The sequence below is a fragment of the Dryas octopetala genome, chromosome 1 (genome assembly GCF_963921425.1).
Source record: "Dryas octopetala chromosome 1, drDryOcto1.1, whole genome shotgun sequence".
Taxonomy (NCBI): domain Eukaryota; kingdom Viridiplantae; phylum Streptophyta; class Magnoliopsida; order Rosales; family Rosaceae; genus Dryas; species Dryas octopetala.
This window is the reverse complement of record NC_141366.1, coordinates 714,300-850,681: the sequence shown is the minus strand read 5'-3', so window position 1 is coordinate 850,681 and position 136,382 is coordinate 714,300. Positions and strand designations below refer to the sequence as shown.

At 37.7% G+C, this 136,382-nt stretch overlaps 24 protein-coding genes, 1 non-coding gene and 2 pseudogenes across 33 annotated transcripts; 12 read left to right on the top strand and 15 right to left on the bottom strand.

Annotated features, from left to right (window-relative positions):
- Positions 1–2,053: 2,053 nt before the first annotated feature.
- LOC147296077 (uncharacterized) lies at positions 2,054–9,640 on the top strand. Its single transcript, XM_086229687.1, is given in 8 exon segments — positions 2,054–2,255; positions 2,342–2,541; positions 2,626–3,070; positions 3,168–3,530; positions 3,604–3,782; positions 3,956–4,682; positions 4,685–6,918; positions 7,097–9,640. Coding segments are annotated over 8 exon segments (6,894 nt in total).
- A 3,180-nt stretch (positions 9,641–12,820) lies between these two features.
- Positions 12,821–16,181, top strand: EIL3 (ETHYLENE-INSENSITIVE3-like 3). Of its 4 annotated transcripts, XM_086229318.1 has the most exons (3): positions 12,821–13,188; positions 13,960–15,764; positions 15,919–16,181. In XM_086229318.1, the coding sequence occupies exons 1-2, from the start codon at positions 13,154–13,156 to the stop codon at positions 15,731–15,733; spliced, it is 1,809 nt and encodes a 602-aa protein (XP_086085444.1). In that variant the 5' UTR covers positions 12,821–13,153; the 3' UTR covers positions 15,734–15,764; positions 15,919–16,181. The 4 variants fall into 4 exon arrangements, with proteins under 4 accessions (XP_086085444.1, XP_086085443.1, XP_086085446.1 ...); XM_086229317.1 differs by lacking the exon at positions 15,919–16,181 and having other exon boundaries at positions 13,960–15,860; XM_086229320.1 differs by lacking the exon at positions 15,919–16,181 and having other exon boundaries at positions 13,884–15,860.
- Positions 16,182–20,968: 4,787 nt separating this feature from the next.
- JMJD5 (2-oxoglutarate (2OG) and Fe(II)-dependent oxygenase superfamily protein) lies at positions 20,969–23,577 on the top strand. 2 transcript variants are annotated; one of them, XM_086228228.1, is made up of 6 exons: positions 20,969–21,522; positions 21,687–21,896; positions 22,186–22,320; positions 22,421–22,564; positions 22,779–22,871; positions 23,150–23,577. In XM_086228228.1, exons 1-6 carry the CDS (start codon positions 21,052–21,054, stop codon positions 23,327–23,329), a joined length of 1,233 nt encoding a protein of 410 aa, XP_086084354.1. In that variant the 5' UTR covers positions 20,969–21,051; the 3' UTR covers positions 23,330–23,577. The 2 variants fall into 2 exon arrangements, with proteins under 2 accessions (XP_086084354.1, XP_086084349.1); XM_086228223.1 differs by having other exon boundaries at positions 21,684–21,896.
- Positions 23,578–25,699: 2,122 nt separating this feature from the next.
- On the top strand, positions 25,700–27,223 carry LOC147296074 (UDP-glycosyltransferase 92A1-like). The gene has a single exon (XM_086257209.1). It carries the CDS (start codon positions 25,700–25,702, stop codon positions 27,221–27,223), a length of 1,524 nt encoding a protein of 507 aa, XP_086113335.1.
- A 4,146-nt stretch (positions 27,224–31,369) lies between these two features.
- LOC147296073 (carbamoyl phosphate synthase small chain, chloroplastic-like) lies at positions 31,370–35,202 on the top strand. Its single transcript, XM_086242740.1, has 10 exons — positions 31,370–31,572; positions 32,423–32,555; positions 32,993–33,081; positions 33,166–33,226; positions 33,335–33,402; positions 33,529–33,657; positions 33,732–33,841; positions 33,981–34,328; positions 34,554–34,719; positions 34,929–35,202. The coding sequence occupies exons 1-10, from the start codon at positions 31,443–31,445 to the stop codon at positions 34,976–34,978; spliced, it is 1,284 nt and encodes a 427-aa protein (XP_086098866.1). The 5' UTR covers positions 31,370–31,442; the 3' UTR covers positions 34,979–35,202.
- A 561-nt stretch (positions 35,203–35,763) lies between these two features.
- LOC147296072 (DNA double-strand break repair RAD50 ATPase) lies at positions 35,764–38,340 on the bottom strand. Of its 2 annotated transcripts, XM_086249345.1 has the most exons (3): positions 37,814–38,340; positions 37,124–37,454; positions 35,764–37,042 (listed from the first exon to the last, which is right to left on the bottom strand). In XM_086249345.1, exons 1-3 carry the CDS (start codon positions 38,048–38,050, stop codon positions 35,922–35,924), a joined length of 1,689 nt encoding a protein of 562 aa, XP_086105471.1. In that variant the 5' UTR covers positions 38,051–38,340; the 3' UTR covers positions 35,764–35,921. The 2 variants fall into 2 exon arrangements, with proteins under 2 accessions (XP_086105471.1, XP_086105463.1); XM_086249337.1 differs by having other exon boundaries at positions 35,764–37,454.
- A 4,865-nt stretch (positions 38,341–43,205) lies between these two features.
- LOC147296071 (histone H3.2) lies at positions 43,206–43,839 on the top strand. Its single transcript, XM_086239495.1, has one exon. The coding sequence runs from the start codon at positions 43,270–43,272 to the stop codon at positions 43,678–43,680; it is 411 nt and encodes a 136-aa protein (XP_086095621.1). The 5' UTR covers positions 43,206–43,269; the 3' UTR covers positions 43,681–43,839.
- A 282-nt stretch (positions 43,840–44,121) lies between these two features.
- Positions 44,122–46,890, bottom strand: LOC147296070 (G-type lectin S-receptor-like serine/threonine-protein kinase RLK1). Its single transcript, XM_086246160.1, has one exon. It carries the CDS (start codon positions 46,888–46,890, stop codon positions 44,497–44,499), a length of 2,394 nt encoding a protein of 797 aa, XP_086102286.1. The 3' UTR covers positions 44,122–44,496.
- A 1,350-nt stretch (positions 46,891–48,240) lies between these two features.
- On the bottom strand, positions 48,241–50,727 carry LOC147296069 (G-type lectin S-receptor-like serine/threonine-protein kinase LECRK3). Its single transcript, XM_086256813.1, has one exon. The coding sequence runs from the start codon at positions 50,725–50,727 to the stop codon at positions 48,352–48,354; it is 2,376 nt and encodes a 791-aa protein (XP_086112939.1). The 3' UTR covers positions 48,241–48,351.
- Positions 50,728–51,847: 1,120 nt separating this feature from the next.
- Positions 51,848–54,300, bottom strand: LOC147296068 (G-type lectin S-receptor-like serine/threonine-protein kinase RLK1). The gene has a single exon (XM_086228434.1). The coding sequence runs from the start codon at positions 54,295–54,297 to the stop codon at positions 51,877–51,879; it is 2,421 nt and encodes an 806-aa protein (XP_086084560.1). The 5' UTR covers positions 54,298–54,300; the 3' UTR covers positions 51,848–51,876.
- Positions 54,301–55,485: 1,185 nt separating this feature from the next.
- Positions 55,486–58,136, bottom strand: LOC147296067 (G-type lectin S-receptor-like serine/threonine-protein kinase RLK1). The gene has a single exon (XM_086247488.1). The coding sequence runs from the start codon at positions 58,130–58,132 to the stop codon at positions 55,712–55,714; it is 2,421 nt and encodes an 806-aa protein (XP_086103614.1). The 5' UTR covers positions 58,133–58,136; the 3' UTR covers positions 55,486–55,711.
- A 2,073-nt stretch (positions 58,137–60,209) lies between these two features.
- LOC147296066 (uncharacterized) lies at positions 60,210–68,712 on the bottom strand. 2 transcript variants are annotated; one of them, XM_086228717.1, is made up of 7 exons: positions 68,290–68,712; positions 65,645–65,715; positions 62,484–65,325; positions 62,160–62,224; positions 61,764–61,831; positions 60,590–60,676; positions 60,210–60,496 (listed from the first exon to the last, which is right to left on the bottom strand). In XM_086228717.1, the coding sequence occupies exons 3-7, from the start codon at positions 62,748–62,750 to the stop codon at positions 60,396–60,398; spliced, it is 588 nt and encodes a 195-aa protein (XP_086084843.1). In that variant the 5' UTR covers positions 62,751–65,325; positions 65,645–65,715; positions 68,290–68,712; the 3' UTR covers positions 60,210–60,395. The 2 variants fall into 2 exon arrangements, with proteins under 2 accessions (XP_086084843.1, XP_086084844.1); XM_086228718.1 differs by lacking the exon at positions 68,290–68,712 and adding an exon at positions 65,909–66,116.
- Positions 68,713–70,920: 2,208 nt separating this feature from the next.
- LIP2 (lipoyltransferase 2) lies at positions 70,921–72,967 on the bottom strand. 2 transcript variants are annotated; one of them, XM_086229294.1, is made up of 3 exons: positions 72,705–72,967; positions 71,206–71,947; positions 70,921–70,987 (listed from the first exon to the last, which is right to left on the bottom strand). In XM_086229294.1, exon 2 carries the CDS (start codon positions 71,942–71,944, stop codon positions 71,237–71,239), a length of 708 nt encoding a protein of 235 aa, XP_086085420.1. In that variant the 5' UTR covers positions 71,945–71,947; positions 72,705–72,967; the 3' UTR covers positions 70,921–70,987; positions 71,206–71,236. The 2 variants fall into 2 exon arrangements, with proteins under 2 accessions (XP_086085420.1, XP_086085419.1); XM_086229293.1 differs by lacking the exon at positions 70,921–70,987 and having other exon boundaries at positions 71,061–71,947.
- A 442-nt stretch (positions 72,968–73,409) lies between these two features.
- LOC147296064 (selenoprotein O) lies at positions 73,410–77,746 on the bottom strand. Its single transcript, XM_086230045.1, has 8 exons — positions 77,308–77,746; positions 76,773–76,882; positions 76,616–76,672; positions 76,225–76,524; positions 75,498–75,745; positions 74,425–74,731; positions 74,055–74,328; positions 73,410–73,869 (listed from the first exon to the last, which is right to left on the bottom strand). Exons 1-8 carry the CDS (start codon positions 77,731–77,733, stop codon positions 73,615–73,617), a joined length of 1,977 nt encoding a protein of 658 aa, XP_086086171.1. The 5' UTR covers positions 77,734–77,746; the 3' UTR covers positions 73,410–73,614.
- A 2,261-nt stretch (positions 77,747–80,007) lies between these two features.
- On the top strand, positions 80,008–80,081 carry TRNAT-AGU (transfer RNA threonine (anticodon AGU)). Its single transcript has one exon. It is a non-coding gene; the product is annotated as a tRNA-Thr (tRNA).
- A 2,893-nt stretch (positions 80,082–82,974) lies between these two features.
- Positions 82,975–85,403, top strand: LOC147296062 (ABC transporter C family member 2-like; annotated as a pseudogene). The gene is made up of 3 exons (XR_015119962.1): positions 82,975–83,546; positions 84,393–84,507; positions 84,703–85,403. The product of XR_015119962.1 is annotated as an ABC transporter C family member 2-like (transcript).
- Positions 85,404–85,976: 573 nt separating this feature from the next.
- LOC147296061 (putative disease resistance protein At4g27220) lies at positions 85,977–90,040 on the bottom strand. Its single transcript, XM_086252248.1, has 3 exons — positions 89,900–90,040; positions 86,628–89,770; positions 85,977–86,206 (listed from the first exon to the last, which is right to left on the bottom strand). The coding sequence occupies exons 2-3, from the start codon at positions 89,768–89,770 to the stop codon at positions 86,182–86,184; spliced, it is 3,168 nt and encodes a 1,055-aa protein (XP_086108374.1). The 5' UTR covers positions 89,900–90,040; the 3' UTR covers positions 85,977–86,181.
- Positions 90,041–90,855: 815 nt separating this feature from the next.
- Positions 90,856–92,809, bottom strand: LOC147296060 (accelerated cell death 11-like). Its single transcript, XM_086252263.1, has 4 exons — positions 92,441–92,809; positions 92,146–92,318; positions 91,460–91,605; positions 90,856–91,136 (listed from the first exon to the last, which is right to left on the bottom strand). Exons 1-4 carry the CDS (start codon positions 92,609–92,611, stop codon positions 91,018–91,020), a joined length of 609 nt encoding a protein of 202 aa, XP_086108389.1. The 5' UTR covers positions 92,612–92,809; the 3' UTR covers positions 90,856–91,017.
- A 1,118-nt stretch (positions 92,810–93,927) lies between these two features.
- Positions 93,928–95,625, bottom strand: LOC147296059 (accelerated cell death 11-like). The gene is made up of 4 exons (XM_086229635.1): positions 95,413–95,625; positions 94,861–95,033; positions 94,617–94,762; positions 93,928–94,262 (listed from the first exon to the last, which is right to left on the bottom strand). Exons 1-4 carry the CDS (start codon positions 95,608–95,610, stop codon positions 94,144–94,146), a joined length of 636 nt encoding a protein of 211 aa, XP_086085761.1. The 5' UTR covers positions 95,611–95,625; the 3' UTR covers positions 93,928–94,143.
- A 938-nt stretch (positions 95,626–96,563) lies between these two features.
- EML3 (Emsy N Terminus (ENT)/ plant Tudor-like domains-containing protein) lies at positions 96,564–101,218 on the top strand. The gene is made up of 10 exons (XM_086236231.1): positions 96,564–97,042; positions 97,945–98,150; positions 98,262–98,371; positions 98,469–98,706; positions 98,821–99,015; positions 99,137–99,205; positions 99,752–99,997; positions 100,082–100,150; positions 100,232–100,295; positions 100,800–101,218. Exons 1-10 carry the CDS (start codon positions 97,015–97,017, stop codon positions 100,970–100,972), a joined length of 1,398 nt encoding a protein of 465 aa, XP_086092357.1. The 5' UTR covers positions 96,564–97,014; the 3' UTR covers positions 100,973–101,218.
- A 76-nt stretch (positions 101,219–101,294) lies between these two features.
- On the bottom strand, positions 101,295–103,733 carry LOC147296057 (alpha/beta-Hydrolases superfamily protein). The gene is made up of 2 exons (XM_086236243.1): positions 103,138–103,733; positions 101,295–101,778 (listed from the first exon to the last, which is right to left on the bottom strand). Exons 1-2 carry the CDS (start codon positions 103,484–103,486, stop codon positions 101,456–101,458), a joined length of 672 nt encoding a protein of 223 aa, XP_086092369.1. The 5' UTR covers positions 103,487–103,733; the 3' UTR covers positions 101,295–101,455.
- Positions 103,734–105,572: 1,839 nt separating this feature from the next.
- LOC147296056 (tyrosine-sulfated glycopeptide receptor 1-like) lies at positions 105,573–107,805 on the top strand (annotated as a pseudogene).
- Positions 107,806–109,562: 1,757 nt separating this feature from the next.
- On the bottom strand, positions 109,563–114,415 carry LOC147296055 (uncharacterized). Its single transcript, XM_086251464.1, has 3 exons — positions 113,998–114,415; positions 113,127–113,895; positions 109,563–110,810 (listed from the first exon to the last, which is right to left on the bottom strand). The coding sequence occupies exons 1-3, from the start codon at positions 114,300–114,302 to the stop codon at positions 109,788–109,790; spliced, it is 2,097 nt and encodes a 698-aa protein (XP_086107590.1). The 5' UTR covers positions 114,303–114,415; the 3' UTR covers positions 109,563–109,787.
- A 4,861-nt stretch (positions 114,416–119,276) lies between these two features.
- LOC147296054 (Nse4, component of Smc5/6 DNA repair complex) lies at positions 119,277–121,970 on the top strand. The gene is made up of 7 exons (XM_086229315.1): positions 119,277–119,552; positions 119,649–119,729; positions 120,094–120,337; positions 120,440–120,530; positions 120,719–120,932; positions 121,039–121,130; positions 121,463–121,970. Exons 1-7 carry the CDS (start codon positions 119,348–119,350, stop codon positions 121,718–121,720), a joined length of 1,185 nt encoding a protein of 394 aa, XP_086085441.1. The 5' UTR covers positions 119,277–119,347; the 3' UTR covers positions 121,721–121,970.
- Positions 121,971–122,282: 312 nt separating this feature from the next.
- On the bottom strand, positions 122,283–126,500 carry MOD1 (NAD(P)-binding Rossmann-fold superfamily protein). The gene is made up of 13 exons (XM_086237266.1): positions 126,291–126,500; positions 125,414–125,727; positions 124,879–124,988; positions 124,723–124,778; positions 124,557–124,641; positions 124,425–124,472; positions 123,793–123,867; positions 123,610–123,721; positions 123,425–123,476; positions 123,281–123,332; positions 123,130–123,187; positions 122,783–122,881; positions 122,283–122,693 (listed from the first exon to the last, which is right to left on the bottom strand). The coding sequence occupies exons 2-13, from the start codon at positions 125,688–125,690 to the stop codon at positions 122,539–122,541; spliced, it is 1,179 nt and encodes a 392-aa protein (XP_086093392.1). The 5' UTR covers positions 125,691–125,727; positions 126,291–126,500; the 3' UTR covers positions 122,283–122,538.
- A 2,712-nt stretch (positions 126,501–129,212) lies between these two features.
- Positions 129,213–131,552, top strand: LOC147296052 (protein NRT1/ PTR FAMILY 7.1-like). Its single transcript, XM_086255765.1, has 4 exons — positions 129,213–129,366; positions 129,502–129,719; positions 129,964–130,523; positions 130,615–131,552. The coding sequence occupies exons 1-4, from the start codon at positions 129,213–129,215 to the stop codon at positions 131,477–131,479; spliced, it is 1,797 nt and encodes a 598-aa protein (XP_086111891.1). The 3' UTR covers positions 131,480–131,552.
- Positions 131,553–134,568: 3,016 nt separating this feature from the next.
- Positions 134,569–135,633, bottom strand: LOC147296051 (AP2/ERF and B3 domain-containing transcription factor At1g50680-like). The gene has a single exon (XM_086229783.1). The coding sequence runs from the start codon at positions 135,631–135,633 to the stop codon at positions 134,569–134,571; it is 1,065 nt and encodes a 354-aa protein (XP_086085909.1).
- Positions 135,634–136,382: the final 749 nt, after the last annotated feature.

Genomic DNA, 136,382 nt, shown 5'->3' with positions numbered 1-136,382 from the left:
AGCTATTATAACGGTATTTAACGGTCGAAACCTTACACTAACCGCCACAATCGCCCTTGCGCAATGCGCAATTTAGATAACAGGAACAAAGAAAACAACATAAAAACAAATAAATAAAAAACGTTTAATGGGTTTGCTATATCCGCCATCATTTGACAGATTGTTTCTTCGAAATCCAAGTTCCATTCCATTACATATTCGAACATACCCCATAGATCCCTGTGCTAAGCATATCCTTTTTTTACTTTGTTCTTTTTTTTCTTTAATCCATATCTCCCTCACTCTGAGAATTTTTGTATGCATTACTTATTGGACACGTGGCCGACGTTTTCAATATAAAGTGGGAATATCGTAATTCTCGGAGTATCCAAGGAAGGTGGTGCTTTCGGAAGCAAAGGAAAAGTTGGGATTTTGTCTTGTTGTTGTTGGAGGGAACAGGCACCTGGGTAGTTTTAAATATCAGAATTAATTGAGCGAAATGAGATCAGCAACTACTTCTTTTGTGTGTGGAAGAACGGCTTCTCTGACGCATTTTTACCATTGTTATATGCCATTTGGCATCCATTTGGAACAACCCCTCTTGCCCATTTCAGCTCTAAGGTTAGTCCTTTACATGGTGCTCAATGACCAGCTATATATCTTTTACACGTCTGGTAATTTTGGAAGAGGGTATTGAGATTAAAGACAGAGGTTGCATGGTATATAGAACGTGTAGGTGGGTGTGGGGGAGGAGTGCAAATTCATGTCTTTGAAATATTTGATCTTTGGTCTAAAAGAGCGAAGACCAGCTAAAGAAGTAGAGTGTAATGTGTTGGCTCTGCTGAATGAGAGTGTACAAAACTTTTATGATGTTAAATGGGTGGGTAAAGTTCTGTACTTTCTTTCCATATGCCTTCCATGTTTGTTTTATGAACTTAAGGTGATGATGGCGTTGCAGGGACTATTTTAAAGAGCATACTGAGTTCATCAAGCCGCCTTTGAAAGGTGTAAAATATTCTACAATCTTTGCATTTCCCCCAAGGTATGTTTTTGTTAGTCTCTTTAGTCTTTTTCTCCCACATAGTTGGATCCTCATGACTTGCTTCAGCATATGGAGGCCTTTATGCCTACATTGTTGCTATATATGCAGAGAAAATCAGTCTTATGAAATTGTCTTTAAACCACTTTCAGTCTATTACACATCTTTCTTGGCCTTGATGTTGTAATGTGTTCTTTTCCTTAAATGATGATTCTAGTAAGCGACTGTTGTCTGTATTTGTGAACAACATATCGGCAAATAAAATTTGTGAGGAACATGCCTTCTGGAGCTGATTTATGGCTCTTAGTTGGATTTTTCCGTAGAGACAGAGGTAGCTAAATGTGCATTTTGGTTTTTTGTGAATTAGTTAATGATACAAGAATGATAATTCTTGTGAGTTGCACCTTGAATTTTGCCCTTTTTCTGGCTTCTGTACATATTTTTTGGACAGAAGGTAAAGACCAACTAGTTGAATGTAATTCTTTATTCTTTGTGAAATGATAAATGATGTAAGAAGGATGATTTTTAATCATTTGCTGCCTATCTATATCAGAGGATTATCTGCATATGAAATCTTGTAAGAATTATAAAAAGTATGAATATGTGCATTACTCTAATGTCAGCCTGCTAATCATTTGGAGCTTCATTGGTAAATGTCAGGGTTTTTCCAACATCAGTTTCTGATTTCTTGTTGTTCTCATTGTCCTGACTAGATATTTGCGTAAATGCCCTTGTTTTCTTATAATAACAGACAATAAGACACACTACGGTTTGTGATCTTTGTTGTTCTCATTGTCCTGACTGCATATTTGCATAAATGCCCTTGTTTTCTTATAATAATAGACAAGAAGGCATGCAAGAGTTTGATTCTTAGAACCGTAAATTTAGGTGTATCACTAGTGTTAACCTTATACTATTTATGTATACCCTTGTGTAGGGTTTCCAATAACTAGGAGTTTGAACTAGAATGGAGTAGAACTCAGTTTGTTATTTGATCTCATTAGGCACTGCCTGAAGGCCTGAACGAAAAAGAAGATGGACCCAGGAAAAACGATAGAGGATCAATTTTCCAAGCTGCATCCATGCCTGCCTGTGAACACAAGAATTGGGATAGTAGGTGCTGGTCCAAGTGGTTTATCAGCTGCTTATGCACTAGTGAAGCTCGGTTACAGCAATGTGACTGTGATAGAAAAGTACCATACTGTTGGTGGCATGTGTGAATCAGTCGAGATTGAAGGTAAGAAATATAAAAAGGTGTCTTCTATGCCTGCTTTTTTATTCTATTGATTATGATTTTTGACTACATATATACTACCTGTACAGGGGAAATTTACGATCTGGGTGGTCAAGTTCTTGCTGCAAACAGTGCCCCTGTCATCTTTCACTTGGCAAAGGAGACTGGGTCTGAACTAGAAGAAATGGACTCCCACAAGCTGGCTCTCATTGACAGTACAGGCAAGTATCAAGATATAAAAGTTGCAGATGATTATGTATCTGTGATCTCTCTGACCTTAGAACTCCAGGTTAGTTCCTATTCTTATAAACCTTTTATTATTTCTTGATTTCTCAACTTGGCAATATTTATATCTCCATTTTACCATTGATAGGATAAGGCAGTGACTTCAGGTCGAATTGGGGTCCATGCTCTCAGTGAATTTGCTTCAGACTTAACTCCTGCATATCTTGAACGTCATGGATTTAGTTCTGTTCCCAAATCTGTGGCTTATGGATACACTGCTTCTGGTTATGGGTATATTCAAGACATGCCTTATGCCTACATTCATGAGTTCATACGAACTTCTATGGCTGGAAAAATTCGCCGTTTCAAAGGTGGATACACAAATCTTTGGAAGAAAATCGGTAAATCACTCCCGATAGTTCACTGCAACACTGAAGTGTTGGCAGTCAAGCGCAATTCTACTTGTGTTAGGGTTGATGTGAAAAGTTGTGATGGAGAAGTCCAAATTATGGAATTTGATAAGATCATCATCTCGGGTTCCTTTCCTTTGAAAAATGGAAGAACTTACAGATCACTACCTTCAGATTCTACTGGTTTGTTTATTACTCCCTCCCCTTTTTTATTTTATTATTAAATTATTATTATTATTATTCTATTTTGTCATGGATGCTTAACTATGAATTTTTGTAGCAGAACATGAAACTGAAGTAATGGATATGGGTGTTGTTGAAAAGGAGTTGTTCAGTAAAGTACAGACAATTGACTACTACACAACTGTTTTAAAGGTTAAAGGGATAGAACATATCCCAAAAGGTTTCTATTACTTTGATGAATATATGAGCAATCCTGCAACAATTGGACATCCGGTTGCAATGCAGAGATTTTATGATGACACGGATATTTTCTTATTCTGGTCTTATGGAAATTCTTCCAATATTACCGGACCAACTGTGACAAAGCTTGCAATCGACGCTGCTAAACTTATAGGGGGAGAAGTTAAAGAGGTGGTTCTCCAACGACGATTTAAATATTTTCCTCATGTTGGTAGCCAAGGTATGTGAATGATTTGCTTTTCCACCATTTATCCCTGCCAATTAGGGATACTAATTTAAATGTTTCAATGCAGAGATGATGGGTGGATTTTATGAGAAATTGGAATCTGAACTTCAAGGCCTAAGGAACACTTACTATGTAGGTGGGCTCATGGCTTTTGAGCTTACAGAGAGAAATTCATCATATGCTATGGCTTTAGTCTGCAAGCACTTTGCAAGTGACAATTCTTTGCCAAAATTTCCTTATGCTAAGGTAACCCAGCATTTTAAAGTATTGAATTTGACATCCAGGTAATGAATTTGACAAGCCAAAAAAAAAATGTACTGAATTTGATAAACTACTTGGTTAAAATCGACTGATTTGAACATTCAAAGGTAATGAAAAAACCTTTACTCTGTACATAATATAAACATGTCTCTTTGCAGAGTTTGTTTGCCTTGCAACAAGAGTCGGAAAGAATCCCCAAAAACATGGCTGAATTACCAGGAGTGGAGTTCCCTAATCTTTCTTCCCTTGATGGCTATCTGAAGCACTGGGGAGCTCATAGAGTCACTCAAAATAAGACGCTCTATACTTGGATAAGTGAAGAAGGGGCAGTGGTGAGCCAGAGGACTTACGCAGAACTTCATGCCAATGCTTCTTGCATTGCTCAAAAGCTCTTGACATGCCGGAAACCTGTAATCAAGCCTGGCGACAGGGTTCTCCTGGTCCATGTCCCGGGTCTGGACTTCATAGATGCCTTCTTTGGATGCTTAAGAGCTAACATCTTGCCGGTCCCAGTTCTTCCTCCAGATCCTTTACAAAGAGGTGGTCAAGCACTTTTGAAGATTGAAAACATTGCTAAATCATGTGGTGCAGTGGCAATTCTATCTACCATTAGTTATCACTGGGCAGTCCAGGCAGGTTCAGTTAAAAATATGATCTCATTGACAGGTAAAAATCAGAAATCCACAGCTCGGTGGCCCAATCTCCCTTGGTTACATACAGATTCTTGGATTAAGAATTCCAAGAACATAGTTGTGGAAGGTACAGTGGATGAATTTGAACCACAGCCAGGTGATGTATGTTTTCTGCAATTCACATCTGGTTCGACTGGTGATGCTAAAGGAGTCATGATAACTCATGGTGGGCTCTCTCATAATGTGAAGTTGATGCGAAGAGATACAAGAGCACCTCAAAGACAGTTCTTGTAAGCTGGCTTCCTCAGTACCATGACATGGGGCTGATCGGAGGACTTTTCACAGCTCTTGTAAGTGGTGGAACTGCAGTTCTATTTTCTCCATTGACATTCATCAGGAACCCATTATTGTGGCTCCAAATCATGAGCAAATATCAGGCTACTCACAGTGCTGGCCCCAATTTTGCCTTTGAGCTAGTAGTTCGAAGGCTGGAGTCTGACAAGAATAGGAAATTTGACCTTTCTTCCATGACTTTCCTCATGGTTGCTGCTGAACCAGTTAGGCAGAAAACTCTGAAAAGATTTGTTGAGCTCACTCGTCCTTTCAGCTTATCTCAAGAGGTGATGGCACCTGGCTATGGCTTGGCAGAAAATTGTGTGTTTGTCAGTTGTGCATATGGTGAGGGGAAGCCTATCATGGTAGATTGGAAAGGAAGAGTTTGCTGTGGATATGTGAATCCAGATGATGAAGATGTTGACATTAGAATTGTTGATCCAGAGAGTGGTGAGGAGCTCAAAGAAGCTGGAAAGGAAGGAGAGATCTGGATTAGTAGTCCCAGTGCTGGAATTGGGTACTGGGGAAGGGAAGAACTAAGCTAGAAAACTTACAGAAACAAGCTTCCAGACCATCCTGGGCGTAACTACACTAGCACTGGGGACTTGGGACAAGTAATTGACAGAAAACTTTTCATCACTGGAAGAATCAAGGATCTTATCATTGTAGCAGGAAGGAACATTTACTCAGCAGATGTAGAGAAGACAGTGGAGAGTGCATCAGAACTTGTACGCCCTGGTTGTTGTGCTGTCATTCCTGTTCCGGTGGAAATCCTATCAACAAAAGGGATTTCAGTTCCAGACAGCTCTGACCAGGTTGGTTTGGTTGTAATTGCGGAGGTCAGGGACGGTAAACCTGTTGGCAAGGATGTAGTTGAACAAATTCAAGCTTGTGTTGCAGAAGAACACGGGGTCAGTATTGTTTCTGTCAAGATGATCAGGCCGAAAACCATTAGTAAAACAACATCCGGAAAAATCAAAAGATTTGAATGCCTCCAACAATTTACTGATGGAACATTGAATGTTGTACCCGAACCACTTTTAACAAAGAGAACACTGCTTCGGTCCTTCACTACAGGAACATGCAAGGAGGGGAAAACCCCTCGTCCTAATCTTGTGAGAAGTACTCCACCACCAAGCCCCAAGATAAGTAATAAAAAAATTGTAGACTTCTTGAAACAGCTAGTTTCCGAGCAGACTGGTATTTCAATCAACAAAATCTCTGACACTGAAAGTCTAGTGTCTTATGGCATTGACTCAATTGGTGTGGTCAGAGCAGCGCAAAAACTTTCCGACTTTCTTGGCGTGCCAGTAGGAGCTGTGGATATTTTCACTGCAACCTGCATTGCAGACTTGGCAAGCTTCTCGGAGAATCTTGTAATGAATTCTCAACCTCAACCGTTAACAACTCCATCCTGTGCTCCACAACCTGAGACTGAGACTGATTCTGCTGACTTTGTGATGGAAATTCACGATTCTCCTCACTTGGTAATCTGGTTATTCCAATTTCTGGCTCTTGTTTATGTTACTCTCATGCTGTCCATTCCTGCATATTTATCAGTGTCCGCTTTTGTGAGTTGTGTCTCAGCCACCCATCCACTGGTAGAAGGACTTCCCTACCTCAACTATTTGATTCTTCTGACTTTTGCTCCCCTTGCTTGGATCTTTTGCATACTTTCTACCTGTATTTCAATTGCTTTCTTGGGGAATTCTTTCTTAAAACCAAACTATGCCCTGAACCCTGAAGTTTCTATCTGGTCAGTGGATTTCGTTAAGTGGTGGGCTCTTTACAGGGCCCATGAAGTTGCTTCTAAAGTTTTGGCAGAGCATCTGAGGGGAACAGTGTTCCTCAAGTATTGGTTTGAGATGCTTGGAGCTAGGATTGGATCCTCAGTTTTGCTTGACACAGTTGACATAACAGACCCATCTCTGGTTTCTATTGGAGATGGAGCTGTGATTGCAGAAGGGGCTTTGATCCAAAGTCATGAAGTGAAGAATGGAGTCTTGAGCTTCCTCCCAATAAGAATTGGCCAAAATTCATCAGTTGGCCCTTATGCTGTTGTCCAAAAAGGAACTGTTTTGGGAGAAGAGATGGAGATAATGGCCTTGCAAAAAAGTGGAGGCAAATCTGCTGGCATGGCTAAAAGTCTTCAGAATGTAAGTGCCATACGGATTATAAATATTTTGCCATATGGCACTGTCATGTATTTTCTTTTTATCAATTTTTAAATGCTTTTTCATGCAATCAAAATTAGAAACTGATCTCATCTCAATTTTTTTTACACGATTTCAGGGTGCAATGCTGCCAAATGTTACATGGGAAATTCAAACAGAGGCCGTTTACCAGTTCATAGGCATCTACATAGTTGGGTTCCTCAGTACTCTCTCAGCTTCTATTGTCTACTTACTCTACATTTGGCTGTCTCAAAAGTTTCCTTCCCCTCAACAATTTGCTTTTTTCTGCATATTTGGGGCCTTTCACTGGATACCTTACACCATCATAGCATATGCCACCATGTTCTCTAATGCCCCATCAAACATAATCTATGTATCCATCTCAATAGCCTTTGCTTACTTAGCTTATGGCCTGGTACTCAGCTTCCTCACTTGTGCTTTGACCCATCTTGTTTCTAGACAAGAGACAAAGCCATCCCATTTCAGAACTTGGCTTTGTCATAGAATCACCATTGCCTGCCACCTCAGATTTGCTAAGCTCCTGTCTGGAACAGAAGCCTTCTGCATGTACTTGCGCCTTCTGGGTGCCAAGGTTGGGAAACATTGTTCTATTAGGGCCATCAATCCAATTTCAGACCCGAAATTGATTTCACTTGGTTCCGGTGTCCATCTTGGTGATTTCAGTCGGATTGTTGCTGGGTTTTATTCCTCCAGCGGATTTGTCAGTGGGAAAATTGAGGTGCAGGACAATTCAGTAGTTGGAAGTGAAAGTGTAGTCCTTCCTGGTTCAGTTATTCAGAAAGATGTTATTCTTGGTGCACTTTCAGTTGCACCAGTGAGCTCAGTGCTCCAAGCTGGTGGTGTTTACATTGGGTCTCAAACTCCAATCATGATCAAGAACACCATGCATTCGTTGGATGGTCGAATAGAAGAGATGGACATGAAATACAAGAAAATAGTTGGGAATCTTGCTGCAAATTTGGCTGCCACAACTCTGAAGGTTAAGTCAAGATATTTCCATCGAATTGGTGTTAGTGGGAAGGGATGCTTAAAGATTTATGACAACATTAAAGGCTTACCTGATCACAAGATCTTCTGCCCTGGAAAGAGCTACCCTGTCATAATCCGGCACAGCAACAGCTTGAGCGCGGATGATGATGCAAGGATTGATGCACGCGGTGCAGCCATAAGAATACTTCAAGATGAAACCAGTGACTCTGCACTCCTTGACCTGACACTGAAAACAGGAAAGGCATTCTATGCCCGCACAATTGCAGATTTTGCAACATGGCTAGTGTGTGGGCTTGCTGCAAGGGAGGAGTATGTCAAGCGAGCCCCGCATGTGCGTGATGCAGTGTGGACTTCCCTACGCAATGCAAACTCATACACTGACATGCATTACTACTCAAACATCTGCAGACTGTTCCGGTTTACAGATGGACAGGAAATGTATGTGAAGTTCAAGTTAAGGCCTGCTGATGAGAATATTAGTGAGGATTCTGGCATGGTAGAGCCAATTGGAATTCTTCCACCTGATACAGGTGCAATTCCTAGGGATGATAAGGATACTCGACCTCTACTTTTCCTTGCTAAAGATTTCCAAGACTGCGTCAATTCCCAATCCGGAGTTCGTTATGTTTTCCAGTTACAGGTTCGTCCAGTTCCACATGATGAAACCAACCGTGACATTGCACTTGACTGCACCAAACCATGGAATGAGGCTGAGTTCCCATATATTGATGTTGGAGAGATTAAAATCAACCACAATCTATCTGCAGAAGAATCAGAGCAGCTGAACTTTAATCCTTTTGTTCAATGCCATGAAGTGGATGTTATCCGAGCTTCGTCATGCTCCCAGAGTGCTTCAATTGATCACGGTCGTTCATTGATCTATGAGATTTGCCAGCACTTGCGGAACGGTGAACCCCTTCCAGAGGCTTGGAAGATCTTCATAGAGCAGTCTGATGTCAAAGTAGACCTGTCTGGTTGTCCAATTGCAGCAGCATTGCAGAAAAAAGATGCACAAGCAGTGACCCTGGAAAGAACATTGTATCAGACTCTGTGGGCCACTTTTGCTCAACCTTTACAGCAAACAGTTCTACCTCATTTCCTGCTGGGTTTAGTAATCTCTGCTCCTTTGAACTGCCTTTTTTACTTGAAGAATGTTCAAAAGCTCCCTCTGCCTTGGTTATTTCCTCTGTTTTGGGTTTCTTCAGGCTGTTTGGCTGCATTAGCTTGTGTTGTGGCTAAATGGTTATTGGTGGGAAAGAAGAAAGAAGGGGAAACTATACACATTTGGAGCACAGGGGTCTTTTTGGACACTACATGGCAGGCCTTTAGAACTCTAGTTGGGAACTATTTCATGGAAATGACAAGTGGGTCAATTTTCTTTGTGCTGTGGATGAAGCTTATGGGTTCAGAAATTGAGTTGGACCAAGGTGCTTATGTAGACAGCATGGGAGCTTTGCTGAATCCTGAAATGGTGGAGATTGAGAGAGGTGGGTGTGTGGGAAGAGAAGCTCTCTTGTTTGGACACATATATGAAGGTGATGGAGGAAAAGTCAAGTTTGGAAAGATCAGAATTGGAGAAGGTGGTTTTGTAGGGAGTAGAGCAGTAGCCATGCCAGGGGTGATAGTGGAGACTGGAGGTAGTCTTAGTGCTCTCTCCTTAGCCATGAAAGAAGAAATTATCAAGTCAAGGTAAAAAGGGTATATTTTGATAGAATGAAAAGGTGCAATCCTTTGTTACCTACATGTAATATACAAGTCTGGCTGGAAATTTGAATAAGTTACCTATATAGAAATAAAAAGATTAGTTATAAAAATACTGTCTCTATATGCAAATAAATGTATATACGCATGTATCTAGCAGTTTGGTGTGTGTATTTGTGTGTGCGCATTGAATTCCTATAATAAATCAAACAGTGGACAGAGCTAGTTATTAGGAGACTCAACTCTCAGTAAAGCATGCATGAAGTTTGATGAGTTACTACTAGTAAACACATACAATTTTAATCTAGCCAGTGACAAGAGCCCAGTTACTATTCATACAAATTGTTTTAGTCATTTACAATTTACATTAAATTTTTGTAGAAATCTACAAAAATCTTATACATGGGGATTTTCGTAATCTTGAATGAAAATGAATACCACGTATTACTAAGTAATAAGACAATTATCAGTTTTAAAATATTTGTTCATCATGGTATTGGTACCTCGTACCTTGTTCTTGGAGATCATTCATTTATCATTATTGAGATTTAAATCCTATATTATGTTAGTCTTCCAATGAAACCTAGGACTGTACTAGGAGAGAGTACTAAAGTATGAAAATTGATATTTTTGTGGCGGGTAGCGTATGGCCTTGTAGATGTAATATGATTCTAGCTATTAACAATGTCACAATTGTTATTTATTCGTTTTACAGCTTTTAATGTTGGTTGCTAACTTACATGCACCCAACTTTCTCATCCAAATGTCATTATCATCATCTACGAAAATGTTGCTAATTAATAACACTCAGCACTCAGCACATTGTTAATTTGTCTTAGTAAACTTCGCAATTTCCCCATCTCCATTATTTCTAAATTTATAAATTAATATATATTCTATGAACTATGAACCTGTATTATCAAATATTCCTACCACTAAATTAATATATATTCCATCATCAAATGGACATTATCTTTACAAAGTTACAAGGACATCTATATATGCCATACATATTTAAAATAAAATAAAATTTTGAATTATTTGATATTGTTGATACTTGATAGGATAATACTCTTGTATAATTTAACGTATTATGTTGTTGAAGTGTTGAATAGTGTAATAGAAATTTATATGATATTTTAATAAATAAACACTGCCCTCCGCCATTAAACACTGTTGTACATAGCCAATTTGATGTTGTTTACTTTTGTATGAACAACTTATCTTATTCCGTCTGCAATATGTAGATTTTTTCTTTCTTTTTTTATTGTGGAGAGGATTCACAATTTTAGAAATTGAAATCTCTTTACTTTATGTGAAAATAAATATTATTAAATCAATAGTTAAATTTTATTTCGAGAAAAATGTTAAATACAAAAATGGTACACAAACTTTATAGTGAATCTCAATTTGGTCACTAACTATAAAAAGTGTTAATTTGATTTACGAATTTTTCAAGTTGTAGCAAAGCAGTACAAATATTAACTTTCATTGAAAAATTTAACGAAAACTGGTCATGTGCACAGCAAGTGACCACATTTTCAAAGGCATTTTAGTCCGTTCATCACATTTTTATATGACCAATTCCGTTAATTTTTTTATAAAAATTAACATTTGTACTGGTTTAATACAACTTGCAAAGTTTGTGGAGTAAATTGACACTTTTTATAATTAATGGACTAAATTGAGATTCACTGTAAAGTTTGTAAACCATTTTTGTATTTAACCCTTGAGAAAAATAGAAGTACTATTTGTAAGACAATACAGTTTGAGTTCGATTTGTGAGCAGCTGGCAAATATCACTTCCTTAAGAAAATGTGGACTTTTAATTTTAAGTTTGGTTCCTTAATTAATTAATAAAGCATGATAGTCAGGTAGTGTAGCATCCTATCTCTACATTGGAGACATTATTTAGTGGGTACTATTTGATTACTTTTGTTCCTCCAATAGATCATAGCTAGGAAATTAATTAAGCAACAAAATAATAGACACTTGTGGTTGGTGGCGTTCTGGCGTGTGACCTTTTATCATATGATTCTGGTAATTGGATTAAATGGCTTAAAAAAATATACCCATTAGGTTTTCAGTACCCAAAACCAATCGGTCATCAGCAATAGTAAGCCACCTATTGGTGATCACTTCGATGACTACATTCAGCAAATCAAATAAAACAATAAATAAACATAGATGTTTTTATTAACTATAAAGTTGTATTGATTCTATTGAAGCCAATTTTTTATTAGTGGCAATGGAAAGTCGAATCTTCAGCAAATTAAAAGTTATCTTTCGTTATTGATTCTAAAGTTATCTTGGACTCTCCTCTCTATCTCCGTTCAAATCGTTTAGATAATGATAAAGATTTACCACATCACCAAGCTTAAACTTAGGTATGGCATTACCCTTTCTATAGAGATCGAATAGATCCACTAAGCATTATTCTAATATATATTCATTGGGCTTTTTTTTTTTTAGAAAGAAAAAAATGGGTAGCAATAACATGGAGTCCAAGAGATTATTGGAGCTGAAATTGGGCAAGAGTTCAACCATTGTGACTTTTTGCATAGTTGTCCAATTATTTGCAACATGGTGAAAGTGATTAAAGAGGTGTGGTGTGTCTCTTAGGAATAAATTTAATCACCACCACCAAGTACTAACAAGAATACACGTACATCGTGACTAAGTAGGAAATAAATTAGATAATTATAGAATTTATTATTAGTTGGGGATGGAATGATTTAAAAGAGCGAAGTTGGAAAAATCATAAAATATTATATATTTTTATTTTATTATACATATATAATGTAGAGAAAAAACTGTCTAGATACAATGTATATAATATGTCAAATTTAAAATGTTTATATACAATGTATCACTCAAAATTTATATAATCTAGTTGTTTCCCAATAAATACAAGTTAATTTTTATGTAATTCTTTTGGGAAGAAAGTAAGAAACACACTTTTTAACCAAACCGAATTGGGTTCTAATATAACAAGATCCAAATAAAAACAGAAGATTAAAAATATAATTGTCTGCCAAGATCATTTTCAATTTTAATTAGGGTGTTTGTGATATTTCTACAACTAAAGGGGAGTCTAGTAAAATTAACAAAAATGGTTGTAGAGTCTCTTAAATTTCAAAAGAAGCAGAAATTGGCCATTCCATTGTCATAGTCTCATAGACGCGAAGCAGGAGATCAGGCCTCGGTATTGGCAACTCAGAGGTGTTCTCATCCATTTGTGACACCTTTTGATTCTGGCCGCCTAGCAACTCGCGTAGCATCTCTTTCTCTCTCTAATTTTCATTTTGCTTTGAATTTTCAGCCCTTTTTTATTTCCAAGCAAAGCCCTTTTTGGCTTTCAATTCCCTTATTCGGATTCACCGTACTATCTCTTGTATTGTCAGCTTCTCCTCCAAAAAGGAGGTGCGAGAGAATTTGATAGCAGAAAATAAGAAAATTCCCACACTTTTAGGGTTGCAGTCTTTGCATGCAAATTAAGGATTAGATGGGTGACTTTGAAGAGGTTGGACCTGATATTAGGTAAGAATTTCAAAAATTTTGGTAATCGAGCTTCAAGTTTTTTTTTTTTTTTTTGTGTGTATACCCAGTACTTCAATTTTATCTGGTTTTATATTAATTGTATTTTTTTTCTAATAATTTAATAATTCGTTCTGGGTCTCTTCAAATTGATTGTATTTTGAGACAAATTCCGTGTAAAATAATGAAATTTAATTTTTTTTTTTCTTTTCAAATCATCCTTCTTATGAACTTGTTGATCAGAATGTGTTGTACCGTTTCAGTAATGGGTAATTGGGGATGCGGGTTTTGTTTATATGTTCAGTATATGGGACTTTGGATTGTGTCTATTAGTGTCATTTATTGTAATCTTAAGCCTTTTAGGAATTGTTATAGGTAATGGCTGGTATTGTGTGGTCATCATAGAAAGAGATGGGTTTGTTTGGCAGAAATATCTGAGAATTATTGGATTTTATTGTTACCAATTCTCAAGTTTTGTTTGGTTGCTGAGAAAGGGTAGGAAAGAAAAATAAAAATAAAAGCTTTTCATATTTTGTTGCTGGTTGTTTGAAGCTATAGAACAAAAGTGTCCACTTTACTGAGCCTAATACAACCAATTGGCTTAGTTAAGGTAGTGTTGTGTATTTTGGGTACCAAAATACCACAACTGCTAAGAATTAATCTTCGATTCAATTTATTCCCATCAATTTTCTCAGCAGCCAAACAGTAGGTGGATTATTGCAATTTTACTGAATGGAGCATCCTTTGATTTTTTGATGACCTATTGGGTGACAGTTCGGATATAGAAGAAGACATAAGGTGTGACAATATAGCAGAAAAAGATGTCAGTGACGAAGAGATTGAAGCTGAAGAGCTGGAGAGGCGAATGTGGAAGGATAAAATCAAACTCAAAAGGCTCAAAGAAAGACAGAAACTTGAAGCTCAACAAGCTGCGGAAAAGCAGAAGCCCAAGCAAACCTCTGATCAGGCTCGAAGGAAGAAAATGTCAAGAGCACAAGATGGGATTCTCAAGTATATGTTGAAGCTGATGGAAGTGTGTAAAGCTCGCGGATTTGTGTATGGTATCATTCCTGAGAAGGGCAAGCCAGTGAGCGGTGCTTCTGATAACATCAGAGCTTGGTGGAAAGAAAAGGTGAAGTTTGATAAGAATGGGCCTGCAGCCATAGCCAAGTATGAAGCAGAGTGTCTTGCCATGAGTGATGCAGAAAATAGTCGAAATGGGAATTTTCAGAGCATCCTCCAAGATCTGCAAGATGCAACTCTTGGTTCTCTATTGTCATCTTTGATGCAACACTGTGACCCCCCTCAAAGGAAGTATCCATTAGAAAAGGGAGTTCCACCACCTTGGTGGCCAACAGGGAATGAAGATTGGTGGGTGAAATTAGGGCTACCCCATGGTCAGAGTCCTCCTTATAAGAAGCCACATGACTTAAAGAAGATGTGGAAAGTTGGAGTGTTAACAGGTGTGATAAAGCATATGTCACCTGATATTGCAAAAATAAGGAGGCATGTCCGCCAGTCAAAATGCTTACAGGATAAGATGACAGCAAAGGAGAGTGCAATTTGGTTGGGGGTTCTAACCCGAGAGGAATCCCTCATTCAGCAGCCTAGTAGCGATAATGGCACATCTGGCATAACTGAGATGCCACAAGGTGGCCGTGGTGAAAAACAAGCTGCTGTTAGTAGTAACAGTGAATATGATGTTGATGGTACTGATGATGGTGTAGGGTCTGTTTCATCCAAAGATGATAGGAGGAATCAGCTTACGGATGTAGAGCCATCAACCAACCTATGCAATAATATTCCTAATCTTATCCAAGATAAAGAGCAAGGTGAAAAGCAACCAAGGAGAAAAAGGTCTCGTGTCAGACCAAGCCCTGCTGATCAACTTCCTGCATCAACTCCAACTCACTATGAGCTTCTACATGTTGGACCAAGAAATGCTTTGCCTGATATAAACCACACTGATGTACAGATGATTGGATTCCAGATTCATGAAAATCAACAGGAAAATGGTATAATCACAACTTTACGACCGCTGGAGAAGGATCTTGATGTACAAGCACAATTACCAGCATCTCAGTTTAACTACTATCCTGCTGTACCTTCAGACAGTGTTATTTCGACGCAGGGCATGCATGTGGGTGGAACCCCCATGCTTTATCATGGGGTGCAGAATGCTGAGATGCATCGTGGAGATACGTTTAACCCTTATATTCCATCAGCAGAATTTGAGCCCAGTCATGATGGGCAGTTGTCTCAGATTGTGATGAATGAACCACAGATTAGACCAGCAGATGGAGTCCATGTACCAACAGTACATAGAAATGGAAATGAGATTACCGGAGGAGAGTTGCCATATTGTGTAGAAGACACATTTCAGACTGAGCAAGACATTACCGTTGATGCTCACTTTGTGTCTCAAATCAATAGCCAGACATCAAATTTTGAATTCTATAACAGCCCATTGGACTTTGCAGTTGACGGCATGGGTTCATTCGAAGAAGAGCTTGCGCTTGATGAAATGATGGAATACTTTGCGGCATAGCATGTTAGATTGATGTCACCTAGCTTAGATTGTAAGTCATGTTTCTCTCTTATAGGCTACCTTATTTATAACTTGTCTTCAGAATTTGATTAAGATTCTTATATTTTAACGGCTCTCTTATATGCGCTACCTTGTGTTCATAATTTGATCAAAGATTCTTATTTTTTAATTTTATATTTATGTAGGGACTGAAAAAAAATGTTGCATTCATTGCCCATCTGCCATTGCTGTTTGTTGGACATATAATATGGGTTTTATCATTAGTGTATTCCGAGACTGTAAGTTGTGATTTTTATTTTTTTAGAACTCATCATTTTGCTATCAAATTGAACAGAATGATGGCATTCTGTGTGATAGTTTCCCTCCACTTGTCTTCAATAAGAATGGAAATGTGGGGTTCATGTAAATGAGTCAATTTGTTAGACTGGGTAAATGACAAAGTTATGATAATTTTATGATAATTTTCTCGTTTCTTTGGACAAGACCTATAATAGATGTCTATAGTTTTCCTTATTCTTCTTTAACAATATGTGTAAATGTGCATGAGTACTGCATCTGACTTTTTGTTTTTCCTTCACTTTCATTTTCAATTGTATTTGGAAATATATTATATTCATGAAATGGGTGTCTTTATATTATTATTTGTTCATTGTAAGGTAGAAATGGTACTTGAATGTGTTGTAGTATCATGTCAGAACAAATTGAGCCTAATTGAGGCATTTTCCCCCATAAATAATGGTATAAAAAATTAGGAATGAGTAACATCCATTGAACTAGGAGCAAAAGAAGATAACCAAATCAAACATTTGCATGCTGAATACCTCATACCTAAAAAAAGACATGGTTTTGAAGTTCCCTGGTTTTATTATAGTTGGGTAGGCTATTCTACACAAACTATGAGACTGGGATAAATGAATCTGACCTGGACGGTTGTACCTTTGGCTTGATGATTTGAGCTTGGGCAGTATGAATCCATAACTAATCCGGGCTGATCTGATCTTGTGTTATCTCTTGCATGATATATCTGCCTTTGTTAAGTGGTTTGGGCGTTGGAGTGTTGTGTGACCAAGACGCAAAACAAAGGATGAAGATTATTATTGGGAAGTCCACTCCACCCTCAGTAGTGTTTTGTCTTATAATTTTATATTCCCTTGATCAGATGAGAACAAAGTCTTCCAACAGATCTGTGTCCAAGACCCATGGTTACCTCCAAATGATTTTGACCAACAGTTCTGTTACTGTGTAATTATTTGAATTCTACTAATAGTTGGTTAAACAAATGATTTTTAGGAGACATCAAAGTTGGTGATTTTTGGGCAGTTGTGTAATTGGTGTTAAATCCCCCCTCTTGATCCTCAATGCAAAGTGATTGCAGGTTTTTGTATTTTGCTTCCAACTAATGCTGGTTGGGAACCCAATTCAGGGTTTAAATGAATGAAGATCTTGAATCTTGATTCTGTGTGTTGGAGAAGGGCAGTCACAAGTTTTGTATCTCATCTGTATGCCTTATGATTGATATAACTCTTCAAGGCTTTAACCAACTGGCATTGCCTACTATTTTGGTATAGAGAAAGAAACTTTTCAAACAGTTTGTTTAAAATTTTGATATGGATTTTGTAATACATTAATGTTAGTCATTAAACTTGTTTAAAGACATGTCCTCCTCAACTAAAATAATGCTGTTGTGTTTGTCCTTCAAATCTTCAATCAATGATGGTATTATTATTGTTATAAGGTTAAAATTGTAAAAGGATGTAGAGGAAAGACAAACAACACGAAACCAGTGTGATCCGCATGGGCCCCAGTTAAATCATTGGACAAAGGTCACTTACTGCCTTTCCTTTTACTACGTTGTTTGAGGCAGACACAGCCCTCAGACTCGGGCAGGCTCTTCCTTAAAACGTGTCGTGTCCTCCAATCGTTGCTCGCCACTTGTCGCATCCCCTCCTCTCACGTCGGACGCCGCCGCTTCCTTCCGTACGAGGATGTTGCTGCCGCCACGCGTCACACCCATGAGGCTTCATCGCCTAGGAACAGTCCAAAGTGCCAGTGCATAACCTGCCCGCAAGTGTAAAGACAGCTATGCCCTCGTTCATTTTTCCTGGTTCTTGCTTTGAAATTGTGATTTTAGCAGAGCATTGGAGGTCAGAGATTGGAAACCATTTCCATCAACCTCAAATAAGAGGAAGAATAGAAGAATATCTTTGCTTGAGGGGTGATTTTGATATTTCAGCTAAAATTTTCCGAAATTACATATCAGTCGTCATCCTCATCCCTTATAATTATTCAAAATGGGGTCTTGTACTCTTCACAACGTACATTTCATCACCTTCTCTCTCTCTCTCTCTCTCTCTCTCTCTCTCTCTCTCTCTCTCTCTCTCTCTCTCTCTCTCTCTCTCTCTCTCTCTCTCTCTCTCCCTCTGTGAGCTGGCTGGTTTCTGGGATCAACAAATTACAATGGGGTATGGGAAAGCTCTCACAGGGTTTTCAACCTTCATGGTCATTCTAATGGTGGCTTCAATACCATTTGTCCAACCTTCTCGTACCCGTAAGTCTTCTCTCTCACATCTCTCTCTCTCTCTCTCTTTCTCTCTCTCTCACCTCTCTCTTTGTGAGTGTCATCTCTCAAGGTATTTTACCAATGGCATTTGCAGGTCTCCAAGTAAGAACAACTGATCATGTAGCAGAAAGCACAGTCACACAGCAGGTAACGACTTTGACAGTTTGCTTCTTTTGATTTCTTTAAGAACCCTTTTTTTGCGTTTTCTTGTAGAGAATCACAATACCCATTTTCTGTTTTTCACTCCCATATGATTTCTAACTTTTTTTTTTCCCTTTTACAAAGTGCTTTATTGAGTTGGGTCTCTGTTATTTTCTCTAAATGTGTCGTCTTTTTCCCCTGTTTTTGTTGTGAAAAGGGGCTTCAAATGGACCAGTTTGACAGATTTGGGAATGGAGTTCACAAGGCTCTTACTCTGGAAGACTCAGAGAGGCAAGTTCCAACTGGGCCTGATCCTCTTCACCATAACAACAACCCTATTGGTCCCTAAAGATAGCTGATCTGTGTGTGGCCCCTATATATGTGCTCAATCTAAATGTTAGAGGTTTCAAGGATGGGGTTTCTCCGGCCAAAAGAAAAAAAAAATGGAAAAAGAAGAATGGTATACAGACAGTATAGGCCATAGGGCTGTTTCATAGGAAGGGTTTCTAGTAGTTATCCAAGATAGTAGTTTTCCTTAGTGGTATAACAAATTAAAAATTGCTACATGGAAATGTCTCTCTCTGTTCCCTTTTCAATTTGAACATTTATCTGCCAGTGCTCTTGTGATTTTTCTTTTCCTTTGTATTCTAATTGATGGGATTAATTTTATGAGTACTGATTGACAAGGATCAGAATCAGAAAATTTCAAAATGGTAAGAAATTCTATGCTAGCTTCTGTCATGCACGAGATGGAATGGTAGTTCTTTGAAATTTCAGGGCTGTTTTCATCTGCATAACATATGTTCTGCTTTGTCGGTTTACTGTGATTCTGAATATACACCATATTTACTCCCTTTATTCACATTCTCAATATATGACCAAACCACTTATATTTAAAAACCAGTTTTTTATAATATGTGCACACAATTTAAATATAAAGTCAAAAACTCCATCCAACAAGGGCTATTTATCTGGCCAAACAAAGAAAAACGACCATGACTATGACTATAAGGCTATCTCGGCCAACCGTGACAGGATCTGGGCCATCTGACTAAGTCGCATAATGGGCCTGATATAACAGTAGTTTGGGCTCAACATTGGGTTCTGGTTAAGCCCATAATTATAAGGAAAGGCCGGAGGCTAAGCCTGGGCTTGGGCCTGTCTGAGCATACAAGTAGAACTGCATGCACCTTGCTATTGTCCAACACCCTACCGGACTATGTTTTTAATCTACATTTCAAAATCTTTTCAACTTTGAATAAATTCTTAATAAATTTCTATACTAAGCCAAAAAAAAAATTTTCATTTTGAAGGATAACTAAATCAACTAGAAAGTTGTTTAAGATATTTTTCTCTACAATGTTGAAGAAATTTCAGTTTGATTGCTTTCTCCTTCCAAATAAATAAATATAAAAAAAACTAGGAGAGCGTTTGGTATTTTTTTCAAAAACTGTTTTTTTTTTTTTTTTCACTAATTATATTGCAGATGAGATAAGCAAGAAATTTTTTTAAAACTTTTTTTAAATAAAATACAAAACACCAACCAACTCATGAAAATACAACATATTACAATCATTTAGGGACCATAGAGTGGGTGAAGAAAGCAATTATTGATTTATTTGTAATTTTTATAGAAGTCTGCTATTTGCACACCCTTTTTTTTCTTTTTGCACACCCTTTTTAATAAAAAAAAAAAACTAATGAGAAAAAACTAACACACCCCAATCAAACTCCAAAAAAATTTCAGACACGCACAACCTAGTCGAACCGCGACCCGACCCGACCAGATATTCGCCGTCCGGCCACCTCCCGATGCGAGACCAGTCGGGATCTCTTCGTCTTGGCGGTGTCGACCTCCCTGTGGGGTCTAATCCTTCATCCCGCCGCCGTACAATCCGGATCGAAGCCAAGAAGCTTCGACTGCCACCGGCTTTCTTCGTTGATTCCGGTCGTTTTCTGCCACAAATGGAGGGGGGAGGGGCTGGGTGGATTGGGTGAAGGGGGAGAGTGGTCGGGGGTGAGGGAGAGGGAGGTGTGAGTTGGTCTGAGTTGGGTGAGGGAAAGAGGGAGGGGTGTGTTGGACTTTTTCCTTTAGTTTTTTATTTTTTTTAAAAGAAAAGTGTGCAAATAGCAGCCCTCTTCCTATAATATATATAGAATTGAATCAAGAGTCCAATTTTCATGATTAGTCTTAGGCCTCAAGAATCTCAGGCCAGCCCTGCAATCATAAGGACAAAGACAAGCAACAAAATTCACATGCTTAAAAATCTCAACAAAAAAAAAAAAAAAAAAACACCCACATAGAGTTAGAAGGAACTGGATCCCCTGCCTTGCTTCCCTGCAAGGCAGGTACCATGCTCAAATATGAGCCCTTGACACTATGTCTTTCAAAGACTCAGATTGAACCTGGTACCGGCAGAGGATCCAGGTCCCGAGTTAGAAATTTCGTATTGGCCCAAATATCAAAAGTTGAAGCAGCGCCAGCACGTCGCATACGCAAAATATCTACCAAATATCTCTTTCTTTATCAGTTCCGAGTTATCGGTTAACTCACCAAATATCTACTCGCTACACACTCTGCCAACCAATCACCGGAGCTCCTCTGCCTCCGACGGCCATGTCCACCGCCACAACCAACACTTTCGACTACCGCCTCGAGACCCCAACCCTCGACTCGGAGTCCTCGAGGCTGCTCCAGACCGTCTCCGAGCACGGCGGCTACACCTACGTCAGCATGGCCACTCGAGCCGCCACCGGAGACTTCCGCGCGGCGGAGGCGACTCGCGAGATGGCTTGGGAGCAGCTCCACTCGGGTCCCTGGCACTCCGTCCTCCCCGTGTGGCGCGACGCCTACTCAATGGCCTGCCTCCACGTGGCCAGGCTCCATTTCGCCGCTGGTGAGTTTAGCGACGCCCTTAGGGCTCTGGACATGGGCCTCATCATGGGCGGCCCACTGCTACAAACCGACCTACACTCGGCCGTCAACAAGGTCTCTGCCAAAGCCAGGGATGCTAGGGTTTCGGAGCAAGAACAACAAGGTGTCAAATCGGACCGCCGATTCGTCCCTGACGACCTCGACGCGACAGAGGTGAGGTTCGTCATTTCAATATCTGAATTTTCTCATTCAAAAGCTCAAAATTTGAGCATCGTGCTTGGAAAGTTATAGCCTTTTAGGTTTAATTTACACATTTGATTTTCTGGGTTTTGAAACTACCATTGATTTTGAGTCTACTGCTTTTGGTTTATCAGCAGTTGCTTGGAGTTTTGCCCCCAAAGTCTCTTTCTTGTAAAATGGTTGTGAAGAGGTCTGGTCTATCTTTGGAGGGGTTTTTGCGTGAATTTTTCTTACCGGGTTCTCCGGTAATAATAAGCGATTGTATGGGTCATTGGCCGGCCAGGGCAAAGTGGAATGACATGGATTATCTAACAAGGGTTGCTGGTGACCGCACAGTGCCAGTTGAGGTGATTAACCTTCTTCGTATTGTATTAATACTAATTTATTGCTTGCTTTAATACATAATACATCTTCAATAATACCCTGTATTCGATTTTATAGCACTCCACTTGTGAATCCCTGTATAAGGGCCCAGCATCATATTCCTTTTAATTTTTGGAACTTACATCTTTTTGTTGGCTTAAAGCTTTTTTCTGCTGGTTGTACATAATTGATGCTTGATTGAATTACTTTCTTCCTTCTTCTTTCGTTTTTATTAAATAACTGAAAATTGGTAAAGTTTTGAATGCTTTGTAGGTTGGGAAAAATTATTTATACCCAGACTGGAAGCAAGAGCTCATTACATTTTCCCAGTTTCTTGAGAGGATTTGGGCTAATGATTCTTCCTCTGCTACCCCAACATATCTTGCTCAGCATCCATTGTTTGATCAGGTATGTCTCTTTACATGGCTACCATGTCATAATACCAATGTGTGTACTTGTTGGCTAGAAATTGCCATGTTCCAGTTTTTTATATCCCATTGATTGGCAGATAAATGAGCTACGTGAGGACATATGTATTCCCGACTATTGTTTTGCTGGTGGTGGGGAGCTAAGGTCTCTAAATGCTTGGTTTGGCCCAGCTGGGACAGTAACCCCATTACACCACGATCCACACCATAATGTGCTTGCTCAGGTATTTAAGACTTAGTTTTCTTTATTGAATATTTAATACCGTAAATGTTATACACCCCTTTACACCATGATTCACACCATAATTTGCTCGAATGCATGTACAGGCACATGCGTGCATGTGTCATGTGTCTGTTTGTATATATGGCATGGTTTGATATGTTATTAGATTAAATGATGAAACATTTATATGACTCGAATTCATTGCTCATTATCAGGTAGTTGGCAAAAAGTATTTAAGGCTCTACCTTGCTTCATTGTCAGAGGAACTCTACCCACACAGTGAAACCATGCTCTGCAACTCAAGCCAGGTAATTGCATTCTTAACCTCATTAAAGTACCGGAACCATCTAAACAAAATTGCTTGTGATCTTGTTGAACATACAGATGCTATAGTTGCACATTGATTATTCCAGTTCTACAAAATGATGTAATCTTCTTTGTGTTGTTTTTCTCTCCTAAACAATGAGTGCCCATGCATGCTCATTCCTTTCTTTCTGATGAGGTCAATATAGACCACAGAGTTGGGATCTGATTCTCTATCTAAAGCTCAATTATATATACTGATTAAATATAATATGGTTTGAAGGTTGATCTAGACAACATAGACGAGAAAGAGTTCCCGAAGATGCATGACTTGGAATTTCTTGACTGCATTTTAGAGGAAGGTGATATGCTTTATATCCCACCAAAATGGTGGCACTATGTGCGATCTCTAACAACAAGTTTTTCGGTTAGCTTTTGGTGGAGTGCTCATGGAAGTTCATAGCTTTTGGTGGATTGAGTATGGAAGTTCATCTTTGTCTTGATATTATGTTGTTTCAGTATCTTCTTGTTTCTTCTTTTTTATATTGTTAAAGACAGGGCAGTTTTCAGTTGCAACAGTATTATATTCTTATGTATATAACATTCTGCTCAGTGTTACCATCATCATAAGACTTACAGAGGTCTGAAGAAAAGGAAACTGTCATAACATTTTTGAGAATAATATTTTGGCAACTTTCTTGTGTGTGTACATGTATGGACATCTCTCTCTCTCTCTCTCTCTCTCTCTCTCTCTCTCTCTGTTTTGCACTCCTTTTACTTGAGTCAGTTTCCTTAATTTGGTTTATAGTTTTGTGTTGGTGGAGTTGGTTTGAGTAATCTTGATCATGAATTAGATCACTTAAAAATTTGACCGTCTCAATGCACATCTTCGTGGATGAGAGTTTATTTTCTTTCTTTTTAGTATTTCAAGCATGATATTGGAATTCGTGGCAAAAAAAAGCATGATATTGGAATTATAAAAATTAAAACACAACTTTGGATATTTAGTGCATAAAAGAGTTAAAAACTTAACAATCTCATTAAAGAGATTGGTTATAGACAATATAGAATAATAGGATGTGCTTACTCAGGTATTTCAGACTAGTTTTCTGTATTGAATAATAATATCATGATGTTGCCTTCCGGAGTTTATTCTTCATTGTCAACCTTCTGGTTGTTTTTGGTTGTGTCATGATATATACTGAATACAGATGCTAAATTAAACAAATTTTTTTAATAACAAATAGGCCTACCCCAATCCTTTGGTGTTTATTGTTGAAGGAGTTGAACTTTTGGACTGGCATTATGGCTGTGTTGCAAGTACAGTCAAATGTCTTGTTTCTTAAGGATAGAATTGATATTATATGGATCATTTTCTTTCTTTCATTCTTTTTCAAGGATGATAGTGGCATTACCAAGATTAGATCACAACTTTTAATAAATCTGCAGAAAATGGTTAAAATGTCAATATACACCTCTGGGTTTTACCATAGAAATTAGAAGTGGTTAAGGAGAACTGACCAATAAGAACTTCATTACCACACACAAGGAACATCGAGTTAAGAAGACGAGCTATCATCCCGGCCAAAGAAAAAAAAAAAAAACAAAAAAAGATATAAAGGCTAACCAAACCATAAAAAACAATAAAAGACCCCTTAAGAAGAGATAAAAACCAATGCAGCCTACTTTAGTGATCTCCTTCCTGTAATTTTCTTTCATTCTGATCAGTAAGCCAATGGCCATGTCTCCTCAGAAAAATATGAATAAGGACATAGTGATGTTCCCTTTGATGCCACAAGGCCATATAATTCCTTTCATGGCCTTAGCCCACCAAATACAAAAATCGAAGAATGAATATTACACCATTACCTTCGTCAACACTCCACAAGGCATCAACTAACTCAGACCCTTTTTCCCAGCAAACACCTCCAACATTTGCTTCCTTGAAATCCCCTTCGCAAGCTCTGACCATGACCTCCCTCCTAACATTGAATGAATGACCCACCCAAGTTAAATTTTGTTGGTTGAAATGAATGACCCACCCAAGTTGCAATACAAAGCTCAAGGATTTGAGCTTGGAGAGGCCGAAGATGACGCACAATTGTCATAGACCGGGACCCTTTGATTCATTGGTAATTTTAGCCAAAGACTCAACCCCTACAAGGTTGTACATTATGCAAGATTGTAGAAAATTGGTTTAATTTATACACATAATTACATTGATCTGTGTCTAGAGTACCCTAGTAGAGTTGGGATTTTGGGACAAATATCATAAAACCTAAAGGTCTTCAACAAAAGTGATGTGAAGATTTTTTGTTCATTAAATGACAACGGATGTATGGGCATGGCTAACAAGAAAAAGAAAACTTAAAAGAAGAAAAATTGGAAGATAAGGAGAAATGCAAAGGCAGCTCCTCCATCAAAGCTTACGTTTTTTTCCTTATTTTCCAATTTTTCTGTTTAGATTTTCTATTTCTTATTAGCTATAATGCCATATCAGCCCTTCATGTAATAATTTATAAAATCTCCATATCAGTTTTATTTAAGACCCATGGATTTTATGAGATTTCAAGGCAATAAAAGTTGTAAAAATATATGTATAAGTGTCTGATCCAAGATATCCTAACTCATCATAGTAAAGGTCTTTTTCAAGATTTTAACATAAAGATTTAGAAATCTCGATCAACTTTTGGTAGTATTCAAATGCTGCAGCAAGCGGTGTAAATGGTACACTTCTGGTAAGCCAAAACAATGAATGTAGCATACTAGCATTGCACCATCTTTTTATTTGAGTTTCTCATCAGTCATCTGACTCATGAATAGGCCAATGGCCATGTCTCCACAGAAAAACATGAAGAAGAGCATAGTGATGTTCCCTTTGATGGCACAAGGCCACATAATCCCTTTCCTGGCCTTAGCCCTTCAAATACAAAAATCAAAGAATGACTATTACACCATTACCTTGGTCAACACTCCACAAAACATCAGTAAACTCAAACGTTCTCTCCCATCAAACACCTCCAACATTGGATTCCTTGAAATCCCATTCTCAAGCTCTGACCATGGCCTCCCTCCTAACATTGAGAGCACTGATGCCATTCCCTTTCACCTCATACCCACTTTCCTCCAAGCCACTTTGTCTCTCAAGCCCTCCTTTAGAAAACTCATCTTTGATCTAATTTCTGAACAAAATGGCCACCTACACCAACAACCACTCTGCATTGTTGCTGACATGTTCTTTGGGTGGACTGCTGATATTGCCCATGAGTTTGGGCTGTTCCATGCAATATTTTGTGGAGGTTGTGGCTTTGGCATTGGATGTTACTTCTCTTTGTGGCTCAACCTACCACACAGAGGCACAGACTCCCAAGAATTCGAATTGCCAGATTTTCCTGAAGCCAGGGGAATTCATATTACCCAGATGGCAGAAAATTTAAGGCTGGCAAATGGGTCTGAAAAATTTTCAATTTTTCTCAAAAAAGGTCTTCTTGAATGGCGTAATTCTGATGGGATTTTATTTAACACAGTGGAGGAGATTGACAAGACTGGGTTGATGTATTTTAGGCGCAAAATTGGTAGGCCAGTTTGGGCAATTGGGCCTGTTATTTCAATGGGAAGCCAGGCTCGAGCTGCAAAGGAAGAGGCTGGAATTACACCAGAGATGTGCAACAAGTGGCTGAATACAAAGCCCTTCAACTCTGTTCTTTATATATCATTTGGGTCACTGTACACACTATCAGCATCACAAACAATGGACTTAGCCTTGGCTCTGGAGGCTAGTGGCAGGAATTTCATCTGGGTTTGTAGGCCTCCAAATGGGTTTGAAAAACAAAATGAATTCGAAGCCAAGGATTGGTTGCCCGACGGATTCGAAGAACGAATTAAAGAATCAAGAAGAGGGTTGCTAGTGCATCATTGGGCACCACAAGTTGAGATTCTGTCTCATGAATCTGTTTCTGCATTTTTAAGCCACTGTGGATGGAATTCAGTGCTTGAAGCACTTTGCCATGGGAAGCTGATACTTGGGTGGCCTTTGGCAGCTGAGCAGTGTTATAACGCTAAGTTTTTGAAACAAGAGGTGGGATTGTGTGTGGAGGTGGCAAGAGGGCAGAGCTGTAAAGTTAGACATGAAGATCTGGTGGCAAAGATTGAGTTGGTGATGAATGATCAGACAGAGAAGGGGAGAGAAATGAGAAGGACAGCTTGTGAGGTTATGGATATGATCAGGAATGCCATCAAAGATGATCATGAGGATGATTTCAAGGGGTCTTCTGTCAAAGCCATGGAGGAGTTCTTGAATGCTGCTGAGCTACGTGTGAGGAAGACAGCAAAGGGAAAACCGAACTTTGAGACTTAGTGCAGATTAAAGTTGATTTCATTGTGCATGGAGTGCTGCCATATTGAAGGGTTGGTTTGTTTTGGTAATTCATATCCAGTCCACTTCTCCTCTGCTTGTGTTTTATGTGTCAACCCAGTTCCAGTTGCTCAAAGTATTCTTGTTGAATAAATTCTCTGTTGCAATAATTTGCTCTCGGGGATTAGGGTAATTGCTGTGTAATTGGAGTGGATATGAGCTAGTGTTGGTACTTATTTAAGTTACAACTCTATTCTATTTTAGTGAAATTGTGATTGGATTGCAACTCTATTTTATTCTACTCCTTATTTCAGAGTAGTTCAAAAAATTTAAAAAATATAAAACATGTGCACAGTTCTATGGTCTAGGATAGTTGAATGGAGGAGGTCTATGATTTGAAGGGAGGGAGGGAGCCATTCAAGACCATAGACCTCCTCCATCCAAGCCATAACCTCATGTCATGACAAGCAAATTTAGTTATAGCAATTGGAAGCATTCTCCAATTTAGCAGCTAACCCATTTGATGTCTTCCACAATGTGATCACCATTATTAGTCAACTGATATTAACTGAAGAAGTTATATTTGATATACGCATATAGCAAAAGATTCATATTGCTCAGTTGATTGATATATAAAAAGTGCCACCCATTTGATACATTATATCATATTGCTCAAGTTCCACATCGGGTCCAAAATCAATAAGGCTGGACCGGACATTTCTTTGGTCTGACTTGGACTCGGTTTGACCCAAATTTTCTGCTTAGGCTAGGGCCGGTCCGCCCGTTTAACATGCCTAAGTATAAGTAGGACCTGATCCTCTACCACGTTAATTGGTACCAGACTGTACCAGGCTTTTAATATTAATCGTTAGATCTCTATTAAAAAGATCTAATGATTAAGATTCTGTCATGTGCTATAATAAACCATTTTATTTTTTCACCATTAATTTTAAAGAGTTATCAAAAGAAAAAAATGATAATAAATAAACTTCAGCTCTGATGACCCCCCCTTCCCGCAGATCTGCCATGGCCGCCACTACTCCAACCCACTATCTCATATCCCGTCGTCCACAACTCTCAATTTCCTTCTTTTCGGGCTATTCAGAGAGTATAAAATCAACTATGTATAATTCTTTTATTGTTTATAAAATTTTACTGTAGATCGAGAAAGCAAAAGGATGAACGGATTTTGATTCCAAAACATGAAGTGGGTTTTTGTGACGACAATTATTGGTACAAGAACCTTTGCGTTTGGCTGAAATAGTTTTGTGTTGGGTCTCTAGTTTTGAAATCAATCACTGGGTAAGCCAGATAATAGGGAGGGAATGGGTTGGAGCAATGGCAGCTATGGCAAATCTTAAGTTCTTAAGGTAAGAACAAGAAAGAAATTAAGAGTTGTAGACGAGAGATGAGAGAGTGGCGGCCATGGCACACGGAAGGAAGGTGAAGACGGTGGGGGAAGGTGAAAGACGTTAGGGGAAAGGGGGGTATCAAAGCTGAAGTTTATTTATTATTAATTTTTTTTTGGATAAATCATTAAAATTGATGGTGAAAAAATAAAAGAGAAAATTTGGGTTAAATACCTAATCCCAATAATTTTTTTAGAAAACCAGTAAGACCATATAATTTTTAGGTTGGGCTATTAATTAATAGAGTTAATTTTCAGAATAGGTCACAAACTAACAGCCTGTTCTTTTGGGCCTTATTATTGACAGATCTACCCTTTGTCCATGTCTGATGAAAGCAACAATGTTTAAGAAAACTGAAAGCAATTCAATTAATTCCTAATTTCACTGACTTAACTGCAGAAGGAATTATGACACTCCAAGTATTTAACCAGGCAAGCTGGCAAGAAATCTTCCTAGCACTCTGGCTCTCAGCCCTTCGGCTTGTGCAACGAGTTGAGACAAATCCATGTTAACATATCTTTTAACTGGAAAAAAAAAATAACATAGATAGTTACTTTCCCCTTCATTCTTTGTTTGCAGGAACGTGATCCTCTTGAAGGCCCTATACGGCTATACCACATCCTGAGGCCCGTCTTTGTGTCCTTTTGTCTATTGTCCCCCTGGCAATTGCTAATGTTTTGAGGAATGAGACCAAATTGAATTCCTCTTCTCTTCAGGGAGATACAGCATCTGGGAATGTGGAAAATGGATATGCACATGAAATGGATGGCAAAGCTAATACTTCAAGGAAACAGGGACTGATTTCTTCTCTCCAGGTCCTTGGAAACTTCTCTGGCCTCTTGTGCCCTCCTTCATCAGTTGTTGATTCAGCTAATAGAGCAGCAGCAAGAGCAACTCGCTTTATACTTAATTCCAAGAATGAAAAGGATGCATCAGGTGGAGGCAGTTGTGGGGATGCTTGTATAAAAGCAGGTTTATTATAAATTTTTAGTTCACTTTTAATCTCAGTCACAACTTCAAATTTTGTTAATTGGTTGTTATATGAGTTTTGGGGGTGGTTTATGTGCACTTTCTATAGTTTTCATGTTGGAGTTTAGGACATTAGGGTCTATCTTTTGAGAACCTAAACTTATCTCTTTCAATATCAGTCACACTTTAGATTTAGTTATGATTGTAGGACAGTCACAATTTCAGATGTAGTTGTGACTACCAAACAGTCACAACTAAATTGTGACAGTCACAGTTAATTTTTTATTATTTTTAGGTGTTATGTATTAATCCGTTTGATTTTTTATTTTTTCTATTTGAATCCTTTGTGTGTGAATTGAAAGCCAATTGCATGACTCTTTATTCATATATAATTGCAGATTTCTTAAAAAAACTCTCTCTTATTATAGTAGTCCTTATAATGATTTTGTTTTTGTTTAATTTAGGGATATAGGGTTGGGTTATGAAGTTGGTTAATGGTACCAAGCACTCGGCAGTGACTTTTTTTATAACAACTGAGCACTTCTTCCGGCGCTCGGCTCTAGTTCCTCTGTCTATTTGAATGGTACATCAAAAAAAAAAAAAATTAGTCTGAAGTTGTTTTTAAGAATAGGCTGCCTTTCTACCTTAAAGTTAGTCACAACTAAATCTAAAGTTGTGACGAAATAGTCACAACTTAGATTTAAGATGGTATCTTCTAAATGGAAGCAAAAATAGAGATGAATGTCAAAATATTTCTGTTTAACAGTCACAGGTTTACTTTCCTCCTTAAGAGGGTATATGTTTAATGCAAATTTCCTTTTTATGTTAGCTTTTATGTTAATTAAACATGTAGGTGTTTTATGTTAAACTTATTTTTTTATGAATATCGTTCACAACTTCAAATTTTGTTAATTCGTTGTTATATGAATTTTGGGGGTCCTTTAGGTGCATTGTCTTTAGTTTTCATGTTAGAGTTTAGAGATTTTTTAGTTATGAATATCATTCAATCACAACTAAATCAGTCACACTTTAGATTTAGTTGTGAGATAGTCACATCTTAAATCAGTCACAATTAAATCTCAAAACAGTCACAACTTAATTGTGATAGTCACAACTTTAGATTAGTTGTGACTAATTGGATTAATTATTTTTTTAAAAAAATATACAATAGTATAGTATAAATTAGGTTAACTTCTCCAAGTACAATACTTTTGCATAGTAGTTAACTTATTGTAATGGTGGAAGATATTTCATTCCTCTTGAATAGAGGGGTTCGAATCCCCTCCATGTTAAATGTTAATTTAATTTTTTGTGTAATGAGTAGAGTTTGGCCGGAGGTTCGGCCGGAGGACGGTGGCTGGAGTTCGGTCGGAGGTCGGCCGGAGGACGGTGGCCAGAAGTCGGGCGAAGGATGGTGGCCGGAGGTCATTCATGTTGCTGATGAGGGAAGGGTAGATTTGTATTTTTCACAATGGCATAGCAAGTAAATATAGAACTGTTGAAGACTTTTTAATTTCATAAAGGTTTGACTATTCAACTAGTATCTAATCTAAAATAGTATTTAATTTTGGTACCTAAACCAAAAAGTTATTAAAGTTTAGTTGTTAAAATCAATAGACCTAAAATAAAATGGTTTATTAAATATATGACACAATTTTAATCTTTGGATCTTTTCAATAGAGATCTAAAGGTTAATATTAAAAGCCTGTACAGTCTGGTACCAATTAAGCTGGTAGAGGATCCAGGTCCGTATATTAGTGCTCTCTGAAACTCAGAAACATAAAAGGACAAGGAAGCCACTACCAAAAGCCACTGCCGCAGCAGAGAGCGAGAGAGAGAGGAGAATGGCGACCACAACAATGAACTTAGCTCTTACAAACCCGTCGACTTTCAGTCTTCCAAAGTCTGCAAACCCTTCAAAGCTTAGGGTTTTCACTCTCAGATGCTCCTCCGCCGCCTCAACCGCGGTCCCAGGTACTGCTGCTATTTCTTTTGTTACCCTTCTTGTTTTCATTGTTTTCTCTCACTATACCAACTGTCCCAATAAGTTATTACCAACTGTCCCAATACGTTTTTAGTGTGCGTAAATATTTAAAAGACTTTTTTTTTTTCTGAAAAAGATTAATTTTTTTGTTCACTGAGTTTGATTTCACAGTAATTAGATTGAAGAACAAGTTGATTGGGTGCAATGGGAATGCAGTTTTGTGTCCGAGAATTTGAAAATAACAAAATGATGGGTTTGCAGATTAAACAACCCACAAGTCATTCATTCTGTTCTTAGGCTCAGCATTCATGTTTTATATGAATAAGCAATCAAGTAAGCTAACTGAAAATTGAGGTATAATATGTATTGCAAGCTAATATCTCAAGTCTCAACCCTATGGTTTTTATGCCCTGTATCTTGCATGCGATAATTACAATTTTTTTTTTCTCATTCTATTAGAAGGTTCAAGACATTTATAATGTTAGATGTTGTTAATTCCTTGGTATTATAGATTTATTTGGCAATGTTTTCCTCTGTTTCCCCCATTTTTATTTCCTTAGCAATTCCTCGATAGTGGGTGGGGGGTAGTGGTATCTTAGTTCTTAGAATTAACTGTTTTAGAATTTACAACAGAGAATTGTAAATGGTAGTGGTATATTAAGATGAGATTGTGGGCCTTAAATCTCATTTTAAAATCTCTCAGAGAATTCACAACTCATTTAATATGAGATTTTTAATCCCTTTCTAACCCCAAATCCCACCTCACTTCCTCATCTAAATATACAATAAGAGAATCTTTGCATGTTAGTCAATTAAATTTTGATCTTTCTTGTGCTTTAGATTTGGCAGAAAGACCTTGGAAGACTTCAGATGCTAGACTTGTGCTTGAAGATGGTTCAATCTGGAGAGCAAAGTCATTTGGTGCTTCAGGAACCCAAGTTGGTGAAGTTGTATTCAATACATCCTTGACTGGGTGAGATGACTTATAAATTTTGTAGCTCCCGGAAATTTATCTTACATGCCGACTGTCATTCTGGGTTCTTTGTTTTCGTGGGGTTTAGCTACCTGCTATATAAACTTTTTCAATTTTTTTTTTTTTGTAAGACTAATCCTTTCAATTTCCAGTATAAGGGTTTCCCAACCTTTGACTGTGGACCCTCTCTTTTGAACTTGAGGCAGTATATTAACTTAAACAAGTATTAGTTACCCTTCTCGGAACATCTCTTACAATTAATTTCAAACAGCTCCTGCCTTTCTTCCAGTTGAGAGTGATGATAATCACACTTTGGTTAAAGGAGATCTAGTGCTTGCATTAGTGGAAGTAGTCAGGTTGGGTATCAATGTTCAAGAGTTGATAAGTTCAGCATGTACTTGGAGTCTGATGTATAGGCATTCTACATTTTTACGCAGGTATCAAGAAATTATTACAGACCCTAGTTATGCTGGCCAATTTGTCCTGATGACAAACCCACAAATTGGAAATACTGGTGTAAATTTTGGTAGGTGGAGTTTTCTTTCTTAATTTTTAAAAATTGTATCATCTTGGATATGTTGAATTCTGACATTGATGCCTTCCTTATCAGATGATGAAGAATCAAGGCAATGCTTCCTTGCTGGTCTAGTGATCAGAAGTTTAAGTATCAGGTATGCTTCCTTCTCCTAATACTTCTGTAGGAACATTAACATCAGCTACTTCACTAAATGGGCTGTACTCAGTTTTCCAATAAACCGTTTCTGTCTATTGTTTTGCAGTACTTCAAATTGGAGATGTGCAGAACCACTTGGTGATTATTTAGAAGCAAGGAATATCATGGGAATTTGTAAGTTAAACCATGTTGTTAATCTTTAAGGCACTAATATTTTTCAGAATCATGCTAATTGGTGTGCTATGATGTATGTGTATAGCTTCTGACTTTTACTTTTGATGCCGACTGATTATGAAACAGATGATGTTGACACACGTGCTATCACCCGCAGATTAAGGCAAGATGGAAGCCTTATTGGTGTTTTGAGCACAGAAGAGACAAAAACAGATGAAGAACTATTGGAAATGTCTCGTTCGTGGGACATTGTTGGTAAGGATTTCATGGAGTTAGTTAAAGAAGGCAAAGGATTAGAAGTCCATGGTTTCTTGTTTTTAATTTTGCAGGGGTTGATTTAATAAGTGGTGTGTCATGCAAGACCCCTTATGATTGGGTTGATAAAACAAATTCAGAGTGGGATTTTAACTCCAATAGAAGAGATGGAGAGGCTTTTCGTGTAAGTCAGCATTGAGTTCTATTTAAATTACTATCGGGCCTATTTGGTAGCAGATGCGATACCAAATGGACTGGTATTGCTCTTGTTGGTAGTTCAGTCTTAATTGACTTTTTTTTTTTTCTGTGGTTCTCAATTGAAGGTTGTTACATATGATTTTGGAATCAAGCATAACATACTTAGGCGCTTGGCTTCCTATGGTTGTAAAATCACTGTTGTGCCTTCAACATGGCCAGCATCAGAGACTCTTAAGATGAAACCAAATGGGGTCCTTTTCAGCAATGGCCCCGGAGACCCATCTGCAGTGCCTTATGCTGTTGAAACAGTCAAGGAGATACTTGGAAAGGTTCCTGTTTTTGGAATTTGCATGGGTCACCAGTTGCTTGGCCTGGCATTAGGTGGAAAAACTTTTAAAATGAAGTTTGGTCACCACGGAGGAAATCATCCAGTCCGCAATCTTCGTAGTGGACATGTTGAGATAAGCGCTCAGGTGTGTAATTCTTATAAATTTCTCTTACATAGAATGGTCTTTTTAAGATTCCATTATATATTATAAATTTGAAAGAATTGAACTGGCATCGTGAAGGGACAGGTAAAAGTGTAAATTGGGTCTTGAGATACATTATGCTGTTTTTTATTATTTATTTCTTTTTCTGTAGTTAAATTAAGGTAATGCACATCTATGAATTACTTTTGCCTTTCATATTTGTGGCAGAATCACAACTATGCGGTTGACTCTAAATCACTTCCAGAGGGTGTAGAAGTAACTCATGTCAATCTTAACGATGGGAGCTGTGCTGGTCTTGCCTATCCTGCACGAAACATCATGTCTATTCAGTACCACCCTGAAGCATCCCCAGGACCTCATGATTCAGATTATGGTAATGTGAATTATGTTTCTACAGACTGATAAATAAATATCAAATTTTATGACCATCATTTATGGTGGGTGCTTGAACCAATTGCATCAGAACAATCCTAGAGACATGCACTCTTCATAGGAAATCTAGGCCCACACACCCTGTACCATTTTTTTTTTTTAATATTTTACATACTAATGATACTGATGTAAAGAAAATTTTTACTGCAGCTTTTAGGGAATTCATAAAGCTGATGAAGAAAGTCAAAGTAAATGCATGAACAATATCTGCACTGGGCTTTATTTGATGGATGGCATGCCTAAGAGGGGGACGGTTCAAATGGTAATACAGAACGTGTCTATGGGATTAACATCCTATTTAGGAGGTGTTCTCCCCCCCCCCCCTCCTTCCCCTTTTTTCTACCGTTGTAATGTTGATTGTAAAATAATTTATCTGAGTACTTGTCATATTTAATTTGTCCTACATGACTTTTCATGCTTTTCAGTGAATTATCTGTCTAATTTACTAACAGGTTCCCACTCTTCCCCCACCCCCCCCCCCCCCCCCCCAAAAAAAAAACTTATTGCAGAAAGAAAATCAGAGATATAACAAAAGAAGACCTCTTATCCTCTATGATTGAAAGTGGAAAGCTATTGCTATTTGTTACAAATGCATGAGAAAAAACCTATTGCAGAAAGATTACAATTGTCGTGTTTGGCCTTTTAATTCAAAAAAAATGATGCTCAGATTCAACCAATTGGAATAAAAAAAATATAAAAAAATCAACCAATCAAACTTAATGCGTAACATGTCGCTCATGACATGCACAAAGGTAATAAATCTTGTGGGTGCACTACCCCATTTCCTCCTTCATCCTGGTCTCCTCTAAATTGCAATTTTTAATAAATTACTTATTCTAAGGGAATTGAACCTTACTTGTTTTTATTCTAACTCATTTTTCCATCCTCCTTCACCCCAAAAACTTGATAAAATACCTTTAGGGAAGCATAATGAAAAACAAAATAGGAAATTTCTGCAATGCATTTTTTATCTGCTACTCAAATAAGATAACAAAGTAATCAGATATGAATCCATATCCCACCCTGTACTTCTTCCAATGAAAGAAACCGTTGAACAATTAATAGAAACATCCAGTTACATACTTCTCTTGTTGAGAAGATAACCCATAGGATCCCATCGATAAAAAAAAGGTGATAATTTACTTAACCTACAGACTTGTACCTGCAAAGAACCTTACACCTTAAAACCCTGTCCTGAACATAAAACCCTGGCATTACCATAATCTTAACCCTGCTTGGACCATGTGATCTCTGCCTATCCATTAACATGTCTTCCATGTAATGTGGATCAAAGCTCCTATTCTCTTCCACCCTCAAAATTCCCAGTGGTGGATTGAATGAAAATGCAAGCAAATGAAGCAACCAAATGCATTTGGTAGCAACAAAGAATGCTTGAAGAACCTGTTCTGGCCATGGCCTTGTCCAATTTAGTGTTGTAATGATGCAACTCATCTTCTGATCACAAAACTTACTGAATTCCTCGCAGTAATATTTTGTTCCCTTCCTTAATACTTCATTCCAGCTTAAATTTCTAAGCGCGACAAAGGATGAAAACTGCGCTTGGCGAGCTTGTTGAGGGTCTAGAAGCTTTGGTGAGCCATTCTTCTGAAACACACAGTTCTCAAAGTCTTGGTACAGTGACTGGTTTATGATAGCTTCCAAATGGTATAGCACTGCCTTTGAATACTTGGAATTTAATGACAGTTTAAATGGTTGGAGAAGCATATTCAAGTTGTCCACCAGGGTGGTATCTGATATTTCAATTTGGGCTACAAGGATTTTGCAGAATTGTTTAACTGACAGTCTTGCTTCTGATACTATCTGCAAGAAACCTTCCACCATTACTTCCTCGCTGACGGGCATTAAGTTTTCTGCATTCCCATCATTGGATTTTCCTTTCTTTGGAAAATTCCCAAGCTTTTCGGGGGTTTGGTAATTCTTAGAATGTGTTGCTTGTCTTAAAGCTTTCTTCAGTTCTTCACAGTAAGTTTCCAAGTACTCCAGCTTCTGCTTCAGCTCCCCCAGCGAAGATTTCATCTCAGAAGCCTCCGTTAAGGCTGCATGTCTATTCTCATTTGCTTCTATGAGCTCTTTCTTCAATGTTTCAATTGACATTATCCCCAGGTCTTTATAAACTTGAGAAACTTCCTCGGATTCTGTTCGGTTTGGAGAAGTTTCATTCTTGTGCTTCTTCTTTAACCGCGGGAACAACCATGACATCACTCCCCGACTTTTTGGTTGTGACTGAATAGATGAATGAGAATCTGTTAATGGCACAACAATATTAGAATTCCTGCAGTTCCTGATTGCATTTTCGGATTCAGTGGTTATGATAGCAGGCTTACATCTATTACAAGATGACACTGAGTTGAAATCCCCCAAACTATTTCTCCTACTTGACCTGAAGTACTCATTACCAGGTGATGTTTGAAGCACAGTGATGTGGTTTGCACATGAGCCAGTGACAGATTTATGATCCTCAGCTGGACAAATGTGGGACTCTGAGTTGTCTAAATCAGAAGGGAATCCTTTTCTTGAAGCCGAGTTTTCCTTGTAATTTGATAGAACTGTTTCATACCCATTTCCTTCTAGCCCATACTCATCCCAACTTTCGGATAATGTTCGATTCTTCATTGGAATTTGTTGATACCCGAGCACTGGTTCATCTTCATAACTCTGTAAAATGTCTCCAAATTTAGTGAACTTTTTCCAACCATAAATTCAATCTTTATGTATTTGACAACCAAAGAAAAGATGGTTTATCCAATATCCAATAGACTAGTCAAACATACCAACTTGATAAGGGCAGAAATGCAATAGTTATTACAGAATGGAAAATATACTTGAACCACAGAAAGATTATAGTCATAAAAAACAATGAAATTTAAATTATATAATTGGGAACTGAAACCACATCATAAAGTGAAGATGCACATTGGAGTAACAATGAAGAAACTGTCTCACAACAATGAAGAACACAGAGCAAATTCCAAACTCTAAAGCGAAAATGAAAGATGGCTAAAATTTATACTCACAGGTGTGAAAACAGGGTAGTCTTGAGCAGAGAACTGAGAAGCAGGGCGTGAGGCAGGGGAAGAAGAAGGAAACCTGAGATTTGCAGGGCTGCTTCCTTGCACCAAAGCAGCATGGAGAGCTCTCAGCTCCACTGCTTTGGCAATGGCAGCTTGAATCTCTTGCCTGTTAACCTCATTGTTCTTATTGTTATTGTCTGGGTCTTGAAAAATTTTATTGTCAGTGGTAAAAGCAGCCATGAAACAAAGAACTGGACAGAGTAGTAGAGCACGTACAACCAGAGAGTAGAACAAAGGAGAAGTGGGAAATTCTTTACAGAGAGAAAGGAACAACGAGGATTAACAAGTGGGTATCCAACGCTTGGATTTGATTTGCAGGGAGGAAGATCATGTCCACTGTAGAATCTTGGAAAACCAGAAAACTCAGAGAGAGAGAGAGAGAGAGAGAGAGAGAGAGAGAGAGAGAGAGGGAGAGAGAGCTTTTGTCCTTGTTTTTAATGGATTTGATAGAATGAGAGCATGTGAAGCTGAGAGAGAGGGAGAGTAATTCTTACTCTATGCAGGCATTGTGTTCAGTATAAACCAATTTACCAAAATGCCCATAGTTTCCTATATCAACCATAAAACCAACATGAGGTGGTGGTACCACTGTAAACATGATTGCTCGTACTACTAATTAGAAGATGTTTTGCTATATTCCACTACTATGTCAATGGTCTCAACTCTCAAGTGATGGCAATGCCCACTTTATTTGTGAAATACTATATGTAATCATAGCAATTGATAATCTAAGTGAGTTGGCCCTTGAAGTTAAGCTGCAGCTGCATTCTGATTGCACATGCTTTTTTTTTTTCCCTTTCAACCTGTCATATAAAAGAGAAAATATTGTGTTGTTGAAGTTATGATGAATATAATATTGGAGTATGATATTTTCACAGAGGTTGTCTATGAATTATGATGATATGTATTCTACTCGGCTCTAAAAAATTATGGGTTCTTGTAGAGTTTTTCAATAAGTGTAGATACAAAAGCAAAAGATATTTTATATATACGAAATATGGCATAGATCAAGCTTTAACGCAAAGTAGTACTACCCTCTAACCCCGAAAGCTAAGTCCGGAAATCATTTGCTAATATATTATTTTATTTTGTCTCCCAACAATTTTTTAATTTTCTAACTAGAAAAACATTCACAACTCACTTTTATACCAAATACAAAATATTGAATACGCATAAATACTCGCAAGCCATGCATATTGACATTATTGTATATGAGTAAATATGAATTTTGACTAGTGACTACAAAGAAAATAAGTAGTTGAGGACTTATTTTATGCATGAAACATTGAAACTGAATGAGAAATCAATTAAAATGCATAAAATGGAAAAGTATGAAGTTAAGAGTATGAGAATGAGGGTAGTTTGGTCCATGTCAAAAAATTTCTGAGCTGTCCAATTGCCGAAAGGAGTGGACCGGGGGACAGAAATATCCTAAACCTTCCAAACACTCAAGTCTTGCTTTTCTGTAATTTTAGTGAATATTGTAAAGCACTGTACAGTGCCACAGTGGGGACCAAATGAGGTCCTCCCCCTTCGTACCCCGGTAGATTACCAAAATGCCCATAAATTTCAGAACAGGAATGTTTTGGACATCATGGACACGAAGCAAGGGTATTTTTGAGAAAAACAAGGATTTGTTTATTAATGGATTGATCTTGAGAGCTACTATTTGCACACCCTTTTTTTTCTTTTTGCACACCCCTATTAGAAAAAAAAAAAACTCAAAAAAAAAAAAGACAATAAATGAGGTGGTGCTGCTGCATGCGGGGAGGAGAGAGAGGGATTGAGGAGGGTGGCCGGTGCTGCATGCAGGGAGGTTGGTCAGAGAGGGAAGGGGTTGAGGGGCTGGGTGGGTTGGGTGGGTTGGGTGGAGGGACTGGCTGGGGGAGGGTTGGAGAAGAAGAAGGAAAAAAAAAAAAAAACAGGGGAAGGGGGTGTGAACGAGAGAAAAAAGAGAGGGAAAGAGGGGAGGGTGTGTAATGAAATGAGGGTATTTTGGTAATGGGTTGGGTGTGTGTTGAGAGGTTTTGAATTTGAGGTAAGTGTGTGGGGTGTGTAGGAGAAAAAAAGAGAAAAAGGGTGTGCAAAAAGAAAAAAAAGGGTGTGCAAATAGCAGCCCTCTTGATCTTTTGTTTACCAAGAAAAAAAAAAAAAAAGGCTTGATCTTTTCTTTATTGTGGAAAAGGATTTACGAAATGTTTAACATTTGAGTTCGTTGTTTCCATAACCACTTTTGTTAAAAAATAATTAATTTATTGAAATTAACTTTTTGAAGCAACCACCCTCCCAAAAAGTTAGTGTGGTTTGTCAACCTCCACATGCTAAAAGTATTCTTCTCTTTTTTAATCAATTGCATATTTCATAATTATGGTTGAATAAATCACTAAGTAATCTTTTTTTTTTTTTTTTTATAGATTCACTGAGAATTCTTTTTTTTTTTTTTTTGAGAGGGGGGATCAAATTTGGTGCACTGTGAAAAATTTTACGACCCTTTCAACTGGGCTATTTAATGTCACTAAATAATCCTTCTTAAAAATAATAAATTACAATAATTCTATATACTATATAATTATACATAAAGTTATACGTATTTTTAATTTCACATTCTACTCTCACAAGTCACAAGTCATAAGTCATAAGTCAGATCTCTAATTATTTTTTAATAAAAAAATTAAACGGCACATTAATTTAATTTTGTGCATAAAATTTTTTACATGGACATTGCTCAACAATAAACTTTATGAAATGACTTATTTTAATGAGATGTTTACTATTTTGACATATGGTTTCAAAAATATTTTCACTTTTTTGGTTATTTTTTAGACCGAATTACTCTTCATATAAATAGATCGATACTCCATTATCTTCTTAATTAATTAATTCAAACATTTTTTACTTTAATTATGACTTTTTTTTAGTTTAGCATGTAATTCAATCATTTCATAGTTTAAAAGAATAAAACTTCAAGTTTTAAAAATAGAGATCAAAATTTCAAGTGCCTCAATAAAATGAGTGATGTGTGTTATAAAATGTCCTTTGGTCCATTGGCTGGGTGAGAGAATTTATGTTTGGATTCATTGTCATTTTAGACAAGTGACACGAAAATGACAATGCCTTGAAGGGCACATGGGGGATCACAACTATGTAACATTGTTGAGTAATTGTACAATGTTAAGAGTGTATGCTTCATGTAATTGTACATGAAGATAGATACAGTCCCTTGCCTATTCCCCAACAAACAAGAGGGTTAGCTTTGGTGTCTCTTTCACTGTACCAGAAGGAATATAATAAGAACAGGCAAAGACGCAATGCAGCCAAGTCCAAGCAACAAAACAATACAGCAAATATTGCAGGCTACGAGCTTTGTTTTCTTTTTTCTAGTGAAATGTCCACCACAATCAAAACATGACCTCCAGCCCTCCAGGGCTAGCCAGCTCTATCTCTTTGTGCAATGTGCACATCTAGCTAGAATGTATGGTACAAATATACCCTGCCATTCTAAGTATATAATATATATATATATATATCTTTACAAAGTTAAAAGCAAGTACAATAAGATAAGGTACACTAGTATATATTCTTGCTGGGCTCCTCGTATGATGCTTGTATTTTGTCCTGTTTTGGTTGTTTGATCCTAGTAAAAGCGGATTCGGCTTGTTTGATTATCTCTTTGAATATCTGCCATTTTTCTCATTAGTCATTACCAATACTTAAGAACACTTTTATAATTAAGCAATATCAAGTTAGTAACAACCACTGTGTGTGTGTCATATATATTACAGTATTCTTGTTGTTAGCTGCGCCTTTGTTCTTTGTGGGGAACTGGGGATCCACGTTGTGCATGCCTAGTGTCTAGTACTATGTAATTCTTCTAAAACAAATTTGGCTTGTCTATATATCTGTCTTCGATCATGTACTTCTTGGTTAAAATTTGCTCTGAGATCATATTGCTTTGTCAGTATCTTTCATTGCTTTCATACAAGTTGAGGCACAACTGCTGAGGATTCTAATACTAATAATAATAGTGATTTCAGACAGATTATACAGAAACACTTCAAACCAGTTAGCAGCCTGCAATACTGCAATAACCTCAATTCACCCATATTAATTAATTAGAACCTTTACCCATAATAGAATTTGCAAGTTGGGTGATTTTCTACGGCCGAAAAGGGATTAATTAAGGATGTGACCCATTAGTTGCATATATGGTTTGGTATCATCTTTTACTAATTTGAGCATCATCTTTCCAAATGTTGAAATTGATAAGAAGTTAATTTCACATGGGTTAGTTAAAATAGGATACGCTAGGGTCATATCATGCATGACAGTGAAATATATTGTAACATTTATGAGTGGATGGAAAGACGCATGTGGTAGTGCTAGATTAAGCCAGTAAATCGAATTGTCAATGTCCTACCAACTCCTAATTTTGACCCGTGAATTAGACACTCCTGTCTTATTGGTGTCTCTACTCTTCGGTTGTTGGGCTTCTCACAAAACTTATGTCTTAATGCTCAGCAGAACTTTCTTCCCAATTCCACCAACTTTCAGCCCTTTCTATACATTTTGGTTTGGTAGCTTGGACAACTTTTTGCTTCTTTTCTCAGTAGAAAGCACAAGAACACATGCAATTTTGCCTCTATTATGTTGAATTTCCTTTCTCTCGCTTTTCAAAGCAACCTCACCAACTTACCAATCGGATCCTATTAATGTTGGCTGAGGTCCCTAGTTCGAAACCCCATTTTTTAATTAAAAAAAAATGGCACAATGGTTTAGTGGTATTACTCCTTCAACAATAATTTCAATTAAATTTGTACAATGTAAAGAACTAAAGATCAAATACAAAAAATAATCTTGTTAAGAATAAATGACCAATTGCGTCTTTGATCACGTGAAGCCCAATTCCTCCAAATATGTTCGTTCCCCTGGTTTGGGCCCAAACCGTAATCGCACATGTTCCATGTTATTAAGCCCTTTTAATATCCATTTGGGCATAACTAATATTGGGTCGAGTCCACGAAAGCCCAACTCCATGTAAAAAACTTGAACCGCAAACGCTTTTTTTGGTCGAAGTAATTGAAGCGCTAACATTTTTTCCTTAGTGTCGTTGCCGCCCCAAGAAAATAATCCTATTGGCGTATTAGGAGAGCACGCGGATCGCTATCCATTCCACTCTACAAAAAAGAATACTCACCCTCGATTACAAAACTAATCAACGCTCCATATACACTCATTCAAAATTTTCAAAACCCCCAAAATTTCAAACTATCCGCTTCTCCACGCTCGCAGTGTATAAATAAAACCCACCAAAGCATCCCCAATTCACAAATTCACATCTACTTTCTCTCACTTTCCCGCGAACCAAACACCCAAATCCTTGAATCTTTCATATCTGAGAAATGGCTCGTACTAAGCAAACTGCCCGAAAGTCGACCGGAGGGAAGGCACCTCGGAAGCAGCTGGCGACGAAGGCAGCTAGGAAGTCAGCTCCGGCGACCGGAGGAGTGAAGAAGCCTCATCGTTTCAGGCCCGGAACTGTGGCTCTTCGAGAGATCAGGAAGTACCAGAAGAGCACAGAGCTTCTGATCCGGAAGCTTCCGTTCCAGAGGCTGGTGAGGGAGATTGCTCAGGACTTCAAGACCGATCTCCGGTTCCAGAGCAGCGCCGTGGCGGCGCTTCAAGAGGCGGCGGAGGCGTACTTGGTGGGACTGTTTGAGGACACCAACCTCTGTGCCATTCATGCAAAGAGAGTGACCATTATGCCCAAGGACATTCAGCTTGCTCGTAGGATTAGGGGTGAGAGGGCTTAGATTAGAATCAAATGCCCAAATCTATGTATGTTTGCTGTTTAGGTTAACAAATTTGGTTCAAAACAATGTAGTTGATTATATATGGTATTTTATTTCACAAAAGAATTACTATGTTGCAATTGCACTATTCCCTAAGCTATGTCCTCTTTGAATTATTGAATTTCCCAGCCTTACTATTCAGATGTTCTGCAAACTCAATCTCAGTTATTGGGCAATACCCCGCCAGGTACTGAAGGAATTCAAATCTATTTAAAGATTGAACAAATTCTAGTAGAAGATGCAGCATAAAGAGCATTAGAGCAGGGAAGCCAATTCACACAATCTCAACTGCTGCTATTAGAAACCATGGGCTTTACCATGCCCTCTCATTTGAGCAGTGAAAAAGGAACTGCTAAAAAGCTAATTGCCATGTCTTTCCATTGAACTTGTAAAATCTCAACTACATACACGAGATTAGATTTCCTCTTAAATTCAAATTTATTTATTTATTTTTTCAATAAGTACAAGCTTAGGAGTTAGGGCAAGGTAACAACAAATAGGAAGATGATCACTGGCAGGATGAGAGCGACATCAGTTTACAATGTGTGCCATTTAATGGAAACATCAAACAGGACATACCAATGTAAAGAAGTATCCAAATAAACAAAGACAACTATGAGTAGCATACACAAGAACACTGAACACATGAAGAAATGGGGCAAATTAGTTTCAGCTAATGGAACTAAATGGAGATGGACTTGGGGGAAACTGGAACTTGAACAGTATACCTTCACACTTTTGTAGATGACCTTGGCTGTGGTACAAACAAAGTTGGTTTCAGCCTGTTCTGGAATACAGGGATGGACATGGTGGAACATGTACTTCCACTACTCCTTCAAGCATCTGCACAACCTTCCTCATAGTGGGTCGAAGAGACGGGTCTTCTTGGATACACCAAATACCAACCATCACACTCTTTTCCAGCTTCATTCTATCATCCAAGGCCTCAACTTCGTGATCTACAACAACATCCAATGCTCCTGCTAGGTAGCAATCGTAAATCCAATCCGTTAAAATTGCTCTCTCTTCGTCCTTATTTTCCATATCAACGCTTCTCCTACAGCAAATGATCTCTAGTAGCACAACACCAAAGCTATACACATCAACTTTGGTAGTGATTGGCATGTTCCTGAACCACTCAGGTGCAACATACCCTTTTGTTCCTCTAATGGCAGTATGAGTATGGCTCTGATTCATCATCAACAGCTTTGCCAATCCGAAATCAGAGATCCGAGGATTGTAATAATCATCAAGAAGTATGTTCTGAGGCTTTATATCACAATGAATGATTTGGGTGCTGCACTCTTCATGCAAGTACAAAAGTCCTTTGGCTACTCCATAAGCAATTTCAGTTCTTTGCCTCCAACTGGGTTTCACATCAGCAAAAAGGAAGCTTGCTAATGTGCCATTGCTCAACAATTCATATACCAGCAATCGTTGTTGTCCCTCATCACAATATCCAATCAGATGAACCAGATTCTTGTGATGTGTCTTTCCAATTACATTCAATTCCGTCTTGAATTCCTTCTCACCATCTTCTATCACACAGCGTAGCTTCTTCACTGCCACTTGGACACCAGAACCAATTTGTATCATCCCTTTGTAAACAACTCCAAAAGAGCCCTTTCCTAATTCTTCCGTGAATCCATATGTAGCATCCAGAAGCTCTTTGAAACTAAAAGAACGCAAATTAGTGTCCAAATCATTTTGGGTAAATCTTGCACGTTTCTTCTGGAAAATGAAGTAAAATCCCAGACAAACTGCAGAAACTAACATAAAAATAACAAAACCAGATGTAGCCAAAAGTGCTATCAGAGTGGTCTGGTTCTTCGTCTTCTTATCATCTGCAGGAACTTGTTGAGTTGAATTATTCTTCTTGAATTTGATGAAGGTCTTTGAATTAAGACTGCTGTCCACTCTGCCATTTGAGAGAGGTAACTTCTTTTTCCAACAAGTTTCATTTGTGTAAATAGCAACAGCACACAAACAGTCTTGAAAGCAAGATTCATTGCACTGGTCTGCAGTAGAAGGCTTTAACTGCATATAATCTGAGGTTAGCCAATCAGTATTTGTTAGCACCTGAACATCATATTGATCTTTTGTGGAACTATGGGAATCTTCTGCACAGCCTTGTATGAAATTCGGGTTGCAGCTCCCGTATGGGTCATTTGGATCAACTAAAGAGTAACCTCTTGGGCATTCACAGGTTGGCCTTTCATCTGCTTTGAGAGAGCAGATACTGTTGTTCCCACAAACACCGAGACCTGAATCAACACCAATATTTTGGCAAATATTATGTGGCTCTGCCCAAAGATGGATCCAGCTTACATTTCCAGTGAAGGTCTTTGGGTGATAATATTGAGCAAAAACCCCATCAAAGTTGAGGGTTGCTCTAATATAGTAGTCCCTTGCTGAGACACTCTCTCCCCCAGTGAAAGTGAATTCTCCACCATTCTCTCGCAGAACATACATGTAACCTGTGGCATTGAAAACCAATTGTAAACCTGCACTACCTGGCACAGTCCCATTGGTAGTGCGGCTTGCATAGTAAGGTTTGTTGGTGTGTTCGGTTTGCAGGTTTATGGTGTTAAGCACAAGATTACCATCTGGTTGCAAACGTAGCTGGAACCGTCCTTTGGAGTAGTCAGTCTCCGATTGTCGAGACGAAAGCGTCCCTCCTCTTTCAATTATCCCTCCAGGCAACATAGTATCAGGAGGATTGTTGAAGGTCTCCCATAACTTTTCTGAATTGTCATCTTCAAGAACAAAGTTGCCAGTATCATTCATAACCCCATAGGCAACAACACCAACAATGATTCCAGATTTCCATAGCTCTTCACCCTGTGGACTAGTAAGCACTAGTCCTCTGTTGGCTGTCAAGTTCACAGTTGATCCCTTTGGTGCAGGGCTATCCCCATTTGCATACCAAACTATGGTTCTGTCTGGTATCTTGGCATACCATATAGAAAGCAAGAAAAGATCATTGCTTTCAAGTTGCCTAAACCCAAAGGCAAATTCACCAGATGGAGAAAGCCATGAGGAGTTACCTGCAGTTGCAGATAGAGAAGCACCCACTGCTACGCTACCATTAGTTTGGGAAAACACAGAAATTGGTAGTAGAAACAATGAGTAAAACAGAAGCAGCTGTACAGTAAAAGCCATTATTGCCATATATTGCAAGCACCAATGTGGTTAAGCACTTGCCCTTTAAAGAAGGAACACAATTAATACCATCAGAGATACGTAAAAGTTGGGAAATTAAGGGCGGTTTGGTATTTACTCAAATTTTTTTTTAAAAAATTAAGATTTTTGTTTTAAATGTGAGTTTTCAAAATCAATTTTTAAAATTTGAAAACGTGTTTCGTATGAAATTTGAAAACAATTTTTAAATTTAAAATATGATGACATCTAAGAAAAAAGGGAAGTGTAAAAAAAAAAACGATGTTTTATTATTTTAAAAAAGAGGCATGTTTTCGAATTTTTTTAAAAAAATTGTTTTTAAAAATGGTCTACTAAGCACGTTTTCTTAACTAAAACTTATTTTTTTATTTTTAAAAACAAAAAATAGTTTTTAAATAGAATACCAAACAGGCCCTAAAATTTAAGAGACTAAGTCATGATCATATATATGGACTTTTGGAGGCAGAAAAAGTCCTTCCCACGGAGCTTGACCTTAAAATATTGCAGAACCGGTGACTAGTGTGGTTTTTTTTATGAGACACTGTCCCTTATTAGAAGGGAAGGCAAGCAATTAAAAAGTAAAGATTATAAGACGTGACAAGAAAAAATATTCCAAGGCTTCCTTTCAGTTAATGTGAAAGATGTTTTAGGACCATAATGAAAAAAACAAGTCTGCATGGCCCAGACTAGACTAGTCACAGTGGGTACCAGACATGAGATAGATGTTTTCTGTCTTGATACTGTGTAACCTTGAGTTGACTGCAGTTTCATGCACGGTAAGGCAGAAAATAACAACTTAGAATTTTCACCGATGAATTAGGACCTAGAAATCACGGCATGGTCACAAAGTCTTGAAAACATTTGTCCATTCTGAGTTAACAGTCTCCTATATTTTCCACGTCTAAAGAAATTGCTGACTAATTTTTCCCTTTTTCTTACTATGGAGAACATGGGTAACATGGCTTGTCCACTTCGAACATTGTAAGTTCATTAACAGTAAAAAGGACTATTGACCCATAACAATAACATGAGTGACCCTTTACTAACTTTAATTTGTTAAACTTCTACATAAATCCACCCAATTTACTCACTATACCTTTACTGATTTTTTTTAAAAAGAAATTCTCATTTTATCTTTAAAATGAATTTAAAAAAAAAAGAAAAAAAAAGAAGAAGAATTAAAAACAGCCAAGGACCCAAACTCCTCACTCGGTTTCCTCTTGGAATGAGTCGTTTTATCTTTTTATATAGCTATAACTGTAAGTTTACAACTAGGTAACAAGTAACAAGTAACAAGAAAGATTATCAATTTATCATTGGCAGGAACAAACAGGACAGGGAACTATCCAAAATGCATACATATTTTATCTCTCTTTTAATGAAAATAAACAAAAGACAACTTTGAGTACCATCCACAAGAACACCTGCAGCAATGGGGTAAATTATATAGTTTCAGCTAACGGAATTAAACGGGCATGGGCTTGGGGGAACTGAAACTTGAACTATTCCTTCAAGCATCAGCATAACCTTCTTCATTGTGGGTCTTATTGAGGGGTCTTCTTGGATGCACCAAATGGCAACCATCACAAATCTCTCAACTTTGTTCATGTCATTCATGGCCTCCATGTCATTTTCAATCAGAGCATCTAATCTGCATTCCCTATAGCAGTCATATGCCCAGTCAGTCAAAATTCCCCTTTCTCCACCAACTTCCACATCCACGTTTCTCCGGCAACAAACAATTTCTAGAAGCAAGACACCAAAACTATACACATCAACCTTCACAGACACTGGTGCAGACCTGAACCATTCTGGTGCAACATACCCTTTTGTTCCTCTGATGGCTGTTTTAGTCTGGGTTTGATTGAGCAGCTTTGCCAATCCAAAGTCGGAAATCCGAGCATTGTAATACTCATCAAGAAGTATATTCTGAGGCTTTATATCACAATGGATGATCCGGGTGCTGCATTCCTCATGCAAGTAAAAGAGTCCTCTAGCAACCCCTAAGGCAATGTGACTTCTTTGGTTCCAGCTGGGTTTCAGATCCCCAAAAAGGAAGCTTGCTATAGTACCATTGCTCAAGAACTCATATACCAGCAACCTGTGCTGTCCTTCATCACAATACCCAATAATTCGGACAAGATTCTTGTGATGTGTTTGGCCTATAACTTTAACTTCAGCTTTGAATTCTTTTTCCTTGTCTTTAAAAACTCTGTCGAACACCTTCACAGCAACAGGTTCTGCATCAGTTTTCCCCTTGTAAACAATGCCACAAGACCCCCTTCCCAGCTCTTCCTTGAATTCTTCTGTGGCTTCTATCAGCTCTTTGTAGGTAAAGCAACGCAAATTGCTTTCCACCAAAGTCTTATCCGGGCCAATTCCTGTGAGCTTCTTCTGGTAGTAGAAGAAGAAACCCAAACATATTGCACCAACCAATATGAAGTTGACAAACACAGAACTGCCTAAGAGTACTGATACAACAATGATCAGAGTGTTTTGATTCTTTGCCACTGGAGCTTGAGGAACTGGGCTTTCTGGGGTACTTCTCCTCAACTTAAGGAAAGCCTTCACTCCGCTGTCCTCTCTTCCATTTGAAAGTGGTAGTTTCTTCTTCCGACAGCTGTTGCCCCTATAAACGGCTGCAGCACATAGGCAATCTTCCAAGCAAGACTTTTTGCAGGCTTCAACATTATAAGGTCTAAACAACTCATAATCAGATGTTGGCCAATCAATATTTGGAAGCTCATCCAAGTAGTTTACATCTTCGTGGGGAGGACTCTGCCCACCATCTTCACAGCCCTGCAGGAAATCTGGCTTGCATCCGCTGTACTCATCCGTCAGATTAAAGAAAGAATACCCCGATGGGCATCTACAACTTGGCCTTTGATCTTTGATTGTGCAAATACTGTTGTAACCACATGGCCCTGTTCCGATTGGCCCATCTATATCCCTGCAGATATTTTTTGGTTCACTTTGCATGACACTCCAGCTTTCATTGGCTGTAGAATTCTTGGGGTGGTAACTTATGCTGAAAACCCCATCAAAATGGAGGGTTGCTCTGAGATAATAGCTTGTAGGTGAGAGTGCCTGTAGTGGTGTGGTGATAAAAGATCTTTGTCCACTTCTTCGTAATATATACAAGTATCCTGACTGATCAAAGATGACCCGGTAACCAGAATTTGTTTTGTTCGCTAAGCCACGAGTTTCACTCATATAGTATGGATCATAAGTATTGTTGCTGGGCAAATTTATGGGATTGAGCACAACACTACCATCTTCAAGCAAACGAAACTGGTATCTTCCCCTTGAGAAGTTGGTTTCTCTTTGCCTAGAAGAAAGCATGCCACCTATGTCCATTACCTGAGTAGGTAACATTGTATCAGTTGGATGCTTGAAGCTCTCCCAAACGATTCTAGAACTTGTGTCAACAAGCATAAAGTTACCCGTGTCGTTCAATACGCCATAGGCTGTTTCGGCAGTTGGGAATTCTGTTTTCCATAACAGTTGATCACCTTGTGGGTGTCTCAGCGCGAGACCATGGCCGGTTAGCTCTACTCTTGATTGTCTTGGCGCAGGATTATCTCCATTTGCATACCAAACTGTGGTTTTTTCAGGTATCTTGTGATACCATATGGCAAGCAAGAAGTGATCATTGTCAAGTTTTTGAAACCCAAATGCAAAATCATTGGAAGGTGAAAGCCACCAAGCAGACTCATCACCTGCGGTGAGATTACTCCCCACACTAATGTTACCATTAGTTTGAGCAATTGCAGAAAAGGGCAGCAACAAGAGAATAAGGAGGGGCAGATGGCGATGAACAAAAGCCATTGATAAATCTATTTGGATCTGTTCCACTCAAAGTGAGCAAATTTAAAGAAGAACAAAATTAAGATTTTGAAAGTTGGAAAATTAAGGGTCTAAGAAGACTTAAAAGTCTTTCCACCATGGCCTTAAAAGTGTAGAACGGGTGACCTGAGTGGTTTGTTGTTGAAATTTTGGCCATTCACCTTCATTAAAAGTAGAACAGTTAACAAGTAAAGCAAATTGACTAGAAAGATTTGCCATGCAATGAATGTAGCCGGATTGAATCATAATTGGACTGTTTTGGCCTGACTAAAGGTGCAACCTAGCTTGTTAAACACGCACTGTGTGTAGTTTCTTACTCTGTAACATTGAGTTGACTGCAGTTTCATGCACGGTAACACAGAAAATAACAACTTAGAATTTTCAATGATGAATTGGCACCGGGAAATTTGAAATATCATTAGATACATAGAAATTTATTAAAGAATGTAGGGACATTATTGGCATTATGGAATGGCCACAAAGGCTTGAGAACATTTGTCCATTCCTATACATTAGACCACGTCCAAAGAAATTGCTGACTAATTATTTCCTTTTTCTTACTGTGGAGAACATGAGCAACATGGCTCGTCCATTTCGAACATTGTAAGTTCATTAACAGTAAGATGGAAAAATCCGATGGACCCTGAAATCAAACTTCACAGGTGCTTCTAAGAGGAAGGCATATGTTAATGGACTTTCGAGCCACTAACTTAGCACTAACTGGGCTGTGAAATATTGCATTCATCATATTCTACACCAAAAACAATATGAAAAAATAAAAAAGAGAAACAGCAGGTAAAGAACGTATGCATTACCTTGTTATTGCCATTTCTCTGTTTTGGTGTATTGATAGAAACAAAGTAGTATACCTCAACATGAAACTTTAAGTTGATCATTTGAAGTTGAAGCTAATTGCTGATGAAACCTGCAGCACTATGTTTTCTTAACAAACCTTAATTATCATTCCCAACAAGATCATAATCTATTATTCTCTTATGAGTAAGGACAAGAAAAATCTAAGTGATCACAGTACAAAACTACAACTTAGTACACTAAAACAAGATTGCAATAAACACGAAAGCTAGTAGTACTGGCAGTTAATCTTTGGCTGTGATACAAACAAAGCTAGATTCAGCCTGTTCTGGTATATGGGGAAGGACATGGTGGAACATGCACTTCCACTACTCCTTCAAGCATCTGCACAACCTTCCTCATAGTAGGTCGAAGAGACGGGTCTTCTTGAATACACCAAATAGCAACCATCACAAACTTTTCCAGCTTCATTCTATCATCCAAGGCCTCAACTTCGTGATCTACAACAGCATCCAATGCTCCTGCTTGGTAGCAATCGTAAATCCAATCCGTTAAAATTGCTTTCTCTTCGCAGTTATTTTCCATATCAATGCTTCTCCTACAGCAAATGATCTCTAGAAGCATAACACCAAAGCTATACACATCAACTTTGGTAGTGATTGGCATGTTCCTGAACCACTCAGGTGCAACATACCCTTTTGTTCCTCTAATGGCAGTAGAAGTCTGGCTCTGGTTCATCATCAAAAGCTTTGCCAATCCAAAGTCAGAGATCCGAGCATTGTTATAAGCATCAAGAAGTATGTTCTGAGGCTTTATATCACAATGGATGATTTGGGTGCTGCACTCTTCATGCAAGTACAAAAGTCCATTGGAAACTCCATAAGCACTTTCAATTCGTTGCCTCCAACTAGGTTTCGTATCAGCAAAAAGGAAGCTTGCCAATGTGCCATTGCTCAAGAATTCATATACTAGTAATCGTTGTTGTCCCTCATCACAGTATCCAATCAGGCGAACCAGATTCTTGTGATGTGTCTTACCAATTATGTTCAGTTCCGTCTTGAATTCCTTCTCACCATCTTGTATCACACAGTTTAGCTTCTTCACTGCCACTTCTATACCAGAACCAATTTGTATTATCCCTTTGTAAACAACTCCAAAAGAACCCCGTCCTAATTCTTCCTCGAATGCATTTGTAGCTTCCTGAAGCTCTTTGTAACTAAAAGAACACAAATTTGTGTCCAAATCATTTTGAGTAAAATTTTTATGTTTCTTCCGGAAAATGAAGAAAAATCCCAGATAAACAGCAGCAATTACCAAAAAATTAACAAAGATAGAGGTACCCAAAAGTACTGATCCCACACGTATCAAAGTGTAATGGTTCTTCTTCTTCTTATCGTCTGGACTTGGAAATTGAGGAACTTGAATAGTTGAATTATCCTTCCTGAATTTGATGAAGGTCATTGCATGAAGACTACCATCCACTCTCCCATTTGAGAGAGGTAAATTCTTTTTCCAGCAGGTTTCATCTCTGAAAATAGCAACAGCACACAAACAATCTTGAATGCAAGATTCACTGCATTTGTCTGCAGTAAAAGCCTTCAACTGCACATAAGCTGAGGTTAGCCAATTGGTGTTTGTTAGCACGTGAACATCATATAGATCTTTTGTGGAAGTAAGCTTATCTTCTTCACAGCCTTGTATGAAATCCGGTTTGCAGCCCCCGTATGGGTCACTTGGATCAAGCAAAGAGTACCTTCTTGGGCATTCACAAGTTGGCCTGTGATCTGCTTTGAGAGTGCATATACTGTTGAAACTACAAACACCAGGACCTGCATCAACATCAATATTTAGGCAAATATTATCTGGCTCTGACCAAAGAGGAGTCCAGCTTACATTGCCAATGAAAGTCTTTGGATGAAAATATTGAACAAAAACCCCATCAAAGTTGAGAGTTGCTCTAATGTAGTAGTCCCTTTCTGGGACTCCTTCTCCCATTGTGAGAGTGAACTGTCCTTCATTCTCTCTCAGAAGATAAATATAGCCTGAGTCATTGAAAACCAATTGTATAGCTGCACTACCTGCCACTGCAGGCCCTGAGGTAGTGCCGGTTTGATAGTAAGGACTGTAGGCATATCCTGTTGGCAAGTTTATGGTGTTAAGCACAAGATTCCCATTTTGTTCCAAACGCAGCTGGAACTCTCCTTTCGAATAGTTAGTCTCCGATCTTCGAGAAGAAAGTTTCTCTCCTCTTTTAATTACCTGTCCAGGCAATATGGTATCAGTAGGATTCTTGAAGGTCTCCCATAACTTGTCTGACTTGTCATCTACAAGAACAAAGTTGCCGGTATCATTCATAAGCCCATATGCAACAACACCAACAATGGTTTGAGATTTCCATAGCTCTTCACCCTGAGGACTAGTAAGCACTAGTCCACTTTTAGCAGTCAAGTTCACAGTTGATCGCTTTGGTGCAGGCCTGTCTCCATTTGCATACCAAACTATGGTTCTCTCTGGTATCTTAGCATACCATATAGAAAGCAAGAAAAAATCACTGTTTTCAAGTTGCCAAAATCCAAAGGCAAATTCACCAGATGGAGAAAGCCATGAGGAGTTACCTGCAGTTGCAGAGAGAGAAGCGCCCACTGCTACAGTACCATTTGTTTTGGCAAACACCGAAATTGGTAGCAGAAACAATGAGGAAAGCAAAAGCAGCCGTACAGTAAATCCCATTACTGCCATTTTTTTTGCAACCACCGATGTGGTTAAGCAATTACCATTTAAAGAAACCAAATTCATACATTTTTTTTTTTGGGTTCCATTGGAAGGGATTCTAATCCTAATCCTTCCAAACTCATTTTCTCACCCGCCCTCACCTTAACTTAAGGGCCAAAATTAATACCAATTGGAGATTTTAGAAAGGTGGAAAGTTAAAGGTCCAAGAAGAATATCAATATCAAAGTTGACAAGAAAAACTCAAAGGTGTTTGATAAGCTGGCCGGCCTTGGTCAAGTTTACCATTCTATTAACATTGTTGCTGGATGGAATCAATGAATCATAATTGGATTAGTTTTTCTTGACTAAGAAGGCGCACTACTGTATGCAGTTTCATACTTACAATGAGTTGACTGTAGTTTCATGCACCATAACACAAAAGTTAATGAACTTAGAACTTCCACTGACGAACTGGAGCCTAGAAATTTGAACCATCTTAAGATAGCTAGCTAGATGGAATCACCAATTAATCTAAAATTAGTTGTGATGATATAAAAATCTATTAAGAATTTAGGACAGTATTTGCATTAGGGAAATATATGTACTTTTTTTTTTTTTTTTTGTTGTATATAACCGTTACACCATGTGACCGATACTAATCAATTAGGGCGGTGATCACAGAGAATCTATCTCAAAGGCTTAGATCACATCTGTCCACTTTGTGTTAAGACTTCTATATAGATTATAGACCACGTCTAACGAAATTGATGGCTGATTATTATCTTTTTTATATATAATATATAGCTTATCCCTATGGCCCAAGAGGAAGGAAACCGAACCATTGAGCTGAGGCTTTTTTTCTTAATCCGAAGAAAAGGCCCAGATTTTGATCCAACCAACTCACGTGGTAAAAGAGAAAAAGGGCCCAATATACTTTACGACGTCGTTAAGGCAACAGGCTCGCCGTTCCCATTTCCAAACCCTAACCCTAATCTTCACTTTCGCAATCACTCGCCTTATCAGAAGATCACCTTCATCCATTTTAATGGTCAGATCCAGATGCGAGCATATGGCTGATAATGATTGACTCTCTTTTGATTCGATGAAACAGCTGTTTCCTTTAAAAAGTAAAATTGTCATAGTAATAGCTAAGCTGGGATGTGAAATATTTACATTCATCATATCAATATATTATACACCAAAAAAGTCAATATGAGAAAACTGAAACAGAGAAAAAGTAGGTTAAACAAGGTATGCATGCATTGCCACTTTTGTTGTTGCCATTTCTCTGCTTTGGTGTATAGCTAGTAACACATTCCTAATAGGATCATAATCTCTTATTAAGTAGAAATAAAATCCACTAAAAAAAGATTGATAACAAACACCAAAGCTAGCTAGTACTGGCAGTAAATATTTGGGTACAATACAACCAAAGCATGTATCAGCCAGTTCTGGAATATGGAGATGGACATGGTGGAACATGGACTTCCACTACTCCTTCAAGCATCTGCACAACCTTCCTCATAGTGGGTCTAAGAGAAGGGTCTTCTTGCATACACCAAAGACCAACCATCACAAACCTTTCCAGATTCTTTCTATCATCCAAGGCCTCAACTTCATAATCTAAAATGGGATCCAATACTCCTCCTCGGTAGCAATCATAAACCCAATCCGTTAAAATTGCTTTCTCTTCGCAGCTATTTTCCACATCAACGCTTCTCCTACAACAAATGATCTCAAGCAGCACAATACCAAAGCTATACACATCAACTTTGGTAGTGATTGGCATGTTCCTAAACCACTCAGGTGCAACATACCCTCTTGTTCCTCTAATGGCGGTGTGAGTCTGGCTCTGGTTCAGCATCAAAAGCTTTGCCAATCCGAAATCAGAGATCCGAGGATTGTAATAATCATCAAGAAGTATGTTCTGAGGCTTTATATCACAATGGATGATTTGGGTGCTGCAATCTTCATGCAAGTACAAAAGTCCTTTGGCTACTCCATTAGCAATTTCAGTTCTTTGCCTCCAACTGGGTTTCACATCAGCAAAAATGAAGCTTGCCAATGTGCCATTTCTCAATAATTCATATACTAGTAATCGTTGTTGTCCCTCTTCACAATATCCAACCAGGCGAACCAGATTCTTGTGATGTGTCTTACCAATTACGTTCAGTTCCGTCTTGAATTCCTTCTCACCATCTTGTATCACACAGTTTAGCTTCTTCACTGCCACTTCTATACCAGAACCAATTTGTATCATCCCTTTGTACACTACTCCAAAAGAGCCCCTTCCTAATTCTTCCGTGAATCCATTTGTAGCTTCTTGAAGCTCTTTGTAACTAAAAGAGCGCAAATTTGTGTCCAAATCATTGTGGATAAACCTTGTATTTCTCTTCCTCAAAATGAAGAAAAATCCCAGACAAGCGGAAGCAATGAACATAAAATTAACAAAGACAGAGGTACCCAAAAGTACTGATCCCACGAGTATCAAAGTGGTCTCTTTTTTGTTCTTGTTCTTCTTATCTTCTGGACTTGGCATTTGAGGAACTTGTAGACTTGAATTATGCTTCCTGACTTTGATGAAGGCCTTTGAATTAAGGTTGTCATCCACTCTCCCATTTGAGAGAGGTAACTTCTTTTTCCAACAGGTTTCATCTCTGAAAATAGCAACAGCACAAAAGCAATCTTGAAAGCAAGATTCATTGCACTTGTCTGCAGTAAAAGGCTCTAACCACGCATAATCCGAGTTTCGCCAATCAGTATTTTCTAGAACAACAACATCATAAAGATCTTTTGTTGAACTAAGCTCATCTTCTTCACAGCCTTGTATGAAATCTGGTTTGCAGCTCCCATATGGGTCATTAGGATCAAGTAAAGAGAATCCTGTTGGGCATTCGCAGGTTGGCCTCTGATCTGATATGAGAGTGCAGATACTGTTGTACCCACAAACACCAGAACCTGAACCAACATCAATATTTAGGCATATATTATCTGGTTCTGTCCAAAGAGGAGTCCAGCTTACATTGCCAGTGAAATTCTTTGGGTGATAATATTGTGCCAAAACCCCATCAAAGTTGAGAGTTGCTCTAATATAGTAGTCCCTTGGAGAGACTCCCTCTCCCCTTGTGAAAGTGAATTTTTCACCATTTTGTCTCAGAACATACATGGAGCCTGATTCATTGAAGACCAATTGTATACCAGCACTAGATGAATTCGATCCATCGGTGCCACTTGTGTAGTAATTTTTGTTGGGATGCTCTGTTGGCAAGTTTATAGTGCTAAGCACAAGATTCCCATCTTGTTCTAAGCGTAGCTGGAACTGTCCTTTTGAATAGTTAGTCTCCGATTTTCGAGAAGAAAGCTTCCCTCCTCTTTCAATTGTCTGCCCAGGCAACATGGTATCACTAAGATTCTTGAAGGTCTCCCATAACTCGTCTGAATTGTCATCCTGAAGAACAAAGTTGCCTGTATCATTCATAACCCCAAAGGCAACAACACCATTAATGGTTTCAGATTTCCATAGCTCTACACCCTGAGGACCAGTAAGCACTAGTCCACTGTTAGCAGTCAAGTTCACAGTTGATCCCTTTGGTGCAGGGCTAGCCATATTTGCATACCAAACTATGGTTTTGTCTGGTATATTGGCATACCATATAGAAAGCCAGAAAAGATCATTGTTTTCAAGTTGCCTAAATCCAAAGGCAAAATCACCAGATGGAGAAAGCCATGAGGAGTTACCTGCTGCAGTTGCAGAGAGAGAAGCACCCACTACTATGTTTCCATTAGTTTGGGCAGACACAGAAATTGGTAGCAGAAACAATGAGGAGAGCAGAAGCAGCCGTACAGTAAACGCCATTGTCATTTGCCAGCACTAATTTGGTTAAGCAGTTACAACATGGGTCACAAATGTGCCGTATTAGGTAGCTATATTGTTCAATGAAGCATGGCCCATGGCCAGGTGGCCTTTTGTTTCCTTGTAATATATGGAAGTAGATTCGTATACAACATTCAGGTGCAAATGTGTGGCTTTAATTTTTTGACCATGACTGAAATGCACCATGGATGTGCTGGACACTTTTGGAACCACTCCCAGGTACCAACGTTTTCCTTATCGCGTTTTTATTTTTATTTTTGTAATTTTTTTAGAATAACGTTCAATGCATGATTACTCTTTTCAACAACTCAATTTGGAAGTTAAACATGTCATTTGACCGCTATGGATATTTAATTTTTAAAATTTTCTTGATTGACCCGTGTTCAATTCTACAATTTTACGTACCCTTAGGATCAAGTCCTTCCAAGTCCTAGCAAGTAGCAACCCCAATATACAAATAAGATATATCGAGTCTGACTAGAGGTCTTAAAAAAAGACAAAAAAGAAAGTACCACATTAGATCTTCCTACAACCAGGATAAAACAAATTAATAAAAGTAATGAATATGAGATGTTTTGCCTCTTTTTGTGTCTTTCTTGTCTTCCCACATATCTGTTATACTTAATAATTTTTTATGGTAATCCCCCATTTTTTGTCAAGTGATTGTAATAAATTCCAAGTCTAATGGTCAAAATTCAATAGTAAGACACAAAGAGAGCCAAAACAAAGAGCGGTAAAGAATGGTGGTGAGCATCTTAAAATCTTAATTCTTAAGTTCAAATTTTCCTTTCGCAATATCCAGATAGAAGAAGAGGGGTATAGCTGTAAATGAGTCAGAAGGGAGGTGCTGTCAAATCTAAATATAAAGTTCTGAGTGTAGAAGTAGGGACGAATTGGAAATATAGAAGAAAGAATCAAACAAAGACTACAAGTGTACAAGTACTTGAGACGTGGAATGGGAGATGTATACTTTGACATCTTCAGTGAAATGTTGTTATGACTTATGACGTGTGAGGAGATCATTAGGCACTCGTGATTTATGAAGCTTTCCTCTCCTATCAATTGAACCCAATTCTGGAGAGTTCAAAAATTGTCACAATGTTGCCTGTTGTACATAACATCCAGGTAATTCTGCTGATGTTTTCCTTAGCTCTCTGCTGCGAGCATCAGTAAGCCCCAGCCCGCAGTCAGCAGTAAGCTCCATTGTATACCCCATGGGAGCTCCTATATCCATTGCCCTATCAGACTATGGTGCCAAATATCTATACCTTGGCATACCAATTCAGTACAAGGCATAGAGTGAAGCAGAAATCGGTAGACGAAGCAATAAGGAAAAGAACAAGCCAAAGAGTAAAAGCCATTGTGGGAAACCTATAATTCAAACAATCACAAATGAATTACAGGAAATGTCATCCTAGGCAAGTTTATTTATGAACTATGGAGATCAATGTTGCTTCCTCGAATTTTGAAGACAATGCTTATTCAACCCTTGAACTATGCATGGACTATGAGAAAACGTGGCATACTTTGAGTGGAATAGCGAGAAAATATTATCTTCAATAGTAAAACAATATATATATATATATGTATATGACATGACTGAATGTTGCTTCTCTGCAAGCATCATTTTCCTAAGGATCAAGACATGTTGATGCATGCAACCCAATTTCATTCACAGTCATGCCATAACTGGACCAATCTTGCTTTGGACCACCCTGCCCAAAGCTTCACAGTCTCCCTACATATGCATTTAATATGCATGATTGAGACTTTAAATGGTAAATATCTGATATACTGTTTGGATGTACGTTACTATGGGAGACAATAGATACCTAGTTATCAAGCTATTTTCCACCTATTGAAACCTCTCCAAAATATTCTCATATATACTTCTTTAAATTTTAATAGGTAATATCTACTTACATACCTTACGGTCCAAACAGTATTGACCTTGATAACAAAGGCTGCACGAATATAATTATTTACCTTGACAATTATCCATCAATATCAAAAGAGCACTCATCCATAGAATCATATTATTCTGTGGATCAGAATCACACAACTAGTATCATATTCTGCCACTAGCTAATTAAACTGCATAATCCACAATCCACAATTCCTTAATAATCTCAGAAACAACAATTCCACTAGGAAACAGAAACACACATACAAAATAGAAAAACATTGTTTCAGTCCAAATGAAGTTGCTAAAAGTTGCCTTAAGCTCTTATTCATTACCATAAATTCGCTCTTATTCATTACCATAAATTTCGCTTAGAAGCCTAAACCTTCTCCTTTGCTTCTTCCTTTTCTCATTGCAGACATTCTTTCTCTTCAGTTCAGGGGTTTCATCTGGTAATCAATAGAAAACAGACATACAAAATAGAAAAACATTGTCAGTCCAAATGAAGTTGCTAAACATTGCCTTAAGCTCTTATTAATTACCATAAAGTTCGCTCAGAAGCCTAAACCTTCTCTTTCGCTTCTTTTTCTCATTGCAGATGTTCTTTCTCTTCAGTGCAGGGGTTTCATCTGTTTTTCCATGGTAATAAATATAAAGCTTCAATAAGAAATGGAAATTAATAATAGAGAACCTATTAATGACAAATGCTTTGGGTATATTCTTTGGCTAGTTTATATCTTTCCTTTGAGAGCAAAACAAACTAAATTATTTGTTTCTTAAATAAAGTTCAAGTAGATGAAACATAATAAAGCAAGACCGCAAAGGGAGAGGATATGGAACTATAGGAAAACAAGAGGCAATCTTTTCGTACAGGAAAATATCTCCTGTTAAATATCATGCGAGATGGTTCCCATAACCAGCAATAACGAACTAGCAAAAAAACTACCTAGTATGAAAACATGCATATTCCATCCACAACATGTTTCCATAGCATGTTAGAAATGGTGGCATAGAAGTGGACGTGAACATCGTGACATGCAAAGCAGACCAACACCAATCTACTTCCTCCTCAAGACTCAACACAGTACATCATAGTTTTAATGTTCATATACCAACAAAAACAATGTGTAAATTTTTCTAGAAAGATACATTGAAAAATAGCTTACTCTAAGACTATCCTAAACATCAATAAAAATGGATCTTCTCAACAAGGTTTATCCATGGGATAAGAAACGGTCGTATCTGACCTTTGTCTCCTCGCTCCCTTTTTTCTTTGGGAGTTGAAAAAAGCATTGTCCTAACCTAATTTGAAAATCATAATGGAATCAATTAGTTAACCAATTCCATGGCTCTCTTTTGCCCCTTGCATTTTTGGAATAATCTCCAAAACATGGCTAAATATCAAGCTAATAGAAGGATAGTCTCTGATGGGGCTATTGTCCAGGTGATACTTCGAAAGGTTTTAAAAGATTTTTTCTATTTTCTAATATCTTTATCATGCTGCCAAACAACCCAGACGAGTTCACATAGTTTATGATGGGCTCTTTTTAATTTATAGTCATATTAGGTTTAAAATAAATTTTCTGTGTTGAGAATTTTGTACAATGATATGCCATTAAGGCTTCAAAATCATACTCATATACTGAGTGCTTGATGCAAAATTCATAAATTTTCTGATAACCCGAACTCTTCAAAGAAAATGACAAAGCAATATACCTCGTTCAGAAGATACTGGAGCTACAATCTGTTCGGTAAAGACAGCTGCATTTGAGATTTGACTTTTCCTGTATGATCACCAATAAGGCAATTCATTTAACAATGCTCGTTACGTGTAAACAGTCATTTAATTGTTCTCATACTCAATAAAATAACTAGTTTCCTTCAAAATGTCAGTTTGAATTTACTATAATGTACTTTAAACTTTACGTGCGTATTGCATGAGCGCGGGAACCTTGTTTTGATATATATGCAAAAGGTTAAGAAGAGATGGTCCCTTCATAAAATCAGATGGACAAGACGATACTGTCTCGCTGTCAAGGTCAAGCACTAAAAAATGATGGGGATGATGCCCTACTCAAATAATTTTTATAGATTTGAGGAACAAAAATTTACGTTTGAGTAGCACAGAAATCTGATGTGTCCTCATCAGCATCTTTTACTCCACTTCCTGCAATGTCCTATAGGAAAAGATTATGGAACAAAATTAGTTAACAAGTCTATAGACCGATGAGTTATGGCTGTTTCTCCAGCCAGAATTTCAAAAAATAAATTGCTGCCTGAGGGGATTTGGTTAAGAGGTATGTATACCTAGCTTCTAGGGTTCCAACAAATAATAAACTGTAGAACCACCAAAGTAAATTGGAGAGGCAAAGGAGGTAGTATAGAACAATTAAAACTAAAATAAGTTAAGATGAGCATGGATTTGCTCATACTAACCACGGGCTTTTGATTGTTAACAGAGTGTTCCTCCTCCGCAGATGATATTTGGCAGGACCAAAAAAAGGCATCATAGGACATTTTGGGGCATCCATCCTTTACAGCTGAAGAAGGCACATCGCTGGGCAAAGAATGTGGTGCTTCATTATTACCAGCTACTTGTAATGATGAAACCTCTTGCTCCTCTTCCTGTGGTAAGGGATCTTCTGATGAATCAACTGAGCTTGGTGGAGGCGAGGGACGTTTCCATAACCTTCTGATTCTCATTTTCAAAATCCTCAGAGAGCACACAAAAAAAGAAGGATGATTGCTTCAGAAAAGTACAGATGAGTTCTTATTTGGAGAGTGGAGATGTTACAGGGAATAATGAAACTCCTTATTCTTTTCTTTAATAAATATGGAGAATGATTCTCATCTAATGGCTGGAGTGTAATTAAGTAAAAGAGTGTTCAAACTATCTTTCAGTTCCCCTCTTTTTATTTCTACATCTGTAGTGGCCAAAGATTGACAATTGTTGCACTCCTACTCACAACCATATGTATTTTTTCCTGAACATTAGTCGTACACTCCTACGGACTTAGTATTATGGTTACACCTCTTGAGTTAATGTAACTTATAGTTTCAAAATGGAAAACAAGCACCCAAAAGTACATTCATGGATAGCAACAACTCCCAACAGATTTTATAAAATAAAATAAGAAAACACACTAAGGGATATGACCTCATTGTATACAGCGAAATTCCTATGGTTAGATCATTGTTTCAACTAGTGGACTTGAAGGAAAAGTGTCCACCATGAGATAATTACATGGGAAAGGCCCAATTTCTCAAGTGTAGACACATACCGAGAGAGAGAGAGAGAGAGAGAGAGAGAGAGAGAGAGAGAATAGACTTATTAGACTGGTTTGAATGAATTTCTCCATGCCTTACACATGGCAGATGGTTTGGCATAAGGTGAGAGATAATTACATGCAAAAGGCCCAGTTTCTCAAGTGCAGACACATAAAACGAGAGAGAGAGAGAGAGAGAGAGAGAGAGAGAATAGACTTTAACTATGGTTTGAACGAAGAGTTCTCCATGCGTTACACATGGTGGATGGTTTGTCCTAAGCTCACGTTATTAGGTACACATGGCGCCTTTCAATTGTAAAGAGTAAGAATTATCTATGAGAATGGATGTCATTAAATATTGATATCTGTATTTCCATTTAAAGCATAGAAGAAAATCCTAGAAGATATAATCATAAATTTGATATAAAATGGCAATTCTATATAATAGGTAACTTAATAATGATTACATCTAAGCTGTCCAGTAAGCAACAGGCTGTTTCTGTACATGTCTCTGCAAAACACAAAGGGCAAGCCATCCAAGAGTTTAAGACTGATATTTCAAAAACTAAATAAATTTAGATGCCTAAACTGGCCGTTCTCACTCAGCATGAAGTACTTACACTAAAGAAAGACCAGTCTCCAGTCTTTTTTTTTTTTTTTTTGTCAGTAAAAGAAAGACCAGTCAATAACTAATGATTTTATTAACTTTCATATGCAAAGTCCATGCTAGAGGGCTAACAAACCACAATGTTTCTCCTTATTCCAAAGCAAGATAGCAGACATCATTCATCTTGGAAAACAATTAAAACCACTTGGGTTAAAAATTTTAAATGGCAGTCTTTTATTAATATGGGCTAGCTCTATACTGGTACTTATAAGAAGCACTTTCCCTTTCTAGTCAATGGCTTTTGTTTACGTTTCCTCAATCTAGTCTTCACTTATATTTTTGGAGGAAATAATTGTATATTTACATACATATATGATTGACTCAACACTAATTTATTTGAAAAGGTATTCTTGATTATATATCAGGATATACATAGCCGTCTTTGTTAATTCGTCAATAGATTCTCATGATCTTTCGATTTATGGCTTTCATACGTCAAAGGTCATAAAGGGATACATTTAAAATTCACAAATGTATTATTTAGGGCATGATGATGCATCAACTAGAGCAAAAACAAAACAGAAGCTAATGCGTTAGTTTACCACTAAATGAGATGTTGTTACAGTTAGAACATTATTTAATTACCATGTGGCTTAGTATTGTCATTACAGTATTAAATGCAGCAAATCCTCAGCTTTTGCAGCACCTTACAAAGACAGTTCGAAAACAACCAACAATTTAATTGAAACAACAGATTAAACTATTTTTCTAACCGGTAAGTCTAAAAGCATGGGTCAGCGTCCTTGGTACCTTATTTTAAACTTTGTTAAAGGCTTAAAGCTAGCATCAAACCAAAAAGATCTTTCCCTTAATCTTGGCAGTTATGTGATCAGTAACAGGCAGAACTATAATTATTTAGAAGATTGAATATGATCTGAAAATATAAACGGGGTAAGAATGACCATTTGACTATAATTGATTCAATCCACGGTTCATAATTTCAACTAATTAATTTGAACTAAGTTGTAGGGGAAGGACTCATAATCAAGACAAAGCAATGTACTTGCAAAATATAAAGCTACCTATCACACTTAGACAAACTCTACCAAAGTTCTTACAATGGTATAAAACATATTGAGGCAGTCGCTATTTTTCTACACTAACTGACTGCCCGGCTGATCTTCACCCTCTTTGGCCTACCCCTCTTAGGCTTTGCCATTTCGATAATCCTGCTTTATTAAATCTTTAGCTACAGATTTCTAACCTGAGAGAGGGAAGGGGGGGGGGGGGAGAGAGAGAGAGAGAGAGAGAGGGAGGGAGGGAGGGAGATTACCCTTAGTTTGGCTCCGATGATTGATCAGTGGGCCTCTTGCAACCTCTTCTTGGCTTATGCTTCTCCATGAACCTTCATTGTATGATTATTATTATTATTTACTTTCACATATAGGCACATGCACATAGCTCCTTTGTACACATCAATATGCACAGGGAAAATTTTATTTTCGCCATCAATTTATGAGTATCTAAACTACGAACATGAAAATGTGGAACTTCTAGTTCATCATAACAGAATGCAAAAGGGAACATTCATGTATGGATCAAACAAATAAAATTAGAAATGTTGTTGGAGTCATCATAGATGTTAATGGAAACATATGTTTCCCAAATTTGAGTGAAAGATTTCAGGAGATGCAAGAGATGAGAAAAGACAAGAAATTAGTTACCCAGGAGAACTAGCACGTGAAGAAAATTCTTTCCTTTTATCTGCTTCTCCTTCACCCTGACCTTGTGAGGCCTAAATGGACATGAAGTTAAAATCATACACTATGAAGCATTAAGTAAATATTTACAAATTGAGTAAAGCTTCTCAGGTGTTATGAAGCTTGAATAAGAATATGTTAAATGATACATAGTCAATAACAAAATTGATATGAGGCTTCATGACTTCAATAAATTGCAAATTCCTAAAGTTAAAAATGAAAGGTTACCAGATTTGTATGGATTTGCATGCAATGTTTCATATCTTTCTCCTCATCAACACAGTTCAAAGGCCTAATTTTTGTACTTGTTGGTGTTTCCATTTCAATATCATGCAATTGATCCTCCCTTGAAACTTGATCAGGAAACTTTTTTATTGGATAGCAGGACCATCCAATGTGTCTATTCTCTTCTTCAACCAAAATCAGACCTAGGTATGACCTCAGGTAGAGTTGGCTAAGAGAAATTAGACCGACTATTTCAAATTCTCATCTCTGTGTAGGAAATTTATATGAAGAAAGGAAAAGCAAGAATTTAGAGTTAAGACTGTGAAGTTTGCAGAGGGATGCTACAAGGCGAATGCTACGAGGAAATTCAATACTTAGCCTGTACTGTAGAGTCCTAGGGGAGAGAGAGAGAGAGAGAGAGAAACTAATTGTAATGTGGAACTTTTTGTTGTTCAATAATTACGTATACATTGCTCAAATGCATTCATTACATAATTATATACATTTCCAGTTTGGTGAATGCTTCATACAGAACATATACGAGAGATGGCCAGATTAAATGACATTTTGCATATCTATGTCCCAAAGTAAAAGTCTTCAGAAAGAATGGTATAATTGTAATGCTAAGAGCAACCCATTTCAGTGTTAAAAATATCGGATCTGAAAACCAAACTTCGCTCAAAAGTTAGATTTTCAAATTTAGTAGATAATACAGCTATCTTAAAAATGGAGACAACAATACTTCAGCACTAAAGGAAGTGTACTGGAAATGAACAAGCAAGTACCATAAATGTATTCATCAGACATGTACCCATAGCAAGACTTTTTCTTTTTGGTTAAATGTGAGTTATTAATTATCAAAATAAATTTAATTCCAAAAAATCTTCAATGCTTTAGAAAAGAAGATACCTTACTAATTAAACAGCACCTCAGCCAACATAATCAACAAGTAATCTAGTCCCGAGTTCATTACTATTTATAGGTGCAGTTGTAAAGCATAAACAATTGGCATGTTCTTACAGAAACACAATAGTCAAGCGACAGTTCCAGACTGCCAAGAGAGATCATTGAAAGTATTACCATGTCCATTTATAAAGCAAGTGACATATTGAGACATTTTTCAGGCCAAGTGAAGCAAGTCAGTGTGCTCAAGGACAGAACTTGGAACACCATTAGGCCTTGAGAATTTCACGATTGGTTGAAAAATTAGTAAAAATACTTACCATGTATGTAGGTCAAGTGCACAATAACTCAAATTCCAAATTCAGTATTCAACCCTGCATAAAATAATAACTGCAACATGCTACAACTACAATCACTGAATTACTAATGCTAACCACTGTCAATCATTGAGTCTGATTTTAATCTGTGGTAAAAAAGGGTCCATTTTCATACCCGTATATATGTTATGAATAATGTAGACTTCCTTACAGTTATTCTTTCACACCCTACCAACAGTTCCTATGTTTTGCTTATTTAGCTATAAAAATCAGTGTACATTGAAATTAAGGAGGAATATCCTTGCTTTCAAAATAAAACACTATCCAATGTAACAAAGAATATAAATAAAACATACCAATGTGGGGCAAACATAAGATAGCTATAGTAACCAATGTAATACAGTTGTCCCTGTACATTATTACCTTTTCACAAAATACAGATTTGATATCTGACAAGGTACTTAAAATTTGCAAATGGAAAAAATTCCCCTGGAGCCCCTTTTGCTAGTAACTAATCCAATGAACTGAGAACGTAAACAGAACTTGTTCTTGGAGATATACAGAATTTCTACGGAGCTAATATAAATTGACTGTTATCAGTGAATTAAAATTTGTACAAATCAAATGGAAGAATAATTTTGAATAATGTGTCGATAATTTCATTCACTTTTCAATTTCTAGCATCTGCAAATGGCCAAAATTCATGCCTACTCTGCTATCACAAGACCGCATGTCCTAATATTCAGAGGCATCAGACAGAAAATGGCTCACACATACACTTCAAGAACTTTGCAGGTAACAAGAAGTACAAATTGAAGGAAGATCAATTATATACATGGTTACAAACAGTAGCAAAATGATTGAAATGTAAGAGTTGCCATTTCACCATCAACTCCCAACATGAAACTGGCAATTTTCTAAGCAAATCAATACTATTTCTAACAATTTCTTACAGGGTTCTGTAAATACAGTTTTCTTTCATCTCCTCCTAAATCTAATACTAAAAAAATCAAAAAACAATTGCAAACATTAATAACATATGAATAGAAAAGAATAACAGTAATTAGAACAAAAAAGAAATAATTTCTAGGGATCTGATCCTCCTACCTATATAACAGTAATAATAAGAACACTGCAAAAATGTTGAAAGTGAATGGGATTTACATTCTCTTTCTTTTTGAGATCCATACACAAATGTCGTCCCGGATTATCGGTTCTGGGTCGGATTCGATTTGCTCGGCGGTGCCTTCCTTAAACTCGCCTCTACAGATTTCTTGGGATCTTCGATAGCTTTGTTGGGCTTGTTTTGATTTGCAGAAAATGAGGCAACTGAAGCTAGCAATCTTCTGGGTTGAGTTCTGTGTCTCACATCAAGTTGTGACTCTTGGTGCAGTGACAGTGGACAACATGTTAGAATGTGCATGAGAATCAACGCAAACAAGGCAAGCAACACTCGATGACTGGTTTTCATGGTGGGGTTTGATTGAAAGAAAATTGAATGTGGGGATAATGAGGAAGATGAAGTAACAGGGTATAGAGGCTATACATACGAAGAGTTGTTTCTAAAAGAAGCCCAAAAGTGGCAGTGCATGCTTTGTTAATTGTTATGTGTAATTTGGTTAACGAATGAGTGTAATATATAGGTAACTTAACCGAACCACATTCTTTCCCATATAAAGTTATAAACCTGTTTGGTGGCTAACTGGCTAAGTTAAAATTGGTACTCGATGGTAAACAACTAAACATGACTCCTTTTATAAAATGAAAATTTGGAAAATTTCGTGAGCTCGATTCGGTAATAGATTATGATCATGATAGATTTAGAATTCAATTTGGTATGAATTTTTATCTTAAAATGTCTCGATACAATTTAAGAAAATATCTCACTTAATATATTCAATAATAAACAATCACTTATTTGATATGAGACAATTTTATTTGATCCACAATTCTAACATTAATAAGTGTAAAGTTTAGATTAATAACCTGAAAATACTAGAGTCCCACCTCACTAACATGTTCTTATATTTTACAGATTCTTCTTTGTTATGTAATAGGTTAGAACTTGGAAACAGCAGATCATGTGATGTTGAATTAATTGTCATACTTCTTAAAACTTCTCTGCAAACTTGAATATTTTACAAAATATCTCATGTGACTTATCACATGAGACGAAATCAGACGCCTCATTCTCTGTGCATCCTTTGTTTTGTTTAATACCCAATTAGTATTCTATATTTAAGTGGTAACAAACACAGCTAAAGTTGGCTGGGTAAGCTTGCTTTCCAAACGTGAAGTACCCATCATAATCTTCTAGTTCTAGGAAACTGTCCTCTTCGTTCCACTTTTAGGTTTCACAATCTTCTTTCCTTCATATTATTATACATTATACCCCTCCAATTTGGCACTGGTTGCATATCATAAGGCTAAAAAACTGTGTAATTTGTACAGGAAGTGTATATAACTCTTTCGCACATGCATCATTACATAATAGTAGATTCACGTAAAAGTTATATACAAATATACTCCGTGATAATGATTTTTCGAGTTTTACCACAATGAAAGTTCTACTGGCTTTCCTGCTTCAAAGAAAGTCCTCATTTCAGACTTGCATTATATTTTAGGTTTTTCTTTCCTCCTGAAACCACTTGTTTTTCCTTGGTTCAGAAATGGTTTGAAAAGAGAACATAGATTTTTAATTTTTAGCAATAAGAAGATATTTCAATATTATGTATCAATCTGCCCAAGTCCCATCACGCATATGGAAATGATAATTTTCTATATAGCAGGATTTTTTCTATTAAATTATGTGATTCGCATCTATACTACAGTCAGCTCTAGTTAATCCACTTGGGATCAGAAGGTTGCCAATCTATACTCAGTTTATAATAGTAGGAAGAGTTGTGTGGTATTATTGAGCATGTGCTATTGTGTTTACCACTTTTTTTCCTTATTTGCTATTAATATTTTTATGTCATTCTCTTGTTTAATGCTATATTGCTATTGTAGTTTTTATTAAAAATTATTTTAATAATTGTATTTTCTTTCCAGGCACGTCATGGCTGACAGCTACAGTTCACAATAACAACTCATGTTTAGTGATAGAAGTCAATTAGTCAAGGAGATTGCAGAAGGAAATTATAGTTATTGTATCACAAGATCTGGTCAAGGAACTCCTGAAAGTTATTTGAATAAATTTGTTGAAGTTTTCTTTGAAGGATTTCCATTCCCTTGATTCACAAGTACATGTGGATTAAAGAATCTTTCAGCAGAGGAAAGCATGTGGTCTATGTCAGCAGGACCATGATAGAGCACAGTGCTCACATCTAGCCTCTTTGATTAAAGGACTAACTGATGTAACTGTAGACTGAATCCAGAAGGTCATGGTATTCCTTTTCTCTTAAAAAAAAAAAAAAAAACTATTGAAAACAGGGCAACACCCCAGTACACAAGAGGCAAACATGCAACTGGGAAGTGCTTGGTTTTCTAATCAAACATGTTATCTTTGACTAGGGGCTGAAAGGATTTTCAGGTCACAGGCTGCTCCATGTGAGAAATTGATACCATATTACTGTTAGTCTGATAGTCCTAAGATCAACACCATACATTTGAATTTCAAATAGCAATTTTCACAAGTTACTGTCCTATAGTTTTACAGAACAACTTTAAAAGTAGAATACCAGCTAAATAATCAACTAAGAAACAAGAACTGAAATTTTTGAAAAAAAATGGTCTTTTTATTGTATGTCATGCTTACAATGCTTTTGCTGTGTAATTTTCTTTACATTTTGGGCTGTTTAATGTCCTGTCCTCCCCAAAGGTTCAGCATATACTGACAACTTTTGCAGGTTCCCAGTCCCATCTAGGAAAACCAATTTCAGAGCTGGATTCATCCAATATTCATATACAGTTATACATAACTAGGATTTCTAAACTTGATTTAACTTGGCTGATAACAATATAGAATTAATTACCAGTTTTCCTCATTACTTGTCATATAAAAATTACAATATACAAATTCAGCAATTTTCATCAAACTGATCTTAAAAAACAAAATTGATGAAAGAGTACAAAGCTTACATAGTTTATTCATTGGTATACATTATATATCTCATTTGATTTCCCCATTGTCTGAAAATATTGCAGGAGTCTCCTTCCATAGAACATTATCATAACCAAATAGTCTTGCAAAACAAGAAACCAACTGGTCCTGAATTACTTCTTCTGTAGGAAGCACCAAGTCTGTCTCCCTTCTCAATGATGTAACTTCTTTATCCGCAAGACCACAAGGCACAATATGCTTAAAATAGTTCAAATCTGGATCAATGTTGAATGCCAATCCATGAGAGGCGACTCCATATGAAATCCGTACGCCAATTGCACCAATTTTCCTCTCTCCAACCCAAACCCCAGTTTCGCCTGTTTGTCCAGCACGGGCTTTCACGCCATACTGAGATGCCAATTCAATCATAGTTAACTCAAGTTTCTCCACATATTTCCGAGCACCAAGCCCAATATCCCGAAGAGAAACAATGGGATATAAGATGGCTTGATGTGGACCATGAAATGTAATGTCTCCTCCCCTTTGTGTGTAGTGCAGTTCAGCTCCTATTCTTTTAATGTAAGACTCAGGAATCAATAAATTGTGATAAGTTTGACGTTTTCCGAGGGTATATGTAGGTGGATGTTGCAGGGACAGGAGAGTATCTGAAATCATATGAATTTTTCTATCAGAGACCAACTTTTCCTGCAGCTTAAGTGCATCCAGATAGTTGATAGTGCCCATTTTCCAGACCTCAAGATTTCGTGGAACTCTCATTCCCTGCAGGCCTCAGCATAATTAATTGTACATCTTTGTTTACCATCACATGGAATTATCTCATATTATTGTGTTCAGATCACATGATGTCCACTGCCTTCTATAGACTTTAAAGAAATGATTAGCATGCTACAACTTCATGCATCAAAAACCGAGAGAACCGTAAGGTCACTCAATACAAATGTTAATCATTCCAAGTTACAGCATGATATAAGTTGATAAGAATTTCAACTATCATGTATAATATGAACAACCATTAGAAAAGCTTCATCAAATTGACCAAAGAAAATTGTAAAGACAATATTTTTAGACAATATCAATTTGAGAACAATCGTCGACTACGCATATTGTAAGATACTTGAGAATTACAACATGTATTACTTGAAGGCTTGATATTATATTATGGAAAGCAGAGAAAGAACTAACCAGAACCACCACATCTACAGCTATAATGTATTCTGTTGGCTTCTTGATACCATTTACAGATAGACCAAATTTTGTTTACAGGGCATACCATGCAGCTCAATTAGAATAGAGCTACAATCAAAATAGCAAATGGAATGAACCCATTGTGCCTCAAGACTATCATTGAGGCATTTGAGCAAACAGTTAATGGGCATATAATGTTAGGCATGAACTCATAGATAGAGATAAGCTAAAGATTCAAAAATAAACCACTCATACTACCACATTTCAGGAAAGGGAAAAACTTAAAGAAAACAAATAGAGATTCTTAGGAAAACAGTCAGTAGATGCATACCGATAGATACCAAACCACCACACCACAGATGAGAGAGAGCAATGAAGGCAAAGCTCAAGGTTCCGAGCGACCGAGTCCTTGCTGGCTCTAACAGCGCTCCGCTCAATCTTTTACAGTGGAACGCACCGTTTTGTATATACCATTCATTTCTTTTTTCATTTTTCTTTTTGGTTTTCACTCTTTTCTTGCAAACCAATCACTCTTGACTTGCTGGCTCATACATGCAAACTTCTTGTTCCAAGTAATTTTTCAGTGACAGTGTTCTACTTCTAGGCAATAATCCATTCGGATTTGCTTAATCTTATGTATTTAATTCATGGGATTTATCTTTTATCTTTTATCTTTTTTTGTTTTTTTGTTTTTTGTTTTGGTTGAAAGCATATCTTTTACCTATTACCTAATAGAAATTAGACAACAAAAAAAAAACGTTTCAATTAAACACAAGCTCTGTTTCAAACATGTAAGAAGGACCCCCACATAATAGTGAAACCCACCACCTACATACATGAAATGAAAGAGAAATTGTACACATGCAATCATCTTTCCACCATTGAAAGAGATAAGCAGAGCTTGATCCAGTCAAAGTCGGTCAATCTTTCAGCAACAAATACGAAATGTGAAATGTTCATGCCATTTTTCTTTTTCGTGCCTAGGTACAGGTTGTAATATGTTTCAAGTATCTATCCTTTCTTTAAGCTGTTATGCTTTTTCTTTGATGCATTTCTTTAACCTGTTTTAAATGCATACAGAAACAAGAATCATACAACATTGCCACTTTTTTCCATTGTTGGATGGAAAAAAACTGAATTTGACTATTATATACGACAAATTACTATGACCAAAGATAAACTGTTGGGAAAAAAAGGTCTCTTTTTTGTCATCTATATAACATCATGATCACATAAACAACTCATGAAGAGCAAGAAAGCATGCAAACTCCAGGCCGATAAGCCCATGCAGGGGGCAAGCGAGCATATTTTTCCATTCCCGGTTGATCATCATATGGCCGTTCCATTACTTTGAGCACCCTTCGAACCTCTCCAAAATCCCCTTGTTCAGCTGCATCAATGGCACTCTGGCATAAATAGTTTCTGAGAATATATTTAGGGTTCACCGCATTCATTGAGGCCTTCCTCTCCTCATCTGGGATGCCACTAGTGGCCAGCTGCACAAGCAAAAAACACATTGTGTGAGAAAATTAAATATGACAATGTCATAATCTTTGCTTTTAACAGTACATGGAGCAATTTGATAAGCTTACTAATATTCTGAGTGAAACATCATTTTTTGGTATCAAACTAATATACTTTTAGAATATGGGAGTCATATGAAAACCAGAGTTCATTGTACCTCCTCTATGTAGGTTGTCACCCAGCTGATCCATGCCTCCTTCCGCTCCTTCCCAATATCTAATAGAACAGCCTTTAGTGGGTTCAACAACTCCTCTTCTGGGATGCTGGGATCAGCTTTGATATTGGACAGTAACCGAAAAAAATTCGTGTAATCCACTTTGTCAACAGCCATATTATTAAGAAGTCTACTGATCAACTGTTTATTGTACTTGGGGAGACCAAGTTTTTTGGTCATTATAGCTTGATAATCATCCATGAATTTTGTTCCATATCTATAACAAATCCAAAAACAAACAAAAAATTGTTTAATGAACTTCCAATTAAAGTTATATTATAATCAGGAAGAAAGGAGTAGGAATCGCAACTACCTTTCCATTGCATAGTTTGCCTCCTTATCATTTATCAACTGAGCAGCTGACAGAGTTCTGGTGAATTGTGCAACATTCCATAAGCCAATATCAGGCTGATTTGCAAAACAATATCTCCTCCCAGGAAGATCCGTGGTATTTGGAGTGTAACTTGGATCAAATGCATCCAGAAATCCAAAAGGACCATAATCAATGGTGAGACCCAAAATGCTCATATTGTCAGTGTTCAACACACCATGAGTAAAACCAACCCCCTGCCATCTGGCAACCAAAGAAGCAGTTCGCTCAGCAACCTCCACTGTCCAAGCTGTTAAAAGGTCATCATGGGAGCAAAAGGACAGCAAAAGAGTTAATGAAGTATTTCCATGTGGAACAATTCTATCAGAAACTCCTTTTGGAGGAGCCAGTAAGGGTAGATAAGAGAAAAAAACCAAGTTTCAGCATAATGAGAGATACTGGCCAAAAGGAAAGGGAGGTTACCAATCTCTAGCAATCACATCAGACACACATCTAGCACTTACGTACAAGATACATAAAAAGCTAGTGAAATAATAAGATGCTACCTGAGAAACATGCTGCAACATCGACCACAATATCAACGCCAGACATTCAATTGGACTCACATGCATGAAGCAAATGTATGGATGCAACTTTAGAACTATATATTACATCCCTAATAGAATTAATTTTTAAAATAAGCTGAAGAAGCCGATTGCATCATAATTAGACCAAAAGGTACACTGCACATAGAAGATATGCAATCCCATCTTAATCACTTTCCAGACCAATGTGGTAGGTCACCACACTACTAACATGATCAGAAACACGAAACTTCCCAGAACACTACTGTATCAAGTAGCACTCTACAACTGCCAACTGGGTGCATCAAACGGGTGTCTGAATTTTAAGAATTTCTAGATAGGAAAAAAAGAGAAGTAAGTGAACTACTATAATTGAGATAAGACCACAGGAAAGCACAAGACCAGAAAGTTATGACCTGTAAACTTATACTGCATGAACAATATTTATACCACTAGCACCAACACCTTTACTCTATTAGGGAAAATGATTACCTGCATACTTGTTAGATGTCAGATCAACAACTGAATGTTCTTCGTTGCCTGTGTTGAAAGATAAACTGTCACTTCTACTCATGTTCTCTATATGAGGGAAGTGATTCCTAATGGCATAGTCTGCAAGAGTACGAACAATTGCAAGGTCCTCTTTTTCTCTAGAGGCATGTATTTGGTATGACCCAAAGCGCAGAAAGGACTGAGAAACCCTGCAAACAATTGCACCAGGCTCCTCCTTTGGATTTCCACTGCATATGAAGATATACCTTTTGTTAAGAAGAAATTGAGGAACATATATTTCTAACTAAAACAAGGACATTTAGGAGGTCCTGACTCCAAGATTACAGTTTCAATAGCAACAAACTTCCTGGTAAAGTTTACCCTTTAACTCACCTATCTTTTAGGATGAGCAAGATCTTGGTATTTTAGCATATGATCCAACCAAGGATGTTAAAATATTTGAAAAAACAAAGAGATATCATCTCAAAAGAATTATTAATAATGAAACCTTGAACTTATGCACTGACTTCAAAAACAGCAAATTCATGGTTAAGATATATATCCTCGATATTTATAGGACAAAACAAAATATGCCATTCTCAGTAAATCTTCTTCAAGTTTACACATTTAGATACACAGAAGCAAAAAAATTAAGTTATCAAGATGAGATACAGATCCAATTGTCAGGAAGCAAAATAGTCAACAAATTAAAGTTATGCTGACGTACTCATAAAACATGTCGCGCGTGACATATTTTCCTGTTGTCACAAGACAGAGAGCACGAGTAGTTGGAATTCCAAGACTATGCATTGCTTCACTGCAAAGGAATTCCCTAATGCTACTACGAAGCACAGCAAGGCCATCTGCAAACCGGCTGTAAGGAGTTTTTCCAGCACCTTTAAGCTGCAGTTCCCACCTTTCAGATTTAGAATTAAGAACCTCCCCAAGAGTAATTGCCCGGCCATCTCCCAATTGTCCAGCCCACATGCCAAATTGATGCCCTCCGTAGCATTGAGCATAGGGCAACCTGTATAAATAAAAGGTCATCCAGGCTATATGAAAATTGACAACAGGCTGAAAAGTGAGCCTCATAACATAATATTTGGAGAAAAACTTACGATCCTACTAAAGGAGACGCCCCAGAGAATAAAAGAGGGAAATCTGGCCTTTCCAATCTGTAACTCCACGACAACTTGTCAAATTAGTCCCATGAAACATGATACACCACACATGCAAAACAAATGTACCCATGCATCATTAGTCAAAGTTACTCACTCTTCAGGATCCAAATCAAGCAGCTTGGAAACTGATTCTGACCAGGCAACGAGCTGAGGATTCTCAACTTCAGCAGACGGGGACACTTTTGTATAACAAGCATGCAAAACCTGATAATCAAAACCCAGAAAGCGTAACATAAACACCCCCTCTGCTAGTAAAAACTCAATGTGTAGCTCTAAGCAAGAGATCATAACACAATCAATCCTATCAATGCCACAGTTCCATAGCTAAGAGAACTTATGCGAGCCTAATGACGAACTCAACTAATAACACACAACCCATAAAAGCGGATTTCTTTTGGTCACTTAGCCATTCCTCGATTAAAAGTAGTACAATTTTCTAAGTAGTTATGCCTAAATTTAGCAACTTTTCCGATTTTGGGACGAAAGAAAAGCGCAAGTGAAAGCCTTTCAACTAGTACACAAAGACATGCCATACATACACAACTTTTGTTTCCTCTTCCTCCACTTTCCCAAGAACCAAACAGAACATAAGCCAGCAAAATAAAATAGAAAAAGAAAAAAAAACTAACCTCTCGAGGAATCGTATCAGTCCGTGGATCACCAGGCAACTCTCTGACAAACGAGTTGTCCCAATTCAGATCTTCAAGCTTCAACCTAACCCTCTGGGTGTTATTTACACCATTATTTCCAGTTTTATTATTAGGTTGATCCTGGGCGTCGGCGAGCAAGCTCTGGTTCTGCAAATCGTGCGTTACGGAGTCGACGGACACGGTAGCCTCCGGTGGGGGTGAGTCCATGGGAACTTTTTGGCTACGGTCGGAGCTGACGTTGCATGCGAGGAGGGGGAGTCCGGGACTTTTGAAGGGCTTGGAGGCGTAAAATTGGAATTTTGAAGGGCGACGGCGGAAGTGGAAGGCGGTTGTGAGAGAGAGGTGAGGGAGGGGAAGTGAAGAGAGTGAGGAGGCTTTGGAAGACAAATGCGAAAGGATTTGCATTATTTCTCTCCGACTTTCGTCTATCTAAATAATTTCGTGGGTTGCTTAAAACTTAAGAGTACGTTTCGGTCAAAATAATAATAATAATAATTAAATAAAAAAAAGATATGCGTCTTTGACTGTGTTGATTTCTTTTTTATTAACACAAAAAGGCGTTGTAAATTTATCACGCATTAAAAATATTTTTTCAATTACTAAATCTAGAATTATTGACAAATTTTCAAAAACTAGCTGCAATTAATGCCAATCTGCATATATTAATATGGGAAGAGCTAAATTAAATGAAGCATGCATTCCGTGAAGTCAATTTTTGAAAAATGAGAGAGTTGTAGAGCTTTTTTTTTTTTTATATACAAAATTATAATTTTAGTACATGTAATTTGGGGAAAGCTCTATTTAGAAGCTGCATGATTGTAATAGTTATCTTAGACAAATTTAGAATTTATTATTTAGAAGAAAATATCTAAAAATTGATAAGATGAGATACAATACACTTTCTAGGACATATCCAATTCGGATCACATTGCACATTCTAGTTAGTATAAGTCTTCGTTTTGTTATTTGGAATTGTATTAAGCTATGTTTGATATAGAAATTTAGAGAAATTTTAAATGGACTTGTATTTGCTCACTAAACCGCAACAAACTTTTTTAAACATATAGAAAGAAAAAAGTAGGCCCCATTTGCAAGAATCAAGGGCATTTCCCCACTAACATGCATTAGAGACGTTTCTTCGTTCCCCCGCATCCGGTGGCATGTTTTATATTTGTATGGATCTAAAGCGTTTCTTTGTTTCTATAAATTTAACGTGTTTCTCTATTTATATAAATTCGAAGTGTTTCCCTGATTTTATGGATTCAGAGCGTTTCTTTTTGCGCGCTTATTTGACTCTTTTACGTTTGCATGCATTCGGGGCATTTTTCGTTCACACACATTCGGTACGTTTCCTTGTTCGTATGCATCCGGGGTGTTTTACCGCCCACGCGCATTTGGAGAGATTCCCCTATGCGCAATCTCCATCTAAAATTCTGGTCCAAATCGAGTTTTAAAATGGATCAATGGAGTCCAACCCAACCCAATAAAGAAGATCTAGCTCCCAACTGACATAAGGATGGGCCAGCTAATTGTAAAGCCCAAAGGCCCAGCCCAGCGTAAGTAACCGACATTAGGATGGGCCAGCCAATCGTCAAGCCCAAAGGCCCAGTCCAGCGTAAGTAACCGACATTAGGATGGGTCAGCCAATCGTCAAGCCCAAAGGCCCAACCTAGTGTAAACAACTGACATTATGAGGCGATGCGTAAATATTACGCAGATTTACGCACCGCCGCATCTATTATAAATTAAAAACCATCTCTATTAAAATGGTCACCTCAACTCTCTATTCATTCACTCACACACACAGCCACAAATCTCTCAGAGTCAGTCATGGGTCAGAGTCTCTCAGTCCTCCCTCTGACTCTCTCTCTCTCTTTCTATTTCCTCCGGTCAGTCTCTGACGAAGACTCCCTTCATTCCATTCCAAGAGGAGGAAGATAATAGGTCTTTCCCATTCCGGTGGCATTCCCATTCCTCGACTCCCTAGAAAGAAACCCTAATTTCGACCGGGTTAGCATAGTTTCCCTCCTTATCGTTCTTCATTGTGTTCTTTGGGAAATTTTTCTTTTTGTTTGATTTTACTTTGTTTTTTGTTCTGTTTTCGGGTGCGAAGGTGGTTGGTTGTTGGTGGTTCGGTGAGGTGAGGTGATCGACTATCGAAATTGGCCAAGTATTCCCCTGTACAATGCCTCTACTCCACCACCAGTCCACCGCCTTTTCCATTCTCATAGCCATTCGCAGTCCTCAACCCAAACTCAAGCTCCCGCCAGAAACCCTAATTCGGACAAAGCCTCTTTTGTTCCAAGGTTCCTTCTGGTTTATTTTCGCTGTTTTGTTTTATGGAACTTTTTATATCTTTCTGTCTGATTTTTTTTTTTTTTTGGGTGGTTGGTTGTTCGAGGATTGGCTGACATTCAACGACTGCCCAGTTAAGTGATCGAAATCGGCCAAGCACGAAGACTCCGACCCAGACATGCAGTGACGCAAGGGCTTGAAAAGAGGAGGGAAGTCACCACTCATGGGCTAAAAAAGGTAATGGAATTCTGTTCAGATAGATAGAGCTCTCCTCCCTCTCTCTTTGCTTTCATGGATGATTTATTTTTTTCATGAAAAAAGTTGACATGTGTCTCCTTATCTTATGCGTTACAGTGTTACACCCATATATCATACATACAATATGCTCTCGTAGCTCAGTTGGTTAGAGCACCCGTTTAGTAAGCGGGAGGTCTTGAGTTCGACTCTCAACGAGAGCAAACCAAAACTACTTCATTACTCGCTTATTCCTTTTATTGTTTTGCATTTAATCAAATGAAAGTAAAACGACTCATAATACTGAGTACAATGACTTATGCAGACTATAATGACTAGATGGAGCTGACTGAAGAATTGTTGAGTGGTAAGGCAGCATTGATGCATGTCTCCAACATGTGCTCTTAGAAAATTCTATCTTGCTGCTAGTTCCTCTGCTACATTGTACATACTTCCCATGTTAATTGTGGCTGTGACTGCTGATAAAAGTTTTCAGGTAAAACTACCACAGGTTTTATACCTGACATTTTCTCATTCAATTTTTATGTGTCCAACTTATTGCGTGTTTCCTTAAATGGTTTAGCTTTGCCATGCAGATTGTAAGCTGAAATTCCCAAAGGAAGTTGAGGCTAAGGATCTCATTTGCAAGCTCCTTTGCAATGTTGAGCATAGACGCGAAGGAACTAATTAAATAAATAAAAGCTAGTGAAGCATGAACTCTCTCTCTCTCTCTCTCACGAGGGGTGGTACCAAAGGAGCTCTTAAATAGCTGATTTACTTTCATAAGGTATTTAATTGGGACATTTCCCACTGTAACTCACTTGCCTCAGAAAGTGCTAAGAACAACATTTACTCATCACTGTATGGATGCTTGCCATCATTGTCAGTTGATGTTTCTTTCTTTTTCCTATTCTCCTTCTAATATGTACGAATTTACACTGCTTCAAATTCGTGATAATGTTCAGGTACTTTGCTTTATTGGAGATGTTTTTCTCCTCCATGATACAAATGGCTTGGCAATTGTGGACCAGAGGTAGGACGCTTTTCTATTTGTTTTCCAGGCCGGTGAGTACTTTTTTGATATATTCCCCCTTTACTTTTTTGCCTTTCTTTTTTTCTTTAAATTTTTCTGATCTTCCTTTTATGTACTTAGAACAGGTTATTCGGTAATTATATGATTTTCAGTTTAAACAGATGATGCCCTCATTGATGAATTATTTTGCTTGTGAATTTTTCCCAGTTCATTCATTCTTTGAAAGACATTGGTAAATATCATAACATGTGTAGGGAACTTAGGTGGCCAAACTATGAAGAGATAGACGACCTCGAGTAATTTTGTATTCACTTTTTTCTTTTAAGTTGATTTTCCAATTTAAAATTCATTGAATTAATTCGTCTAGAGTTTAGTTTCGTGAAGAAAGCTTCTAAATGTACCTGAGAATTTAGTCAGTTTAGTTATTAGTTAGTACAGCCGAATAAAAAAAGCCTGCATCTAAAAGTATGGTCCAAATGAAGTTTTAAAATGGATCAGTGGAGCCCAACCTGGCTCAATAAAAATCCAACTCAACGGACATTAGGAGTGGGCCAAGGATTTGTGAAGCCGAAATCGTAAAGCCTAGCGTAGAACTAACGCTAACGGTAACCGACATTAGGAGTCGGTGCGTAAAATTCACGCACCGCCTTAGTCTCTAAAATAAAATAACGATCACCACCATTCACTATTACTCGTTCACTCATCACACACACAGTCACAGACCTCTGAGTCTGAGAGATAGTCTCAGTCCTCCCTCGATGATTCTCAGTCGAAGAGATGAAGAGAAAACCTTCTCATCTTCTTCTCTCCAGTCAGTCTCCGACTGTATACTCCCAATGCCTCCTTTCCATTCAATTCCCATTCCCATTCCCATTCCCTGTAGGATGCCCCCACTCCAGCACCGCCTTGCCCAGTCGCATTCCGCCTTAAACCCTAATCCTGACCACGCCTTCTCCGTGCCACTCGACGACGGCCGAATAGCTGATCGAAATTATTGGTCAATTTAATTAGCCACTTTATTTCTCTCTCTCTCTCTCTCTCTCTCTCTCTCTCTCTCTAACTCTTAACTCTTTCTCTCTGTCGAGAACTTTAGTGTCTTAAAACAGAGATAAGGGAGGTGCTGTGATGAAATTAAGATAAGTACCATTCAAATGGGCTTGATAAGGATCCAATTGATATTGATTTCACTCCTCCCCCCTTCAGGTCTGTAAACTGTATTCATTGGTTATCAAATGTTCCCTCCTGAAACAACAGCTTGTTTGTTGGATAAGGTTAATCATTTCTATATCCTCTTTCTCAAACTTCTTTTAAACCAAGTACACGAGTCTGGATTTCATTGCTCATCTTTTCCGGTGGTATGCACTTACTATTTAAATGCCTTTTGTCCCATTTAAGGTGGAGTCTGTTGAGGAACTAATGGTGTTGTGAGAGACCTAGCTATTTCCTATTGGCCTTGCCATATAAACATCACAGGTTAACTATATAACATCACAGTCTTGGACATACTACCATTATCAAATTATGGCATCAGTCTAGTTGACTAAAAGTCTTGAAGTACTTTTGCCACATGTATATTGTGATGATATTCCTATTACATTTCTTGGTTTCAGGTATTGGGGACTCTGGAAAACTCTTGGAGATGGAATGTTACTCCATAAGTGAATATGTTTCTGGGACAAGTGCCTCAGCCCCTTTCAACTTTCATCTTGATTGGGATTGTGAGCACTATGTCCTTGTGGCCCATTATGCCCCTTTTGGTTTTGGTTTATGTAGCCTTTATATGCTATCAGGTATGTGAAATCATCCACTGATTTCATTTTTGACTTACTTTTGGGACTTGAACTTTCTATTTTCCTCATATCCTCTATTTTGTCCCTCTTGGAGTAGAGCATGGCCCGTGAAGTAATGTACTGGCCGGGAATCCATATGCAGATCCCCTGTTTATGCACAATTTGGAGAAGCACTGAATGGTATATCAACTATTTGTACTTATCAAGTTTATGATTGGATGACAGACATTAATGGAAATTCTGTGGACAACACTATCAGATTCACACTGGTGAACACGAGTGGAAGCCGCTAGCTTGAAATCCGTTTGGAAACATTGGGAGGCCTCATAATATGGTCTACTACCTTTGCTGTTATCCAGAATGGAAGGGCAGAGAACCAGCACATCCTCTATGGGTCTCCTTCTTAGTTATGCACTTAATATTACAACTTTAATGACTGGTGTGCTGAGACTTGCAAGCCTGGCTGAGAATAGCTTAAATGCTGTTGATTGGTTTGGTACATATATAGGTTTGCCTTCAGAGGCTCCAGCTATAATTGAAAGCAACTGGCCCCCTCCAGGATGGCCTTCATCTGGATCCATCAAGTTTGAGGATGTTGTTCTATGTTATAGACCAGAACTAGCTCCACTTTTGCATGAGTTGTCTTTTGCTATTTCTCCAAGTGCCAAGTACAGAATTGTTGGAAGGACTGTGGGCCAGGGAAGTCCATCTTGCTGAATGCTTTAGTTTGGATTGCTGAATTAGAAAGAGGGAGAAATTTGATTGATGATTTGTGCGATATCGCTAAGTTTGGACTAACAGATCTACGGAAAGTTCTTGGTATTATACCACAGTCGGCAGTTTTTTTTCAGGTACAATCAATTCTAGTCATTTTTTTAGTTGGGATTTAGTTGATTTTGTTGTTTATCCTTTTCTTTGATTAAGATGTGGTGATGCAGTAGTCAAGATCCAGTAATTTCACAAATAATTACAGTAAGGAGGAATTATTGTAGGAACACTAAATCATAGATCTCCGGGTACAAGAGCCTGAGCTCTCAGGTTTGATTTTCATTCAATAGTTTCTGGGCTAAAAACAATTAGTGGACTGATCCAACTGCTTAGAAGTCCTAGATACTCTTGCATCATATGCACATGCATTTTTGGTGATCATGTTTGATGTGTTTTTTTTGTCATATATGTTGGTCTTTAATGGGATTGAGTATCAATGAATTTCTATGATGCAATGGACTTCGCTTCCATATTTATCTTTTTCTGAACCTTTTTAAAGGAAATGCCTGAGAATGTTGCCTTCTGTATAAAGTATTGTAAAGAATAAGAAACAGAGAAATTTTATGATAATCAAGAAATCAGAAAAATTTACTTTGCAGTTAAAAGATGTCAAATCTTCCTCATTGTTTGGATGCTAGAAAAATGCATTATAAAGTCTCATGCAGTTAAAAGAGATGGGCGACCAATTTAAGTACTATAGCATTTTTTGCAACAGATAAGCGATAGATCCAAAATCTACTGACTGAAGGATGACGAGGGAAACCTCATGTAGTTCCTGGATGAGGAATGTTATGTGCAGTTGCTTCAGATACAATCATCCAATCCCAATTTTCCATGCACTGAATGCATGGCCCCGCCATGTGCAGTGCATGAATGGCCTAAATTGTGCAGATTGACAATAACTTCCTTCTTGGATTCATGTAAACAAAACTGCATTTCTTAAGTTTGTGTTGTGTGTTTTTGAAGAACATAATGATGCTGATGTCTGGGAAGCTTTAAAGAGGGCACATTTGAAGGATGCCATCAGGAGCTAGGAATTCATTAGGGTTAGATGCTGAGGTACAGGTCAACTTTGCTTTACTTGATGTCTATTGATTTGGGTATGAATGTGAATAGGCTCTTCCTCATTGATAGGCCATTCAGGGGTAATAATTGAAGTCATATATTCAGCAGTCCGTTTGGTTTGGACTGCCTCATTGATACCCTAATTACACTATATATTCTCTAACGTAACCTTCCTTGTGATATGTCAAGGTCTCGGAGGCGGGGAAAAATTTTAGTGTTGAACAGCAGCACTATTAATTCTTGCTTGAGCGGAGATAAAAAATACTTGTTCTTGATAAAGCAACTGCAGCTGTTGATGTCAGAATTGATGCTAACTATTCGTGAATAATTTAGATCATGTACAATGCTCATTTTTGCAAATCCTTCTGCTGGACGCTGGTAGGGTATGCTTCAATTCAGAGTTGTTCAAGCTCACTATTTCCTTTTCTGTTGATGTCCTAGGAGGAATGAAGAGATTATGAACTTTTCTCTTGGGGATCCAACGATCCGTAGTGCAGTGCAAATGTGAATCTTGGGGATCTGCATGTGATTTCAATTCATTCCTGTGTTGATAGCAAAAATTATGTGTTTCCCAGGTCCCATAATAAGATACTCCAGAGCACCTGCTGTCAAATGAAGGAAACTTTTTCTCTAAAATGGTCCAAAGTAGAGGCTCGGCAAATGCTCAATATATATTTACAAAGCTTGGTACTTGGAGGGAAAGGTGAAATCGGGCCGGGGAGAGAAGTGAACAAGCAACTAGATGGACCGTCTAATCAGTAAATGTCCGTTTTGTTATTTGAAATTAGTTCAATTTTAATCTGGGTTTGATATATAAATTAAGAAAAATTCTAAATGAGCTCCTCATTTGCTCACTACAGTTAACCATCCTTTTAAAACAAAGTGGAGAGAACGACGAGGCCCCAAAAATACACCAGTGAGTCAGTGACCGGTCCATTAATACGAGACCATCTTTTTTTTTTTTTTTGTAAGTTTTAAGAAAAAAACAACTTGGTTTCTCTTTAGTTGTTAATATTGGAAGATCAAACCTTATGCATCGTAATCCTATTCATTATCCTACTTTTTCTCACAACTTGGGCTTCAACTTTTTGGTTATTCAAAGATATATAATATGTGATTATTCGGTTGTCAAATGTATATGTATTTGTATTGCATGCATATGTTACTTGGTTTTGATTTAGGGAGCCGCTATTTGCACTCTAAAAATGATTATTTGCACTCTTTGTGTGAGAGCATTAGTTTTTTAGTGCATTTATCATTTTCCTTGATTTATAAACGGGAAATTTTGAAAGGGAAACAAAAATAAATAAAGAGAAACTCTTCTAAAAGAACCAGATGACACTAATCTGCACTTGAAGATTATTGTCATTAAAATAATAAAAGTTCGTACATGCAATTTCCAAAATCAACATTGGAGGTAAATGCATGCATGATCCAAACACAAACAAACCAAAAACCACATAGATACATATAGAAACAGTCTTGTGAAGATTTTCTTCCTTTCCTTCTTTCTTTTTGGTACAGAGAATACCTTTTATTTCCACATAGCATACATATATATATATGTATATATGTATATATATTTACACACTTAAAAGCCAACTGAGGAATCTTCTTCTGGGACCATTGCAACTCTTCTTTTGCTTCTTCTCTTCACACCAGCTTCTTCTAGGAATTCCTCAGCCCCGACAACCTTTTAGTCAATTTGCAATATATAACGGAGGTAGTTACAAGTCAGCAAATTGCTTTAGTTTTTGCTCTCAAAACCAATTTAAGTGCCTTTGTAATGTTAACAATACAGTTTTCAAATTGGAAATAATGTATGGCAGAAATTTAAGCAAAAACTAAAATACAATATAAGAATAACTACTCAAGCTTCAGAATAAAAGATTGAATATGTGTAAATGTATCACAAGAACCCCTTTTTCAAATTTTCTTCCACTCATAACCTTTTTATATGTGTAATGTGTATTTATTAGAGTAGTAATGCATAACGAATTCACTTAGATGCAGACATCATGCTACTGTGTATATTTGATCTTTTTTTGTATCAAATGAAGTGACAATACAGAATAAAAAGAAAAAGACAAATGAAGTTTATGATACAGACATACCTTTTCCTCATAAAGAGCAAATGTTGTTCATTATTTATTTGGACTTGCATCTTGCTCTGGAAGTCAGGAGTAGAGGTTGAAAACTGGGGGCAGTCATGCACATGCAAGTGTTCCAATGCAGGGCACTCAAAACTAGCATTTTCAGGGTAGAAGTTTGTGATCTGTGGAAGACATTGCAATGCTAAGTTCTTCAATTGTGGAAAAGTGGTCTTGCTATTCATTGTTCCCTCGCTTGGCCCAATAATTTTGTCCAAGCTATGGCAATCCTCTACCCAAAGATCTTCCAATTGCAAAAGACATTGAGCTACGTCCGATGTGAAGAGATTTTTCAATTTCTTGCACTTGGAAACTATCATAGTTTTAAGATTATGGAAGATTGCATGCTGAGCAGGACCATTCCATATGTTGGTTAGATCTGGTAGATTGTCCAATTTCATCTCTCTCAATTTTCTCAAGACAATTTGTTCTTGGTTAAGCCCTTCAGGCTCAAACACATATTCCATATGAGTCAGACTTACAGCAAGTACTTCCAGATTTTGTAGTCTCTGCAACAAATTTGATGGAAGAAGTGGATTCACGAAACCATCACATTGTTCCACCTGCAACAACTTGAGATTGCCTAGAGACCCATGTGGTAATTCACCAACACATAACCCCTTCATGCAATGTAGGTGGGCAACACGTAACTCTTCCAACTTCTCGAAAACAGGTTTATTCGAAGCCCATGTTAATGTGTTCATCAAAGCTACTATCTGATAGCACTCTTGGACAAGGATAAACTTCAGTTCATGTAATTTCCCATGTTCATATTCCACAAGAATGTTATTTAATTCCCCACACTCTATGTAGATTAGTTTCTCTACTCTCTCCGTCACCACGCTGATAAACCAATCCGGCAAGGCATTGATTTCTCGGTCGAGGACCAATGCTCTTGAATGTGCAGAAGTAAGCTTTGATATATGCATATTCATGAACCTGGTGAACAGTTTTTTGCTGATACATATGTCAAATTTTACCCAATTTGGATGGAACCCAATATTTTTAGGTATGCATTCTGCATCAGATATGTCAACCTTCAAAATGTTTAAGTTTGACAAGCAAGTTAACTCATCAAAGCCCACATTAGTTTTTTCTTCTTCTCTTTCAACTTTATGCCCCCAGTCCCCAAAACTACCTTGCATGTATAGTTCTTCTAACCTAGACAACCTTGATATCACCTTGGATGGAATTGTCGCAATATTGTTACTCATAGTGAAGTCCAACATCCTTAGATTGGTCAAATGTCCTATTTCCTCTGGCAATTCCTCAAGAGCAGATTCTCTCATACTAAGAATCTCAAGTTTCTTCAGTTCTCCGAGTATGGATACATCCATTATTGACTGACAACGATCTAGAGACAACGTTTGGAGGTTGGTTAGGAGATTGAATGATGGGGGTAGTGATGAAATACTAGTACTGCTTAGGTCTAACACCATTAACGCATTTGGGCTTTGAAAAAAAACTTCTGGAATCTCCTCTATATCAGTATTTAATTGTAAGAGTAAAATCTCAAGTTTTGGACATACCAACTCTTCGGGAAGCTTGCGAATTTCATTCCCCATTAGGGAGATTGCAGAGTAGCCTTCAAGTGTATTCGTTGGCCAATTCTTTAATTCACAACCAGCTTTTACAAAGAACCCATGCCCGTCTTCAGATAATGCAATTGATATGGCCATATCTCGGATGACATCATGCATCCTTACACATCCATCCTGTTCACTATGCAAAAGCAAGCTAGAAGCTTTAAGATACTTGGCCACTGAATGTGCTGTGCCTCTAGCTTCTTGCATTGTGCAGGCATCTCGAAACAATCCTTTCCCGATCCCGTACTTTAACAAGTCTTCTATTTGGATATCACAGTCTTCTGGGAATAGACAACAAAGTAAGAAGCACGACTTGGCATCCTTGCCTTTCAAGTAATCATAGCTTAATTTTATACATTTGAACACATCTCCCTCATCTTCAAGGTTGGAAGTTTGGGACATCTCTAGTCGTCGAGCTGCTTCTTTCCATTCTTCGAGGTCCTTATCTCCAAGTGCTTTTGCAACAGCTATCAAAGCAATTGGGAGACCACCACATTCCTTAGCTACCTTCCTCGCTACATCATTGAAATTGGTTGATTCAAAGGACCTTCCTGCTCTTTTCATAAACAAGGTCCAAGAATCTTCTTCTGAGAGGATATTGAGAGGGATCTTGGCTTGGCTCTTCATGGTATGACAGACATTTGAGATCCTAGTGGTGAGTAGGACTTTGGATTTGCATCCTTGAAGCTCGATGTGTCCAGGAATTCCTATGCTAGACAAATTTATTGTCTTCCAAATGTCGTCCAAGATTATAAGGATCTTGTTTCCTCTCATTATCCTCTCCTTCAATCTACCTGCTCTTCCAATTTCTGTGTCCTCTTGCAATTTCAGGGCCAGCAAATCTGCAAGTTGGTCTTGAATTCTCAACACGCTCGGGTTTTGGGATACCACAGCCATAATCACATGATCAAAGAGCTTCTCTTTATGGGCTTGTACACCAACATGTTTTACCATGCTTGTTTTACCTATGCCCCCCATTCCGTAGACCCCAATGATGGTGACCTTATCATCTTTCAGTGCCTTCATGACCAGATCCATGCTTTGTCTTGTTGATTCAAATGCTTCAAAATCTTCTGTCAACATGGTGGACTCAATCCCAATGGGTCGGCGAACATGAATTGTAACTGTTTCAAACCTTCTCTCTTCTTTCAGCTGGTTTATCTCTAGTGTCTCCTTCACTGCTTTCTTGCCGAACCTATAACGGCATATCAAATTTGGACACCACTCACAAAGACACTGTTTACTTGCTTCAGCTTTTTCATTCAGTTTTCTCGCATCGGTTATGGCCTTTTCAGCATCCTTTAGCCATACCTGAACCTCAGACTTAACTTCTTCTCCATTCATTAGAGCCCCTTCCACGGATCGCTTATAATCATTCTGTATTGCCTCCAGTCTTTCAACTTGAACCTTAAGAGATTGTATTTTTCTTTTGTAGTGAAACATGTAACCCAACTCACGCCCCACTGGAGTCCATAACTTCTCACCAATACCCATTACGAACTCAACAATTTCCATAGCCATCTTTTATTTTTTATTCAAACACAAAAATACAAGTAAAACATAAATTAAAAAAGAGAAGAATGCTGTAAGATTTAGATTATAAAATACCTTCATAAACTGAGAAAAACAAAATTGGTTTAGGTGACTAACCTTGGAGCTTCTTCCTTAGCTTCAGCTGTAACAGACTTGGAGAATTATTGTGCCTTGGAAGAATGCCAGTGAGCTTGGTTTAGGCTTTGCTCCGTCTGTCTGATAATAGAAAAGATAGATGAAGGCTTTGCTTGGGTCGAGATTATAGAATTTGCTCTGTTTGTACGGAAAGGTATTTGTTCCTCCTCCTACCTACTTTGGCAAGCTTTAGGAACATGAGTGGAGAACACAGTGAAAGCGAATTTGATGCCACTGTCCTTTTGGCTTCATGAAACAAGTTATGCATCAGTGATGATGCCTTGTGATTTTTAGTTCCACAAGATGAGCATCAAATACCCTTTATATCAAATTTTTTTTTGTCTCATAAGAAAAAAGAACTTATTAACTTATTTTCTGGCATCTTGGCCTAAGAACATTGACCCTTTGGGGGATTGGTTCAACCCGTAAAGGAATCTACCAAGACTACCATCTAACAAAAACACACCTACTATATCATCCTTCTTCGTCTTTTTTAAACAAGTAATTTCATTTTTTTTATGCAGCTAGTTTTGCTTCAGATGAATCTTCTAAGTTTGTGCCGTTGTTTAGTTAGTCACATTCAGCCGAAGAAGACATGGCTTAGCAGGTTGCCTTTGAAACAGGGCTTTTGCTCTGTCTCGGTGGAGTGACTGCCTCTTTTTCAATCAGAAGCTTCAGGTTAGGAGCATCACATTATTTGTGGTGTGCAGCTTCCTACTTCTGATTCTAGTATATGGATTGACTGGAGGGGAATCGATATATCCCAGAGACTCTGTATGGCCGCTTTATAAGTTTTCTGTATGATATGTTATATGTAATTCCTATGAACTGCAGGAGGTTTGGATCAAGTTAACGTGTTAATAGTTTCTCCATTTTAGTTCAATGCTTAATAAAAATACTTCAAATTTATCATTCATGAGAACTCTGAGAGTTGAATTCAAAGGTTACATATTATATATAGCGTAATGTTATTTTGCTTGACTGTGAATCTAGACCACACATTATATATATATAATCAGAATATCAGATCATCCAAAGCAAATAATTTTTTTATAGGATATCAGAACAATGCCATATTATTCTGGTAATATATCAGAATATCAGATCATTCGAAGCAATTCATCTCCCGATTTCTTTAAATGGAACAGCTGATTAATGTATTGTATCACAGAAGTTGATGCACGGACAAAGTTTTGCATTTGAACCCTTGCTGAGGCCTCTGAAATACCACATAAAATGAAGTATGTCATATAATACATCAATCATGCATCATTGTAGATATGTACAAACATGAAAAACTTGGATCCAAAAGAATTAGTAGAGTCAAAAGTATCCAAGGTTGGCATGCTTTAGTTACTTTCTTATGATGAGCTAAGCAAACTAGCTAAACTCTTTTTCTCTTTTCCATTCTTTTTTTTTAAACAATTTGGGGAAATGTACGCCAACGAATTAATAAAGCAAATGGATCAACCTATTGAGCAAAGGATATATTTTAGTAACTGAAATAATGCAGTAATGAGTTGACTAGTAGTTTGTCAGTACCATCTTCATTTAGATTCCTCAAGAGTTGTGTCCTTGTAGGAAGGGCGACCATTGCAATATAGACTCCAGTTCGGATAGCCCATCCGTGATAAGGAGCAAAAACCTGCTTATAAGCTGTAGTAACCGGAGCTATGAGGGAGTTCCCCCTGCCATAGAACACTAGGTACTGTTAGCAAGTGCTAGATGATTGCAATCACATTTTACCAAGTATCTTGGAAATCCAAATGTCCCGAGCTACTATAAAACAGACAAACAACATATACTGAGCTAGCTAACACATACAATCTAACAAACTAAGCCAAAGACCTTTCTTGTAGATTGAGTTTTGACAGTAATACTTGCATGATTGTAGATGTGTTAAGAAGGAAGTGCATGAATCAAAGCATCTATGATTTACACTGAGTTTTGACTAGTATTTTTCTTTTTTTCTTTTTTTGTTCAGAAGGTGGATCAGGCGTGAAGAAGGGCAGAGCAAGACAGGTATGAGTTAAGTGCTCTACCACTGGTTCTGGTTAAGCTATGTGCAACACCTCCAATTTGAGGACATAAATAGGTCTTTGAATCTAAACTTTGAGAAACATAAAACAACTACCATAGCGAGAGCATGAAACACTTGACAATGTTTTTACAATTTCAGTAGAGAGATAAAATGATATGGAGAAAGAATTGCCCAGAATTATACATACCCAGTGGCAAGAATTTGCTCAAACATTATCCTAAGCATGTCAACTGATCGCTTCACTCTCACGAGGTTTCTTGAATGGCTATTGGAATCCCTTTGGACGTTGTTCTGAATGTCACGATCCAGCAAAGTTTCTAGTGTATCAATTGAATTTGCAGCCTCTGCTAGATCACCAACCTTCATGAATATGTGTCGACACATGATAAGTTGAAAACCCCAAGTCTCAAGAGCCATGCAATCCAAATGGAAAGATACAGCTAGCATAGAGAAAATTAAGTTGAGGTGATAAGATATATAACCTTGGCAGAATATTCGTTTTCTGCAAATTTGAATACTCCCAGAGAGCAAAGGAGGGGAGAAAGGAGACGGCAAGCTTGGACAAATTGACCGAGCTTGATGCATGGCTTGCTTGGGGAGTTCACACTCACAGCAACACCCTTGAAAGCCTCTGCCACGTTTGTCAGAGCCATATGTACTGATGAAAAGAGTTCTCTATATTTTAGTTTTGATCTGTTTTCTGGGTGCCTTTGAGTCCTTTGGAAGTGAAGCTTAATAGTTGGGGCTCGTTTCTTGGTTTCTTACTCAAAGGATGAAAGAATCCATAATGCTTCAAAAAGAAACTAATTTAGGGGAATGAGAAGGTGAGAATTGAATTCTTACTATGGATCTTATGCTAAAGTTGCTTACCAATTGAGCTAGACGCCTCCCACTATAATTCTTCAATTATTCTTTTGTGAAACTACTCTTGGAATCTAGAACTGGACTGCTGTCCTAGGCATCTATCTTTTCATGGCATGTCAGAACCCAAAAAGTCAATCCTATATAAGATTCGCGTTCTCTGGGTTCACAAATTTGGGCTTCCTAAAGAAAGCAAAGCCATGCATTGAGCATATATGCACTTTGCTTTGGCATGATAGTGGATACAATACTTTAGGAGCAAAAAATTCATGCGGTTCTGTTTGTGCCCATTGTTGTGTTGTGGCACTGAAACAAATGTGTGCATCAAGGCTCTGGCAAAAGACCTCTGTTTTAAAGCATTCTATTCTTGATGGTTTGTCTACCATTATCTGGCATTGTAATTGGCATCAAAAGGGGCCTCTTCTGCAACATTTTGGCTAGTTATTTAAGATTCTGTAGCTAAGGGTTGAGAAAATGAAGAATGCCATTCATGATGGAATTGGAGGCCTCCTAGGAACTCTAATTGTCTGGTTGAAGGTGAATATGATCTAATTGGTACATATGCGACCAAAGAAGCAATTGCAGATGCATTAGAAAAAATGACTTCCATTAAACTCATCTGGTCTTCTTAACATCATTGACACTTGGGATGAGACTAGAAGCAAAAACTTCCCTATTTGATCCGAACCATGTTATCTAAGAATATTTACATAAGAACTACTTAAGGATTGTGGTACTGTTTTCAATATAACTAATGTTAAAGACTTGGAAATTGTAAGAAGGCTATGGAAGAATTGGTGAATTGAGCCCTCTGTAAACCCCAAGAACAAAAGTCTGTCATCTCAGATGCTTCACGGTTGTTTCTGTAACTAGGTCTGTCTTCATAACACTTTCTACCTAGTTTTCCCTAAACTCAAAATTTTCTGTTCTCTTTCTAAACCCTAAAGGTCATTTGTTTTCTTTCCAACTATGAGTGCAGCTCATAAAAAAAAAGTCATCAAACTTTAGCTGCCCAGATGTAGTTCAAAAAATTGACCAACAGTCCCTAGCAACCAGTAGGAAGCGTGAAGAATGGCAGGCAATATCTGGATGGAACTATGAGTTGAATCTGATGCTCACTGATATTAAAGGTGACATATTATCATAACCAAATATAATAACAATTCTTACAAGGTGTATCACACTGATACTCCAACTTGAATCCAGCTAACAAATGCGTGGGATTACATGCAAACATATAACTAATACACGTTACTAGCATATATGGACTTCCACTGCTACTAAATGATCAAGACATGAAAAAGCTACATGGGAAAGACTGAAGTCAAATCAAGCGTAGCACCTCTTCACCTGACTCCCTTGAATGGAATAGATTGTCAATGTACTGTATTACAGGAGCCGATGCAGTCACGAACCTTTGCATCTGAACTTTCGCCGATGCCTCTGACAAAATAGAATATCAAACAGAAGTGTCATAACCAAGGCCACAGATACCCTTGAACATAGAAAACGCATACACATTGAGGATAAATATCACAGGTCCAACTTTCCACCAAGGATTTGGCATATATACTAATATAGTATTCACAGTAAAATCAGGTTAACTATGCTCAGAGTCTCAACCTAAGATTTTTTGTTTTTTTTTTTTCATTCACTTTTCTCTATAGTAGCTAGAACAAAACTTGTAACTACATGGAAGCTGTCGTGTGTGAAACCGTTGGCCTAATATCAACAAATATGATCTAAAAACCCGATTGAGGTAGTATGACAACAAGTTATCTACTGGTATGGTCTTACCATCTTCATTTAGCTTTTTCAAGAGCTGAGACTTTGTAGGAAGGGTATACATTGCAGCAGAAACAGCTGTCCTTATAGCCCATCCATGGAAAGGGCTAAAGACCTGTTCATATGATATGCTAACTGGAACCATGATAGAATTTCCCCTGCCAGGAAAAGCACAAAAGATGAATTACATTACAAAACAACGGAAAAGACATTAACAAAGCTTGAATTTCGATAAGAGATTTTGGATAAATAAAACCTTCTGGCCAGAATTTGCTCAAACATTATCCTAAGCATGTCAATTGAACGCTTCACTCTGATGAGGTTTCTCGAATTACTAGAAGAAATCATTGCAGTATTCTGTTCTAAGTCACGATTCACCAAATCTTCTAGTGTATGAACTGACTTTGCTGCCTCTATAAGATCATTAACCTGACACCCACATCCGCACGAATTAAATAAATAACAACCCTTCAATTAAATTGAAAAAATAATAATAGTAAATCAATCAAATTTTATAATAAAAGATAAAAACTGAAACCCAAAGAAACCAAAGCACTCATGAATCCACGTACCCTCCATCGAAGAGCAACCAAGTATAGTAAAAATTATAAGTTTTCTGCTAGAAGAAGACACAAACACTTAGAAGATCCATAAAGAGAACCCCTCAAACTCAATCCACCAAAAATTGAAAATTTTGTTTAATAGGAAGACACAAGTCACACAACAACAAGATACTCAAATATTGTGGAAAAGAAAGATAGATGATAAAAGAGCAATAGAAGTAAGATGCATATCAAGTAGAGAATACCTTAGCAGAGAACTCCATGTCAGCGAACTTAAAGCCGATGCCTAATTGTCGAATTAGAGGAGAAACCAGACGACAGGCTTGGGCGAAGCGAGCAACCTCCACGCGCGGCGCCGGAGCGTTAAGTAGACTGCCCGCCAGTTGTTCGAATGCGTCTGCGATCTTTACCATAATTCTCTCTTTCTTCCTCGCCACTGCCATTTCTATCTCCTCTAGTCCGACACTCACTCTGAATCAGTGACTTGCATTGCATTGCAGCAGATTCGCGCTCTTTTTATGCATGTTACTGGTTTCACTGTTTCAACTCAACTGGGCCATGGACCGACCCGCTCTCCCAATCACCGGATCCATCTTAGGGGGCCTGGATCCCAATTTTATGGCCCAAATCCGGCCTAACAAAAAATAAAGAGAGCAGAAATGATATAAAACGCATTCTAACATGAAAACCATGAGCTTCACAACAAAAAAACGTAAATAACTTCTTGACATAAAAATAAATAAATTATTATTTACACCACGGAAGTTTAGAGTAATTCAAAACTCACACCTTATTCTTTCAATTTTTTTAATTTAGCACCCAAACTTAATTTTGATACAATTTCACTCTGTTATTTACCTGATTATATTAGACATTAAATGATAATGTGTCACAACTCACGTACATATCAAAGTTTTAGCTAACCACAAATATAAATATTGTACACATGTTATATACGAAAAGTACAAATTTCAAATTACCCGACTCTGGGACTTATGAACTGAGGTAGCAATATGCCCTATAGCCTGCCTAAATGTTACAGGCTCAGAAGAGATGTTGGTTAACTTTGCAAGTTGGCCAAAATGTGGACCTCATATTTAACAGGTCAGCATTAACATCTGGTATAATAGTTAGACAAATAGTAGTGTCAAATTGTATCAAAATTTAAATTTTAAGTATTTTTTAAAAATTTTAAAAATAAAATGCACATTATTATGAATCATTCAAAACTTAAGCGGTGTAAGTTATAAATTTATAATTAGTCAGAAAAATAAAAAAACAAGAAAACCATCAGCCAATAAGAAACACGAAACTGTTTTTTTTTTTTTTTTTTTTGCCAAGAAGAAAGTAAGAAACACAGAACTTTTGATCCGAAAAAAAGAACACGGAACTCAAACTGAATTATTAACTGAAAAAATTAGGGCGCCACAAGAACTCGTTTGAAGTCCGCGACTTCCCTCCCTCCCTCCCCAATGTCCAATCCTTCTGCTCAAATCCAATTGCTTCAATTTCACACTCCAATCCCCACTGTTTTCAGCCCAAAACTTTTCAAATTTCTAACTACGCCCCCAAATTAGAACAAGTATTCCAATCCCAATCCGCTATCAATTACACCAATCGATCGCCTTCTCCATCACTCTTTGAACCTCATATTCAACTTCTTTGAGCTTATGGGACCGCGCTGTGCGTGAAATTGCGTCCGAATTCGGCAATTTACCCGTTTTCGACGGTACCAGTGGGTACCAGTTCAAGTTCTTGACGAAATTGATCGAATTTCCGCGGGTCCGAGTGAATTGGAACTGGGTTTGCTAGGGTTTTAGTGGAAGTTTTGGTTTTGAGGGGCTGCGATGGACTACGAACTCTCAGATAGCAGTGGTGAGCTAAGTTGAATTTTCTTTTTGTAAATCTTAATGATCTTTTGTTATTCCAATGTGTATTTTGTGGGTTGTTAGAGTTTTTTTTAGCTCAGAATATTCTTGAATTTATGTTCGCTGTGATTGAATTTGGGTTTAACTGCTCTGGCTGTTCTCTTGCTGTTCAATTACTGTTTTTGATGGGATTGCCTTGAATTTTGAGCTTCTTTGGTCGACCATGATTGAAATTCGAAGAAAAGTTAATGATTTATGGATAATTAATTGTAATTTAGTGTACCCAGCTTGTGCTTCCGAGTTATTTTGATTTGTTTTCTGCTTTGTTTGTTTGTTTTTTTGGTATGAAAACACCATCTAATAGCTTCCAGTTCTACACAACATGTAAATTTGGTGCCATCATGTTGTGAAGATTGACCCCCGTTTAGGAAATCCCCCTTTATCCCTTATTGGGCTACCCCCTTCCCTTCCGTTCTAAGGTACTAGACTAAATTCATTTTAAACAGTGGGTGAGGACCCAGTAATACAAAGATAAATGCTTTTTATGGTTAGTAGACTGTGTATGCTTATAGAACACCTCCTCTGCATGAGTATTTCACAGAAACTGTTGGTTTCACCTGTATTTTATATTCTATACCAGTGTCTACAATACATTTCAGGATGAACATATTCTTAGCATTTTTATTTATATATACAGGTACTTTATGCCTGATGTGTGAGGCACAGATACAAGAAGTGGCCTGCTATTGTATTTTACATGCAATAATTTAATTGAAAGTATTGATGGGGAGAAATCCCTTAAACATGATAAAGGATTTTATGTTTCCATTGCAAAGTTCTCACAATATTTTAAGGGCCGTGTCCCTGAAACTGGAATAATAGTTTTCTAAAATCTGAAACATTTTGCAGGAACTGATGATGACCTTCCGCCATCTCATCAAAATAGATTTCAAAGAGGAGGCCGAGCTTCTGGGAATGGAAGATCTGCAGCTGTCGGTTCTACTCCATTACCTAGGATGCACAGTGACATGGAAACCCAAATCCACCACATCGAGCAAGAAGCATACTGTTCAGTCTTGCGGGCATTTAAAGCTCAATCTGATGCCATCACCTGGGTAGCTGTTTGATCTTATTATTCTTTGTTCTTTCTTCACCTGTTCATTTGAATCACAAGTGCAAATGATGTTAAGTAGGTTTGAAAGTTGGTCATCTTACATAATTTTCAGGATAAGGAAAGTTTAATTACGGAACTTAGAAAGGAGCTGAGAGTATCTGATGAGGAACACAGAGAACTTTTGTCCAGGGTCAATGCTGATGACATGATCCGGAGGATAAGGTCTGATTATTTTGTAACAGGTTTCTCTGAGCAGCAATTATGTATTACTTTTGGTTGGTTCTTCATTTTTTATGGGAAATGTTATATATACTGTCAGGGAATGGAGAAAAACCAGTGGGCTTCAACCTGGCACACTTACTGCTGCTCAGCCTGTTCATGACCCCATACCTAGTCCAACTGTTTCAGCATCACGTAAGAAACAGAAAACAACACAGTCTGTAGCTTCTTTATCACTTGGTGCTCCATCTCCTGCACTACCTCCATCCATGCAACCTTCCTCATCAGCCTTGAGACGAGGTCCTCCTCCAGGAGGCCGGAGCAAGAAGCCAAAATCAGTAAGTTGAAATAACTTTGGATTAAGAAAATGGTGGTATGATATTAATGTTCTTGGATTTGTTATTCTCTGTTTTTGTTTAACGGAGTATGTTGCCTGCTTCATCCCTATGAAGTCCACACAGTACCCTTCTACAAGTGTTTCCGGAAGGCCCCAAGTCGCTAATCGAGGTTCTTCAGGTGGCTTTGTGGCAAGTGAGCCTGCTGAGGGAACAACTTATGATCCATTAATAGGAAGAAAAGTTTGGACAAGGTGGCCTGAAGACAACCACTTCTATGAGGCTGTTATAACTGATTACAACCATGTTGAGGTATGCTCTTGTGTTGACTGAATTCATATAAACTTGATCAAGTCTAGTAATTAGCAATTTCGACCACACAGTACTCCAACAGAAGTTTTCACTAAGTCTTATAATTGTCAAATGTTGACAGGGCCGACATGCTTTGGTTTATGATATCAATACAGTGGATGAGACATGGGAATGGGTCAATTTAAAAGAGGTAAAACTGCTGCTTATTCTAGTGTTTTCTTCAGGCCTTTAACCCTTTTCGTTTACCAAAGGTAGTGTCAACATGGGTACATTAGATGAATACAGATTTTTGATGGCTGCATCTAAATTGAAGTTAGATATTTACTATTTTGAAAGATTTGAATGATCAATTTTGCATCACTGTCACAACCATGTGTGGCCATTTCTTTTGTCTGCAGCTTTATAAGGTGGCTGGACACAAGAACCCATTATTTGCGGAATATATTAAAAATTTTGGAGTGGAAATGTTGACATATAAAGAGACTTGATTTAGATTACGTGGCTAGCAAACTAGTTTTTGATATCCTCAATTGTTTTGTGCGTGTCTGTGTTTTGAGGAGGAGAGGGGGGGGGGGGTGTGTTGGGCAACTTGGCTTGTAAAAGCACCCAATACTTGATTAACAATCTAATAATAGTGCAGTGGGGTTGTGGTCCTTTAGTTTCTGTTTGTGGTTTGCCTTCTAGGCTCATTTCCGAAACCCTTCTTCCTAATTGACTTTGTACCTTTTAATGATAGATATCTCCTGAAGATATTCGGTGGGAAGGTGATGATCCTGGGATTTCTCGTAGAGGTGGTCGACCTGGACCTGGCCGAGGGACTAAGAAGTCCATGGCACGTGGTGGTGCAGTTTCAGGTGCAGGAAGAGGTAGAGGGACTGCAAAGGGTCAGTCCAAGAAGGTTTTGCCTCCACAGCAAAATGGCATTGGTAGGAAGGCTATGAGCGATATTGAAATACTTCACACAGACTCTTTGATTAAAGAGGTATAAGGAATATTATGAAGTTTTTTCCCTTTTCCTCTAATAGCTGGTGGTCACTTGTTTTTCCCTCTTTGCTTGAAATTACAGGTGGAAAAGGTTTTTGGAGCTAGCCATCCTGACCCCATGGAGATTGACAAAGCTAAGAAAGTTCTCAAAGTAAGAACCAAGCATCTTTTATGCTTTCATTTGCATTTTGTTTTTCATTGCTGGGATTGTGATGGGTTCTTTAAAATGCAGGAGCATGAACAGGCACTGGTTGATGCAATTGCAAGGCTTGAAGATGCATCTGACGGTGAAAGTGGTAATAACTAATTATATATAACCCATGTTCTATAATACATAATAAAGCTCCACTGCCTTGTGTTGTATCTTTACTTCTTTAGTCTTTGTTAGTCAGATTTGACTTGTTCTTACCGTGTACAACTTCTCAATCAAATTTATTTGTAATCTTCTTAACTAAGGGTTTAGGGTTTAGGGTAACTAAGCCCCCCCTCCCCTTCCCCCCAACATGGGTGCCCAAAAAATTGCCCCTTTTGAGTTACCTATCTTTTGCTAATCTTTTTCCATGTTAACATCAGGAAGGTTAAATATAATCGCCCATATTATGTTACACATTAGTGAGGTGGAATGCATGAACTACGCCATCTTGCTGCCATGTTACCTATATCTCATCACCCAATTACAGTGGATGGTTATCTATTATTGCAATGAATGTATTTAGGAGGCAGCATAGCTGCACAAGGTCTTGTTAAGTTTTGTTGATGACCACTACCATTTTTATTCCTGTTTTTTTACTTCAAAACAGATGAGCATACATTCTCTCAAAGACAACCAATGGACCAAGAACGAGGATGGAGAAAACGGCAGTATGACGAAATGACCGAAGGTCGGGCAGTTGATGGTTCAAATGGTAATAAAATGGGAAGAGATGGTAGAATTGCATCTGACGATCAACGTTTTGAGGGCGATGACATATGATACTTGGGGGCTTGTAATGCCCAGTCGTATTCTTGCTTGTAGTGTTGTACCATAATCTAATTTTATGACCAGACAGGTGGATATTCCTTTGCTTATCTTTTTATTGGTTAGTGGAAGCTTTAGGTTTCGTTTCATTATAGTTTAACCCTAAGCTGAGATAATGCTTATGTAACTTTGTAATATTCCTTTTATTTGTTTTTTGGGGTAATGAATGACACTTGACCACGTAAAGATTGTTTTCTCGAAGGCCACCTCTCTCTCTCTCTCTCATTGTTTGGTCGTGATATTTGGTCATCAGCAAAATGCCAAAATTTACTGAGACAGCTGCTTAATTTTACACTGATGGCACAGAACATGCAAACCAACTAAGCTCCTGCAAATTACACACGATAAGAAGTTAGCATGCACATGCAACAGCACATAGCTAACAGGAGAATCTGATCAATTCTGGCAGAGCACAACCCTATAAAATGGTTTGATTATCTACAATGATTCACTAAATTCAAAGATAAGATTCACCATCTGTGCGTCATAAGCAGGGCCTTCCATTTGGAAGTGGCTTACTCCTTCAATCAGGTGTGTTTCAACACGCCCCTTTGCAGAACTTAGCTTGTTCTTCAGCTGCTTCACGCTTGTGAACCCATCCCGGGTCCCCATTACAAAAAGTTTTGGTTTTGGCGATTCTAGGACGGCTTTATGGTGTCTACCGAAAAGGATTGAGGCAAGCATGCCAAATGGATACCCCAGACTCACATAGCCCACAACTTGTTCAATCTGATCTACTGCAGAGCCTGCAATCGGGGCGCCTACACCAGAACATAGGAGGATATTATAAAGATGAGAGAATTGTTTCACCCTGCACTGCTTAATGCTTTCCTTCCAATGGAAAAAACATTGCCGTAACAGTGTTAACTGCTATTGAACACAGCCCAATAAAAAGAAATGTCTCCAATGATTCGTAAAATGCTTTAACAGACAACGTTGGACTAAGCTCTATATCAGCCATTTTGATCTGAAGTACAAATAACATCTTATTTTTGACCAGCCATGTCTACAACACCCCACATGCACTCCATACCAGAAAGATCCTAAATCAAGCGCCATTATTTAGCACAAGAGTGGTAAAGTTTGAGCACCAAATACTTTCAAAGACATCAATAACCAAAACCATGGCAATTCAGAACACAGGAACAAGAAGTTTATGTAAGTGAAAAGGTTCTGCATCCTTTTAAAGAGTCAAATGTTTAAAACATGAGCCAAAACTCAGCCTCTCTTTTATACAGTTTGTCACAGTAGCAAGCATTCTTATGCAGCAATCCTTGTAATGTTCATTTCTCAGTCAATTGTGAGGTAGCCAGCCAAACCCAGATCCAGATTAAGTCATGAAATTTTTGTTTTTTTTTCTTAGGATCTACAGTTTTCTATATTGCCTTTTTTCTTTGCTTACAAGGAAGGATGATTGAACCTTAGACCTACCCTCCATCCCAACCCATCCCATGCCACTTGAGCTAAGACTTATGGAAAAATCCATACTTTTCTATGCTACAGTTATGCTCAACCTGAATTCCATTTTCCTCCTAACTCAAGAAATGCCACTTATAATTCTAGAGTTAATATGTGACTTACAGAGGAAAATCATCATAGTTGCACAAAACCCTCTGGATCACACCTATTTTCACTTTGAATATCATCAAAATCCCAACTTTTGGATGTTAAAGGACAGCTGGATCAGCCACACGAAAGTTAGGAATACTCAAGATCAGCATATTACACAAAATATGAGATCACTAACATTGCCAAAATAAATCAAAGCCACAAAATAATATATTTTATTTAAAGTAATTAATTTGTATTTAAAGAAGAATCTGATCACTGCTACAAACTAATACACAATTCAGAGATCCAGAAAATCATTCACCAAGCCAACCAAAGAAGAAATCTAGTAAAACTACCACAAACTAATGTAATTTTACCCAAATCGAAAGTCTGATCGCTTCTAATACACAATCCACAGATCCACAAAATCATCCACCAAAACCAATTACACAAGCAATTTAGTGACCACCCACATAAAAATACGACCTCTATTTTCACGGTAACATGCTTAATCCAAGAAAGATGCAGCAATATATATATAATATACATGCAAAAATAGTATATTATACCTGCAGAAGAACCCACCAGCAAAATCCTGTGGGCAGAGAGATTGTCAGAGACCCATTTGCACACAGCAATGACATCCTTGATTTCTGCAAACCCAGTAAGAGAAGCCTTCCCTGTTGACCTCCCAACCCCTCTCATGTCAAAGGTCACAGCTTTGTAACCCTTATCTGCCAACCCAGCTGCTATACCTCTCAAGAGGCCTTGACAACCACCCAAAACCGAGTATGGGTGCACTAGAACCACCACAAGGTTGCCCTCTTTGATCTCTTCTCTTGGTTTGAAGACCCTTGTGCGGAGCTTGACTCCATCACTGGTCTCAACTGTGCAGGACTCGACCGTACAGTTTGACATCAGAGATAGAGGGTGAGAGGAAGAAAGTAAATGGGGTTCAAGTAAAATAAGAAAAATGGCAATTCTTGAGAAAAAGAGAGAGATGGGTTCGAGGTTGGTTGGACAACACCGAAGAGAAGTGATAAAAACTTGGGTCACCAAAGTTGTTGGTTACTGTTTTATGAGTAGTGAGAAAATAAGAAAACTAGTATCGCCTTGCCGGTTTGCCCTTGCACTTTGTACTAGACATAGGATTGGGATAGACATGTTTTCTGCTTTTGCCTTTTGGTTGTTTTTTTTCTTTTTTGTTTTGGCTTAAACCAAATGAATGATCCTATGTGGTATGGAGTACGCCATCTTCGGTGGTACTTCAAGAACCAAAAGGTTACATCATTGCCTGATTTTCCAACCGAATCCTCTCACAATAGCCGGAAAAAAACTTGAGTGGATTCTCTGCCATCTCACCTTGCTGAATAGCACAACCACCCATTTAAACTTGTCACGTTATTAAACTTTAATGACAATTAATCATAATACAAAATTGTTAGAAGAGAGAGGAGAGAAGGAAATAAAAAATGGTAATCAAAGCTAATCAGTTGATCTTATACATTATTGATCTTATATTGTGTCCAACTATAAGAGTGTCCAAATATAAGAGGACCGTTACAGCGGTTGTTTACAAGCATTTTTATCTTGAGAGTTACATGAGCGTTACAATGGTTGTATACAACAATAGAAAGCTGTACATGTCTTTTAAAATAACCAGCGAAGCACTCAAGAACATGGGTGGTTCCAGCTTTGGATGTCAAGTTTGGTAATGACTTTCAGTTTCAGAAACAATATATGGCCAGCGTTGATGCCAGACACCGTTGAAGGAGGGCAGAAGGCCCAATGATGGTAAAAACTTTCAGAATTAAAATGTTGATCAATACATGGAGTTGGTCTATAGCGAGAAATTGTATGACATACAAACATATCTAACGGTGATTAATAAACTAAAAAAACTATTATTAAAAGGTAAATTCATCGATCTAATAGTTAAAAAGTATTCGTATGATATACAAATTCGTAATGTGAAATTGTCTCCGAAACCAACCTTTGAAACTAATATGCAGAAAATCACCATATGCATAAGTAGCATGTGACTCTTCATGCCTTCTCAAGATGCTGTAAATGAATCGGATAACTATACAAAACTTTGGAAGCTGGGAAAATCAAAGTTCTGTAAAGTTTCAAACATTGGTAGAGAACATTGTTGTTAATTATTAGCTTAATTTTATTTTATTTCAAAGACAGATAGCTGGCATTTCAAGTTCAAGCCAATTAAAAAACAATAAATATAATAGTGAATCAAGTCCTACTGTAACAGTTGCTTGCTGTTTTATCATGTAGAATTGAACTGCTATTCCTCTGCACGCTATCTCATCCAACTGTTTCATAATTCAAATTAAACCTCCTGATTATTATCTTAAGTCCTCTCTAATATTTAATTATCTACTTAACTCATTTCTTTTTCCCAAACCTGTCATGCTAGAAAGTCAACAGACTCATTTCAACTACCCTGAACCTATGACATGCAGTACTTACTGTACTTTTACCAGATAACATATGAGCTAACTGATTCTAGGATCTATATTCTGAGGAGTTTAATGTTACAACTTACCAGGCATGATCCAAGCCTAAAATAACTTGCTTCAAAATCACTGATGAGTGATGTTTTCCATTTTTCCATTTTTTAGTCAAATTGCTTTTACATTTTGTCCAAGTGATAAGAAAGTGCTTTGGAGTCGTTGTCAAAGTCAATGTAAGACCTTCAAATGTCAACAGTTCAGAAGAGAATACTACCAACCCATGATGGGCGGGTCCAATAAAGGAGGGACAAATGTCACTTTTTAGATAAGTCGTCAAAATCAGTAGAGAATAATTCAAACCAAGAACAGAAGAAGTTTCCAGTCCTTGTCTGGAGTAATAATGCTGATTCTTGAACAAGATTTTCAAACATTGCTGCTTCTTGCTTTGTTTCTAGCTCTTTTGTTCCAGACAAAGGAGTGCATAAATACAAATCCCTGAGCAATGCAATTTTGGTATAGCACTTCCAACAAGAACCATGGTAGAGCAGCGTAATCATCTAACTCCATATAGCATCCTCTTCATCTTTTTTGTCTCATCAAGTGTCATTTCTACAAATCATCCATGCAACAAAATGGATCAAGACTCTCTTTGGTCCTCTTTCAATATACCTTCTTCTTCTTTAAACTGGTCTTCCAATGACTGTTGCCAATGGGAGGGCATCACTTGTGATATGGCTGGTCGGGTCACCCATTTGCTGTTGCCCTCCAAAGGGCTCAAAGGCGGCATTTTTACCTCACTTGGAAATCTCACAAATCTCACCCACCTCAATCTCTCCCACAATTCACTTTATGGTTCACTAGAAACTCAACTGTTGTTGTCCTTGAATCACCTTGAAATCCTTGATTTGAGCTATAACCTTTTGTCTGGAGAAGTACCAATGTCTCTACCATCCAGTTATATCCGAATAGTGGATTTATCCAGCAATCGATTCAAAGGCACAATTCCATCTTCATTCCTCCAGCATGCCTGGGATTTAAGCAGTTTCAATGTCAGCAACAATCTCCTTACAGGCCAAATCTCATCCTCTATCTGTCTTTCTTCTTCTTCGGTTAGACTGTTGGATTTCTCCTCCAATGGATTCAGTGGCAATATTCCTCCTGGACTAGACAAGTGCTCCAAATTGGAGGTCTTTCGCGCCGGTTTCAATAATCTCTCAGGGACCCTTCCTAGTGATATTTACACTGCTCTGGCACTTGAAGAAATTTCATTACCTTCCAATAAGCTTTTTGGACCCATCAGTGACAACATTGTCAATCTTACCAACCTCACAATCCTGGAGCTCTACTTCAATAAGCTGAGTGGCACGCTTCCTTTCCATATTGGGAAGCTCTCCAAACTGAAGATCATGCTTCTTCATTTCAACAATCTACAAGAATCCACTTCCCCCATCTTTGATGAATTGCACAAAACTTACAGAAGTGAATCTGGGATTCAACCATTTGGGAGGAGATATCTCCATGCTTAATTTCTCCCAACTTACTCAACTTGGTAAGCTTGACCTTGTGGGTAATCACTTCACTGGTATCTTGCCAGTAAGCCTTTACTCATGCAAGTCCCTGAAAGCACTTCGACTGAGCTCAAATGATCTAGAGGGACAAATACAACCTGAGATTCTTTCATTGAAATCCCTGGCATTCCTCTCGCTTGCTCAGAACAGACTGACCAATGTCACTGGGGCAATGAAGATATTGATGGGTTGCAAAAGTCTCACAGTACTCATCCTATCACATAATTTTGAAGGTGAAGAAATGCCAGATGGTGATGGCATGACTGATTCTTCCTTCCAAAATCTCCGTGTTTTCGGTTTATCTGGGTGCCAATTTACAGGTGAAATACCTGCGTGGCTGTCGAAGCTGAAGAAACTAGAAGCCCTGGATCTGTCTTCTAATAGACTCACAGGATCAATACCTGGTTGGTTGGGGACTCTTCCAAGTCTATTCATTTTAAGCCTCAACAATAACTCACTTTCAGGTGAATTTCCAAAAGAGCTTTGCAGACTACAAGCCTTGGTATCACAAAAAAATAACACACAAACAGTCCATGGTTATTTTGAATTGCCAATCTACTCCCAACGCACGAATGCGTCTGTGACTGCTTTACAGTACAAGTATCTGTCCAACATGCCCCGAGCAATATACCTCAGGAACAACAGTCTAAGTGGCAAAATACCAATTGAGATTGGCCAATTGCAACTCCTTCAAGAGTTGGATCTTAGTGTCAACAACTTCTCCGGCAACATTCCAAACCAAATATCGAAACTCACGAGCTTGGAGAGGTTAGACCTGTCAAGAAATCATTTGTCAGGCGGAATCCCAGTGTCACTATCAAGTCTTCATTTCTTGTCTTCATTTACTGTTGCATACAACAATCTGCAAGGACAAATACCATCAGGCACTCAGCTCCAAAGCTTCAGTGCCACTGCGTTTGAGGGGAACCCAGGACTTTGTGGTGCCCCACTTCCAAATGAGTGCCAACAGATGAATAGTAGTGATACAAATAACAACATTCACAATGGGAATGGAATTCACTGGTTTCATCTTTCCGTGGCTCTTGGTTTCATTATAGGATTTTGGGGAGTTTGTGGACCTTTAGTGTTGAGCAGGTCATGGAGATATGCATATTTCCAATTTCTAAGCAATGTACATGATAAGATCTATTTGATGATCGCAGTGAGGATGGCCAGGATGCAGAGAAGCCTTAGAAGCTAGGCTGCTAGAGTGTGCGTTTCCAATATTTTCGAGTTTTTTCTTCTTCTTCTTTTTTTTTTTTTTGGGTTTTTTCTTCTTTTTTTACATGGCTGCTGTAAGGCATGGATTGTTCTCATAACTCAAGGTCAAGGAGTTCTCGGCAATCAGATTGGCGAGTTTGCCAATAGGGGTGGGCGAGGTGCGGTTCTATCCCGTTCTCCCCCAAAACCGGGCGCCGCGCTGGACATTCACGGTTCAGTTCTTAAAACTGTGAAGAGAGTAAAAAAACCAAACTAAACCAAACCAGATCATTTAAGGTGCGGTGTGGTTCGGTGCTTAAAATTATGAAGGGAGTAAAAAAACCAAACCAAACCAAACCAAACCAGATCATTCAAAGTGCGGTGCGGTTCTGGTCTTTTTATTACATTTACATATGTTTTAAATTTTTTAATGTTTTATAATTTATATAAAACATATGCTTTGGGGTTTGGCCATGTTGGGGTTTCGTCTTTTTATTACATTTACATATGTTTTAATGTTTTATAATTTATATAAAACATATGTTTTGGGGTTTGAGCAATTGGGTTTGGTTAGGCAAACTAGTTTATGTAACTAGACTATATAGAGTATATAGAATATATAAAATTTTAAACCTTAGGGTTTAGGGTTTAGAGAATGAGAGATGAGTTGCAACCAAACCCTATACCATAAGTTTTAAATCCTTATACCATAAACCCTAATATCCTATAGGACCTATACCATATCATAAACCTTATACCATAAATTTTAAATCCTATACCTTATATGGCATATACCCTGTACACTTATATAGTATATAACTATATATTATACCCTAGAACTATAAACAATTAAAAATTTTAGTATATAGAGTATAAACTATAAATAATATACTTTTTTATATAGAATATAAAGAATATACTAATTTTATTATATAGGGTAATGGGTATAACTGAAATTATATACTAAAACATTATTAATTTATTATTATATTATATATCTAGAAAATAGATCATAGGGTTATATAAAATATATTTTAGGGTCTAAATCCTAAAATATAGCTAGGTTAATATTAATTTTAATATTTTATTAGGGTTTAGGGTCTAAAGTGTATGAAAATGTGTACAAAAAGTGTATAAAAAGTATATAAAATGATATAAATATGTATAAAAAATATATAAAATGGTATATATATGTTTGTATAAAAATATAAAAAATATATATTTTTTGCAATTATGCAGTGCGGTTAAATAAGGTGTGGAATCGAAATCAGAACCAGAGAGAACCGGTGCAGTTCGGTTTTTTTGGCGGTGTTGACGTTTTTTAGTCAATGCGGTTTTTTACGATTTTTTGGCGATGTGGTTTGGCCGATTTTGGCGGTGCACGGTTAAAATGCCCACCCCTATTTGCCAACTAGAAAAGGTGGAGGAGGCTTTGGGCCTCATTCATCGTTTTGGGATCGGGGAGCACCAACTACTATTGCTAAGACTCTACTTTTATAAAGGCCCAACCCAACAATAATGAACCTAAGAAAGAATAAGAAAATAGAGAAAATAGCAATTATCCCCTTATTTTTCGAATGTACGGAAAAATTTATCTTTAACAGAAGAAAAAAGAACTCAACAAAAAATAATCCTTCTCCAAATCTTCTTCTTTTTTAAGAGGGGGGGGGGGTTGGTTTGGGCCCCAACTTTATCAGACTGCAGAAACAAAGTTGAGACAGCAAAATAAGAAAATCGTAATTAGAAAAAGGTCCTCCTCACTGGTGCTACTCACCAAAATCTGTGTATATGCAATGGATGCTGCAACAAACATTCTACAGTTCACAATACATTTTTGTCGCTCTATCTCTGTGGTTGATTCTTAATTTGCCTTCTTGGGCCAAAGTTAAAAAAACAAAACACTGAACCTAGCATTAGCAAGAAAACAAGAACAAAAACCAAAACACACTAAAAATAATTTACAGTACCATACAACAATCCCCATCACCTCCTTGTACGCTTCCTAGGTCTCCCTGCACTCCCCACCTGATCAGATTCACCATTGTCTCTCCCTCTTTTCCCACTTCGAGCCCCGGCAGACTCCGGCCTCTTCGGCGGTCTCCCAACCCCTCTCTTCGCCCTCCCACTCTCCTCTCTTCGGCCTCCTCCTCTCCCTCCTCCATTTCCAGTAGAACTCCGCGTCACCCTCTCTCTCCTCCCATCTAATTTCTTCGTACCCTTCTTCTTCTTCTCCTTCTCCTCCTCTTTTTCATCCTCCTCCTCCACCATACTATCCTTACTATCATCCTCGGAATCATCATCCGAATTCCCTCCCCTTACTTTAGTACTTGGCGAATTCTGCTTCATTCTCTTCAAGAAGCTCGCGGCGCCTTGCTTCTTCTTCACACTTTCTTTCTTCTCCATTTTCACAACCTCCAAGCCATCATGTGAACTAAGCTCATTTCCACCATACTCATGCTTCATTTTATCAGTGTTCTTGCTGCTACTCCTCGTCCCTCTCCGCCCCACTCTTTCTTGGGTCCTCTTCTTCCTAATATCCTTGTCCTCAATCTTAACAAAAGAGCCATCCATCTTTTTCTCATTCACCTTTGCTTTCTCTTCAACCCCTCCTCTTTCTTTTTTATCTCCCTTCTTCTTCTTGTTATTAGCACCATCTTCGGGTAGTGCATTGACAGAACAACGTTTACCAAACACAACGATGGAGGACTTTCTGGGTTTCAGAGGAGCACTATCGAATTCTATCTTGGGTTTGGATTTTAGGGTTGTGGTGGGTTGAGGCTTTGGTAGCTGGTCATTCATTTCCTTGAGCACCAAAGAGCGTAGTTCTTGAGCTGCGAGGTGCTCTGGAGAAGTCTTGCGGAAGAAAACGACGGCGTTGCTGAATACGATGAGGAGGTCGCGGAAGAACATGTGGGTACAATCTGTGTAGACCCCTTTGTCAAGCCTGGATTGAACCGCATGCAGGTCCATGTGCTGCCGAATCAAGTTTTTGTACCTTCCTGATTCCTGCAAAAATCGTAGCCTTCTAGATTAGTAACCATGGCTTGTACGCATAACATAACATAACATAACATTTTCTTTTTCTTTTTCTTTTTCCTTTTTCTTTTTCTCAAATGCTTTTTGGTAGTCAAAAACACCAAGGCGGCTGCATAGTAATTACTAATTTGGACTGAAAAGTAAAGGGACGAGACCCAATAATATAGCGTCCATCACTTGCATTTTTGCGCTTCAGGAGTTGTACCTTACACGTGTAAGTGTAACATTCCATGTGTTAGGCCATCGTCACCTTCCGTGGATTTTTTATTTTTTTAATATAGTTATATAAATCGGTTGGGACTTTGGGATTGGACTGTCCAACATCTCAAAGGTAACTTTGTGTACCAGAATGCGCCCAATTCTATATATAAAGAGAATTCTTTTATAAATACTTGTATTATCTAAAAATAAAATCTCGTATTATTTAGAACTATATTAAAAATATTTAAAAAGAAAATATGATGCCCGGCCACAAAATAAAAAGAAAATACGGTGAATATTAACTACTGTCTTACTTTAGTTTTTACTTTTACTCTTTTTTCTAAAATTAATTCTCATTACACATGCATTACTCGTCACAGTTCTTTTAGTATACAATAAATAAATCTCGCTACATAAAACCAAACACTATTATGCTTTTTATTGATAACCCACTCATTGTGCTGGATGTAATACTTTCTCTATAAATCTTAAAATATAAGTAAAGCAATGATATTATTTATTGTTTCCTAATAACAACATCTAATAAATTTTTTGTGAGGCACGCACAATTCACAAACTATAGACACAATTTTGGAGGGGTATATAAACCAAATATATCGAAGAGCTCTAGCATTTTCCTAAATAATGGACAACCACTTGAATATTTATACCAAATCAAACCTAGGCTAAGGCCCAAGGAAATTCTTTCTTAAACTAAAGCTAGTCCATTTGAGAACCCATGGGTCATAGACACGAAGGGTGTACAACAATTTAAGTAGCCCTCTGCTAAAACTTGAATCATTAAGATCACCACTCAATCTGAGATGACGAATGTACGTCCTAGACTCCTAGATCATGGGCTTGCCACCGAGCCAGCTAGACAGACAGCCAGCCAGCCAGCCAGCCAGCCAGCCCAGCCAGACATGCATGCCAATGAAAACTAATAGAAGACCAGGAAAAGAACACACAGAAATTAATTGTAGCAAAATTAAAAATGATATAACCTTGGAAATTGGGAAGAGAAAAAAAAAACTGAACAATGTCTAAAACTAACACATATCAAGAGAGATTTATTTTTACTCACCCTCATGTCTTTTTAATTATAATGTCTTTTTTGACACGTGTCATTCATTCATTATAATGATAATACTTAATGAATGATAAAGCAGATTACAGGTGAACAAAAATAGACTCGAGAGTCAAAGACCCTACCACACGCACATTTGTAACACTTCCTTCGGATTTGGACCGTTGGAGGGGTTAATCTTCTAAAATGCTATGTTAAAAATTAAAATAATCCCTACTGGGCCCACCACCACCTAAGGTATAAGGTACCCTTCATCAACGTACGTTTGACCAAGTTTTTGTCCGGTCACACAATGCTCATGCTCTACACGCTAAACCTTGACTAATCACAGCGTAACATTCTACAATACACTAGGCACGAATTATTTTTTCAACTTTTGGTATCAAACCGATGTAATAAATAATATGATAGTTTTCAAGTTATAAATAAATGAGATCAAGACTGGATCCAAATTTAATTTTCAATGGGCACATCTTATAAGATAAAGTAAATTTTATAATTTTATGTGTTATATAGATCCTCTTCGTCATAAGGTGATGACCCATAAAACATTTCTCATTAAAAATTCTGTCGTGAACTCATATATAAGCAAACAAACTACTAACACATTAATTGTGATCTAAAGAGTTAAATAATTGATACCTCTAACGATTATTCCCTTCTTCTTTATTTTTTTGTCGAAACCACTTATTCCATTAATCCTACGATCCTGCAGCAAAGTACCAAAAACACCTCCATTTTATTCCCGAATGACAAAATCACCATCGTGACGTGTCACGCTGTGATTGGCCCATACTCGACAACTCATCTAAGTGAGAGTCCCCACGTCCATTAACTACGACCTCCTCCACAGTCCAGCACTCTAGCTCTTTTCCATGTTCTTTAATCTTTAATAATTTTCCATGTTTATAATTTGTTTTTAGAATTTCGTTTAAAGATATATTTAGACGTTAAAACTTGTTTTTGGAATAACCATTAATGAGAATATTTGTCAATACCTGGCTCCGAAGCCGCCGCTCGAATACGGAGCCGAGCGGATGCGTGTGGATGATCCTGAGGACCTTGACCAACGGCTCAAGTTTAACCAGCTTAACCCGTTTGGTGGCGGGAGATACTTCGTCACCCTCGGGCTCTTCGCCGCTGCTACTCCCTCCTCCCTCACCACCACCACCACCACCACCACCTCCTCTACGACGTCGTTTCCTCTTCGACAAGCTCGCCGAGCTCTGCACGTCACTGTTCTGTTTCGACGATGCTACCCCTCCCCCCTTTCCCTCTCGCTTCGAATCACCCATCGACTCGTTCGACTCACCCAGTCGACTCTCCTTTTCTCTCCTTGCCACCACCGTATCGCCCTTTTTATTTTTGTTCTTATTATTATCTTCGTCGTCATCATCGTCTATTACCTTACCGTAAACAGAACAATCCCGCTCCGGTTCCGACCGGATTCCGGTTCGAACCGGATCTGGTTGATTTCTGTCCGGTTCGGCCGCCTCCTCCTCCTCTGCTTGTTTCCCAACGGCGCCGTTTGCTTTCGCCTCCCCTCTTTGGCTTGTGGAATTGGACTCGTTGAAGGATCGGTTCTCGCGCACGTCGGAATCGGAGCCGAAGTCTTCGCCGGAGTTCGTTTTTCCGGCGAGATTCTCCGGCGACGCCTCTTTCTCGTCTCGGCCGCGTTGGGGATCGTCGGTCAGGCGGGCCTCCGCCTCCTCTTTCAAGCTCCGCTCTCTCTCCTCCTCCAACTTCTTCACCTTCAACTCCAACGACCTGTAAAACCACAAACAGAGAGACACACACACTCTCAGATCTCAGACCATTAAAACGACGACGTCTCACACTTAGATCTCTGTCAAGGGACGCGGAATTTACACGATCGAAACGTCGCGACGGCGGACCTCTCGTCGGAGCTCCTCGACTCGAAGCGTGCGGAGCTCGTCAACCATTGGGACCAGGCTGTGCGATTGGTTGTCGTTTTGCGATTTGAAGCGTCGTTTGAGGTCGTCGAACTTGTCCCTACAGTCATGAGCAGTGGGGGCAAAGCTGGTGGTCCGGTTCTGGACCTCCATGGCGATGGAGTCCCAGCTCTTGGGGCCGTGGCGGTTCACGGCGCACACTAGCAAGAGCTCCTCTAACGTGCCCCACGGTTGCGCGCTCGTTTCGTGTTGCCTAGCCATGCTTCTCTCATTTCATCGTTGGTTTTTCGAAATTAGGGTTTTTGGTTTTATATTATCAAAATAAATTTTTCATTTTATTGACAATGGATGATGATGAGGATGATGAATGTACAGATTTATTGTGTTTGTTCGTCGCTTTTATATTTCCATCTAAGTGAATTCTTTTTAATTTTTTTAATTTTTTGGGTCTCTTCGCGGTTTTGGCTTCACAACATCAACGCGTACGTTTGGTTTGGGGCTTTCTTTGTAAAGCTCGCAGCCTCGCTCTCGCTCCACCACCTCGATTGGGCCTAGACAGTATCAATTGAATTGGGTTCTTATTTCTATACGTTGTTTCTGATATTCCCAAATTACCCCTTTTGCCCAACCGGCCTAAGCTAGTAAGCTCCATTCACAAGCCATTTGTTTGGGAACAATGGTTTGGGGGAGGGTCCCTTCCTTTTCCCATTAAAGCTCACATCTCATTTTAATTTCTTTGTAAGTTTGTGACCAAGTTACACACATCTCTCATATTCATGGTGATAATAAAATTACAAAAAGTTCCTGCCCATTTTTTAATATATACTAACATTTCTTAACTACGTAAGTTTGATAAACATGTTTGAGCCACTACATTCATTAGATGTATAATTGGATACAAAAAATCATTGTATGAATCAATATTCCCAATAATAATCGTTCGAGTTGAGTCAAATTATAGGTTATAGTGTGGACCCAATATAAATTTTGAACAACTAAGAAGGTCAAAGATACGTACAGGATACCAGTCAAGAGAATCAAGGGTGTGGCCAAAGTTTGGAGATTCGACCAATGTTCCATTATAGTCAAGAATTGACACTTTGGCGCGAGAGATTAAACAGTTAATCGTAATTTTAAAAAGGAAAATATTCAAAAGTTAGGTAACGTCAAATCTCAAAATTATTGGATAATTATCAAATAGGAAAAATCTCCATAATTATGGAAAGTTAGTGAATTCCAAATACTGCCTCATACAAGATGATTCGTTAGAGTTACAAAGAAGTTCTACATAAATGAGGTGCCAGTTAACGAGATTCGACAACGTGCACTTGTCAAACAAAAATCATTACACTTAAAACTTTATTAATGATAAAGCGCTTTAAATTCAAACGCCTTTCACTCATTCTCATCCATATTGCAATAAACAAACTCACACGCGTAAATTGCTAAGGGTAAATTACAAATAACCCCTTCAACTTTAACCCGTCTGTCAATCTAGTCCCCAAATTTTCAATTTGAAGAATGTCCACCTTAAAGTATGCATTAGTGTCAAATTAAACTTTTTGTTACTAACATTCGTTAAATTCTCTTCAATCATTGTTTGAATACTTTTTTTTATCAAACATTGTTTGAATACTTAGATGGCATATTCTTTCTTCTTCTTTTTTGAGTTGAAGAAAGAGAGATTGAACTTTGGTGCAAAATGGACAATTTCATGGTCTTACAATTGAGCTATCCAACAACTACATTTAGATAGCATATTCAGCCTTCTCCTTCAATTATTATTTCAAGCCACATACCCTTCCTTTTCCTTTTCACATAAATTATAGATGAATATATACATATACATATTCACTTATTAGAGTGCGTACTATAGATATTGAGATAGCCCCAACAAATGTTTGGGAGTGTGCATAGCCATCTTCAAAGGGAAGAGAGTTTGAGAAAAACCGACTTTCCCGTGGGCCATAGTGGCCAAAACGATTTGAATTCCAAAAATTTAGAGGCAAATATCGTAGAGAGCCCAATAGTGTAGAGAGAGAGAGTGTGTTTTTGGGTTATGAATCGTATGATCAGAACAGCCAAAGCAAGTGCATAGTTTAAGGTTGGCATTACTCAACGTAAAAGTCAAGGACTAAATTCACACATGAGTTGAACTTAGGAGGTTATTTGCAATTTACTCAATTTCTAATTAGCCAGAACCATTTATCTAAAGCAGTCCCAGGGCCACTGACTTTTCTAGAGCAAATTTTGTGTAGCACCAAGTGGTACTTTATTTTCACCAAAAAAAAGTTGTGATTTATTTGCTAAATAAAAAGAAAATACTGATAGTCCATTTGAAAAGTAACTTGAGAAGGGGGTAAAAACATTCTTGGATATGTACAGAATCCAATCCATGTCCAAGGATGTTGCAGAAACTGATAATGTAGTTGCAAAAACACCCCAAACCACTCACACCACTTGGTAATTAATTCTCTATGGTCAACTGCGTTGTTTGAGAGGACTTGGGAGGGGCTCCACCTTTCAGAGGTAAAATGTTCACAACCTGCGAAAAAGAGTTCACATGCATGAACAAATGTTATACATGGTGTGAATCTGCACCAAAATTAAACCAAAAACACAAAAAGATGAAACAATTAATGATATTCAATTGTGTATGGCTGTAATTCAATGTTCTAAGAGCTAGAGTAAAGATGAAACATAAAGTTGATTTTTCTCACCTCCATATATTCACCATCAATCTGCCTTACATTTGGAACCTCTCAGAGAGCTGGAAGAGGTACGGATACCACAACATTTTGCAGATCGAACACCAAAGAAACTTCATATTCAATGCTGACATAAGTTTCATTCCCAGAAACAGAGGGCCAACACCAGTTGACTGCAACAAAGACAAATTGATATTTAATGATGAGAGCATACAAGATAAATTGAAAAGACTAAACCCACTTGTCAGGAGCACCGAGTCAAAAGGCTAATACAGGAGCCACCACAGGGCCCTAAACAAATACCTTGCTTTTGTCAACCTCACTAGCTTTGCGTCATTACGAGCTTGTGCAGCTTCTCTTCACGACTCTCCATCTCAACTTAGTGGTAAATCCCCACTAAGTTGGTTTGCCATTTGGCATTGCAATCACATTGTTAAACAGAATACTTGGGTTGCTTGGGAACAACTTGAAAGTGCATCTATACATGCATGCACAAATGCATAAACACTTGCATACAAGCACATGCAGAAATGAAACTCAAATATTTTGTTGAACTTGCATTATCCAGAATAGTTTTCCATGTTGATCGAGTGGTTAAAATTAATGTATGAGTACATTACTAACATCAATTATTGAAAACTGATTATCATTATTTCACTAAGAACATCACTCAAAGATTAAATGGAACACTAAGAAGAAAACGGTCAAGAATTTTACCATCTTGGTTTATTCGGAGATGACTCACAACCACCAACTGAAAGGCAGCAAGAAAGACTGCAAACGTCACAAAACTAACCAAGAATAATAATCACAAATAAACCAAAATATGGAAAGGAACATAATGAAACATGTGACCAAAAAATTTATTGCACAAATAAACCAAAATTGGCTCTCTAGGCTTATCCTTGGAGTTGGGCTGTGTGATTTTAGTGCAGGCCCATCTTAGGCACTGGCCAGTTACTTGAGAAAGGCCCAAGGAGTGCGTCTAGGCCCAGGCTTCGTTCCCCATCATACAGAAACAAAAAAAATAGAGCAAATTACAATTTAGTACCTCAACTTTACATGTTGTTTCAACTTAGTACCCCAACTTTGAAAACTTGCAAAAAAGTACCTCAACTTTTATTTTGTATCAAAATAATACCTCCGTTAGTTTTTTCGTTAAATAAACCGTTATCTGCTGACGTGGCAGAGGTATTTTCGTCATTTTCTCTAAATTTTAAAAATAATAATATTTTTAAAAAATTTAATAAAAAATAATTAAAATTTCTTAATTTCATTAAAAAAAAAAAAAAAACAACAACAACATTTCCCATTTCCCCAGCCATCCCCCTCTCCCTTCCCCGCCCCTCACCCATCCCCTCCCTCCTCCTCCCCGCCCCCGCACAGCCAGCCCCCCACTCCCCCCACCCATCCTCTCCCTCCCTCCTCCCCGCCCCCACACAGCCAGCCCCCACTCCCCCCACCCATCCCCCTCCCTCCTCCTCCCCGCCCCCACCCAGCCAGCCCCCCACTCCCCCTACCCATGCCCTCCCTCCTCCTCCCCGCCCTCACCCAGCCAGCCCCCCACTCCCCCTACCCATCCCCTCCCTCCTCCTCCTCCTCCTCCCCGCCCCCAGCCATCCTCCCTCCTCTCCCTGCCCCGACCCACCCTCTCTCCCACCCCAGTCCCGTCGCACCTCGTCGCACCCCCTCCCCACCAGCCCCAGCACCGTCGCACCTCATCGCACCCCCTCCCCAGTTGGAGGTCGCTCAGAGGCAGGCCATCGTCTACAAGCTTTATGCCCCCAACCTCACCAGCATCATGGACCTCAAACCCATCAACTGAAAATCAAAACTATCTATTACTTTCACAACAACAATAAACCACTGCTATTTGGTGTACCTCTTCATTTTTGTTTTAGTGGGTTGTTTTTCCCTCTTCTTTTTTGTTGGGTAATGTTGATTGGAGATTTACAGTGTACTAGTAGTTTAGTATGAAAATGATGAATTGATAATAAATGGGTTTTGGGGCTGGCTGGGTGGGGGCGAGGAGGAGGAGGGAGGGGATGGGTGGGGGCGGGGAAGGGAGGGGGGGATGGTTGGGGAAATGGGAAATGTTGTTTTTTTTTTTTTTTTAATGAAATTAAGAAATTTTAATTATTTTTTTTATTAAATTTTTTTAAAAATATTATTTTTTTAAAAAAATTTAGAGAAAATACCCATGCCACGTCAGCAGGTAACGGTTTATTTAACGGAAAAAATAACGGAGGTACTATTTTGATACAAAATGAAAGTTGAGGTACTTTTTTGCAAGTTTTCAAAGTTGGGGTACTAAGTTGAAACAACATGTAAAGTTGAGGTACTAAATTGTAATTTGCTCAAAAAAATATTATATTGGAAAAATATAATAGAAACTGCATTTGAGGAATTGAGCGGGAAAAGCACCGCGTTTGTTCAAATCGTAAATTTCATTCTTTAAAAGAACTCAAACTTCAATTCCAGTTTCGCACTTCCCTCTCGAGTCTTGAATTTAGGGTTTCTCAATCTTACCTTCTTCATTCGCTTTTAGGGTTTTAGCTTCGTAATAAATCTGCTCGATCTTCCAAGAATTTCACCCCGATGCCGACCACTTCCAAACGCGAAACACGGAGCGGAAGTCAAAGCCGAGGCGTTGACGAGGCCCAGCAACTCAGAGCCGTCAAGCGGGAGAGAGTCAACGCCGCCGAACGAGTTGAAGATGAGTCGGCTCACCCGAGTCAGCAAGACCCTCGGGATCGCCGAGCCATTCGCTCCCGCTACCTCGCCCTCTCCAACCTCATAAGTGGTATGTATTCATGTTATTTTTTAAAATAAAATATTATTTATTTATTTATTTACATTTAAGTATCTTAATTTTATTTCCTTTTTCTTTATGATGCAGAGAAAAGAGATGAGTTGATGAACCCTGAATCGGAGAAGTTCAACGTTCTCTTTGATAGTTTTGAGGCATTGCATGAGCAAGGTATTCCCCATTACATACATATTTTTTAAAATCATTTAGTTTTTTTTTTTTTTTTGATTTTATGCAATTATGCTACTTGGTTAACCTTTCTTTTTTGCTGGGACATTTGAGAATAGAAAACAGAAAATGAAAATTTAAAACTACCCCCTTTTGTCAAAGTATATAAAAAAATTAAGTGAGGTTTCGTATATTTTTCTATTACCATTATTATGTGTTCTTATTTATTTTTACTTTTGTTATGCTATTCGATTATTCAGAAAAATGAGTATATGTAAAAGAAAAGTGAAACTAATTCAGATATTCTTAAAAGCTTTCATCTTGATTTTAGATAATATATTTGCAATGCCCAATTTGGATTTTTCAGTTCAGAAGCCAAGGGAACAAGTCGCAGATGCAGAAGCACTGTTGGACATAACTAACACATTGGTGACCTCTGTTAAGTCACAGTCAAGTGCGGGAATTACCCCATCTGACTTCATTTCCTGTTTGCTTAGAGAGTTTGGGCAGTCCAATCCATTAGCAGAAAATGACCACGTCTCAGTTCAGTGGAAGAATATTGGGCGTGCTGTTTCATCCATTTTCAAGAGGGCTCATGGGTGTTGCACTATGTGAGTTGTTTCCTTGAATGCCCCTCTTGTATAGAGTTATTGTGTGCCTTTGCATTGTTTCTGTACTAACTACTAACTCATGGTTTTGTTGCTTTTCTTAAGGCTTGGACCCATGAATACTGAGTTGAAGCAAAGGAAGGCTGTGGTTCGTAGTAGACGTACAAAGCCAACTGAAACTGATCGTCCTGAGGAGGTAAAGTTGTTTATATTGGGTGTGTTCTATGGAAAATGTAGTGTTAACTTATCACTAATCAGGGCAAAAGTAGATTTAATACTGTTGCATAGCTGATATAATGAGATTGTGTGTTTGAACTTAGTTTGTTCTAGGAACACCTTATGCTTGCTGATGCTAATTACACATTTGTGGTTTATATGCAACAGATTGATGATCAGGCAGAAGAAAAAACTGATACAGACAAGAACATGTCAACAATGTTTGAGATCTTAAGAAAGAACATGCGGGTTAGACTTGAATGCTTAATATTGAATAGTAAGTCTTTTGCGCAGACGGTGGAAAATTTATTTGCTCTGTCATTCCTAGTTAAAGATGGCCGAGCTTCAATAACTGTGGATGCAAATGGTTCTCATCTTGTTGGTAAGTAGATTATAACACAATACAAACTAATTTTTCTTTCTGGTTTACATTTGTGTTTTAACCATTTCTGCCTTTGTCTTAATCAATGATTCTTTCTCTTATCCAGCACCTAGAAATGCTGCTGCTGCCAGTGACGTGGCGTCACGTACGGTTGTTTACAACCATTTTGTGTTCCGATTTGATTTCAAGGACTGGAAGGTATCAGGCATAGTGTTCATTTTCAGTGGTAATGTTTTATTTGATATGGCTTGTACCTGACTTTCAGAATGGAAACATGTCCTTGACATTATCTAGTAACTGGAAATAAGCCCATCTGGATGTTAAAAATGCCAAATTTGAAGAATTCATTCGGTATTTTGTTAAAACAAGCCGTTTTAGAGGTTTGTTAAGTTTTCAAGTCATATGTTCTTTTTGTTAGTTGTGGTTAAGATGGGATAATAAATTCTTTGCCCAGCCTTTTCTTGGGTCTTGTATTATGTGTAAGTGTAATGTAACCCTTTGAAAACAATCTTTTCTTATTTGCTTTGCAGTTAATGAAGGATATGGTGCCTGTTGGTGAGGAGCTGATGCCACATAGAAACCATGCGAACTCCATACCTGCGTCTCAGGAGGAACCAGCAGCATACAGTTCCCAAACCACTTTACCCACAACCCCGATTCGAAAACTTTCCAGAAACCGTGGCCGGGTTGTGCAGGAAGAATCTATTGTAGAAGAGTCCCCTCAAAATGATGATGATACTGGTGCAGGAGCTGCCACCCTCCGCAGGTGTAAGCGCAAGCTTAATTGAGTGATGGACTTGTTAGATCACTGTCATGTACGCAGCTTTATTTTTGTTCAGTTACCTGTTGTATATCTGTTGATTCCTATGGATGTATATAGGATTAGGAAGATAGCTTTTTACTCATGTTTTGCATTAGGTTGGGTTTAGTGTTTTATCCTTTTGCAGTTGACTCTTGCGACTGGCATTCTACTCACTGTATTGCTTGTGACATTTCGAAAAGAAAAATGTTCCTCTTGTAACTTTTATAGAGTTTCATGCGTACGTGGAACATTTTTTTATGTGAGCGAGCAATGTTTTATTGGAACATATTAAATTATTTATTCTGTACACTGAAAATTCTCATCCTCTATTGTGAAGATCTCTGGATTCAGGATCATTGGCCGACTTCTATTGAAAGGTTCATTTCAAATAAACTTGAGAATATGGACAATGCAGAAACAATTGCTCAAATCTTCCAACTCCACACTTTGTACAAAACCACTAAAAATTGCACTATTCAAATACCATAGTGCTGCTGCTTGCAATTTTAGATAACAGGCATGGGATTTATTCCAAGAGAATCCAAGAGTACTAGGCATAGGATTTGATATTTTATACGAGTCCTAACAAGCATAAATCAGTATCAACTACATAAAATTGTAAATTAACAGCATTTTGACTCAAGGTTCTTGTAAACTGTTGCAGTCCACCACAGGAAAATTTCTCCTCACAAAATGGGGGCCACCGGCCAAGACATCCTAGGTTCTTGTAAGCAAACTGCATTTAGTCTGGAGTACAACTTAAGGCTTTGGCTTATCATTCAGTGAGCAAGCTTTTAACTATCCTCAGTGCTGATCCTTCGGAATGTTAAGGTTCTCAAAAATTGGACTGTCAACTCCCACACCCATTGCGTTCAAACCATTGTCAACATATACAACAGCACCAGTGATGGCAGAAGCCAAAGGTGATGCCAAGAAAGCAGCTGTGTTCCCTACCTCCTCTGTTTAAGCAGATTTGTGACTTCAGTATGGTCTAATAAACAACAAAAAAGGGAAGTGTTGAATAAAATTGAAGAGACTGGTAAATCACCTGCAGACAATTCCTTTTGTAGAGGTGCATTGGCTATTGAATAGTCAATCATCATATCAATAAATCCAATTGCTTTTGCAGCACGGCTTCTTAGTGGACCTGAGGATCAAAACACAGAAATTAAGGTAATACTCCAAAAATAGAACTTCAGGAAGCCTAATTTGGTCATCCTGAAAGTGTATGTAATTCGTTAAATTTTAGGGAAACTCTGATTCATGATCCATAATGAACATGGCCCTTTGGAAAAGAGATCACAGAGACAAATAATCACACATATAGGATAAATGGATACGTACTTGGAAATGATATACAAAAATATTTGAATCAATAAAAGGCGTACAAATTACCAGCAGATATAGTGTTGACTCTAACTCTCTTTTTTCTGCCCGCTTCAAAAGCAAGCACCTGAATAATGACAAAAGTCATACCAAAATAAGTCTGGGAGGAAAAGAAAGCAGGATAAATTACATGTACAAGTGGAAGGGAAGAAAAACTCACTCGAGTGTCACTCTCAAGAGCAGCTTTTGCAGAACTCATACCTCCACCATATCTGTATTTCATAATTCAAGAATTCATCATAACATATTTGAAAATGTAACTCTATACACAAACTGTGAAACAGACAATGCATAGAAAAGATACCCAGGAATGATCCTCTCGGAAGCAATATATGTAAGAGAAAGTGAAGAACCACCTGTAACCGCAACATCCTAATTTAAATTCCATATAGAAGGTTTGCTGTAGTATATCTTACACAATAAGAACATAAAAAGTAAAGCAGACAAATACAGGAAAACACTAGTGAATAATTGAATGTGGAAGCTTGCCTGGATTAATTATTGGGAGGAAATGCTTCAGTAAAGAAACATAGGAATAACTTGATGCAGATAAAGCAGCAAGATACCCATTCCTGGATGTCTCCAACAGAGGTTTGGTTACCTATTCAAAAGAGAATTTAATATGTGCCAAGAAAATAGGGAACAGAAATTTCATTATGATTACTACTGCACCTCCGGTCCATTTGCAAGTGAGTGCACAAGAATGTCAATGCTGCCAAAATCACTCTTCACAGCTTCAGCAGCTTCCTGCAAAACATAAAGGCACGATTCAAGAAAAACCATATCTTGTTTATAAAAAATCTGTGATCTTTATATTTTCACATAAAAGAAAAGTTCAGCAAAATCTGAAACCCCTTGCCTAAATCATCAATTTAAAATTTTTACAAAGAGAAAAGAATACCACATCCTCAACAGCTACTTTGGGGGATGAGATGCAAAGACAAAATCAGATGACTGATGGAATTTAGATTTAAACATTTTGGAAAGGCAGGAGTAACAAGGAAACTTCTTTCAACATAAACACAAGATAAAAGGAATGATCAATACAATGCACAACTTGAACTATAACCGAAAGATGAGGTTAGCAGACTGTTTTCAAAAATTGATTAGAATGCCATGGATCTTCAATTGGTTCCATTTTATTGAAAAGCAATCTCCAGGCAAATTACTAAATCGCCTCTGATACGATACAGTGGAACTGAAATTTTGTTCAAATTGGTTGTCCATCCATGTTGAACCTCAAAACTATTCTCAAGCTCCAACATACCGGCTAAAGTTCTACAACGAAGATGCTTAAGTCATACCTGGACAGTCCAATTACTGGATCCTGCATAGCGCTTATTTGTTTTCACCTGCATGAAGAAATGCCAAAACACATTAAATATATTTTCCCATTTTAATTTTTCCATAATATAAAGTATATATTTTTCCATTACATCTTCAGGAACGTCCTCAGGGTTGTCAAAAACAGCATCTAGAGGATATACTTTGGTAATCTCCATCAAAGAACCATCTGGTAACCTGAAAGATCATAAATCTTGTTAGAACCTATTCATCAAACTTACCAACTAAACGTAATTCAAACCAGATCTAACATCTTACACGCGTGATTCATCAAACTTTCCACGTCGCAGGCTGGACTCAAAAATGTTCAAAGCCTGTATATTGAAGCTTCATGGTCAGTAACTACATCATTATTCAAAATTTAGAAAGAGAAAAGGCAGATATAAAATCCTGGAGATCAGGCCATCAACTTACAGGCACCCACGTGCCCACGAGAATTTCAGCACCTGCAGCAGCTAGAGATTTTGCAATTGCCCAACCATATCCACCATCATCAGCAACACCAGCAATAAATGCCCTCTTACCTGCACAAAGCACATCCACATTTAGTTTGAAAGGTATTGTGCTCATCCAAAGGCAAGTACCTAATTGGAATATGGACAACGACCTGGACACATGTATGTAATATTTCAGATTAGTAAAATCTAAATTTTTTGTAAATACACCATCACTGCTTAAATATAATATAACTAACTGTGATCTGATAAAAACCATATTGAGGATAATGTTGTTCCTCCAAGCACAACGGCTATAGCTACAGTCACCTTTCCCAAGTGTATACATCCAAAGCAAGGGGAATCATGTAAATAGAGAACCAACAGCTTCTTTATGGTAAGTATGAACTTTCAGCCTTCTTTAGTGTAACAAGAAAATAAAAAGATAATGCAAAAACAGTAACAAGGCCTTTCTATTAAGAGTGTAGGAACGGATATTTAGAAGGAAAATTAACCTTTCAAATCAATTGGCAACCCGGAGACAGGCTTGCTTTCACCAGCTCCAGCCATTGCCTTTGTAACAAACTTATCCATTTTTATAGATGAAGATGTAAAGCTCCGCCGGAAAGGTTGCACAGATGACATATGGCACGCACTTGAAAGCTTAGAGGGAGATGCCACTTTACAATTGCCATGAAGCATTGCAGCACTTGAGGTGAAAGCTCTACGAGAAGAGGAAATGCAGGGTCTTGCTGTTGCCATTTGCAGGCTGGAAGCAGCAGTTGTTGCCATCTTCAAAAAATGGAATCTCACAAGGGACAGCAGAGATCTATATAATACACTAAATCAGAATTAATATCCATAAACTCATGACTGAAAACAGAATTCTTGGAAACATTTGTAATGGAAAAAAAAAACTTTTTTTTTTTTTGTTTTAAATCAAACATCGTCCCTTTTTCAACCATAATCTTGCACTTCCCAAATGCTGATTTGTCACACTAAGCTAAAGAAACCATTTTACAGTAACCCTTAACTTGGTAGGTAAGCAGCACAAGAAAATCCATGGAAAACCATGAAAGAAAACCCATAAATTTGCCTAAAGTAAGATGAACCCAGATAATAAAGACACGTACATCTGGCAGTTAAGCTAAATCCAAGAAAATTTGGGGGAAAAAAATTTAAACTACGGTAGTCAAACTAACCACCATAAGATTAACGCACACGCATCTCTACCTTAAACCCCAGCAAATTTCAACGACAGTTCAACACATCTGAGAAACAACCCAAAACCTCTACTACATTTCACACAAATCTCAGTCCAAAATAATTGATCTGAAAACAGCAGCCACAAAAACAACAACAAAAAAGATGAATGCAACATAAATTTCTTACCTTTGTGCAATGGAATGAGCCAATGTGGAGAGCAGAAGCAGTAAAACTTTATATTTTAGAAAGAGAAAGAAGACACCTAGGAAGACTTTGCTTCTCTCGTTCTAATCAGCTATTTATTTTGTTCGTTTGAGAGAGCGAGAGAAAATAAAGTGGACTTGGAAAACAAGACGGTGTCGATGAAAACTATGTAGTGTCTTTGAGCTCTGGGGTGGGAGTCATAAGAACTGTCGAAAAAACAAAACGACCAAAAATAGGGAAAAAGCTTTTTAGAGAAAAATATCACTAAATTAATTGTTAATTCAAAAAAGCATTTTCTTTTTTACTTGTGAACAAAAGGCCTATTATGATTTTGTTTTTTCGATTTGCTTTTAGAATTTCTAATCATAGTGAGTTGAACTTGATTATTAATGGGAGTTTTAAATGATTTATAACTATCGATCTTTTTATTTATATTTTGAAAAAATTGTAATTTTGATCCTTTTAGTGTATTCATGGTCAACATAGAATTGATATGTTGGTTAAATTATTGACCATAATATGGCTTCTATGTTCAACAAATGTCATGACTTGACTATGCATGGACTATTTATTTGTGGTTAACAAATATATTGTCCTCGACTAAAAACAATAAACATATTGCCCTTATGCTCGATTTTCATTTACATATCAATTATGAAGGTATTTTTAGCCATTAATGGTGCGTTTGGATGAAGTAATTTGAAATTACTAAGGAATTCACAAATGACGGAATTTAAAACGATGTGATTTAAAATTTTAGAATATGTAAATTCTCTTGTTTGGATAACATATAAACATAATGGAGTTTAAATAAGGAATTTATGGTAGTTTTAATTTTTGATGCATCAATTCAAAAGGGTGATGATGATGGTGGCAACAATTAATAAAAATGATGTTTATAGTGAGTTGACCATATTGGTAGGGGTAATGGCCCACAAGCGGTGGGAGAAATGGTGGTGGCTAAAATTAGGGTGTTGGCGGTGGCGGTGGCGGTGGCGGTGGCGATGGTGGTGGTGGTGGTGGTGGTGTTGGAAATGGCGGTGATGGTGGTGGCGGCGGTGACGGTGATGGTGATCGTGGTGGTGGTGGTGGTGGTGGTGGTGACGGTGATGGCGGTGGTGGCGTTCCTGGTGTTGGTGTTGGTGGTGGTGGCGGCAGCGGCAGCGGGGGTGGTGGCGGGGGTGGCGGGGGTGGTGGTGTTAGTGGTGGTGACGTTGGCGGCAGTGGTAGTAGTGTCAACATGGTCGACACGACTTATTTTTCTTTTGTAAAAATTGGAATTTTGAAAATGACACCAATTTAGGTGGAATTTACAGCCTTCAAATCTCAAGTTTTTTTCCACCTAGAATTTACAAAATTCTGTATTTATTGACCCAAACAAGGAAATTATAGCATGTAATTTTTTAAATGCTGAGTTTTGTTTAAATTTCGAATTTTTTTCCTCCATCCAAACACACCATAAAAGAAAAAGTGTAAACATTTGAATTTTTTCCCGAGTCCTTTAAAAACTACATTTCACAAAATTGTCTAAGGGTGATGAATAAATTGGGTTATTGGATGAAGATTCTTCTGTTATTACGCATAATAGTCATTGCCAGTTTAGTTGTATCATTTGGTTACAGACTTGGTACAGTTGGTGTGTGGGACATTTTTGCAGTATTAAGCATTAATAGTGAGGACAATCCATCTATGGGTCACTGGCAGCTCTGCTTCATGAGATGGAATGCGAGAAGACATTTTTTCGTGAAGTAGGGTTAATACATCTGGGCTTGGGCCCGGGCCCATTTTCATCAACAGAATTCGTGGAAGAACTAGTTGTAGGTTTTAATGTGATTGTAAAAAAGAACAAATTTGTTTTTCTCTCTCTTAATGAAAATTAAAGCCCAACTCAAACAAAATCCAAAATGAGGTTTGATCCAAAGCCCAATTCATAATGACCCAAATCATAATATAGCAACCTTTGGAGCAGACCAATTGGATGAGGCAAATCCTATTAGAAATATTTGCAATATTAACCAAATTTTCTATTCAAATTTAATACGAGATTTGTATTTCAGTGTACTGGTTTAATTTTTATACAAATTCTTGTGCCTGTAGCCGGAAGATTAAGTGGAAATCCTAGAGGTTTATAGCTTCAAAGAATGGGGATAGGCCTAATTATTGGAATGCTATCAATGTAAGAATGAGTAGTCCTAGTTTTCAGGTGACCGGGTCTAAAATCGAAGATCCGTATTACTTGTAAACTCCAAACTAGTAATGGATAAGATCAAAGTATTTGAAATTTGTTAAGTAACAGAAGCCTGAATATGTGCTAATTGTCATCGATCTGTGACCCAGCCTTCAATATATATAAGTCCTTTGTCACATTCTCACATGCATGCATATACTTGCTTAATATCAGTCTTTTACAAATTCTCTTTCAAGATCTCTGAATCTTCGTTTGATCTCCTGGCATTTTCTATTATATAAGTAGACTTGATTTGTATGAGCACATAACATAAGCAGCATATGTAGGTGTCTTAGTTTGTTATATACGTACGATTGTTGGGAAAAGGCTTTCAAAGAGTTTGGTTTGAGGGGACTGAAAATTGGGTATTGTTTTGGGTGAAATTTGGTTCACTTTTAGACCATAAATGACAAAAGGTTTCAACGTATTTTCTAGATTTCCGGCGAGTCATGTGATTTCAAAATCTACATTGCCGTTTGTAAACATTGATACGCAATCTTCACCATCACCAGAGTCTGGTACAATTTCAGAAGAAATTACATTCTCATTGATCAAATTTCGTAAAAGGTTAGTAGCCTACATTTATTAGCTAATGAACTTGGTACATGCATGATGCATTTCAAAATTTTGATCCTAGTAGCAAGTAATGAACTTGGTGACCCCTAAAAAACTAGCAGATGATAAGCGAAGACAATAGCAGAAGAAACATTGAGGAATCACAAGTTGTGGATGTGGATAACAACGTCCATGAAAGTGAACAGAAGGTGACAACTACTACGAAAAGTACTAGAAAGGGCAGAGGAGGGTGGAAACTTGCAACTCTCTTGCTAGGTAAGGTACCCATAAATTATTCATGATATTATTCACCTCTTCATTCTTTAAATTATACAGTTGCAAATCTTTAATGGAATATAATTTGAAATATTGAATAATATATACTGATTGTCGATCTTATATCCTGTGCAGTAAATCAAGGCCTGGCAACACTAGCTTTCTTTGGGGTTGGTGTGAATTTGGTTTTGTTCCTGATTAGAGTTCTTGATCAACAAAATGCCTCTGCTGCCAACAATGTCAGCAAGTGGACTGGAACTGTTTATTTGTGCTCTCTGGTTGGAGCATTCCTCAGCGACTCCTACTGGGGTCGTTACTTAACCTGCGCAGTCTTTCAGCTCATCTTTGTAGTGGTATCACTTTTATTTTCATACTTTTAAGTATAATCTCATATACATATACATGCGAAATGTTCACCATATTACTATGTTGTTATACTGTGAATCTAGACTACACATTTAGTTAAGAGTTAATCTAATCAATGATTTAGATTAACAATTTGACAATATAACATTTTTATGTTTCCAAATTGTCTGACAACATGACATTTTCCGGTAAACTGAAGAAAAAATAATGTTCCTAATGTTCCTCAATCAGGGCTTGGGGCTATTATCGATGTCATCTTGGCTCTTCCTAATCCATCCGTCAGGTTGTGGTGATGGAGAGACAATTTGCAAGCCCGCATCCAGAGTTGGTGTTATTCTCTTTTACTTATCAATATATTTAGTAGCATTTGGATATGGTGGGCACCAACCTACCATAGCAACCTTTGGAGCAGACCAATTTGATGAGGCAAATCCTAAACAAAAATCTTCAAAAACAGCGTTCTTCTGCTATTTCTACTTTGCACTCAATGTTGGGTCTCTTTTCTCAAACACCATCTTGGTTTATTATGAGGACAGAGGAAAATGGACTATGGGGTTTATGGTCTCACTGGGGTCTGCTATTATAGCCCTGTTGTCCTATTTGTTAGGAACACCAGGGTATCGGTACATAAAACCATGTGGCAACCCTTTGCCACGTGTCGCTCAGGTATTCGTTGCTGCAGCTAGAAAATGGAATGTTGCTCCAGTCAATGCAGATAATCTGTATGAGGTTGAAGGAGCAGAATCTGCAATCAAAGGGAGCAGAAAGATTCTTCACAGTAATGAGATTGAGTATGTGATATTGGAATTTAATTTTTATACAAATTAATTTCATAGTTAGAAATTATCAATACCACTGAATCTTGGTACTTAATTTGGTCAGATTTTTGGACAAAGCAGCAACTGTAACAGAGAATGATCAAGATGACAAGAAGAACCCATGGAGGCTGTGCACTGTAACTCAAGTTGAGGAAGCCAAATGTGTTCTGAAACTGCTACCCATTTGGCTTTGCACTATAATTTACTCAGTGGTCTTCACACAAATGGCTTCCCTATTTGTGGAACAAGGGGATGTTATGAAATCCCAGATTGGAAATTTTCACCTCCCAGCTGCTAGCATGTCTGCTTTTGACATATGCAGTGTTCTTATCTGCACTGGGATTTATCGCCAAGTCCTTGTGCCTCTAGCTGGAAGATTAAGTGGAAACCCCAAAGGCTTATCTGAGCTTCAAAGAATGGGTATAGGGCTCATTATTGGAATGTTAGCAATGATTGCAGCTGGTGCCACAGAGATTGTAAGGCTCAAACAAGTACAACCTGGTGAGAAGATAAGCTCTCTAAGCATCTTTTGGCAAATTCCACAGTATGTTCTTGTTGGTGCTTCTGAGGTTTTTATGTATGTGGGTCAACTTGAATTCTTCAATGGACAAGCCCCAGATGGGATCAAAAGCTTTGGGAGTTCACTGTGCATGGCTTCAATATCTCTTGGGAATTATGTGAGCAGTATGCTGGTTGCCATGGTAATGGGGATTACAGCAAGAGGTACAAACCCTGGTTGGATCCCAGATGATCTCAATGCAGGTCACATGGACAGGTTCTACTTCCTAATTGCAGCATTAACAGCTTTGGACTTTGTGATTTATGTGTTCTGTGCTAAGTGGTACAAGTGCATTAACCTCCAAGGCACTGAGCAGGAAGTTCAGATCATAGAAACTCAACAAGATGAGGTGGTGCTCAGAAGTGTTTAGACCTTTAATTATGTGCTTAATTTGATTTTCATTTGTAGGCAGTCTTTTCTTTGGTATTTAATTTGATGTAGCTTATAGATCTGGGCCTGGGCCTACTTTTGCTCAATAAGATCCATACATGAACTTGAGTTGTAGATTCTACTATGATTGGAAAACAACTTGGTTTAATTTCCTGAATGGCTAAAGCCCAACTCAAACAAAGTCAAGAATGATATGGACCCAAAACCCAAATTCTTATAGGCCCAAAAAGTTATTTTCTTGCGGGTCTTGTAGCCTTTGTAGGGATGCCCCCATTGACATCATTATTGGACAATGGGCACTTTTTCAGTTTTCACAAATAGACATTACAAGCACGACTGCACAACTGCACAAGCAGAAAGGAAGAGCAAGAAAAATGTTGGCAAAATGGAATACGAAATCTGTAGGGTTAGGTCTATGTCCCTATTCCCTATGATCAAAAGCTTGTTGCGAAAGGAGTATCACTATCTTAGACCCAAACAAAGCATTAAAAATGCATGCATAGTTTTATCACAGTGTAACCCACCAATTGGGTCCTTTGTCGCCTTTCATAATATTCATGTGGATTTGTCACATGAAAAACTGTTTGCTAGTCTACCTTTGAGGTTTTTGAGGCAAAATATTGACATTTTGTATGATTAATAAGCCTTTATGGTCATGCCTACACCAGATGTAAAATATCAAGATGTGATAGTGATGTCATATCAAAGATTTAGGTATGAAGTTTTCGTGTGCACGATTGGATAAATTCCTTTTTATGCCATTTTGTATGCCCACAAACACAATGAATTGCCTTAATTATCCAACTTTTGTAGTAAAGGGTAATGAACAATCTGCAGTCAGGGTAATGAAAAATATGTAGTAAAAAAAAAAGACGGCAATGGCAAATTTTGGTCTGTCCAATAATTTCAATGATATGATATCCTATTTATTTTGTGCTAACCTGCCTTCTATTAATAGGAATGACTCTAGCTATGTGTTGATCCATTAAAATTTGGATATGTTAATTGGAATTTGGATGTATCTGAATTCTCTACTTGTTTTTACATGAGAAAGGAAACAATAATGCTAGTTGCCCCACATTTTTTTTCTCACATTTGTATCCCACCTGATGTGTCATTACTTTATTAGAAAGGTATTTCTTTTTTCTTTTTTAGGTTTTATTTTTTAATTTTTAGTATCTAATGTATGAATGCCATGTAAGATGGTATGAAATTGTGGTATAAAAATGTGATAAGTGTAGCATTACTGGAAAGGAAAAAAGAGAAGAGAGGAGCGAGACTGCGAGAGCATCAGTAGTGGGGTGTCGGGTTGGGATACTTGGATAGGTTCCAGTTTGTTTTTTCTTATTTTTTTAGTTTTTAAATTTTGTTAATTTATTTAATGATAAAATGACAATTGTTGGAAAAAAAAAAATGCTGGGAGGTCAACTGACCAATTGTACGTGGGGAGTGCAATTATAATTTCTCTGTAAAAACAATTGTTACATTTAAAAAGCACCTGCCTTTATTATCATTATTATTTTGGGCACAATGGGGGAAAAGGGCTCAAAAGAAAGCAAACCACACTCAACCTTTATCATTTGAGACAACTCATGGAAGGATAGTGACATAATCAGCCCCATTCTAAAATCCAAGAACAGCATTACCTTGTAGGCCTCTAAATATGGTGGACTTCTAATTTCCTGTATGAACAAAAAAAAAAATATATGTTAATTAGGGAATGGAATGTGGACCTACAAAATAATTAATTACCAACAAAAACAAGGCCAAGTGATGGAAGAAAGAGTGACAGTAGAAGGTGGACGTCTACCACTTGGTGCATGAATGGATCAGTGGAAGGTAGTCAAGTATGAGTGGAAGACAGCTTATCTGCTGATAAGAAAATTTGAATAAGACCCTTCTCATGAATGTTTGATTTGATAAGTCATTGATATATACAGTGTAATATGGACCTATCCTTATCAAATTTCTACTTTCGAACTGAAATCAAGTTCCTCTTATTGATCTTTCATAAGCATTTCTGCATATATATATATATATATTATTTTAAATTATAGTTAATAAATATGCAGTATTTTTTTTATCCAAATGTTTATATGCGGTGCAAATTATATCTCTTATGATCAATCAACACTTATTCATGGCTTAGATTTTAATTATCGGCTTTGGGCTCTTAAAATTTAGGAGTTAAAATTTAAAAATTAAGCTCTAAATTTTAATTTTACATACTATAAACTTTTAATTGTAGGATTTTAGATAAACAATCATGTCAAGAATGAGATAAAAAGATAAAAAAACAACTATAGTTGTCAATCCCAGCACCTTTGTTCCAAAATTGAAGAAAAATAATAAACCTCCAATCAATCCATGAGTCGATCGAAAATAAACCAAAGCTTAAATTTTGGATTTGGAATTTGAGAATAATATATATTATGATAATGAGACTCTTAGAACCCCAAGTTTATAGGTTTTTTTTGTTTTTGGATAAAATTTTTTATAGTTTGTTAATATATATAGTAGTTTTGAAGCTAATTAATAAAAGGAAAAAAGAAAAAAAAATGATAGGAAGCAAAATAAATAAGTTCAAAAAGGTTTCCGGTGCCGGCCGGGAGTCGAACCAGGTGCCAATATAAGTTGGGTAGACGCGCTACACCGGATTTGCTTGAATTTGTTTAATATACAATTTTATTTATAGGAATAGCTGATGTGTTGTGTACAATTAATGTGCAACAAACATTATAAATAGACTGATACAGAAAGAAGTTCGTTCATGTTAGCCTGGTAGAGAGAGAGTATTGAGTACGTACTCCACAAAATTGAGAGAGAGAGATATTATTTTAGCTAGCTAGGAACTTTCGTCCAAAAAAAAAAAAAAAAAGCTAGGAACTTGGCTGTTGAACATATATCACTAAAGTAGATTACATCATATTGCTCAATGCTCATGATGAAGAAATTGCATTCCAAACTGGTGATTGGCAGCCTAAATTTAAACGCACACATTCAAGAAAGCTAGGAATGAGAAAAAAAAAAAAAAAACTAAACTAATTAATAAAATCATCTCCTTGTCAATTAACGAATGTGCACACCAAAGAGCCTAAAACCTTTTTCCTCTGCAGTCGATGCCTTGTCTTCATTATATTTACACTCACCTTGTTGAAATTTGTGGCTGCTACTTTCCCCCAAATTTGATTCCAATTTAGGCTGCAAATCCTCACACTCATTCATGACCTCCTCTTCAACCAAACATTTCTTGCTTTCACCCTCACTATGCATTACATCAATTAAGCAAATTGTAGTTCTAGTACTTTCTCCATGACCTTTCTCTCCTTCAATATCACTCTCACATGTATAAAATGTGATCACATCATTTGCCTTCAAATTGTGTTCCTTCACAAACCTATTCCAACCCCTTGTGAACACATAGCTTTGGCTACTCTTCCAATAGCAATACCTAAACTTCCATGACCTCATGAGCTTGTCATAGAAAACCAGCTCAACATCATCAACCCCATTTTCTTCCACATTCTCACAAATGCAAGGAAAATACTTAACAGCATATTTCTTGGGAATCACAAGCCTATTAAGCTTACCCACATCACTTGGTGTCAACTCCTTTTGGAAGAGTTGCCTACACAACATTTTTCCATTCCCATGTACCTTTATTTGGTTGGGACCCCTACCAATTTCTACACTTTGGGATTGTGTTTGTGACCTTACAAAGGCATCAAATTTGGATGGATAGGAACCATCCCTGATCATTTTTATCACTGCTTCTGTTGTGTAATGGCTTTGGAAATTAGGCTCTTGGATTGTGAGGTTGGTCCATGGAAAATTCCGATGCGAATCCTTACCATTTCGGAGCTTGATCGCCGCACTATCATAAGACATGGCAGCTTCCCTCTCGGACTTGAAGGTGCCAAGCCAAATTCTTTGGTGGTTTGCATATATTTGTGCACCCCAATGACCATTTTGTTGTGGTACTACCCCTTTGAATTTTGCCCATGACACATCATTGTCATGCCTCAAACGCTTGTTTGCATGAATCTCATAATTGCTTTCGTTTGAATCTGAACTTTCCACACCCACAACATTTCTTTGGCCACCTGAAATCATGCTTGATACTTCATCTTCCATTGTAAACACAGAGGGGAGAGACAAGCATAGTATTGGCATGGATCAATGAGAAAACTAATCAAGTGATATAAATTAAAATACAAGGTGGGATTGAATTATAAGGACAAGGACGAGAAAAAGGTTTCAGAATTAATTGCAGAGATACATGATTATGGGAGAGATTGAGGGAGAGAATCTGCAATCAGAGATAATGCATGCTAGCTGTTGCATGAACATGGTAGGTTCGTATTTGGAAGGCTGAGAGCTTAAAATACTAAACTGAATTAGGTAATTAAGTAACAAACAATATTAAACATATTCACAGTCTAGAAACAAATAACAAGATTTCCTAGTGAAAAATCAAGTTAACTAGAACAAATTGAAGCGGCTCTCTATCTTAATTTAGGCAAAATTAATTAGGTATTGTATTCTGAAACTAAATAACCCAATTTGATTAGCATATAGTTAATTACAAATTACAAGTACAAAGGATGTTTAAATTGATAAAAGATCATTTTAATATATATAAGAGAAATAATTTGGCATTCGATTTTTGTTCCACATGCATATATTTGATACACTTGTATCTTATATTATAAGATCTCAACATTTGGTGTTTATATCGAATACTAGTGAATTATAACTTGACTCGATCATATGCAATTAATCGTATCAAAATATTTAATTAATATTAATTGATCTTTCCCTGGCCAAAAAAAAAATATTAATTGATCAAACCTGTTTTTGCATGGTTGTACTTGTATCATGTT

Coding starts and splice junctions, on each gene's coding strand:
- EIL3 (XM_086229318.1), top strand. CDS start 13,154: ATGGGTGACTTTGAAGAGGTTGGACCTGATATTAG. Junction 13,189..13,959: donor GAGGTTGGACCTGATATTAG/GTAAGAATTTCA, acceptor ATTGGGTGACAG/TTCGGATATAGAAGAAGACA.
- LOC147296059 (XM_086229635.1), bottom strand. CDS start 95,610: ATGGCAGTGGCGAGGAAGAAAGAGAGAATTATGGTAAAGATCGCAGAC. Junction 95,034..95,412: donor ACATGGAGTTCTCTGCTAAG/GTATTCTCTACT, acceptor TGTGGGTGTCAG/GTTAATGATCTTATAGAGGC. Junction 94,263..94,616: donor GAAAAAGCTAAATGAAGATG/GTAAGACCATAC, acceptor CTATTTTGTCAG/AGGCATCGGCGAAAGTTCAG.
- LOC147296060 (XM_086252263.1), bottom strand. CDS start 92,611: ATGGCTCTGACAAACGTGGCAGAGGCTTTCAAGGGTGTTGCTGTGAGT. Junction 91,606..92,145: donor GAGCAAATTCTTGCCACTGG/GTATGTATAATT, acceptor GTTCTATGGCAG/GGGGAACTCCCTCATAGCTC. Junction 91,137..91,459: donor GAGGAATCTAAATGAAGATG/GTACTGACAAAC, acceptor GTGGTATTTCAG/AGGCCTCAGCAAGGGTTCAA.
- EML3 (XM_086236231.1), top strand. CDS start 97,015: ATGGACTACGAACTCTCAGATAGCAGTG. Junction 99,016..99,136: donor CTGATTACAACCATGTTGAG/GTATGCTCTTGT, acceptor AAATGTTGACAG/GGCCGACATGCTTTGGTTTA. Junction 100,296..100,799: donor TGCATCTGACGGTGAAAGTG/GTAATAACTAAT, acceptor ACTTCAAAACAG/ATGAGCATACATTCTCTCAA.
- LOC147296069 (XM_086256813.1), bottom strand. CDS start 50,727: ATGGCTTTTGTTCATCGCCATCTGCCCCTCCTTATTCTCTTGTTGCTG.
- LOC147296066 (XM_086228717.1), bottom strand. CDS start 62,750: ATGAGAATCAGAAGGTTATGGAAACGTCCCTCGCCTCCACCAAGCTCA. Junction 61,832..62,159: donor GATTTCTGTGCTACTCAAAC/GTAAATTTTTGT, acceptor GTGATCATACAG/GAAAAGTCAAATCTCAAATG. Junction 60,497..60,589: donor GCTTCTGAGCGAACTTTATG/GTAATTAATAAG, acceptor ATTGATTACCAG/ATGAAACCCCTGAACTGAAG.
- LOC147296070 (XM_086246160.1), bottom strand. CDS start 46,890: ATGGCAATAATGGCTTTTACTGTACAGCTGCTTCTGTTTTACTCATTG.
- LOC147296064 (XM_086230045.1), bottom strand. CDS start 77,733: ATGCAAATCCTTTCGCATTTGTCTTCCAAAGCCTCCTCACTCTCTTCA. Junction 74,329..74,424: donor GCAAACTATGCAATGGAAAG/GTAGTTGCGATT, acceptor GATTTGTTATAG/ATATGGAACAAAATTCATGG. Junction 73,870..74,054: donor TGACAACCTACATAGAGGAG/GTACAATGAACT, acceptor TTGCTTGTGCAG/CTGGCCACTAGTGGCATCCC.
- LOC147296055 (XM_086251464.1), bottom strand. CDS start 114,302: ATGGCTAGGCAACACGAAACGAGCGCGCAACCGTGGGGCACGTTAGAG. Junction 113,896..113,997: donor CGTCGCGACGTTTCGATCGT/GTAAATTCCGCG, acceptor GTGGTTTTACAG/GTCGTTGGAGTTGAAGGTGA. Junction 110,811..113,126: donor AGCGGCGGCTTCGGAGCCAG/GTATTGACAAAT, acceptor CGATTTTTGCAG/GAATCAGGAAGGTACAAAAA.
- MOD1 (XM_086237266.1), bottom strand. CDS start 125,690: ATGGCAACAACTGCTGCTTCCAGCCTGCAAATGGCAACAGCAAGACCC. Junction 123,333..123,424: donor TCCGAGAGGATCATTCCTGG/GTATCTTTTCTA, acceptor TATGAAATACAG/ATATGGTGGAGGTATGAGTT. Junction 123,188..123,280: donor CTCTTGAGAGTGACACTCGA/GTGAGTTTTTCT, acceptor GTCATTATTCAG/GTGCTTGCTTTTGAAGCGGG.
- LOC147296074 (XM_086257209.1), top strand. CDS start 25,700: ATGTCTCCACAGAAAAACATGAAGAAGAGCATAGTGATGTTCCCTTTG.
- LOC147296051 (XM_086229783.1), bottom strand. CDS start 135,633: ATGGAAGATGAAGTATCAAGCATGATTTCAGGTGGCCAAAGAAATGTT.
- LIP2 (XM_086229294.1), bottom strand. CDS start 71,944: ATGAGAGTTCCACGAAATCTTGAGGTCTGGAAAATGGGCACTATCAAC.
- LOC147296073 (XM_086242740.1), top strand. CDS start 31,443: ATGGCGACCACAACAATGAACTTAGCTCTTACAAACCCGTCGACTTTC. Junction 32,556..32,992: donor TTCAATACATCCTTGACTGG/GTGAGATGACTT, acceptor ATTTTTACGCAG/GTATCAAGAAATTATTACAG. Junction 33,842..33,980: donor GAGATGGAGAGGCTTTTCGT/GTAAGTCAGCAT, acceptor TCTCAATTGAAG/GTTGTTACATATGATTTTGG.
- LOC147296054 (XM_086229315.1), top strand. CDS start 119,348: ATGCCGACCACTTCCAAACGCGAAACACGGAGCGGAAGTCAAAGCCGA. Junction 119,730..120,093: donor TGAGGCATTGCATGAGCAAG/GTATTCCCCATT, acceptor TGGATTTTTCAG/TTCAGAAGCCAAGGGAACAA. Junction 120,933..121,038: donor AAATGGTTCTCATCTTGTTG/GTAAGTAGATTA, acceptor TCTCTTATCCAG/CACCTAGAAATGCTGCTGCT.
- LOC147296057 (XM_086236243.1), bottom strand. CDS start 103,486: ATGTCAAACTGTACGGTCGAGTCCTGCACAGTTGAGACCAGTGATGGA. Junction 101,779..103,137: donor GCTGGTGGGTTCTTCTGCAG/GTATAATATACT, acceptor GTTCTGGTGTAG/GCGCCCCGATTGCAGGCTCT.
- LOC147296072 (XM_086249337.1), bottom strand. CDS start 38,050: ATGGCTGCTTTTACCACTGACAATAAAATTTTTCAAGACCCAGACAAT. Junction 37,455..37,813: donor ACTACCCTGTTTTCACACCT/GTGAGTATAAAT, acceptor GACATTTTACAG/AGTTATGAAGATGAACCAGT.
- JMJD5 (XM_086228223.1), top strand. CDS start 21,052: ATGTCCACCGCCACAACCAACACTTTCGACTACCGCCTCGAGACCCCA. Junction 21,897..22,185: donor ACCGCACAGTGCCAGTTGAG/GTGATTAACCTT, acceptor AATGCTTTGTAG/GTTGGGAAAAATTATTTATA. Junction 22,321..22,420: donor AGCATCCATTGTTTGATCAG/GTATGTCTCTTT, acceptor ATTGATTGGCAG/ATAAATGAGCTACGTGAGGA.
- LOC147296068 (XM_086228434.1), bottom strand. CDS start 54,297: ATGGCAGTAATGGGATTTACTGTACGGCTGCTTTTGCTTTCCTCATTG.
- LOC147296052 (XM_086255765.1), top strand. CDS start 129,213: ATGATAAGCGAAGACAATAGCAGAAGAAACATTGAGGAATCACAAGTT. Junction 129,367..129,501: donor ACTTGCAACTCTCTTGCTAG/GTAAGGTACCCA, acceptor TATCCTGTGCAG/TAAATCAAGGCCTGGCAACA. Junction 129,720..129,963: donor TTCAGCTCATCTTTGTAGTG/GTATCACTTTTA, acceptor TTCCTCAATCAG/GGCTTGGGGCTATTATCGAT.
- LOC147296061 (XM_086252248.1), bottom strand. CDS start 89,770: ATGGCTATGGAAATTGTTGAGTTCGTAATGGGTATTGGTGAGAAGTTA. Junction 86,207..86,627: donor TTGCTCTTTATGAGGAAAAG/GTATGTCTGTAT, acceptor ATTGACTAAAAG/GTTGTCGGGGCTGAGGAATT.
- LOC147296071 (XM_086239495.1), top strand. CDS start 43,270: ATGGCTCGTACTAAGCAAACTGCCCGAAAGTCGACCGGAGGGAAGGCA.
- LOC147296067 (XM_086247488.1), bottom strand. CDS start 58,132: ATGACAATGGCGTTTACTGTACGGCTGCTTCTGCTCTCCTCATTGTTT.